Below are 126,955 nucleotides of genomic sequence, written 5' to 3' on the forward strand. Positions count from 1 at the left end.
TAATCCATTTAAAAGAGCATCCCAGCTTCTATGGCATACATTTTTTCAGTCCAGTTAAAATGAGTATTTCTGGTTTTGTATTTAGATTTAGGGGTGAATTGAACAGCTCATATAAATTGACTTTTTCAAATGCAGACACACTCTTTTATCCCAATCAACTGCTCATACAAATAAGTGCAAAGCAAGTAGACAATTTTGGGGCTTATTTTCAAAGCACTTAGACTTATAAAGTTCCATAGATTACTATCATAATATGTAACTTTGTAAGTCTGAGTGTGCTGAGAATACGTCTCCATTTATATTAGCTAATTTGTAAAGAGAGAGTACATAGCAGTAGCAGAAATTCAGATGATGAGCCTCCAGAGCAAGAGGTATCCACTTCAGAGTGGTTACAAGAGGACCTATCTTTCCCTGGGCCCTCATGCATTGCAGTGACTGCTTGAGTGGAATTTATGCCTCTGTTGTGCAAGTAATTTCTATTTAAAAATTAGCCACATACTATACAAGTTTAAAATGCCCTCAAACTGAGGACAGTTTGTTTAGTTCACATAATTTCTTTGGTAGCTTAAGGTTGCTCCGTAAATATAAAGATACTCCCTCTCCCCCTTTTTGTACCTATAATAAAAATCCTCACTACACCAGGCCCTATGTAAGATGCATATCAGGCCAGAAGTAATGCACATGTATTCTGAAATATGCAGAAAAATGGAAGAGCTTCTTTATTGTCGTACCTTTTCACATGCTGTGGAAGAAAAGGATAAACACAGGGCTATGGTGATGATGCCGACCAAAACTAGAGTGCAACAGGTGGCAAAGGGGCAGACTGAATGGGTTAAAATGGCTCTTATTGTCCTATGCCAACCATGTTGCTATGTAAGAAACAAAGGCAAAGGGTAAGATTTTATTTCTCCACAGTTTATTTCATTGGTGCTGAAATGGTTACAAATAGATAAAAGAATGATAGAAAGAACATTCTACCCAATGGGAATCGGCATTCTCCATTAGTGAAGCTAGTGAAATAAAATGTCAATACAATCTACCACAAAATCTGCTTTCTAGTAATTTCTGAGGACAGGCTCCTGTGTGTTTTGCCAATCTTGTCCTATATTTAAATGTTTTTTTGTTTGCTTTTTTTTTTTTCCTGCCACTTTCCTCCTGCTCTTTTGTGCTTCAGGTTAAATTGGAACCAACCACCCCTCCCTAAAATGGTATTACATGCCATGACTTTTCCTTCCTTAGTTAACTTTTGCACCCACCAGTAGGTGTCACTATTGTCAATGTTTGAGTTCCACACCCAAGACAGAAAGTTGGATCTGGGAATTGACCCTGGGTCTCCCATGTGGCAGGGTTCAGCAGTGCTACTGGGTTATCATGCCAACTTTTAGCTCTCCTTCATTCTTATTTATAACTAGTAAGGAAGGCCCGTTTCAAATCGCAATGAAACGGGCGCTAGCAAGGCTCCCCTCCGTCCCTTTGTGTCTCCGTGTGTCGCCGGCCCCCCTGCAGCCTCCGTGTGAATGTGTGACCCTGGCCCTTTTGGCACGCCCCCCCCCCGTGTGCTCCGCCCTCGATGTCATCGCGTTTTGACGCGAGGGCGGAGCAGAGCTACAGTGCAGTACAACGTTGGAGCTGAGAATGTGCTCCGCCCTCAACGTCATAGCGGGGCCCACAGACTGTGATTTTCTGTGGCTTCAGAGCTTCGAACTTACGAACCTGGCTTCAGTGACGTCAGTGCAAATAGAACGTTGAGGGTGAGTTTTATATATATAGATGTGAACAAGGTTTCAATATTTCCTTTTTAACAATAGTTCTAGGATAACTGTTGGTCATTTATGGATTTGACATGATTTAATTTGATATAAAAGTGGCAATTAAATAAAATGTGCCTCTTTTATACCTTATATATAAAGACAACATAGGAATAGCTTGGTGGTTAGAGCAGTAGGCTGAGAACTAGGGAAGCCAAGATAGAAATCTTGCTGCTCTCCCTGATTCTGCTTGTGACCTTGAGCATGTTACTTCACCCTCCATTGCCTTAGGTACAACTTTAAATTGTAAGTCCAGTTGTGAAGATAAATAGCTTTGTATACCTTTTTATAACTCAGATCTGAAATGGCAAGTGATTAAATCTAAAATCCAAGCCCTCATTCGTTCACAAATTTAAAACAAAGCATGCATATTTTATAAAGTAATGCATATACATCACAATTCCATTCCTGCTCCAGCAGAACTATGCCCCTAGGAAAGACTATGCAGCTTGCATAAAAGTATGCATCTTTATGTTTGCATGCATAACTGTTATATGCATATATACCCTTGCAATATTATAAGAGCCCTGTTTTGTATGTAAATGTTTTTTAAAATAACCCTCAAAGTGACGTTGTAATGAAAGCCAATGTGTAACAATATGATCATCAGAATCCCCGTATATGATGTGACCTCCAGATCAAATATACTTGACTCCCTGGGTAAAATCACTATTTTACATGCTGAGTTACTGCAAAGCTGTCCTGGCTTTATGATATCAGCCAAATATTTTATGGCATCAACTGCAGACTGTAGATGTCTTGAACTTTGCTTATTCTTTTCACTCTGTAGACAACATGAGCTTGGCACACAGAGGAGAATGAGGCTGAGGGTCACAAAACCAACATGAACAAGCAGCCTAAAGGTGTTATGAGATACATTTTGTGGTACTGAGACAGGTTTTGAGTAACTGAATTTTTCAACCTTTAGTCATTGTCAGTAGAACACCTTCTCAGAATCTAAGGGGAAATAAAACTGTATGCCCAAGGGCTGTGCAAGTACATGTGCCCTAAGGATATTTGAAGAACTGTAGCACCTCGTCCCAAAACCAGCAGCTACTGGGAGAAAAAACAGATGTGACAAAATACCAGAGCGGCTTTGTTAATTTTGAACCCTCTCTAGCATAAAAACCAACCCTGGCAAACCAAACGGACAAACCCCAGACTCTTGCCTCCTCTTGCCATTAAAAAGTTATTGGTTCCGCTCGTGGAGACTTGAAACTCTGAGTTACATTTTTTCAATGTATTTTCTCATTTTAGAAGGTACATTAAACTCTACATCTTTAGAAACCTTGGTCTAAAGACTAGGTCTTCCCAAAATTAGCGTAGAATAACTCAGGGAACACTCTTGCTATTATAGTTATAAGCCATTTTAAGAATATGGGGCTGATATTCAGACCGCGGGAGACAGCCCTGTTAACTCTCGCAGTTGGTGGCAAACTCAGAAATCCAAGGCCGTGCTGTAGCTGGTGACCGGCATTGACTTTCCGGGGTTTTTTTTGGCACAACATAGCCAATGACCAGACTAGCCACTAAATGCTGATATTCAGCCAAGATAGCCGGCTATCTCGTGCTATTAGTGCTTAGCTGGCTTAAGGCTATTTAACCAGTCGGGAGCCGTTCCTGGCCAGTTAATTAGTGCTGAATATTGGGGGAGGAGGGGGGGAATGTATATTGTATAATAGTATACAATATACATCTATACATAGCCTACATTGGTGCTGTGTTTATACACTGTAAGTCTGACAAAGTAGACTTTTGTCTGCCAAAGTTTGTTTCAATAAAACAGTTGTCTATAAGGTGCCACCATCGTCTTTGTCTTTCTCGTAAGTCAATAGTTTTTCAGTGTCCTTGGTCAGGCACTTTCTAGAAATTAAACTTCTGTGGCAATTAACGAATCACTGATTCTTGAGTGTACTTGCGCTGTAGTGAAGGGTTCATAGTGGGGTACAAAGACATTATGGATGGCCTAGACTTAAGACTGGGATAAAGTCTTTTCAACACAGCTCTTCTAAAGAGAATGTAGACCCAGGGATCCAGGATCTGGTTCCAGGTAGCCACCCGTAGATAGATGAGCAGCAGGTTTTCTGTCTCCCGAGGGATGGCACTGCCTGCCAGGCTTTTGGGAGGCTCTTGCAAGAGGGTCTGTGCAATAAATATCTGAGGAGAAAGAAAGAGATGTCATGGTTGCATCATCATTTGACCCTTCACCTGTGTTCTTCATAATCCATCATAACTCATTGTAATCAAGAGGAAAGAAAAAGCCCCAGAAATGATGAGGCGTTTCTAAGTAGCTGGTTCAAGGAATGAGCCCAGTTTACTATAGTGATTGGCACCAGGCTGTGAGGCATCCACCATGAATTTAAAATCTATCTACCCTCAAAATGTAATCATCAACGTTTTCTCAAGTTTTGCTAGGTCACCATATTTTGGGGACATAGTCAGCACTTTACTGGCCAGGCTAACCGCATAAATGGGACCACGTAGAACACAGTCCTATCTTTATGAGGCAACCCATGGCCAGTTAAGTTTGAGTATTGACTTAACCAGCTATGTGGTAGCCAGCGCCGCACAAGCTGGATATTAAATGCCAAAGCCTGGACATGGCCTGGCATTGAGTATCCAGAAATAACACCAGCGGCGGTCTGCAAAATGCTCACTGCTGCTAGCTGAATCTTACCCCCTCTATTTTTGTTTCTTGGTATTATGACCTGTTGATTATGACCAGAAACACATATCAGGCCCAAAAAGTATAAAATAAACACTTCCCTACCCCCCCCCCCCCCATCTACTAAGCTGTGCGGCAATGCCGACAGCCCATTCAAAAGGGAGCCTGTGCTAGTGTTGGTGCGTGTTTTTCACATGCACCGAGGCCCCCTTTTTACTGCAAAGGGTAAAAGGGAAGTCTTTCCTTCCTGCAGGAAATGGCCATGCGGCAAAGTACCTTTTGCTGGCGGGGGGACCCCAAGCCCCTCCAGCTGAGGTCTTCTTCTCTGGCGCGGCCGCGTTGCTGGCTGATCTGCAAGGCTTCGTTCTGTTTCTGTGAGTCTGACGTCCGACATCAGACTGACAGAAACAGAACGAAGCCTTGCAGATCAGCAACGCGGCTGCGCCACAGAAGAGGACCTCGGCTGGAGGGGCTTGGGGTCCCCCGCCAGCAAATGTACCCGATGGCGGCGGAGGGTTGGCGGCAGGAGGGGGGTCGAGAGGGTCATCGGCAGGGGACCAGGGCCAAATCTATGGGGGTCCATGCCCCCGTGACCCCACGTGGCTATGCCCCTGGTGGCAAGTGCTTTACTTGCCGCATGGCCATTTTCTGCAGGAAAGAAACACTTCCCTTTTACCCTTTGCAGTAAAAGGGGGCCTCGGTGCATGTGAAAAACACGCGCCAACACTAGCGCAGGCTCCCTTTTGGCGCAGCTTGGTGAAAGGGGCCCTTTGTGATTTGCGTGCTGTAAATAACACATGCTAACTGCCACTTTTGCAATTCGTGTGAGACCAATTAACTGTCTCCTAACTCCAAGCACAGTAAGGGGAAAGGGGGGGGGAGGGAATGGGACTTATATACCGCCTTTCTGTGGTTTTTGTAACTACATTCAAAGCGGTTTACATAGTATATATGGGTACTTATTGGTACCATTTGGTATCTGCATGTTTTAACATGGCATATTAATTTGTAGCTACTGCATGGTAAAATCCCACATCAAGACATGGTAACTCCAAAGTTTACCACAATTTAGAGGGCCCCTAATCGTATCATTTTATTGAACTATGTTGCTAGTAAAAATTCAGTTTATAGTCTGAGTGCCTGTGATGGGTTTTTTTTTTTTTTTAGAAAATATTTTTAAAATCATTTGCTCAGTATTCACATATTTTCATCATGAAATAAACCCTTGATATATTTTTTATTCTTCTATCCCATGTGAAATGAATCTCTTACTTGTTTTTGACACTTAAGTCTCTAGTCTGTAACAGCCTATAAATAAGGTATCATATATTAGGAACTTTAGTCAGCCATGGAAAATGTGGCTTCTCACTAACAACCACTGGCTTGCTCAGTAAAAATATAGATTTTAACTCATTGCCATGGTTTTCTTTGTTTTATAGAAATATAAAACAACAGAAAAACAATACATGATCTAAAGGAAATGCTGCTGAAGATGGACTCTTTTCCGTGAAAGTCCCAATAATCTGCTGAGCGAAGCAAATGACTGGCAAAATTTAGCTGTGAGTAGAAGACAGACCTCCATTTTGTTGCAAAACTAAAATGTATCTTATTAAAGTTAAAATTAATTGCTTTATTGATTTATTTAATATATTTATTTAAGTTGCAAAGAACTGGTGACGTGCACAGAGTAATCTGACAGTGAACACATTATTTAAGAGTTGATGAACTGCAGGGTCTACAATCTACATCTACCACAAAAACAATTCCCCTCTCCCCCTCCCCCAGCAAGCCTCTGGAATTACCATTTTAAAGTTGATACCAGTGTTGTCTTTTTTGCTACACATCATCTCAGGTATTGCATTCCTTTAACTGTAACAGTGTATGAAAATCTTTGCAAGCATAGGAGCAAATTTACAATGCAACTGGGAGTGCCAAACTGAATGCAAACTACTTCTTCGTGGACACAGCGAAGGAGTTTGCTTAAAATTAGAGGGCAAGGGGGCTCAAGCATCCACTGCATCTACAAAACTGGCACCTATGTGGTGAATGCGGTTAGCTTAGCAGAGTTTAAAAAAGGAGTTAGACGGTTTCCTAAAGGACAAGTCCATAAACCATAACATGTATAGAATGTTTGTATGTTTGGGAAGCTCACCAGGTGCCCTTGGCCTGGATTGGCCGCTGTCGTGGACAGGATGCTGGGCTCGATGGACCTTTGGTCTTTTCCCAGTGTGGCATTACTTATGTATTTATTTATTTATTGCATTTGTATCCCACATTTTCCCACCTTTTTGCGGGCTCAGTGTGGCTTACAATAGGATATGAATAATAGAAATACATTTGTTACAATTTGGTTATGGATTACATTGTGCAAAGATATACGAGACATTCAAATATCAAATTAGGAATATGACAATGGGACATAAACATAGAAATAATTGGAAGGGGACAATGGGAAGCTAAGGGGTAGTACTTATGTTTACTACCGGAAACCCATTTGGTCACTGAGGGGGGGGGGGTCCTTTTACTAAGCTGTGGTAAAAGAGGACCTGTGCTAGCGTCGGTGCAAATTTTTGATGCACGCTGAGGCCCCCTTTTACCGCAGCGGGTAAAAGGCTGACTTTTTTGCTGGAAAAGAAACGGCTGTGTGGAAACTGAATCACTTCGGGGGAGGGAGGGGGGCACTTACCGCTACCTACTGAGGTGGCGGTAAGGGCTCCCACGCTAAAATAGAAATATTTTTTTTAGCACTGGAAATGGCGCATGCTGGGTACTGCTGGCCTCCTACGGTAGTTCTGAACTGGCACATGGCAAGCCTGTTGCTGCGCACCAACCCTTTAGTAAAAGGTTGCTCTGTATTCAAATAGTGGGAGAAAAGGCCATTCCTAAATACACTGATATTTTTATTTATTTATTTATTTATTTATTTATTGTTTGCATTTGTATCCCACATTTTCCCACCTCTTTGCGGGCTCAGTGTGGCTTACAATAAGATATGAATAAAGAGAGTACAGTTGATACAAATTGGTTATGGGTTACATTGTACAAGTTATGTGAGATAATCAAACTATCATTAGGAATATCACAATGGGACATCAACAGGGAGATTTTGGGAGGAGATAATAGGAAGTTTAAGGGCAGTGTTAAGACATGTAGGCACATGGTTTACCTATTCCTGTAAGTATATGTATGAGTTATGTGGAGTTGGGGGAAATGAGAGATCTTGAGTGGATGTGTGATGTGTTGATGTAAGTGAGTGTAGACTCTATGTGTTTAGGTTTTTTCCGTAGATTGTCTCGAACAATTGGGTCTTCAGTAATCTGCGGAAGGATGCTTGTTCGTGGATCGCTCTTAAGTTGCATGGCAGTGAGTTCCAAAGCTGCGTGCTCGTGTGAGAAAAGGTTGACGCGTGTAGCGTCTTGTATTTCACGCCCTTGAAAGTAGGGAAATGGAGGTTGAGGTATGTTCGGGAAGATCTCCTAGCATTTCTGGGTGGTAGGTCAATCAACTCGGACATGTATGCTGGGGCTTCGCCGTAGATGATCTTGTGGACTAGTGTGCATATCTTGAAGGTGATGCGTTCCTTCAGTGGAAGCCAGTGTAGTTTCTCTCGTAGTGGTGTTGCCCTTTCATATTTTGGTTTTCCGAAGATGAGTCTGGCTGCTGTGTTCTGGGCTGTTTGGAGTTTCCTCAGTGTTTGCTCTTTGCCGCCTGCGTATAATGAGTTGCAGTAATCCAGATGGCTGAGGACGAGGGATTGCACTAGGTTACGAAAGACGAATCTTGGGAAGAGTGGTCTTATCCTTTTCAGTTTCCACATGCAGTAGAACATCTTCTTAGTTGTGTTGTTTGCGTGGGTTTCCAGTGTTATGTGGCGGTCGATAGTGACTCCAAGGATTTTTAGTGTTTCTGAGATTGGAAGGTTTAGGTTTGGTGTGTTTATCGCGTTGAATTCGTTGGTGTTGTGTAGGGAGGTGAGTACCAGGCATTGAGTTTTTTCTGCATTTAATTTCAGACGGAATGTGTCTGCCCATGTGTTCATGATGTGTAGGCTTTGATTGATTTCGTTGGAGATTTCTTTGATGTCATGTTTGAAGGGGATATATATCGTCACATCATCAGCGTATATATGTGGATTGAGGTTATGGTTTGATAGGAGTTTTGCTAGGGGGATCATCATTAGGTTGAAAATAGTTGGTGAGAGGGGTGATCCTTGTGGAACTCCACATTCAGGTATCCATGCCTTGGACGTGGTTGAGTGTGATGTAACTTGATACGAGCGCAGGGTTAGGAACCCCTTGAACCAGCTTAGGACATTTCCTCCAATGCCGAAGTATTCAAGTATGTGTAGTAGGATTTCGTGGTCGACCATGTCAAAGGCGCTTGACATGTCAAATTGTAGGAGGAGTATATTGTTCCCGGTTGCTATTATTTGCTTAAATTTGGTCATAAGGGTGACTAGTACTGTTTCTGTGCTATGGTTCGACCGGAATCCGGATTGGGCATCATGCAGTATTGAGTGTTTGTTTAGATAGTTTGTGAGTTGTTTGGTTACCATCCCTTCGGTTAATTTGGTTATTAGTGGTATGGATGCTACTGGTCTGTAGTTGGTAATTTCGCTCAAGTTTTTCTTTGTATCTTTTGGAATTGGGGTGAGTAAGATTTTTCCTTTTTCTTTTAGGAAGAGTCCATTTTGTAACATGTAGTTTATATGATTCGTTAGGTCAGTTGTGAATTGTTGAGGGGCTGATTTCATGAGGCTGTTTGGGCATGCGTCTAGTTTGCAGTTGGATTTGGCATATTTTTTGAGAGTTTTAGAGATGAGGTCTTCTGGTAGTGGTTCGAACTCGGTCCAGGTTCTGTCTGCTGGGTGTGCTCCTTCTTCTGGGTCCAGACAGTCTAGAAGAGTGGCGTATTCTATGGGACTGGCGGGTATTTTGTGTCGTAATAGTATGATTTTCTCCTTGAAGTACTTCGCAAGGTTGTCGACGTCTGGTATATTTTCACCGTTATTTGTAACTGGTGTGGTATCTAGCAGTTTGTTCACAAGGCTGAAGAGTTTATGTGTGTCTTTGTAATTTGGTCCTATTATTGTTTTGTAGTGTTGTCTTTTTGTTTGTTTTATGGTGTATTTGTATTTTCTCCGAAGTAGTTTCCAGTCGTTTAGTGTTTGTTCGTCTTTCTTTTTGTTCCAAGCTCGTTCTAGTTTCCTGACTTGTGTTTTAAGTTTTTTCAGCTCTTCGGTGAACCATGGGTTTGTTTTTTTCCTGTGTGATGTTCTGGTTTGGGTTGGGGCGATTTTGTCTAATGTTGTTGTACATAGCTCATCCCATTCTTGGAGGAATTGGATGGTGTCAGCGTTTGTTGTCCATTCGTACTGGTAGATTTGTTGCCAGAATGTCGCGGAGTCTATTTTTCCTCTCGTTGTGTATGTTGTTCGCTCGGGTTTATTGGTCGTGTTTAAGTGTGTTTTTCGCCAGCAGAGAGTGACATTTGCTTTATGGTGGTCTGACCATAGTGTAGGTGTCCAACTTGTGTCCGTGATCATGATGGTTGAATCCGATTCGAATTTGTTCGTTATGATATCTAGTGTGTGTCCTTTTTCGTGAGTCGGTTGCATGTAAGGTGCTTGTAGATCCCAAAGTTTTAGGAATTCTTTGAACTCTCGTGTGCTTAATGAGGTGTCATCTTCTAGGTGTAAGTTGATGTCTCCTAGTATGAGGATGTTTGAGGAAGATACGCAGGAATTCGAGATGAAATCCATGAGTTGTGTTTGGGAGTCTTGCCATTTCCCTGGGGGTCTGTAGAATAGGATTGTGTTGAGGTGGCCTGTTAGATTTGGATGGTTTATTCTTGTCGATGCAATTTCGAGTTGTGGGGAGGTAGATTCACCCGTGATTGTGATGGTGAATTCGGGTTTGTAAATTATAGCTATTCCACCTCCTCTTTTTATTCCATTCCTTGTCCAGTGGGTGATTTTGTATTCTGGTGGGCATATTTCTAAGATGGCTGGATCTGTAGGACTATGGAGCCAGGTTTCTGTGATAAATAGGAGGTCTAGTTTATCTGCGATGATCCAGTCTAGTATGTCTACTGAGTTCCTTACTGCTGATCTTGCATTGATGTATCCTAGATGAATTGAGCGATATGGTTCCAAGGGAGGGTTTGACGTGTTTATTTTTATTAGTTGTCTGTTCCTTCGGTGGTTGAATTTGTTGTTGTTATTGTTTTCCTCATTTTGTCGATTGTGCTCGTTTCCGGAGGCTATTCCTCTTAATTGGTTGTTGTGTCTTTGGTTTGGTGGGTTGTCAAAAGGTTGTGCATATGATTGGTGGGTTGGTGGTGAGTTATTATGGGTGCTGTTTGGGGCGTACATTGTGTCTGTGTGAGTGTTGTATGATTTGTAAGTAATGGGAGTCATACATTGGCTGCTGTATGTTTTTAAAAATTATATGCAGCACAAAAACATAGCACAAAGGCCTCTCAAGAGTGGAACAAACAAAGGTGCTTCATTCAAAGCCACACACAGGCCGTGTTTTGGCATTACTGCGCCTGCGTCAGGAGTTAATCTCAAAATAGCACATGGACAATGTACAGTTGCAGAACGATATGGCAAAACGTAAAAGCCGCTCGAAGCTATCTGCCCGAGAACATCTGGTACAGAGAAATGCATCGCACTGTGCACCTCAGTAGTTCTTTGCAACTATTTTGGCGCCAGTGTGACATGGTTCTCTGTACCAGATGTTATCAGGCAGATTGCCTCGAGCAGCTTTTAAGTTTTACTATATCATTCTGCAACTGTACATTGTTCATGTGCTATTTTGAGATTAACTCCTGATGTAGGCGCAGTAATGCCAAAACACAGCCCATGTCGGGCCTTGAATAAAGCACATTTGTTTGTTCCATCTTTGAGAGCCCTTTGTGCTGTGTTTTTGTGCTGCTTTGTACTGTGTACCTTGTCTCTCTCTGTTCTACGTTAAAAAATTATGGGCTAGATTCTATATAAGGTGCCTAAAAAAATCCACACAGTAAACATATCCGGCTAAGTGTATTCTATAGATGGCACCTAGATTTAGGCACTATATATAGAATACTCTTAGTTGATATCCCAGTGCCTAAAACTATGCACCATCATTTACACCAACAAAAATCTGACATCAATCCCTGCGCATAGATTTACATGCCCTGGGCCATATTCTATAACTACGAGTGTAAATTTTGGAATGCCAATGAAATGCCCATTTCCCCTCCCATAGCCTCTCCCCTTTTGAACTGCGTGCATTAGAATTTAGGCACAGTTTATTACAGAATACGCTTAGTGAGTTGTGCGCATAAATTCTAATTATTGCCAATTAATGCTCATTATTGCTTGTTAGGTGCTGTTATCAATGCTGATTGGCTTGTTAAACCAATTAAGTTACGCGAGATGTTATGGAATAAGCTTAGGTTTTAGCGTGGAGCGCTAGGTGCACTATATAGAATACAGAGGTATGTGCATAATATGTTTAAATTATTAAGGGGTTCTTTTACTAAGCTACATCAGAAACTGGCCTTAGCACATCCTTGTGTGGGTTTTTCCCACATTCTATGGCCATTTCTACCACAGTAGTAAAATGGCTGATTTTCCATTTTTTGTATTAATGGCCATACACCAATGTTTATCAACACAACAAAACAAATAGAGATTCTTTATAAGTAGGTAAGCAATGAAAATCCTAAAAATGATGAAATGGGAGGAAAAAGCCTCAAGAAGCTTTCAGCCATCTGCTGGTAAAGCAAGACTTCTTCATCAGTGGCAAAAAACCTCCCAGCAAAAATTTATAATATTTGAATAGCCAAATGTGAGCTTAAAATACTTAGGGGTCCTTTTACTAAGGTGTGCCGAAAAATGGCCTGCGCTGTTGTAGACGCGTGTATTGAATGTGCGCAGGTCTATTTTTCAGCGTGTCTGCAAAAAAGGCCTTTTTTTGGCCGAAAATGGACGTGCAGCAAAATAAAAAATTGGCACGTGTCCATTTAAGGCCTAAGACCTTATTGCCATTCATTGACTTAGCAGTAAGGTCTCACACATTAACCGAGCAGTAATCATCTGCGTGCGTACAATGTCGATTACCGCCCACTTAGCGCTGTGCGCTGGAAAATAAAATATATTTCCCGGCACGCATAGTGGACACGCGTAAAAAATTAAATTACCGCTCAGGCCACACAGTAGCCAGGCGGTAGTTCTGAATTGGCGCACGTTGGGCATGTGTAGATGCCTACACGGCTTAGTAAAAGGGCGCCTTAGTTGCATAATCTCTTTCTCTCAGATAAAAAGACTTCCTGGTGCAGGCATTTGTTTCCCGAAACATGGCACCCCGTTGAGTCTACTGTTGAATTTATTGTGCATTATCTTGAATTAAAATTGTAATATTTGACTCCTGTGGATCCACTTGTTACATAGAAAAAGACCTGCACAGTCCATCCAGTCTGCGCAACAAGATAAACTCATATGTGCTACTTTTTGTGTATACCTGCCATTATAAGGGCACAGACCGTAGAAGTCTTGCCCAGCACTAGCCCCGCCTCCCCCCACCCAATCTCAGCTAAGCTTCTGAGGATCCATTCCTTCTGAACAGGATTCCTTTATGTTTATCCCACGCATGTTTGAATTCCGTTACCGTTTTCATCTCCACCACCTCCCGCAGGAGGGCATTCCAAGTATCCACCACTCTCTCCATGAAAAAATACTTCCTGACATTTTTCTTGAGTCTGTTTGGAAGTCTGTGGACTTTCCCCTACTTTCTTGTTTCCATGGTTCTCACACTATACATATATTCAGTGGCATTAGCTATACGGATAGCAGAGATCAATACACATATTAAGCACGGGTGCCAGCGCTGAATTTAGTATAGTGACCATGCAAGCTGAAAATTTACTCCACTGTGTTCAGTACTTTATTTTTTATATAAAAAGGCTTAAATTCAGTTAGCCTTTGAAGCGGAAGAAAAAATGACTAGAATAACTGAAGTGTTGTGCCAAAAATAATATATGTTAGCCACAGTTCATGAGAAGAAAAAACCCAAAGGGGATTTCTGTATATCCCAAAATAATTCTAGACATAACACTCATTAGAAGAATAACCAGATTTATTTTTTTATAGATTTTTTTTTAATTGCAGCCTGGAAAAGACCTTATTTAGGGGGTCTTTTACTAAGCTGTGGTAGCGTTTTTAACTCATGGTAGAAATCAGCTGACGGTAAACGCCGAGGTGCTCATTATATTCCTATGGACGTCTCGGCACTTACCGCCAGCTGATTTCTACCACAAGCCAAAAACACTACTGCGACTTAGTTAAAAAAAAAAAAAAAACCCTTACAGCCCCTGCTAGATGGAAAAGAGAAACTGGACTAACTTGGAATGATTGTGTTTGTAAAGTCTGCCAGAGGAGAAAAGTTACATTTCTTGGTAACTTTCCGGAATACACCAACTAGGTTGCCTAGCAGGGACAGTAAGCTGATTTAGATGAACTTCCCAGCAAAGGACAAAAAGAAAGAGTGATCTCCTGCAGGAAATCAACCTTGTGCGGTTGACTGCCAGGAGGTATACATTTTAGACAAAGGCGTTCAAGCTCTTTCGAAGTGATGTTGAGGGATTTTACAGAATTATGGGCATGGAATACAGCATCTGTCTCAGGAGGGACTATGCACTGTCAGGACTGGAGTGCTCCTTTTAATGTTAGAAATGATGGACAGTCAATAGCATAAGTTCAATCATGTTTTGGAGAGAGCTAAATTTGGCAGGAGAGTCACATCAGAAGATCCGGAAGCTGATGAAAGAGGTCATTCTTCCTTTGTCCTCCTGATCCCTCCTAAGCACTGTTTGGGTAGAATTTACACTACTGTGAGCGGTTCAGAGACAGCCAGCTCATGCATATATGTGTTGTGTTTCATCAGTGTACCTTTAAATGGACATCCACCGAGTAACTGCCATGTAAAACTCAGAGCCTGGAACTTTGATTGTCTTAATTTCTCTAACCCAATGTTGATGTTTCTATGTAAGAATGCAAATTAAGGGGTCTTTTACAAAATGGCGGTAGGCTAATCCGGAACTACCGCTGGCCCAATGCGGCTGCCAACAGTAGTTCTGGCTGGAGTACTCTCTTGGCTCAAACCCTCGACGTCTCTTTACCACACTGAACTCTCTCCTCAAAGTGCCTTCACTTTCCCCCCAGACTCTGGCTGAGTTCTTTCATGATAAGGTTCACAAGATTAAACTTGAATTCTCAACCAGGTCACCTCCACCTCTACTTCCCTTAGTCCATTCTCTCAACCCTCCAACTCCTGCCTCCTTTTCTTCCTTTTCTGAAATCACTAAAGAGGAAACTACACATCTTATTTTCTCCTTGAAACTAACTACCTGTTCCTCTGATCCTATTCCCACCCATCTACTTAACACTATCTCTCCTACTGTCATCCCTTTTATCTGTCATATCCTCAATCTTTCACTGTCCACTGTGACTGTTCCTGATGCCTTCAAACATGCCGTAGTCACACCACTCCTTAAAAAACCTTCATTGGACCCTGCCTGTTCTTCCAACTATCGCCCCATCTCCCTCCTCCCTTTCCTATCCAAGATACTTGAACGTGCTGTTCACTGCCATTGCCTTGACTTTCTTTCATCTCAAGCTATTCTTGATCCACTTCAATCTGGCTTTCACACCCTTCATTCAACTGAAACAGCGCTTGCTAAAGTCTCCAATGATCTGTTCCTGGCCAGATCCAAATGTCTCTATTCCATCCTCATCCTTGCTGCTTTTGACACTGTAGATCACAGCCTACTCCTTGATACGCTGTCCTCACTTGTATTTCAGTGCTCTGTTCTTTCCTGGTTTTCTTCTTATCTCTCCCAGCGTACCTTTAGTGTATACTCTAGTGGATCCTCCTCTACTTCTATCCCACTGTCAGTTGGTGTACCTCTGGGATCTGTCCTGGGACCTCTTCTTTTCTCCAATGGGGAGCCGGTTGATATTGTATATCTGGATTTTCAGAAGGCGTTTGACAAAGTGCCGCACGAAAGACTCCTGAAGAAATTGCAGAGTCATGGAATCGGAGGTAGGGTATTATTATGGATTAAGAACTGGTTGAAAGATAGGAAGCAGAGAGTAGGATTGCGTGGCCAGTATTCTCAGTGGAGGAGGGTAGTTAGTGGGGTCCCGCAGGGGTCTGTGCTGGGTCCGTTGCTTTTTAATGTATTTATAAATGACCTAGAGATGGGAATAACTAGTGAGGTAATTAAATTCGCCGATGACACAAAATTATTCAGGGTCGTCAAGTCGCAGGAGGAATGTGAACGATTACAGGAGGACCTTGCGAGACTGGGAGAATGGGCGTGCAAGTGGCAGATGAAGTTCAATGTTGACAAGTGCAAAGTGATGCATGTGGGTAAGAGGAACCCGAATTATAGCTACGTCTTGCAAGGTTCCGCGTTAGGAGTTACGGATCAAGAAAGGGATCTGGGTGTCGTCGTCGATGATACGCTGAAACCTTCTGCTCAGTGTGCTGCTGCGGCTAGGAAAGCGAATAGAATGTTGGGTGTTATTAGGAAGGGTATGGAGTCCAGGTGTGCGGATGTTATAATGCCGTTGTATCGCTCCATGGTGCGACCGCACCTGGAGTATTGTGTTCAGTACTGGTCTCCGTATCTCAAAAAAGATATAGTAGAATTGGAAAAGGTACAGCGAAGGGCGACGAAAATGATAGTGGGGATGGGACGACTTTCCTATGAAGAGAGGCTGAGAAGGCTAGAGCTTTTCAGCTTGGAGAAGAGACGGCTGAGGGGAGATATGATAGAAGTGTATAAAATAATGAGTGGAATGGATCGGGTGGATGTGAAGCGACTGTTCACGCTATCCAAAAATACTAGGACTAGAGGGCATGAGTTGAAGCTACAGTGTGGTAAATTTAAAACGAATCGGAGAAAATTTTTCTTCACCCAACGTGTAATTAGACTCTGGAATTCGTTGCCGGAGAACGTGGTACGGGCGGTTAGCTTGACGGAGTTTAAAAAGGGGTTAGATAGATTCCTAAAGGACAAGTCCATAGACCGCTATTAAATGGACTTGGAAAAATTCCGCATTTTTAGGTATAACTTGTCTGGAATGTTTTTACGTTTGGGGAGCGTGCCAGGTGCCCTTGACCTGGATTGGCCACTGTCGGTGACAGGATGCTGGGCTAGATGGACCTTTGGTCTTTCCCAGTATGGCACTACTTATGTACTTATGTACTTATACTTCTTCCCTTGGTACTCTGATCTCATCCCATGGTTTTCAGTATCATCTTTACGCTGATGACTCCCAGATCTACCTCTCCACACCAGAAATCTCAGCCGAAATCCAGGCCAAAGTATCAGCCTGCCTGTTTGACATTGCTGCCTGGATGTCTCAGCGCCATCTGAAACTAAACATGACCAAGAATGAGCATTCTTATCTTTCCCCCTAAACCAACCTCTCCTCCTTCCCCATTCTCTATTTCTGTGGATAACGCTCTCATCCTTCCTGTCTCATCAGCTCGTAACCTTGGGGTCATCTTCAACTCCTCCCTCTCCTTCTCTGCATATATTCAGCAGACTGCTAAAACCTGTCGTTTCTTTCTCTATAGTATCAGCAAAATTTGCCCTTTCCTTTCTGAGCACAGTACCAGAACCCTCATCCACATCTTATCACCTCTCACTTAGACTATTGCAACTTGCTTCTCACAGGTCTCCCTCTTAGCTATCTCTCTCCTCTTCAATCTGTTCAAAATTCTGCTGAACAACTAATATTCCGCCAGTGTCATTATACTCATACTAGTAAAAAATGCCCGTTTCTTAAGGAAAGGAAATGGGCGCTAGCAAGGCCATCCCCTACCCTGCCTCACTGTTCCAGACTCTGCCCTCCCTCCGTTTTCACCCCCCTCCGCATTACGGACCCCTGTACCCCCCTTCCAAGACCCTGTCAACCCCCCTTCTCGGCGAAAACCGTCCCCCGCCACCGTGGAGTACCTGTGCTGACGGGGGGCCCCAACCCCCATCAGCCGATCCTGTGCTGGCCTTCGCGGCATTGTTTCCTCAATGATCTTCTGTTGAAGTTCCTCTGCGTGTGTCTGATGTCAGACGGACGCAGAGGAACTTGAACAGAAGATCATTGAAGAAGCAACGCCGCGAAGGCCAGCACAGGACTTCGGCTGATGGGGGTGGGGTCCCCCGTCAGCACAGGTACTGGACGGCGACGGGGGATGGTTTTCGGCGGGAAGGGGGGTCAACAGGGTCACGGAAGGGAAGTACAGGGGGCCATAACGCGCGGGGGGGTGTTGAAATCGAAGGGAGGGCGGAGTGTGGAACTCGGTGGGAGGTGCGTGAGGGAACACGGGGTGTTCATGCTCGTTGGGTGGGGGGGCGGGTTGGTGATGCGGGGTCTGTGTAGCCCCGCTCCCTGCCACTTACTCCTCCCCTTTCTTTGGAATCAGCTGTCACTGACGTCACTGACGTCACTGACGTCAGTGCGTGCCTGCCTAGCAAACCACCTCTGAGAGAGGCACGGTCCCAGGCACATTAGAACGTTGGAGGTGAGAATTATTATATAGGATTAGTCCTCTCCTCAAGTCACTTCACTGGCTTCCTATCCGTTTCCACATACAGTTCAAACTCCTCTTATTGACCTATAAGTACATTCACTCTGCAGCTCCTCAGTACCTCTCCACTCTCATCTCTCCCTACATTCCTCCCCGGGAACTCCATTCACTGGGTAAATCTCTCTTATCTGTACCCTTCTCCTCCACTGCTAACTCCAGACTCCGTTCTTTTTATCATGCTGCACCATATGCCTGGAAAAGACTTCCTGAGCCGGTACATCAAGCGCCACCTCTGGCCATCTTCAACTCTAAGCTAAAAGCCCACCTTTTTGATGCTGCTTTTAACTCCTAACCCTTATTCACTTGTTCAGAACCCTTATTTTATCATCCTCACTTTAATATTCCCTTATCTCTTGTTTGTCCTGTTTGTCTGTCCTAATTAGATTGTAAGCTCTGTCGAGCAGGGACTGTCTCTTCATGTTCAAGTGTACGGCGCTGCGTACGTCTAGTAGCTCTTTAGAAATGATAAGTAGTAGTAGTAGCACTCGCCATTTCTAGCACTCCAGAATTTTTTTTCTGTAGCACAGTGCTAATCTGGCAGTAATCAGGCAGGTTACCGCGGGAGCCCTTACTGCCACCTCAGTGGGTGGCAGTAAAGGCTCCCCGCCGTATGGCCACGCAGTAAGAGTTATCTTATCGCATGGCCATTTTTTGGGGGGAGGAGGGGCATTTTACTGACTGCGGTAAAAAGAGCCCTGGTGCACTAGAAAAACGGCCCCTGCTGCGACCTAAGGGCCCTTTTTCCAGCAGCTTAGTAAAAGGACTCCTGAGGTAGGCCAGATAAGAACAGAATCTGATCCCAACCTCATTCAGACCATCAGGGTTCCTCAATGCACACCCTTTCAAGTCAGTACACATCTTAATGTTGATAAGGGAATGGAGGAGGTGCCCCTATATCTAAGCAATGGGAAATATTGTATATGTGTAAAAAAAAAAAAAAAAAAGACCAAAGATAGCTGAGGAACGAACAAAAATGAAAGTGGAAAAATATTTTGTGCAAAAGACAGTAATAAAAATTTATAATTGATTTCCCACAGGGCTTGTAGTCATGTCTTGAATAGCTTCCAAGATGTGGTAGGGTGGGTTTGATTTGAGCATACCCGGAGGGGGGTGGGGAGGGGGGTAGTAGGGAGTCTTCTGATCTAAATAGTGATGAATGTTAGATTGGGGGCTATAAGAGTCAAAGCCTCTGACCTTTGGTAATGTTGCAGTTAATTCTTTTGGATTGGACAAACAGATTAGGAGGGGGGGGGGAGGGACAGATTGTGTTTCTTGTATTTGATTCTGTAAACTTGATCTCTGTTCTCGGTTAAAGTTACCTGGTTGTTTTAGGAGCCCTTTTATTAAGTGGCAGAAGCCCACTATGGGCTTACCGCATGCCAAACAGGAACTACCGCCGGACTATTGCAGCAGCCCAGCAATAGTTCCCACCCCCAACGCACACCATTTCCAGCACTAGAAAACTATTTTCTATTTTTGTAGCGCTGGTGTTTACCCAATGGTAATCGGGCAGTGCCATGCGTTGCCCGGTTACCACCAGGTTAGCAAGGGAGCTCTTACCACCACCTCACTGGGTGATGGTACGTGCTCCCCCCTGAAATGGCTGCATGGTAAGTTGTTCACTTACTGCACAGCCATTTCTTTTTAAAAAAAGAGACAGCCTTTTACCCACTACTGTAAAAGGGAGGCCTCAGCGCGCATCAAAACCATGCACTGACACTAGCACAGGCCCCCTTTACTGCAGCTTAGTAAAAAGACCCCTTAGTGTGCTGTCAAATTGTCTTATCCTTTAATAAAAACAGATTTTGAAATAAAAATTGGTTGGCACAAGGAAAAATCAAGACCTTATTTTCTTCACTGGAAATTAAAACCAGATGAGATTATCCTTGCACTACATGCCTTGGACGTTTTGTTGATGTTCTAAAGTTTTTGAATTATTAAATGTCTTCAGTTCTACCCCTGCATTGTGTCTACTTTTTTCCTTTTCATACATGTCCTTTCCTTTTACAAGAATTAATGGAATAGGGGAACCGGCCTCAGAGTGGGATTTACAGTTTTGATCATGCGGATATTATAGAACAGTAACTGATCTTAGCCATGTTTGCTTTTGAACTTGAGAGTTACAGGACATCTACAAAACTCCAGATATGCCTACCTTTGTAGGTAATGGGTTGAAAGAAGACCAGCAATCCAAGTGACCAAAGAAAATGTTCCTCAGAGGGATGTCAGAAATGATTGACAACCATGAGCTATGTTTAGTTGAGATTTTCAATTTATAAATTGCTACTAAAAAGCCACTAAAAATCACCTAATGGACAGTTAAGAAATGTAAAAGTACACATTCCAATGATTTACTTTTCCATGAAAAGAATTAAAGAATAGAGATCTTACCAGTAGTGGCAACCAGCATGCACTGGCAATAATCATGATGCCAACCAGTTGCACCATCATCTCCACCTCGCTGTCCCGACGTCTTTGCACAGACTCACGGTCATGATAGACCCTGCAGAGTGTTATCACACTGATGGTATTCAGGATAAAGGAAATTCCCACTGAACAGATGCCAAGTAAAGCAAAAATCATGCCAAAGGCAATGTTCTTTCTATCATGGAGCAAAGTGAGAAAGCACCAAGATTTAGGATATTGTACAGTGTATTTACCCAGGCCCAGGATGGGCAGCAGACCAAGAATAAAGGCAAAGCCCCATACCATGCCCACAATGCACCAGGCACGACGTTTAGAAGCCCGGCTGGAACGTGAGAAGGGACGATTGATGCCAAAGAAACGTTCTGCAGCCATGGTGGCACCTAGGAAGAGAGGACATTGACCATAGAACACCATAGACAGCCCCATAAAGTTGCATAGGTGGCAGTTGGGATCCACATCAGTCCAGTTGAATTGGGTAAAGTGGTATGATACAACAATGGAGCCTGTGACCAATAGGCCCATGAAGTCCGTTACTACCAGGCCACATAGGAAAATAAGGAAGGAGGACCGTGAGCGGCTATGGGTCTTCTTGTAGGCACTGATCAGGACGCAGAAGGCGAAGAGGTTAGAAGAGAGTCCAATGAGAGCAAAGATAGTGGAAAACCATGGTGAGGCGAGTGTCATCTTGCTCATTTCACTGATATTAATACTTCGGAAGCAATTGCTCAGTTGTAATACTGAGCTAGCATTACAGGAATCTGATTTACCTGCGGAGCACAGCAAAGATTTATCCATTTCCCAGGAACACATTTTTATTTTGCAGGGTGTAGTAGGTTGATCTAGTTTTGAATAATTTCTGGAGAAGGAAAATCCAAAACGTTCCTAAGGCTGATCACCTATTTGATATGGAACAGGATTCCATTGCTTTACTCAATAACTTTAAAAGTTTGGTAGGTGAAAGAAGCAGTCAATCACTTTCTTTCTTGAACCCTACGAGAAAGAAACAAATGATTTATTAGCTGTAATTTAAATTTAGTTCATGTTTACCTCAGTCCTTTCTTAGCTAGAATGCAGCACAGTCCATAAATCATTTTTCAACTTCCTCAAACCTGTTTGTTGGAAAATATATTTTATTGGAAAAAATGAACTCAATATGGCAGACATACAATACCAGGTAAGCAAACTTTATACAAAAATCACAACTCGAAGGCAGCCATCAAGCAACTGGTAGACATTGAGGGGCATATCGAAAGGGGTGCCCAAGTTTTCCTGAGGACATCCTCACAGGATGTCCCAGCAAAGGGGCGGGGAAACCCGTATTATCGAAACAAGATGAGTGTCCATCTTTTGTTTCGATAATACGGTCAGGGATGCCCAAATCTTAACATTTAGGTTGTCCCTAGAGATGGTCATCCTTAGACTTGGTCGTTTCTGATTTTCGGCAATAATGGAAACTAAGGTCGCCCATCTCAGAAACGACCAAATCCAAACCTTTGGTCATGGGAGGAGCCAGCATTCATAGTGCACTGGTCCCCCTCACATGCCAGGACACCAACCGGGCACCCTAGGGGGCACTGCAGTGGACTTCATAAATTGCTCCCAGGTGCATAGCTCCCTTACCTTGTGTGCTGAGCCCCCCAAAATCCCTACCCACCACTGTACACCACTACAATAGCCCATACGGGTGAAGGAGGGTGCCTAGATGTGGATACAGTGGGTTTCTGGTGGGTTTTGAAGGGCTCACATTTACCACCACAACAGTGGCGTAGCTAGGTGGGGTGCCAGGGGAGTGGCCGCTCCCCCAAACGGAGTTCTGCCGGCGCTGGCGCCTATTTTTTTTCATCCTGTTGCACTGAAAATGTGCACCGGCAGAAGTCCGCTCTCGCTCCCCTCGCGCTGTCAACTTGCCTCATCCTGGCTCCGCTTCTGTAGCACAAGTGTAACAGGTGGGGAGGGGGGATGGGCCTGGGTCTGCCTGCCTGAAATGCACTGCACCCACTAAAACTGGTCCAGGGACCTGTATACTGTTGTCATTGAGCTGGGTATGATATTTGAGGCTGGCAAAAAATATTTTAAAAAACTTTTTGAGGGTGGGAGGGGGTTATTGACCACGGGGGGAGTAAGGGCAGGTGATCCCCGATTCCCTCCAGTGGTCATCCAGTTCAGGCAACTTTTCGTGGCTTGGTTGTAAAAAAAAAAGGACCAAGTAAAGTCAGAAGGGCACCCATCTCCCAATTTGAGTCTAAAGATGGGCGTCCTCTTTCGAAAATAAGCCTGATTATCAACAAAAGTAGAAGTGATATCCTTGAAAGCCAACTATACATAGCTAATTTCAACTATTAACCCCCCCTTCTTCGAGAGAGAGAGAGTAGAGGGAGGCCCCAACTCTAATTACCTCTCCCCCTTCCATTCCTAGCCACTTCTACCCAACCTTCTCCCCTCGCTACCCGCCCCCCCCCCCCCCAGATAAGAGTCCAAAAAGCTGTGACCAGCTGATACCAACACCGTAATTAGGTCAAGAAGGAAGAAGATGCAAGTTATTCAAAACCAAACAACTCTAGGGCTCAGAGACTGCACATAAGCTATCCATATGTCCAGGAAACATTTAAACATTTAAGGTAAGGTGAACTTAAAAACGTTTTTAAAAAGAGAGATTATAAGGGTCATTTTGCACAGGTCATTTAGGAAGGAACATTCAAAATTCTACTGATATTTTACAAAGGCTTTATCCAATTACATAGAAAAATGCCAGCAAAGTACATATATATTTGCCAGCACGTACAGGGGAAGCAGCAATATATATGGAAACAAAACGCAGCAAAATATCAGCAAAATAGCTCTCCAAAAAATTTAATGGAATGGGATGGAAGGGGACACAAGATGAAATTAGAATGTGGTAGATTTAAAACAAATCGGAGAAAGTTTTTCTTTACTCAGCACGTAGTTAGACTCTGGAACTCATTGCCGGAGAAGATAGTGACGGCAGCTGGCCTTGCTGAGTTTAAAGGGGGTCTGGACACATTTCTGAAGGAAAAGTCCATTGATTGTTATTAAATTTTTTTTTTTTTTTTTGCCAGGTTCTTGGGGCCTGGATTGGCCGCTGTCGGAGACAGAGTGCTGGGCTTGATGGACCTTTGGTCTTTTCCCAGCGTGGCAGTGCTTACATGTGCTTATATGAAATTTGGCATATGAGAAAAACCTGTAAAAAGATTCACTAATTGAAAATGGGCCAAATTTTACTGAGGGATTCAGAGAAATGAGGCCCCCCCCCCCCAAAAAAGATTTCTATGGGAGGAGTTCCAGTGAAACATAATAGTTAGGAATTTTCTTCTTTCAAAATACCTTTCCCTGTTCTCTAGTCTCCTAACCTCCTTTACTGCCTCTACTATCCAAAAACTATTCCCCACCTGCAACTGCTCCACCACCCCGCAAACCATTCCATCCCCCAAAAACTATCAATGCCCCACCACCCCACAAACTGCTCCCAGCCCAAAACTGTACCTCAACGAGAGCCCTACCATCCTACAAACTGCTCTACTCACAAAGACTGCTCCACCACTTTGCTAACTGCCCCATCCTCCAAGATTACCCCACCACTCTGCAAACTGCCCCAACCCCCAAAACTGCCCCAAGTGCCCCACTACCTTGAAAACTACCCCCTCAACAGCCACACCACACTGCATGTTGCCTCTGCAACTGTCACACCCCCATAACTATCCCCTGCAACTGCCCCAACCCTCAAAAACATCCCACAACTGCCTCTCCACCCTGCAAACTGCCCCCAAAACTATTCCTGCAACTGCCCTGCCATCCTGCAAACTATCCCACCTCTAAAAATTACCCCCTACAACTGCTCCACTACCCTTCAAATTACCCCCACTCCAACAAAGTATCCACTGCAATTGCTCCAGCACCCCACAAACTGCCTCCACTCACAAAACTATCTCCACAATTTTTTGAACGCATATACAAATATATATATATATATTCTCACTGTAAGATGGGAAATACATATATACATTTTTGACTCACCCAAACTATGGTGAAAAAAAGCGCTTGATTTTACTGCATCTCAACTATCTCCATGCCTTCTGAAATCGCTTTTTACACATGTAGCCTATCTATACCTGTGAATGCTGCTAGTTATATGTGGATGCTTTTAAAATGACCTCCTATGGAGTTTTTTTTGTTTGTTTTGATTTTGTTTTTCTTTCAGCTGTACTATATGAAATCACACAGAAACAAAAAAAAGGCAAAGATCTGCCACAGAAATGGCAAATCAAAAGAAAAAAAGCAGACCAAAAAAGACAAAAAAATAGAACAGGAGGGTAACAGAAGAAGTGGTTTATTACAAGTTACCCGACGTGGCCACGTTTCGCCCTCAGGCTGCGTCAGGGGTAAAAAAACTACAAAATAAAAATACATAATGAGTAAAACATAAACTTCACCATTGTATATTTGATAATAAAACATATCTAAAAACACTATCACATCACATAAAATAAAAACAGATCAAATCTAAAAACATAATACAATAAAATATAATATCAAATCAATATCAGTTAAAAACATTCAAATTAAATATGCATGCAATAAAATAATAATTTTAATACAAGACATGATATCAACACAAAATATAATAATATCAACACTAAATGTCCGATGCAGTTCTATTGATATACATTTAGTGTTGATATTATTATATTTTGTGTTGATATCATGTCTTGTATTAAAATTATTATTTTATTGCATGCATATTTAATTTGAATGTTTTTAACTGATATTGATTTGATATTATATTTTATTGTATTATGTTTTTAGATTTGATCTGTTTTTATTTTATATGATGTGATAGTGTTTTTAGATATGTTTTATTATCAAATATACAATGGTGAAGTTTATGTTTTACTCATTATGTATTTTTATTTTGTAGTTTTTTTTACCCCTGACGCAGCCTGAGGGCGAAACGTGGCCACGTCGGGTAACTTGTAATAAACCACTTCTTCTGTTACCCTCCTGTTCTATTTTTTTGTCTTTTTTGATCTGCTTTTTTTCTATATGAAATCACTGCAGAACTCTTTCAGATTGAACTGGAGTGAATACATTCAAACACTTGTGTGCAAATTCTGAAAACTTAACTTTTTTTTTTTTTACTATTAACCCTCCTTTCTTTGGTGCCTGGAAGATGGAATAAGGTTGCATCTTGGAATCTCCCAATTGCATATAACTTCTCCAACCCCAGAGAATGTTTTAGTTTAGGCAGATATAATCTAGTGATCATAGCAGTAAACTCTGTATCAGGAGAAGTCTTGGGATATTAAGACTCATCTCTGTGTGATGTTGGGCAAGTCACTTTATCATGCCTCTGTTATCCAACTGAAAGAAAGGCTTTTGTCTCAGCTGCAATTTCTGACCAGCAAGTGACACTGATTCACCAAACATTATTTGGAAACCTATTTTACCCAGTGATTTATATTTGGGAAGCAATTTTCAAAACTACTACTACTACTTAACATTTCTAGAGCTCTACTAGGGTTACGCAGCAGTGTACAAAATAAACAAGGAAGGACAGTCCCTGCTCAAAGGAGCTTACAATGTAAAGAACGAAATGTCAAGTTGAGGCAGTCTAGATTTCCTGGGTAGAGGTGTAGAGGTTAGGTGTCGAAGGCGACATTGAAGAGGTGGGCTTTAAGCAGAGATTTGAAGATTGGCAGGGAGGGGGCCTGGCGTATGGGCTCGGGGAGTTTGTTCCACGTGTGGGGTGAGGCGAGGCAGAAAGGGCGGAGCCTGGAGTTGGCGGTGGTGGAGAAGGGTACTGAAAGGAGGGATTTGTCTTGAGAGCGGAGGTTACGGGTAGGAACGTAAGGGGAGATGAGGGTTGAGAGGTATGGAGGGGTTGGAGATCGAGTACATTTGTAGGTTAGTAGCAGAAGCTTGAATTGAATGCGGTACCTGATCGGAAGCCAATGAAGTGACTTGAGGAGAGGGGTGATATGAGTGTATTGGTTCAGGCGGAAGATAAGACGTGCAGCAGAGTTCTGAACAGACTGAAGGGGGGATAGGTGGCTAAGTGGGAGACCAGTGAGGACTAGGTTGCAGTAGTCAAGGCGAGAGGTAACGAGAGAGTGGATGAGAGTTCGGGTGGTGTGCTCAGAGAGGAAAGGGCGGATTTTGCTAATGTTATAGAGGAAGAAGCGACAGGTCTTGGCTATCTGCTAGGTATGCGCAGAGAAGGAGAGGGAGGAGTCGAAGATGACACCGAGGTTGCGGGCAGATGAGACGGGGACGATGAGGGTGTTATCAACCGAAATAGAGAGTGGAGGTAGAGGAGAAGTGGGTTTGGGTGGGAAGACAAGAAGTTCGGTCTTGGCCATGTTCAGTTTCAGGTGGCGGTTGGACATCCAGGCATCCATCTGCTCGCCCTAACCGAAACCTGGCTCACCCCCGACGACTCTGCCTCAGTCGCAGCCCTCTGCCACGGAGGCTACCTTTTCTCCCATTCACCCCGCACAGCTAGCACAGTCTCACTGCTTCTCATCCTTTGAAGTCCATTCCATCCGTCTATTCTACCCGCTGCCACTCCGAGTTGCAGTCATCTACCGCCCCCCTGATAAGTCCCTCCCTTCCTTCCTTACTGACTTCGATGCCTGGCTCTCCGTTTTTCTTGAGCCCTCATCCCCATCCCTCATTCTTGGTGACTTCAACATACACACTGATAACCCATCCGACTCATACACTTCTCAATTCTTCACCCTAACCTCCTCCTTCAACCTCCAACTGAGCTCCACCACCCCTACTCACAAATCTGGTCACTGTCTTGATCTCGTCCTCTCTTCTACCTGCTCGCCCTCTAATCTCTGCGTCTCTGCTCTTCCCATTTCTGACCATCACCTGATCACATTCACACTTCATCACCCTCCCCCTCAGTCCTGCCCAACACTAACCACTACCTCCAGGAATCTCCAGGCTGTTGACCCCCCCACCTTATCCGCTACTATCTCTGATCTCCTCCCGTCCATCAAGTCCTCCGAGTTTGTTGATAAGGCTGTTTCCAATTACAATGCCACTCTCTCCTCCGCCCTAGACACCCTTGCACCATCTGTTTCCCGTCCCACAAGGCGCACTAATCCCAGCCCTGGCTTAACCCTTGCACCCGTTACCTTCGCTCCTGCTCCCAATTGGCTGAACGCCTATGGAGGAAATCTCGCACCCATACTGACTTCATCCACTACAAATTCATGCTATCCTCCTTCCAGTCCTCCCTATTCCTTGCCAAACAGGACTACTACACTCATTTGACTAATTCCCTCAGCTCTAACCCTCGTCGTCTCTTCGCCACCCTCAACTCCCTCCTCAAAGTGCCCTCCGCTCCCACCCCCCCTCACTCTCTCCTCAATCACTGGCTGACTACTTCCACGACAAGGTCCAGAAGATCAACCTCGAATTCACCACTAAACCTTCTCCTCCTCTTCATCCTATCACCCACTCCCTCAACCAAACAACCCAGGCCTCCTTCTCCTCTTTTCCTGATATCACCGAAGAGGAAACTGCCCATCTTCTCTCCTCCTTGAAATGCACAACCTGTTCCTCAGACCCCATCCCCACCAACTTATTTATCACCATCTCTCCTACTATCACCCCCCCCCCCATCTGTCATATCCTCAACCTCTCTCTCTCCACCGCAACTGTCCCTGACACCTTCAAGCATGCTGTTGTCACACCTCTCCTCAAAAAACCTTCACTTGACCCTACCTGTCCCTCCAACTACCGCCCCATCTCCCTCCTACCCTTCCTCTCCAAATACTTGAACGCGCCGTTCACAGCCTTTGCATTGATTTTCTCGCCTATGAAAGAAGTTCAGAAAGTCTGTGGGTACTTGTTCTCATAGGGAAAGTATGCAAATGCTTCCTCCTGGAGAATTGCTTATAGAAAATTACTTGAGAGATTTGTACCTCTTTTTTTTCTGCAGGTACTTTTTCCTCTTCAAAATGACATACATGGTTTTGAAAATGGAAGCCTATGCAACTTATTGCCTCTCCGACCTACCCGTCTACTTTTCCCACAGGTAAAATCACCTATATTGTAGAGTCCCACACACTCTTTTACTTGCAGAAAGGATAGGCAATAGTCATAAAACCAATTTGCCCCTTGTTTGTGCTTGCACTGCACTAGCACTAAACCTGGTTAATAAAAAGATAGGAGACCAGTAAGTGAAACTCAAATAGCATTTTTCATTAAACCTGTAACCGGTAGAAATGACACTGGAAAATGGCCAAATAACTGTTGCCTATCTTTGCTGTCTGTCACATTAAATCCCACCAACCTCACCCCTACCAGTGGATACATCCCAACTCTCACACACATACACATATTTATTCTTATTAATTTGATAAACTGCCTTCCATTAGTAAAATCAAAATACAGGAAAAGGGTAAAAAACAAAACAAGATTCAAGTTAATCAGAAAATATAAGAAAAAAATATTTCCCACCACCCTCATCCTTACAACGGATATGAGTTTAATGATCTACTCCCACTAGGTATGCTTGTATGGAACTGGCATTCTTGGACATATGTCTTGCCCACTTAATTCCACACTACATGACCCTCCTTTTCTTCTAGGAGCAGTATCTCTCTCTGTCTTCTGCTTCTGTTGTCTGTCTGTCATTCAGTAGCATAGCCAGACAGCAAATTGTAGGTGGGCCTTGGGCAGAATGGGTGAGTATGAAATATCCTCTCTGCCCTCCCTGCTCCCCACATCAATTGACAATATAAATACCTGACCTGGTGGACATCTCCAGGCCCTGCCACCTGAAGACCACCTCCAGTTCTCTGAAGGCACCCAGTGACCCAGAACGCTATGTTCCTGAACCCAAGCCAGCACCTAGCAAACTTACTTCTGCATGCATGATAACTGAGCATGTGCAAGGTGCTAGCGTCTGATGCTGGCACCTCGCTCATGCATGGGAAGTGAGCAAAGAATGGTGGCATGGCATTCTGGGCTGCTGGGTGCCTTCGAAGTACTGGTGGAGGTCTTTAACTGTTAAGGCTTGGCGATCCCCACCAGTCACAGTAAGGGTGTACTGCTGCTGGGTGGGCCAGGCCATCTGTGGCTATGCCCCTGTTATAATCAGATCTTTCTCCCAACATGTCTGCCTCCCTTTAAACTCCTGCCCTCTTTCAGCTTGGCTCTTGCATGTTGCCAAGCATCAGAGAGAATCACACTACTAGGATAGGAAAGAGCTCACACAGCCCAAAGAAAGGCATCAAAGCAGAGCACAAAAACTTCAGCAGGAAATTGGTGAATTGCTCTGTTTGTCTGAGGGGGAGGGAATACTTTTTCTCCATAAGTCTTGCTGAGTACTTTCATGTAGTGATAGTGTTGTTGTATAACATCTATACCAGAGCTTCCCAAACTGTGGATCGGGACCCCAAATGGGGTCACAACCCTGGTGGGCTCTCCATAGGTGCATCATTATTCTGCACCTCCTGGGGGGTCACACAATTTTATTTGGCTGCAATCATGGGGTCACAGACACACAAAGAGTGGGAAGCACTGATCTACACCAAATCTCACTAAGGTGACACTGTTGTGTAAATATGGTAGGAAGGAACACAAAGGGTACAGACTGGCAGCACATTGCCCAGGATAAAAAGATATTCAGCCATAGTTTATGCACCAGGGCTAATGATGGTGGTAGCAAGTGTAAAACCTTCAGGAGAAGATAAAATCCCTGATGTAACCATAGGCCATGGTGAACTTGTTCATGGACCCACTGCAGCAGAAGATAAACCACCAAAACTAATGAAAAAGCTTAGAGGACTAAAAACTATTAGGTGGACTGAATATTCTATTACACTATAAATCCTGTATTTGATTACAAAGCGTCAGGGCCAGCTTAAGAGACTGTGGTGCCTTGAACCAACTTTTGCTTCAGCACCTTCTTCCTGCATCAGGCCCCTCTACCTTGGCATGTACTCCCCCGCCTCTGCACTCCCTCACATCAGCTCCCTTCTAGACAGCCAGTTCACATGTATAAATAACCCTGACTCACCTCAGGGGGTGACGGGGGCAAGATTGAGCTCCATTTGCTCTTGCCCTGGTTGCTGCCTAGGTATCACTAGGGGGCTCAGGATGCCATATAAGAAAAAAAGCCCTTTTATTGCAGCTTGAATGCCCAGCAGTAGTCCTGCAAGACTGCTGCTAGGGATAAGTGGCACCATTTCAAAGAAGGCTCTAGAATATCAATACACCTACTGAGAAAACTAAACAAGTCAGATTACTAAACATCCCACAAAAAATTTCCAAGCTAACAGAATGCCTGGTCTCAGTCACACACTTAGAACATAGATAGACCCTCAGAGAATACAAAATAAAAATTAAAAATAGAAATATATACACAAAAATTAACCTGAACCTCCAAGAAGCCACACTTTGTATGCAGTAAAATAGATGCAACTCTCCTGTACTGTCCAAAATATTAAATTAGCTGATTTAAATTGCAAAAATCAACATTCAAATCACCAAATTGGAAATATTTTTTTCTTCCTTTGTTGTCTAGCCATTTTATTTTTCTAACCATTTTGGTTTCAGTCTCTGGTTTCTGCTTTCCTCTGTCTTCTCTTACATCCATCTCAGCCACTGATCTCTACCTCTCATCTTTCTTCCATTTAATTTTTTCTCTTTCTATCCACTAAGATCTCACTCCTCTTCCTTACCATCCAGTTTTCAGTTACTTCCTCCTACCCGTGTCCAAAATATCTCCCTCACTCTCCTCAATTTAGCATTTTCTCTCTTTTGCTCTCTTTTCCTATTCCCCCATGCCCAGCATTCCTGTCTCAATCTCTCTCTCTCTTTCTCCCTTCCCTGTGTCCAGCATCTCACTTCCTCCCTCCCTCCCTCCCTCTCTCTTTCCTCCCTATGTCTACCTCTTTCTCTATATTTATATCCTCCATTGCCCAGCATCTCACCCACCTTGTCTCCGTCTGTGACCAGCATCTGCCTTCTTCCTTCTCTCCTCCTGTGTCCAACTTCTGCCCTCTATCTCTCTATGCCCCCTAAGTCCAGCACCTTGTCTGTCTCTCAATTCTCACCTCCCGTGTCCAGCATCGTCTCTGTCCCTCAATTCCCACCTCCCACGTTCATCATCTGCACTCTTTCTCTATTCATCTCATTGTCTAGTATATCATGTCCATTTTCCTATTCTCCTGTGCTCAACATTTCACCTCCATCGCTCTCTCTCTCTGTTTCCCTTCATATCCAGCCATCTCCATATAGCTCCCAGTCTCCATTTGCTCCCCCATGTCCAGCATCTCCCCTCCATCAATCTATGTGCCCCATCTCCTTTGCCCCTGTGTTCAATATCTTGCAATACCCTCTCATGCCCAGCATCTCTCCTCCATCTTCACAGGCTCCCCACCATTTCCCCTATCTTCCTTATATTGTTCTATGTCCAGAATTTCCTCTCTATCTCCCAACTCCCACCTCACGTAATGCTGCTAGCACTGGCCCTACATCTTTCCTCTGCCATGCCCCTGCATGGAACAGGAAGTTATGTTAAAGTGGGTGGGGCAAAGCAGAGGGAACCTCGTTCAGGGCTGATGCCAAGAAGGTTTGATAGTAGGAGATAGCATGAGCCTATCTGGCCCATTATGTGGGCTGAAGCCAGTAGGCAGAGCTTGTCACCCTATCAATTTCACTGTTCTTTATTCTTTGTGTACATTTGACATACAGAGCTAAGTGGTGTACAGACTAAAATTATAAATAAACATAAAAATGTTTTGAAAAGGGAACTAAAATGTCAGATAGGATAGTAGAGAAAAGCAGATCTCACAGACAGACCAGGGGAAAAAATGTTTAAGGGGGTCTTTTACTAAGGCACGCTCACGTTTTTAGCATGTGCTAAAATTGGGTGCATGCTAAACGTTAGAGATGCCCATAGGAATGCATTGACATCTCTAACATTTAGCGTGCGCTAAAAACGTGAGCGCACCTTAGTAAAAAAAAAACCCAAGAGAGGGAGGATAACCAAAGGAGGGAAGGGAAAGGCAATACTGCCTTTCTGTGGTATTTTTGCAACTACATTCAAAGCGGTTTACATATATACAGGTACTTATTTTGTACCTGGGGCAATGGAGGGTTAAGTGACTTGCCCACAGTCACAAGGAGCTGCACTGGGAATCGAACCCAGTTCCCCAGGATCAAAGTCTGCTGCACTAACCACTATGCTTGAAGAAGGAGAGATGCTGCCACTAGCCAGAGGAGCAGGGAGTTGCAGGGGAGCTACAGAGGTAGGCTTTTTGTGCCCTTGAGGCTTGGTGCCCTGAGCCAGTGCTCACCTGGTGGTTCATTCCTTGAGCTGATTCTGCAGAGGATATACAAAGATAGCTTGCCAGAAAATGAGGAAAGAGGAAATATATTGAAGGAAAAACTGCAAAAGACAATCAACATCAATATTTATAAATGTTCTAGAGCTAGGAATAACTAGTGAGGTAATTTAATTTGCTGATGACACAAAGTTATTCAAAGTTGTTAAGTCGCAAGTGGATTATGAAAAATTACAAGAGGACCTTATGAGACTGGGCATCCAAATGGCAGATGACGTTTAATGTGAGCAAGTGCAAAGTGATGCATGTGGGAAAGAGGAACCTCAACTTATAGTTATGTGATACAAGATTCCATAGTAGGAGTCACCGACCAGGAGAGATCTAGGTGTCATTGCTGATGATACGTTGAAACCCTGGCTAAGAAAGCAAATAAAATATTAGGAATTATTAGGAAAGGAATCGCTCCATGGTGCGACTACACTTTGAATGCTGTGTGCAATTCTGGTCACTGCATCTCAAAAAAAAGATATAGTGGAATTAGAAAAGATACAGAGGAGGGCGACAAAAATGATGTGGGGATGGGACGACTTCTCTATAAGGAAAGGCTAAAGCGGCTAGGGCTCTTCAGCTTGGAGAAAAGACAGCTGAGGGGAGATATGATAGATGTCTATAAAATAGAGTGGAACAGGTAGATGCAGGGCACTCTTCCTCTCACTCCCCTACTTACTACTACATCGGACTGACAGCGTGAACAGTGCAGGCAGCGATCGAGAGAGGCTGGCAGCGTCGGAGCTTCCCTCTGCGAGTCCCGCCTATGTTGTTTCAACTTCCTGTTTCTGCCAAGGCGGGACTCGCAGAGGCAAGCTCCGACACTGCCAGTCTCTCTCAATCACTGCACCATTCGCGCTGCTGAGTCCGATGCTGGCAGCCTTTCTATCGCTTCGCTGGAGAAGGAGGACGGGTTGGGAGAAGGAGGATGGGCTGGGGGAAGAAGAATCACTGGACATAGGAGGGCAGGGGAGAGAGGAGAATCGTTGGACATGGATGAGAGGGGAGGGCAGAGGAGAGAGGAGAATCACTGGACATCATGGGAGGGGAGAGTAGGGAAGAGAGAATTGCTGGACATCAATGGCAGGGCAGGGGAGAGAGAAGAATCGCTGGACATGGATGCACGGGGATGGCAGGGAAGAGAGAATTGCTGGACATGGATGGAAGGGGAGGGCAGGGAAGAGAGAATTGCTGGACAGATGGGAGGGGAGGGCAGGGGAGAGAGGAGAATCGCTGGACATGGATGGGAGGGGCGGGCATGGGAGAGAGGAGATTCACTGGACATGGATGGGAGAGGCGGGCAGGGGAGAGAGGAGAATCGCTGGACATGGATGGGAGGGGAGGGCAGGGAAGAGAGATTCGCTGGACATGGATAGAAGAGGAGGGCAGGGTAGAGAGGAGAATCGTTGGGCATGGATGAGAGGGGAGGGAAGGGGAGAGAGGAGAATTGCTGGACATGGATGGCAGGGGAGGACAGGGGACAGAGGAGAATTGCTGGACATGGAAGGGGAGGGGAGAGAGGAAACATGCTGGACATGGATGAGAGGGGAGGGAAGAGAGGAAGGAGATGCACATGGGTGGGAGGGCAGGGAAGAGAGGAGAAATGCTGGAAATGGATGGAGAGGAGAGCAGGAGATAGAGGAGAATTGCAGGACATGGGTGGAGGAGAGGGGAGAGGAGACCTGCTGGACATGGATGGATACAGGGGAGGGGAGAAATGCTGGACATGGATGGAGGGGCGGAAAGAGGAGAAGTGCTGGACATGGGTGGAGGGGGAGGAGAGAGAAGAATTGCTGAACATGGATGGAGGGGAGGAAAGAAAAAAGAAGAAGATGCACATGGATAGAGATGAGGGAAAGGGAAGAGAGGAGAAAACCTGCACATGGATGGAGAAAATAGGCAAAAGCTGGATCCACGTTATACCTCCTCCAGTCAATTCCACGGAGGAGGACCCAGCTTTTACTTATGGATGTATGGCAAGAAATGAAGAAGAAAGGAGGAAAGTAAAGAAATAAATGGAAAGGAAGCCCTGGAGACGGAGTTAAGGGAACAGATAGAGAGCAGCTGAATTAGAGACTGGGACCAATATGGACAGAAAAACAAAGTCACCAGACAACAAAGTTAGAAAAAATCATTTTATTTTCATTTTAGTGTTTGGAATATGTCCAATTTGAGAATTAACATCTGCTGTCTTATTTTGCACTGGGTATACTGGAGCTGTAACAGCTTACAGAAATTACTTATAATGAAAAAAATCACGTCATTTTTTTCTCCTATACTAGTATAATATTTTCAATGATGTCTGTTTATATGCGCCATGGCTGGCATAAGGGGTGTGGCTAATGTGGGTGTGGCTATCATAGGGGTGGAGCCATATTTGGTGACCCCGCCCATAATGAGTACTGGCACCTTTTTTTCTACAAAAAAAGCACTGGGTAGATGTGACTCACTTGTTTACTCTTTCCAAAAATACTAGGAATAAGGGGCACGCAATGAAGTTACAAAATAGTAAATTTAAAACAAATTGGATAAAATATTTCTTCATTTAATGTGTAATTAAACTCTGGAATTTGTTGCCAAAGAATGTGGTAAGTTAGCGGGTTTAAAAAAGGTTTGGATAGCTTCCTAAAAGAAAAGTCCATAATCCATTATTAAGATGGACTTGGGAAAATCCACTGCTTATTTATAGGATAAGAAGTATAAAATGTACTGTTTGGGATATTACAAACAGAAATTGGGTGGAAAGGAACCAGTATCAAGTGATCAGTCACCACATCAAGGAAAGATGCTCCAAAAGACTTTATTAGGACCCAACACGGTCCGTGTTTCGGCTAAAACGCCTTCATCAGGGGTCTTGACAGGCGCCTTATATAACGTACTGTCAATATAGATCCACAAGCAAACCTTGACAAGCGTCTTGTTTAACGTGCTGTCAATACAAATGCATGTTATACAAGACGCTTGTCAAGGTTTGCTTGTGGATCTATATTGACAGTACGTTATATAAGGCGCCTGTCAAGACCCCTGATGAAGGCGTTTTAGTCGAAACACGGACCATGTTGGGTCCTAATAAAGTCTTCTTCTGGAGCATCTTTCCTTGATGTGGTGACTGATCACTTGATACCGGTTCCTTTCCACCCAATTTCTGTTTGTGTTCCGTTTCTGTGGAAAGTCTGAACCCCACCTGGTTGTCTGTCTGTTTGGGATATTGCCAGGTGCTTGTAACCTGGATTGGCCACTGTTGGAGACAGGATGCTGGGCTTGATAGACCTTCGGTCTGTCCCAGTATGGTAACACTTATGTTCTTATAAGCTCTTTGAATACACAAATTAAAGAAGGGTACTTGAGTGAAGACATTTTAAAACAGCTGAGCGATGCTGCAGAAAGGGAACAAGCGAGAGAAAGAAGACTCAACAAGGAGAGCAGAAGGAGAGGTACCACAGCAGCCACAGCACTTGGATGAAGCAATGGGAATGTATCTGTGGTAAATAAGGTAGAGGTGGGGAGAGAAACTCCAGAAATGCAAGAGAGCATGATAAATGAAAGACAGGAACTGAAGTCAACTGTGAGGAAGAAGAAATGCAGGAGTAAGACCCTGAGGTGGAGGGATTAGTTGCTGTGCTGCTAGGTAATTTGAACACAGAAGAACATGCTGAGTTTCGGGAGAGAGCAAGATTATTCAAGTTGAATTTATCATCTAGAGAAAAGAGTGTGATAAATAAGGTTAATAAGGCTATAGCCTATATAAAGGAACAATCTATAGATAACCGAATACATTACCGTATTGTGCAGCCAAAATTATTACTGAGAGAGTTTTACTAATGAGGATGTAGAGCCAGAAGATAAAGAGAAATATAACAAACACCTCCTTGGAAAAACTGCATTGAAGGAAAAATAAAATAATTATGAGCAGAGGTGTCCTTGATAGCTACATATCTGAAAAGATCAAGATCAGCAAAGGTAATGAGGAAGATCAAGCCGAAACATGCTGCTTTAATGGAGGAAGATCTTAAATTCATATGCTCCAATAATAAATTGAAAGTAACAGCTGAAGCACAAAATTTGTGGAGATAAGAAGAAAACAGAAAAGAGAGATATCAAAATACAGAAAACCCAAAACTGTTCTACAGGGAACTCGAAAAGAAGATCAGCACAGTGAAAACACCACCCACTAAAGCTGAAACAAAAACATTGTGTAGAAACTTATACAAGGCCTCTGTAGGGCATAACTGAAATGCAGAATTTGGAAAGGGCAAACGTTAAAGGAATGGAGTGGCCTGAAGTAACAAAAACAGAGTGGGAACACAGGTCAAAATGAGCCCTGACTTAGATAGAGTGACCAACTTTTGACTCAAACTGTTAACTTCACTTCACCAAGGCATGGCAAAATGCAAAACTCAATTGATCAGGCAGCCAGATTTGACACCACATCTGCTAATAACAGGAAGAAGGCTTCTATTTCCAAAGGGAGATCAAAGTAATCTTTCCCAAAATTACTGATCAATATTTATCTATCTACAATAGATGCCAACAGAATACTGACTCTAATAACATCACAGCAATAGAGCAGAATAACAATAAGAGGGAAGCATATGGAATGAAAGACTAATTCTTATTAAATAAAGCCATCATGGCTATTGCTAAGAAACGCAGAAATCTCAGTGTAGCTTGGATTATTAGAAAACCTTTCGCACTTCCTTCCCATGTGGCTTAGCTATAATTATCATCATGTAGTTAACGATACAAATGTTAATTTTAAATCTTTCTTAATCCATGTTTATAATACTACTTATATTTTTATATGATTGAATTTGTAACTCAGGCCATCATTCTCTTCATTCCTTTTCTTAATTTCTTTTTTAGGTTACCTTATTTATAATTGTTAATCACTTAGCTGTCATGATTTTGTGATATATTAAATACATTTGAACTGCAAACTGTGACAGTGTCCCACACTTTTGGATAATAAACTGCCTCAAAATGTACCAAATAAATTCTAAATTGACCGTGTACATTAACTTCACTACAAAAATGTGGCAAACCATACTCCATCTAGAGTACGGAGATGGACAGGACCCAGTGAGAAATACTTCAGGAAAAGTCCTTGTCATCACTCTTGGTTTGTATAAGTACTTAATCCTTTGAGTGCACTTCTTAACTCTTTGTGTTTTGTAGTTAGATTTAATCTAAGAACTGGCAAGGACCCAGAGGTAACATCATACTTGCAGTTTGCAGATGACTTGAAACTCTACAGTCATAGCGATCAATGGTAATGGCAATGCTACTACTTATCATTTCTATAGCACTACTAGACGTACACAGCGCTGTACACTTGACAGTGCTTGTAGTCTGCCAACTCCCAGTCAACGGTTCAAACTGGATAACACAAGAATTAACTATTACACAATAATGAAAAGAAACAGATACCAAAAAAGATTATCACTGAAGCAGAAATTTTTTAAACAGATAAGCTTTCAATTGTTTTCAAAACAGTAGGAAATAATTCATCTTTTTCATATCACTTGGGAGTAAACACCATGTTGAAACTGCCTGATATGGAAATTATGTCGATAAGAGATTTCTTAAATCTTACTTTTATAAATGATGGAAACTAAAGAAGGCATGCAGTGGCGTACCAAGGGGGGGCGGTGGGGGTGGTCCACCCCGGGTGCACGCCACTGTAACCTGTTCCGGGGCAGAGGGAGGGAGCTGCAGCGAACGAGAGAATTTAGCGTAGCGAACTCACAGCCGACAGGTGCGCGCCGCGGCACCCCCCCAGCAGCGTGCACCCGGGGGGGGTCATTTCACCGGGGGGGGTGCGCTACACCCGGGAGGGGGGGCGCATCGGCGATCCGCCCCGGATGTCGTTGAGGCTAGGAACGCCACTGAAGGCATGAATCTATATAGCACATGATATAATGGAAATGAAAATCAAGGAAATAAGTATTCTGGACGTATACCATAGAACATCTTATATACCCAATATGCAAGCTTGAAAATAATTTGGGCTTTAATGAGTAACCAATGGAAATTGATCAATGTAGGTATAACGTGATCTGCTCTCTTTTGCCCCATGATCATCTTTAGTTGCAGTGTTTTGCAATATTTGCAGTCTAGCAGTCAAGCTGGCTAAAAGAAGACAATATAGGCAATTATAAAAAATCTAATTTAGAGAGCGTCACTGCTTGAACCAAAATTAAAAAATGTTCCATCTCAAAGAAAGAACGGATTTTACTTAAACAATATCTACTATAATAAAACTCATCCTCAACGTTCTGAGGACACTGACGTCAGTGAAGCCAAGCCCTGACTTCCTTCAAAAAGGTTCAAAGGTTCGTGGTGGTGAAGCCACCAAAATTGGTCCGGGCCCCGCCCTCGCGTCAAAAGTCATGACGTTGGGGGCGGAGCAACGGCAGAACAATGAAGGGGTTGGCCAGGGAGGGAGGGAGGGGGGGTGTTGGCGACGAAAACCTTGCTAGCGCCCATTTCATTTGCTCTGAAACGGGCCTCTTTTACTAGTAACTTATAAAAAGTAGATTCTACAACTGCATCAACATAAACCGCTACTAAACGGACTTGGAAAACTCCAAAATTCCAGGAATAACATGTATAGAATGTTTGTACGTTTGGGAAGCTTGCCAGGTGCCCTTGGCCTGGATTGGCCGCTGTCGTGGACAGGATGCTGGGCTCGATGGACCCTTGGTCTTTTCCCAGTATGGCATTACTTATGTACTTATCTACTTATGTAACATGAGGCTTTAAAGATAATGAAGTATCTAAATATACACCTAGTATCTTTGGCACCCTATCAACCTTTAGTACGGAGCTATCAGGGAATGTTAAATCTGAAAGTAAAAAGCTTTCCAGATAAATGCGCTAAGGCAACCTTCCTAGGAGGAAAATAGAGTAAAACTGAAAACATCCCTCTGACTGATGTACTGAGGGGAAATACCAACCAAGAGTATTACAAGAGATTGAAATTGATACTGAAAAGTGCTCTAACATCAAAGAATAAGATACAAGCTTTCAACTAGCTTGTGATTCCTGTATTTTCATATAGCTTTGGAATTGTGGACTGGCCTCTTAAATACCTTGAAAAATTGGATGTACATTCAAGAAAGCTCCTCCATGCTCAGGAGGTAGTATATAAAAATCAATGTATGCTGAGACTGTACATTTCTAAAGCTGAAGGAGGAATGGGCCTCATTGCAAAAGATTATCTGACCGGTATTTAAAACCATTTAATCATCCAGGAACAGCTCCTGAATGGTTCAATGGCACTTAACTGGCTATCTGCCGATATTCAGTGCATCACCGGCTAAATTTGGTGACCAAATTAGGCCGCCAAAATAGTAAGCCTGTCTTTAGCTGGTTTCAACTTAAGTGGCCAAAGCTGAATATCAGCTTGGCCGGTTAAACTGAAACCAGCCAAAAAACACCTGCATATTTGATGCCAATAAAACAGCCAAGCATTGAATATCCAGGCTCAGCTCTGACCGCGGGAGGCAGCCCAAGCTACCTCCCAGGGTCTGAAAATCGACCCCTTTACATAACAAGTGTTGAAGTATGAAAGCAAACATCCAGTCTAGTTCCATCATTAATCATGGACAGGGATTCCAACCAGCAAAAGGAATGTGTGAGAACCCACCTGTAAGCACATGAATGGAACTGGCAGATGCAAGGTCTCAGTGGAAAGGTACGGAATTAACAAATTGGACAGGTATAAAGGCTTCCCAGCTGCACATGGGCATTCACATTCACACCAGCTCTATGAATAGCATAGTGCCCTGCCCTTTAACCTCACCTATTATTCCCTTAACCTTATTTGTTCTGTCTGTTTACCTGTCTTATCTAGATTGTAAGCTCTTTGAGCAGGGACTGTCTTTTTTATGTATGGTGTACAGCGCTGCGTATGCCTTGTAGCGCTATAGAAATGATAAATAGTAGTAGTAGTAAACATTAAGCACATTTATATCAGGTTACTTTTATGTTCTATAATGAAATCTAGGTGCCTAGGTTCTGTTATAAAATGGGCTCTGTACTCTGTTTAACTGTTATTACTTTGGAAGTAATTGTATACTAGAATATATGTAATAAATCTGTGTGCATCAATGTTCGTGTTGGAAAGGATGAGGGTTTGTAAATTTTGTGCGAATTCCCGTACTTGGAGATTTGAGGTTTCATTTCTTTATTTTATCATAGTAGTAAACACCAGATCTGTGACTGGGTAGTGTCTTTATCAACAAATTTTATGTTTATTTAGCATAATCTTTAGTATTAGTTTGTTGTACCTTTTTTTTTTTGCTTGGCGTACATAGAATTTCACAGAACATTTCATTTTGTAGAGATTTGGTGGCACAGGTCATAACACAACAAAGCAGTGGAATCAAATGTATTTATTGGAACAATACCCGACGTGGCCACGTTTCGCCCTCAGGCTGCGTCAGGGGTATAAACTATTAAAAACAAACAAAACACAAGTATAAAAACATGTATAACCATACATATTAACAATATCATAAGCATGATTCAACTAATAAAAGGCAATTATATAAAAAAGAGATTCAACATATATAAAACAATCCTTTAAGAGTTCTAAAAAAACATGTATAGACATACATGATATCATCTGTAAAACAAATATTTATAATTATCATTAAAATCATACATCACATAAAATATTTTATCAGAACATCTACAATTACTCATATCACATTTATAACTCTCAATAAAAAATGTTAAGATCATACAATTAGAATCAAAACATTTCAATGAAGAGGGGAAGAAATTTCTTTATACATACCTATCAAAAGTGTATGTAAATATATCATACACACTAGTAGTTCCAAAAATCTAGTTCTACACAGATATAAAACAAAAGATAAAATATCATCAGACAAGAAGTATATCTAAATGTGCACAAAACCTTTAAAAGACTCTAGACATTCTAGTTTCTCCACTGATATTCTTAACACAAAACCAAAAAACCTCCTTAGAAATAAATAACCAGTCCACATTACTGCTAGAGGCAGGAAGCAGTTCACTAAATAAAGGACTTCTCACAAAAATATAACAACAGAGGAAGCACTGCAAGCACTCAATCTTCAAAACAACATCTAGTTACAGTGAATAATGATATGCATATGATAGGGTCGTCTAAATGGGAGACTAGTAATGTTATTAATTTATCTAAAAGGAATTTGAGTCTATATGAACAGGCAGTTTTAGATAGGGGTCTATCTTTTGTACCAACACCATGCTATAATGCCCTGAATACTAGAGTTGATCTTTTTAAACTAACTAGGAAGTTACGCATTATGGACTTCTTCTCTAAAAATGAAAGCTGTGTTATGGAACAATCAATAGTCAGACGAAATAGTGTATGGGTCCCCCCGGTCCAGATAAATCCGATGATACAAGCCTTTGAGAGAATGGTACTTAAAGATCTAGATCTTTTGGAGAAAAATAAGAAGAATCCATTTTTCAATCTAACAAAAGAAGAAAGAAAAGCCATTGACACTCTGAGGTATGATAATAGTATTGTGATAAAACAAGCGGACAAAGGGGGAGCAGTAGTGGTGATGGATAAAGAGAAATATATAGATGAAATCAGGAGACAGTTGAAGGATAAGAGTTTCTATCTACCACTACTTAGGGATCCCACTACTGACTTGAAAGTAAAAATTGACTCTCTTATCACATTAGGGGAACAAGCTAGTTATTTAACTAAAAAGGAAAGAGATTTTTTAATAGTTGATCACCCACATACTCCTGTTTTGTATGTATTGCCTAAAATACATAAATCTCTTATAGATCCACCAGGGAGACCAATTGTGTCAGGCATTGGCTCTCTTTTAGAACCACTTTCTGTATTCACGGATTCATTTCTTAGACCCCTCATTCCCTCTATTCCATCTTATGTGAGGGACTCGACGCACATTATTAATATTTTGGACGAATTGGGTCCGGTTCATAACAATATTATTTTAGTAACATTTGACGTCGAGTCTCTCTACACAAGTATCCCACAAGATGAAGCATTGGCAGTAATTCAAGAAGCATTGCTTGAAAGGAAATCATATAGAAGAATACCCACAGAATTCATCATGCAAATAATTACTATAGCTTTAAAAGAAAATTTTTTCAAATTTGAAGGATGTTACTACCAACAGGTGAAAGGGACAGCCATGGGGGCAACGGTAGCCCCATCGTTGGCAAACTTATTCATGGGTAATTTTGAAAGGAAATATATACAGACTAGTCCCTTGAGAAAATACATTTTAACATGGAGGAGATTCATAGATGACATACTGATGTTATGGGAAGGTAGTGAAATACAGCTGAGAGAGTTTCACGAATGGTTGAATACACGTGATAATAATTTGAAATTTCAAATGTATTTTAATAGAAAAGAAATACCATATCTGGATATAAAAATACAATTTGAACATGGTAATTTTAAAACTACAATATACCGTAAATCAACAGACAGGAATAAACTTTTGAAATATGATAGCTGTCATAGCCAACCGTTGAAACGTAACCTCCCATATAGTCAGTTTTTAAGAGTTAAAAAATTATGTTCAGATACTAATGATTTTCAGAAACAGATGCATATAATGGCTGATAGATTTAAACAGAGGGGATATCCACATAGATACATAGAGGAAGGGATGCTAAAAACAAAAGAACATCAAAGAGGTAACCTCCTCCATAGAAATAATAATATTCCTGATAAGAATACAGATAAAATTGTGTGTACCCTTTATTTTGACCATGTGTCACGTGATATTATTAAAATACTTAGAAAACATTGGACACTTGTTCAGAATATACCGAGCTTTTCTGAGAAACAACTGATGATAGCATTTAAGAGAAATAGAAATTTAAAAGATTTCTTAGCACCATCAGCATTATCAGTACCTGTAAGGAAAGATCCAGTTTGGGGGCATTTCCCATGCTTGAATTGTTGTTTTTGTACAGTAAATCTGAAAGCAAAAGTTTTTGAAAATCCAAAGACAGGAGAAAAATTTGAACTAAAACAATATTCGAATTGTAAAACATCTCAGGTTGTCTATGCAATTATTTGCCCTTGTGGACTTGTATATATTGGTAAAACAGTACGCATATTCAACAAACGTATTGCAGAACATAAGAGTGCCATAAAAAACAAGATGTTTGAAAAACCACTGGTAGAACATATGCATGATTTTATGCACTCCTTTGAAGAATTGAGATTTCTTGTATTATTGAGAATCAAAACACATTGGAGAGGTGGAGATGTCAACAAATTGCTGTTAAAGGCAGAACAGAGGCTTATTTTTAAATTTAATACAGTGAAACCATATGGGTTAAATCAAGAGAGTGACTACTCGGTTTTTCTATGATAAAGCCATTTGTTTAGATAAGCTTTTATTAATTTAGATCACCAGTTTTGTAATTTTTATGAACATTTTACAATTAAACACTGTTTATTTTAAACCTGGCTCTCAAATGTAAAATATCTATCTGGCCCTTTAAGATACTTGCAATGTGCTTAGAGATGACCTTTAACCTCATGATGATGCTATATGAGTCATGGGTCTCACAGAAGCTAGTAATGCTAATACATATCAGTTCAGTTGGAAGTAGCAGATAAATGGGTAAGTGTTTGCTTTATCTCTGTTGTTCTTGCACACCTTTGGAATATGTAGGGAGTCTAGTTGTGATCTCATTGAAACGTACTAGATGTTGTTTTTAAAGATTGAGTGCTTGCAGTGCTCTCTCTGCTGTTACATTTTTGTGAGAAATTTTTCATTCAGTGAACTGTTACCTGCCTTAGCAGTAATGTGGACATTACTTATTCCTAGAGTTTTCGGTTTTGAAAGCATTGTGTTTATACCCATTTGTAAGCTTTTATTAATTTAGATCATCAGTTTTGTAATCTTTATGAACATTTCACAATTAAGCACTGTTTATTTTAAAATCTGGCTCTCCAATGTAAAATAGCTATCTGGCCCTTTAAGATACTTGCAATGTGCTTGGAGATGACCTTTAACCTTATGATGATGCTATATGAGTCATGGGTCTCAGAAGCTAGTAATGCTAATGCATATCAGTTTAGTTGCAAGTAGCAGATAAGTGGGTAAGTGTTTGCTTTATTTCTGTTCATCTTGCACATCTTTGGAATATGTAGGGAGTCTAGCTGTGATCTGATGGAGACCTACTAGATGTTGTTTTGAAGATTGAGTGCTTGCAGTGCTTCCTCTGTTGTTATATTTTTGTGAGAAGTCCTTTATTTAGTGAACTGCTTCCTGCCTCTAGCAGTAATGTGGACTGGTTATTTATTTCTAAGGAGGTTTTTTGGTTTTGTGTTAAGAATATCAGTGGAGAAACTAGAATGTCTAGAGTCTTTTAAAGGTTTTGTGCACATTTAGATATACTTCTTGTCTGATGATATTTTTATCTTTTGTTTTTATATCTGTGTAGAACTAGATTTTTGGAACTACTACTACTACTACTACTTAACATTTCTAGAGCGCTACTAGGGTTACGCAGCGCTGTACTACTAGTGTGTATGATATATTTACATACACTTTTGATAGGTATGTATAAAGAAATTTCTTCCCCTCTTCATTGAAATGTTTTGATTCTAATTGTATGATCTTAACATTTTTTATTGAGAGTTATAAATGTGATATGAGTAATTGTAGATGTTCTGATAAAATATTTTATGTGATGTATGATTTTAATGATAATTATAAATATTTGTTTTACAGATGATATCATGTATGTCTATACATGTTTTTTTAGAACTCTTAAAGGATTGTTTTATATATGTTGAATCTCTTTTTTATATAATTGCCTTTTATTAGTTGAATCATGCTTATGATATTGTTAATATGTATGGTTATACATGTTTTTATACTTGTGTTTTGTTTGTTTTTAATAGTTTATACCCCTGACGCAGCCTGAGGGCGAAACGTGGCCACGTCGGGTATTGTTCCAATAAATACATTTGATTCCACTGCTTTGTTGTTTTTCATCTACTGTTTTGTAAGCAGTTGTGTGCCTTTTTGTTTTTTTTGTTTTGACAGGTCATAACACAGGCATTTGCCTTAACCCCTTGACCCCTTTTTCTCATCCATTTTCACTCTGTTTCCTCAGATCCCTTCTACAGCATTCTAATACCTGCCCTTCCCTCCCACAATACCCTTTGAATATAATAGCCATTTTGCTTAAAATGAAAGAGATCTATGTGAACTAGAGCAGCTCATGAACACCAACATTTTTCATTACTTTTTTTCTTAATAGAATCAACATTAGATTAATTGAATGCTTGAATAATGGTGAAGAGGAAGGACCAGGTGGAGGGTGGCCCCTGCTACAGCAATGAAGGTGCATCTGTAAAGGAAGGAAGAAAAGGTCATTTTCTGAGACTGAGAGACCCTCTGTCATTTACTATCTACAGACTTCTGATTGTTTATCCTGCCTAATTAGACTTTTTATTGATTTGAAACATTTGGGGTAACAGCCTGATGCACTAAGCTTTCACCCTACTCCCTCCAAAGAGATACCAAATGAAGAAAAAAAGCTTTAAATGAATCAGGTCTATTATGTCAAAAGCAACACTTAAAATCACCTGAGAAGAGGTGAAATGCTGACAATTTGTTCTCCACTGCAACACAACAGCAGGCTGCTCTGACATGCCAGATCAGTCTTTGTCAATTGATGGCCCATGTTTGTGGTCAAAATCCAACTAGAACATGATTTCTTAATTTTGTTTAAAAAGTTAAAGCTTATTTGTTTAATCTAGCATTTTCTGTTTAGATTTTCTGCTATTTTACTCTGTGTTTAGATGTCTCATATGGTGTACATCATTCCATTTTGTATACTGATTGTAATTCCCTTTGGATAAATATGTTTTTGGATTAGTTGGCTATGAAACTGTTGAAATAAATAAAATATATAAATAAAAATTTCTCAAAGTTGTTGCCATAATACGTTCTCCATTTATCAAAGCTACTGTGCTTTCTGTCTTAGAAACGTAACTCAGAAGCATGAATGGAATATGAAAATCTGCAAGTCAAACTCTCTTCTTTTCAAAATAGTCCCAACAATTACCAAGCCTTAAAACGGCAGTTCTATATCTGGGCAACTCTGTTTAGGTCTGCAATGCCACATGAGGAGAACTTGACATTGACATTTTATTTATTAGGATTCATTTACCGAGTTTTTGAAGGAATTCATTCAAGGCAGTGTATAGTAAGAATAAATCAAACATGAGCAATAGACAATTACAGCAGTAAAAGTATTCAAATAACAATACGTGGAGGGGCATAATCGAAAGGGGCGCCCATGTTTTCCTGAGGACGACCTCGCAGGACGTCCTGGCGAAGGGGCGGGGAAACCCATATTATCGAAACAAGATGGGCTATATAACATTGGCATACCAGTTGACACCTGAAGACTAATCTCTCTGAAAACGTCCTTTATTGGAATAAGCACACTTACTCACAGTTAACTGCAGATCAGAGGTTGTGCCTCACTGGCAACGAGTCTCCCTGGTACTGAGATTAGCAGTAGGTCAGAGCTGGCAGAATGGTATACAATGCCCTCTTTCAGCCACATTCAAGGTAAGAACTAAGGTCTGTAACGTGGCTAACACGTGAAAGGGATCTAAAACTGGCTTACAAAAATGGCCACTACCTCATGGACTACCGGAAACAAAACAGGGCACACTCTGACCCACCCAGTAAGCAGGGGGAAAAGCACCATGGGAGTAGAGCCTACCAACTACCAACATCGTGAGCATTTGCCACAAGCTAATGGAATCACGGAGCCCAATACCCTACACCCACCACAATGCATTGCTGATTTGACTCTGCAGTGCGCATAACAGAAAAGTTGTCACACTCACCCGAGAGCCACATCAGAACCAGGGAAAGGCTGTCACAGGATAGAACACATTCTGCTGTCATACAAGTGGGTACAGCATTTGAGGCTGGCATAGAGGCTGCAAAAAAGTTATTAAAGTGGGTTTTTTTTGGTGGGAGGGGGTTAGTGACCACTGGGTGAGTCCGGGCAGGTCACCCCCGATTCCCTCCGGTGGTCATCTGGGCAGTTGGGGCACTTTTTTGGGACTTGTTCGTGAAAAAAAAGGGTCCAAAAAAAGTGACCCAAAATCGCGGTAAAACGCCTTTTTTTCGATTATCAGCTAAAGATGCCCATTTCTCCTCGGCCGATAACCACGCCCCAGTTCCGCCTTCACCATGCCTCTGACACACCCCCGTCAACTTTACCTGTTTCCACGATGAATTGCAGTTGGAAACGCCCAAAATCGGCTTTCGATTATACTGATTTGGGCGCCCACGGGAGAAAGACGCCCATCTTCCGATTTGGGTTGCAATATAGGCGTTTTTCTCTTTCGATTTTAAGCAGGATTGTCTCCTGGATTGGCCACTGTTGTAAACAGAATACTAGGCTAGATTAGATGGACCATTTGTCTGATCCAATAAGGCTATTCCTATATTCTCATGTTCTTATGTTAACCCTCTGAGCATTCGGTGCTCACTAATGTCGGTGCTAGGCCAGAACTAATTGCCTCTAGTGCTGGTGTTACATTTTGAGCATCAGCTTCTTAGAGGCCCTTTTACTAAGGTGTGCCGAAAAATGGGCTGCACTAGTGCAGGTGCGTGTTTTGGGCACACACAGATCCATTTTTAAGCATGCCTGTAAAAGAAGGCCTTTTAAAAACTTTTGCAGAAAATGGAAATGCGGCAAACTTAAAATTGGCGCGTGTCCATTTTGGGTCTGAGACCTTACCACCAGCCATTGACTTAACGGTAAGATCTCACGTGTTAACCGTGCGGTAATCGTCTACGCATGTAGAATGACGATTACCACCCGGTTTCTGTCATGCGCCCGCCAGAAAATAAAAATTATTTTCCAGCACGCGTAGCGGATGCGCTTCAAAAATTAAATTACTGCAAGGGCCATGCGGTAGCCAAGCGGTAACTCAAAACTGATACACATTGAGCGCGTGTAGGCGCCTACTCGGCTTAGTAAAAGGGCCCCTTAGTTATTTAAAAATTTCTGTCCTGCACTATCCCACAATTCTAGGTGGGTTGCAATCATTAAATACACAAAAAAATACAAGTCATTTACTAAACAAACAACACTCACTAAAACAGTAAAATCACAGCATATTTAAAACTATAATAATATTAACATAGTAGATGACTGCAGAAAAAGACCTGCACGGTCCATCCAGTCTGCCCAACAAGATAACTCATATGGGCTACTTTTTGCGTATACCCTACTTTGATTTGTACCTGTACTCTTCAGGGCACAGACCATATAAGTCTGCCCAGCACTATCCCCGCCTCCCAACCACCAGCCCCAACCACCGGCTCTGGCACAGACCGTATAAGTCTGCCCAGCACTATCCCTGCCTCCCAACCACCAGCCCCGCCTCCCACCACCGGCTCTGGCACAGACCGTATAAGTCTGCCCAGCACTATCCCCACCTCCCAACCACCAGCCCCGCCTCCCGATCTCGACTAAGATCCTGAGGATCCATTCCTTCTGCACAGGATTCCTTTATGCTTATCCCACGCATGTTTGAATTCCGTTACCGTTTTCATTTCCACCACCTCCCGTGGGAGGGCATTCCAAGCATCCACTACTCTCTCCGTGACATTTTTCTTGAGTCTGCCCCTCTTCAATCTCATTTCATGTCCTCTCGTTCTATCACCTTCCCATCTCCGGAAAAGGTTCGTTTGCGGATTAATAATAATAAAATCTCAGATCATGTTGTCAAAAGCTTCAACAAAAAGAAAAGTTTTCAAGTGCTTTCTAAACTGTGCAGCAGAGCTAATTTTCCTGATTTCAGCTGGTAGTAAATTCCACAATATCACACCTACTACATTATAAATGGAGGATTGTTAAGTATTTAGTCTAACGTTTATGTGCTTGCCATTACACCAGCTATAATCTGTGAAAGTGTCAATATTCTGTACATTTACACACCCATGTGGCACCTAAATGTGAATGCCCAGTTATAGAATTAGGGGGTAAATTTTCAAATGAGCGATGTTTCCAGATATTTCAGATATATTTTGGTTCATTTGACACATTCATTTTAAAACAAATTTTTACCAAATAGCAAAAGAGAGAGTCCAAAAATACACAAACAAAAAGAAACAAAAAAAGTACAAATGAACCCTCAAGAGTGGAGCAATGAAGAATCCTTTAATGTAATAGACCCGACACGGGCCGTGTTTCAGTGCCAACTACGCCTGCCTCAAGGGTCAAGTAAGTACTCTCAGCGAATGCAAAATAAAATCCAAAAAGGTCATTGAAACCACACTATGCAAAAATAGGCAGCAACATACATAATGCATGTCCGTACACATTAACGGCTTCCAACAAACCGCTACTTTAGAATGTTTTAAAATACCGAAATTGATTGTACGTGTGGTAATTCATAGGTTAACATTCACTAAATTTTTAAGGCACGGATGCGAACGAATCAGACATAGGCTAATGAATGCACACCCTATTGTACCTACCTTTCCACTGAAATGTCCAAACATGGGCTTCAGCTGTACAGCAGGATACAGCCTGAAGCTTCACTTTTACAAACAAGTGACATAGTCTCATGTTTCCTTCCTGTGAAACTTTTCTTGGTCCCAGCTAGCCTTCAAAAGATTCTGTACACCAGATGCGTACTTCTTACTGCTGCACATCTGGAAATACAGATGTTGTTGATCAGGGCAGTCTATAGGCTCTTCTCTTCAACTGCATAGCAGGCCAAGCTTCTCAGCTTCAGCAGCTGGGACACTATGGGGACAAATAGGATCAAGTAATGGTATTTTAACATGGACAATTAGGGGGAGGGAAGGGGGAGTGTGCTGTTCTGTAACACACTCACCTGTTCTCTTACTAAAAACAGCTGCAGCCTGTCTGTATGGAGTATATGAAAATAGACTTTATTGCAAAACTATAATTACAGAGACATTGGTGATATATTGTATCAGGGCGGATCATTATCATTCCATGGAGTGTTGAAAGTTTAATGTATTGTTTGCTAATACCAATCTGCAGCTTGGCAGAGGGCAGCCATGTTTGTAGGCTGTTGTCAAGACCCCAGGAATCACAGGGATGTCAGCTGTCCCACATCAAAGAGCATCTCTCCTGTGAAGTCTGCTAATCTTTGGATGTTAAGAGATCTATGGGATCTGAGAACAGCTGGGGGTATAAATCTGCCACTACTAATGAAGATGTGTTACCCATGTCTTAACAAAACAGAGTGAGTCTCTTTTCATCAAAGTATTCCAGAAAGGACTCCCTGAGAGTCCCTATGCAGCCCATTACTGCTCCCACATCAAAAGAAGTAGCTGGATTCCTTCAAAAGCTGTACAGAAACACTGCTGACTTCAAGCAAACATAGTGGAGGTAATAGCACAAAGCTTTGTACACGCATAAAACTTATTTTACATACCCAAAAGGTTTTTTTTTACAAAGTTCTGTGGCCACAAACGTGTAAAAGCAGGGGGCGTAGAAAGTACATGCCTATTTTATGCAGTCTATTCTCAGGGACATAGATAGGGTAGAGCAGAGGTGAAGTTGTGACTTAGGATGTATTTTATCACATACACTGGTACACTCAGAGAGTACTTTCTGATGGTCATAACTCAGTCAAGTTTTCAAGATTTCCACAATGCATATGCACGAGATCTATTTGTATACAATGGAAGCAGTACATGCAAATCAATCTCATGCATATGCAATGTGGAAATCTTGAAAACCTTTGTAGTCCTCAAGGACCGTGGTTGCCCACCCCTCCTCTAAGAAGTAGAAAGTGCATCTGGGTAGAACATATTATTATTATTATTTATTATTTATTGCATTTGTATCCCACATTATCCCACCTATTTGCAGGCTCAATGTGGCTTACATATTTTGTTAGCAAAGTCATTGCAGGGTGACAGATACATTTAATATTGTGTCGAGGTTAGGTAAGGGTAGGAGGAAGAAGAAAGGGGTGATTAGGTATTTATAGTGATTAGGTAGTTATAGTAGGTGAGTTATCTTGGCTGAGTGGGTTGTCAGGCGGATTTGTGTGGCCGTTAGTTCTCATTGTATGCCTTATTGAAGAGATATGTCTTTAGAGACATATCACTTCCTGTGTTGCTGTGAGTTATAATAAAGCAAGTAGTTGAAACTGTTTATCTGGCGGCTGAGGGGAGACATGATAGAGGTATATAAAATAATGAGTAGAGTGGAACAGGTGGATGTGAAGCATCTGTTCACGCTTTCCAAAAATACTAGGACTAGGGGGCATGCGATGAAACTACAGTGTAGTAAATTTAAAACAGATCGGAGAAAATATTTCTTCACCCAACACGTAATTAAACTCTGGAATTCGTTGCCGGAGAACGTGGTGAAGGTGGTTAGCTTGGCAGAGTTTAAAAAGGGGTTAAACGGTTTCCTAAAGGACAAGTCCATAAACTGCTACTAAATGGACTTGGGAAAAATCCACAATTCCAGGAATAACATGTATAGAATGTTTGTATGTTTGGGAAGCTTGCCAGGTGCCCTTGGCCTGGATTGGCCACTGTCGTGGATAGGATGCTGGGCTCGATGGACCCTTGGTCTTTTCCCAGTGTGGCATTACTTATGTAGTTATGTACTTATGGCCTGGGAGTGTCTGAATATGTTACATGGTGTCAGAAGTAAATTAGCCATGGAAAGTCAATTTCCCTTCTGCTACCATTGAGTTTGGTGAGGAACTAAACCTCGAAATTTAAGTGTTTCAAAAGCCATCTGTCTCAAGCATATTCATTCTTGGTTCTTGAACATAACTTAGAATCTTTCTAGATTTTACCAAATAGAAAATAAATCATGACCATTGCTGGGGAAAGATATTTCATTGATTTTCTCAGGGAGATCTCTTAAGACCATCCAATTTAATTTGTTTTAAAACTTAGCTATAAAACATAACCATTGTCCTTAGACAAAATCACTCTTCCTCCATACCCTCAAGCTTTCTAATTTTCAAATTATTGGGAAAAAAAAACCTTCAAATTTCTGAAGTTTGGAATTCCAAACATCCAAATTCAAATAGTTAATGTTAACTGTTGATACTTCAGTTTCACAAAATTCTAGCCTTTACTTTCTATTTTCAAGTTACAACAATTCAGACAGTTTTTTGACTTTTTTCTCTGCCTTCCTCCTTCCTATTCCCCCCCTCTTCTCTGCATCCATGCAGTATAGATTCCCATCCCTTTATCCCCAAGGTACTTCAAGGAGTCACAGTAGAATGGCCTTATACACCCTATAACAGTATCTGATTGCAAAGACTAACTCTACTTCAGGAAGCAGGTGAAAGCTTGGGTCTTCAACCAGGCCTTTAACAGAAGAAGTAACTAACTTCTTAGTCTCACTCACACACACGAGTGACACAGGCTGCACATACTGCAGCAGGACATGTTTATCTACTCCTACCCTAGCTGAGATAAAATTTAACCATCTCTCTGACTTCACGTGCATCTTATTTTCTCTTACTCTCTTACCTATTTATATGTTCCATCTTTGCTTATACCCTACACTGTCAATTAAAATGCTCTATTACATATTGTGTTGACATTGTAAGTAGTATACTATGCCATACTTTGTATAGTTATTTGAATATTTTTACTGCTGTAATTGCTTATTACTCATGTTTGATTTATTCTTATTGTTACTAAGGTGTGCCAGAGCCGGTGGTGGGAAGCGGGACTGGTGGTTGGGAGGCGGGGATAGTGCTGGGCAGACTTGTACGGTCTGTGCCAGAGCCGGTGGTTGGGAGGCGGGGCTGGTGGTTGGGAGGCGAGGATAGAGCTGGGCAGACTTATACGGTCTGTGCCAGAGCCAGTGGTTGGGAGGCGGGGATAGTGCTGGGCAGACTTATACGGTCTGTGCCCTGAAGAGCACAGGTACAAATCAAAGTAGGGTATACACAAAAAGTAGCACATATGAGTTATCTGGTTGGGCAGACTGGATGGACCGTGCAGGTCTTTTTCTGCCGTCATCTACTATGTTACTATGTGTGCTGAAAAATGGCCTGCGGTAGTGTAGGCGTGGGTTTTGGGCGCGCGCAGGATCATTTTTTAGCGCACCTGTAAAAAAGGCCTTTTAAAAAATATTTTGGCAAAAATGGACATGCAGCAAAATGAAAATTGCCACACGTCCATTTTGGGTCTGAGACCTTACCGCCAGCCATTGACCTAGTGGTAAAATCTCACGCGGTAACTGAGCGGTAATGACCTATGCACACCAAATTCCACTTGGCATGCGTCCGATACGCACGGCAGAAAATAAAAATTATTTTTTTCAGCTGTGCGTATCGGATGCGTGGCAAAAATGAAATTACCACAACAGCCATGCGGTAGCCGTGCAGTAACTCCACTTTGGGCGCGCGTAGATGCTTACACGGCTTAGTAAAAGGGCCCCTGAGTGAATTCCTTCAGAAAGGCAGTAAAGAAATCCTAATAAATAAATAAATAAATATGAAACTGTAACTGAGCTGGAGGAACAGCCGATGAAAAAATGTTCTGCTATTCTCCTGGCATGCATTAGTATAGAAGATCATGAGCTGTATGAGACCCTGACCTTTGAAAGCGAGGCAGACAAAACTGATGTGAACACAATCCTGAATGCTTTCATATATTACTGCATTGGAGAAACAAATGTGATTTATAAAAAAAAGTATGTCCTGAATAACAGGCAGCAGGAAAACAATGAATCTTTTGATGCATATCTAGCAAAAGTTGAGCATTTAATAAAGTCATGTAAGTACAGAAATTTAGAGAACTCAATCATACGTGATAGAATTTTTATTGGCATCAGGGATTACACCGTACAGTGGAAACTTCTGCAGATGAAAAGGCTAACCCTGAATGATGCCATCACAATATGCATTGCAAACGAAGTTGTCTGTAAGCATGTGATGATCAGTGAGGAAAAGTGCAGCATATGTCCCAGCCCAAGTCAAAGTAATGTGGCTGCAAGTGTGCTGGGATTTCAGACAGATAGAAGCCAGCCAGAAGGACATATGCTACTGCTGTAAGGGCAGTCATGAAGCAAAGAAGGAGGTGTGCCCTGACTGTGGGAAACTCTACAAGCTCTGCCTGAAAAAGAATCACTTTGCTAGTGCATGCAGAAGCCAACATAATACACATTCCCTAGTTGAGAACAATGATCCTTTTAGCCTTAAGAAGAGGTAAAAACAAAACCCTGAGCAAGTGGAGTGGAGGAGTGGCCTAATGATTAATGCAGTGGGCTTTGATCCTGACAACCTGCATCTCACTGCAGCTTCTTGTGACTTTGGGCAAGTCACTTAACCCTCCATTGCCCCAGGTACAAAAACTTAGATTTTGAGCCCTCTAGGGACAGCGAAAGTACCTGCACATAATGTGTACAGCGCTGCATACATCTAGTAGTGCTATAGAAATGAGTAGTAGCAGTAAAGTTATATACAGGCTTGCAGTTGGAAACAGGGGCTATGATAAATCTCTTCCCAGAAGAGATGGTCAAAGAAGCTCTTGGGTCAGGATATGATCTTCAGTCTCTTAAAACTAATATCTACATGTTTGACAATGCGGAGATACAAACAATAGAGATGATTACAAACAATGAGATGAATCCCAGGGGCAATCAGAGCTACAAAGTAGATTTCTATATCATGAGATCACAAACAGCCCCTGTTGGGTGCTGAACCTATCAGTGATTGTAACTGCTCTCTTTAAACACCAAGCATGTATTCACCCTCGGTGCTGCTGAAACAAACATTAACCCCCACCCCCAATATTCAGCCAGTGTTGGGTGACGGCGCTCAGACTGGATATTCAATGGCGGCACACATCTGGCAAATGGCATTGAATATCTAGTTTCCCTTTTGGTTGTGGCAACTTAATCGGTTATGCCGATATTCAGTGCTAACGAAAATAAGAACATAAGAGTAGCCATACTGGGTTAGATCAATGGTCCATCTAGCCCAGTATCCTGTTTTCCAAACAGTGGCCAAGCCAGGTCACAAGTACATGGCAGAAATCCAAATCATGGCAACACTCCATACTACAAATCCCAGGGCAAGCAGTTGCTTCCCATGTCTGGGAAAAGCACAAGGCAGCGACTCGCTTTTGATGTCTGACTGAGACAGGATGGTGCCAGCCCCAATGGAAGACACATGGACTTCCATGAAAAAAGGCTGCTCCAGATCTGGGTGATGAATGATCAGAGCTGTCATGAAGGCCTGTTTCACAAGACCACAGGCTGTGGTAGCTTCTTCAGTCCAGTCCTGGGTATTGTCCCTTTTCCAGCTAAGTGCTTAGTGGTTAAAGATAGGCCTGCTATTTATGCGGCTTATTGTAACTGCTAAACATAGTCAATTTGGCGCTGAATATCTGAGCCTAATCGGCCAGTTAGCTGCTAGCCGCTAACCACAAATATTCAGCAGAGACAACCAGTTATCTCTTCCTGAATATCTGCGGTTAGATGCTAAAACACTATTTAACTAGCCAGTTAAACGGTTTTGTATATTGGCCAGTAAGTGGACAAGCACCTAGATATGTTACCAGTATCTAGTTCTCTTCGCTAGGTATGGTAGATTGGATAAGCAACTGCACTTCTAACCAGTCCAGATGCCTTTGTGAAGCCTACCAGTCTCTATCAAGGAGAAAGTTAAAGCAGAGTTACAAAACTTAGAGGATCGCGGGATTCTGGTTAAGATGCAGGAGCCAAATGAGTGGATATCAACACTGCTAGTGGTCAGACAACCTAATGGGAAGATCAGAATATGAATAGACCCAAGACCACTCAACTAGGCTCTCCAATGAAATTATTACACTGTGCCAGTCTGGAGAATATTCTCCTGGATTTACAAAACACTAAGTTCTGGCATGTGGTGCTAGATGAGCAGAGCAGTAAATTGACTGCTTTAGAGTCCATTTGGGAAATATAGGTGGTACAGACTCCTTTGGAACATCCGTGGCACTGGAAGCATTTCAGAGGCACTTTTGAGATGCACTCCTGGACTGAGGTGGACTGTATTGCAGATGACCTGCTGTTCTATGACTGTGGAGATACCATCAAGCAGGCTCAAGCAGATCATGATCATAACCCAAAAGCTGACTTAGACAAATGCAGACAAAACTATATTCATTTAAACCAAGAGATGTTGTGCCTCAATTGCAAGTTTGTAGAACTTTATGAGACATGTGGTATCAGTGGAAGCAGGGCTGGTGTAAGACATTCAAGGGCCCAGGGCATAAACTGGGGAGGGAGCCCAAAGCTGGTTTTCAGCCTATGCCTTCTTCAGCTTGAGAGAAGTTTGGGGGGCCCCCTGTATTATGGAGGCCCAGGGCAATTGTCCTGTTTGCCACGCTGGCCCTGAGTGGAAGGCCTAGAGATGAAGCCTTTGAAAATCAAAGTTATAGACAATATGCCTGTGTCCACAGATAAATATGGGGTCTCAAGATTACTTGGAACTGCAATGTATCTAGCAAAGTTTGTACCTGGATCCTTTAAAATATGTTCACCTATTAGAGAACTGCTTGAGCAGGAAAATTAGTTCATCATTGGAGACCTGAGAGACATGGCACAGTGCTAGATGAGCTGACGTGCTTATGGAGGGAGACCCAGTGTTGGGATTCTATGGTGCCAGTGCTGAACTTGTGTTGTAATGTGATGCTATCCAGCATGGTCTAGGGGGCCTGCCTTTTGCAAAAAGGAAAAATTCTTGCATATGCATTACGAGCAGTGACAAAGGTGGAGCAAAACTATGCCTAAATTGAGAACAAGCTTCTCACATGACACATGACACTGGTCTCCATCTTCAAGAAACCCCTGGCCACTGCACCTAAATGACTACAGAGAATGATACTTTACTTTCAAGCAAATACATTTGAACCATAATATGTACTGGGAAAAGAAGTAGTTACTGCTAAGACACTGGGCTTTTCCGCTGACAGCCCAATGCAGATCACAGTCGGAGATTTTTGCAAAAGAGTTGGTTTTACTGATCAACAAGGTATCTCAACTGGAGATAGCACTGATTGCGGCATCTGAAAAGACAGATACTATTCAGCGAGCTGGAGAAAGTGATGACATTTACCAGGCTGTGAAAAGCAGGTCTAGAGAGAACGGCCCATTAAGGATGACATTTTGCCACTGGTGATTAGACATTTTCACAACTTCTGTGATGAGCTGACTGTCAGCCATGGTCTGGTTTACAAAGGACAACAACTGTATGTTCTGGCTGGAGCCAGACAAAAGATGCTTGAAAAACGTCATGCAATTCATATTGGTATCAACGGATGCAGTTGAAGTGCTAAAGAGGTACTTTTCTGGCTGTCCATGGCCATGAAATTGAGAACCTGGACAAAGATCTCTATTAAGTACCTCTTTAGCACTTCTAATGCATCTGTTGATACCATTTGGACACTGGCCAAGAACCCCTTCGCTCTCATCTGGTGACTACTAGGCCATGGTGAAAGGTGGGAATGACAAATTTCAATTCAAGGAAGGTGAGCACACATTGAGACAGACATGGGAAGCAACTTCTTGCCCTGGAATCTGTAGTATGGAGTGTTGCCACAATTTGGGTTTCTGCCAGGTACTTGTGACCTGGCTTGGCCACTGTTTGGAAAACAGGATACTGGGCTAGATGGACTATTGGTCTGACCCAGTATGGCTACTGTTATGTTATGGTCTTATTTACTCCTTTTTCAGAACAGCTGTGATTTTGTGCCTGGACATTCACATGCCATTGGGACTGGTTTGGGGAGTTTATTTTACATAAAAGGACATGTGTACTTATCTTGCCTTTATTAAAAAGAAAAGATATAATTCAGGTGTCTTTTTGGTCTTCCTGCAAAGACTTCCTGTTATAGTAGGGCTTATCAATCTTTTTGTAGACATGACCCCATGACTGTGGCCACATAAAATCGTGTGACTCCAGAGAGGTGCAGAATAATGATGCGCCTATGGAGCGCCCACCCAGGTAATGACTCCAAATGTGGGTTCTGTGACCCCATTTGGGGTCCTGACCCACAGGTAGGGAAGTTCTATGTTACAGGCTTGCTCCCAGTAAGAGAGAGGATTTTTGGATTTAGTTCATGCCTTTTCAGTAATAGTTCAAGGTGATTTATATTCTGGTACACTGGATATCCTCCTGTCCTCGGAGGGCTTACAGTCTTACAAGCTTGTACGTGAAGTAATGGAGTGACTTGCCCAAACTCACAAGGAGCTGCAGTGAGATTTGAACCCTAGCTCTCAGGGCACTACCCTGACCATTAGGCTACTCCCCCCACTCCAAGCATTATGTCTTTGCAATTGAGTGAGATTGTGCTTCTCTGTACCACCAGACTGTTTCTTCTGCTCTGTTTTATTTGCCTTTGCAAGAGACTCCTTCTCGCCACTTGTTATCCTCACATTCTAGTATGTAATGAAAACCCATGGGGGAAACATTCTGCCCAATCTAATTCATTTTCAAATTCATGGACTTCAGAAGCATCTGGCATTGTTTATTTCAGTTTAATTACTGCAATGGAATTATGGTTAAGAAACACAGACAAATCATTGTATTTGAGAAATATACATATTCCTCACAATAACTCAATGGTATTAGTTCTCAGGCATTAAAGGGTCCTTTTATTAAGCTGCGGTAAAAAATGGCCTTAGTACACTCTTACACAGGTTTCTCCCCTGTGCTAAAGCCATTTTTACTGCAGCCATAAAATGGCCGATTTTCTATTTTTCTATTAATGGCCATATGCTAATGTTGGTGGAATACTGGAGAAGGACATGATCCCCACATTGAAGACCAACAGCAAAACAGTGAAGTAATGAAAAGAAGCAAGGAAACTGTATTCAACCAGTCGGTAGTACATACAAGCAGACCCAACACGGCCATGTTTCAGCAAACAATGCCTGCGTCAGAGGTCAAACACATCTAAAATATGCCACTGGTGCAAGAAGGTAGGAGACACCGATCTTAAAATCTTGGTAAGCTGGCACAGGGCAAGTCCAGTCATGCACAAATCTGGCTTTGAATCAAAAGTCCACTGGAAACTGTGAGAAAACCTGTATGTACTACAGATGCTGGTTGAAATAAAGGGGCCCTTTTACAGAGCGGCAGTAAGTCCAATGTAGGCTTACTGCTCACTGTTTTGGGACTACTGCCGGCCCAATGCAGCCGCTGGTGATAGTCCCACCCCCGAGTGTGCACCATTTCCAGGGGAAAAAGAAAACCCACAGAAATGGATAGTGCGGCGGTAACCCGGCAGAGTATTCGGCATCGCCGTGCGCTGTCCAGTTACCGCCGGGTTAGCAACGGAGCCCTTATTGCCACCTCGCAAGACCACGTGGTGAGAGTTATCTCACCATGTGGCCATTTTTTTGGGGGGAGGGGTTTACTGGCTGAGGGAAAAAGGGCCCTGGCGCGCAGGAAAAACTGCTCCCACCACCAGCGCAGGGCCCTTTTCCCTGCACCTTAGTAAAAGGATCACAAAGTTTCCTTGGTTCTTTATGTTGGTTTTATCACCTCACTGTTTTGTTGTCATATGCTAATGTTGCCATTAGTGCGTGCAATCATTAAAAAAAATTACCACCTGAGCACTTATCACCACTGAGGACTCCTTTTACTAAGCGGCAATAAGTCCAATGTGGGCTTACCACTCGTTATACAGTCAGTACTGCCAGACTACTACAGCAGTACTGGGTTAACGTGGGAGCCATTACCACCACCTCAATGGGTGGCGGTAAGGGCTCCCCCCGAAATGGCCACGCGGCAAGTGCTTTACTTGCCGCCTGGCCATTTCCTGTCGGAAAGTGAGACTTCCGTTTTACCAGCTGCGGTAAAGGGGGCCTCGTCATGAGTGTAAAACACACGCTGACACTAGCGCTGGCCCCCTTTTGCCGCAGCTTGGTAAAAGGGGCCCCTGTTTTGTAGGTGGTAAGGTCTCACAAGTATTCCTGCGCTAAACAGCACACACTATGGATTTGTTAACTGTTTAGGGCAGGAAAACCCACTGTCTGCCCCATGACACACCCCTCCAAAAAATATTTTTTAGTGGTGAACTGGCGCATTAATTTGGCAGTTACTGCAGGGTGCCTGAGCACATCTCATGTTACACCATTTTAAGTTGCATTAGGTGCATGTTGGTAAAAGAGCTCCTAAGACAGCAATCGAGTTAAATGTTCACTCAACATTCAGAATCTTAAGCGTATACACAAAATAATTACGACTATAAGGGGATATGATTAAAGTTTATAAAATCACACAGGGTGAAATGGTTAAATAGGGAATGGCTGTTTAACCTTTTAAACCGTACTAAAAGAAGAGATCACACCTTGTCATAACAAAAAGCACATTGAAAACAAATCATAGAAAGGATTTTTAATGCAGTGCATAATTAAACTGTGGATTCTGTTACCAGAAATATAGTCAAGGATGAGTATAGCAGGTCCAAAAGTACTCGTAGTTTGGATAAGCTCCTGGAGGAAGAGTTCATAAAAATTATTAGCCAGGTAGTTTTAGGAAGGCCATCGCTGATTCCTTGGAGTGAGCTACTTTTTGAGATTTGTTGAGTAATTGTGAGTCGGACTGACCACTGTCGGAAGCAGGATGCTGGCCTTGATCTGACTCAGCACAGCTTATCTTATGCTCTTAAATCTTGAAAATATTAAATAAATACTTTAGGCCACACTTTGTTAAATATAGCATTAAAATATATCTATATTTTATAACATGTATATGTTATAATATTTAACAATTATCTTGCTTGATAAACAATTTGGACTGGTTAAAAATTGTATGGCAAATATTTATGTGGGCAATTATTTCAAAGACAGAGGCTCACTTCCAAATATTTTTCCTTGTCTGAGATTTGTCACACCTCTGAAAAACTTTACCCTCTGATATTCAAAGCTATTTAACCAGCCAGACATGGCTGCTGACTGGTTAAATAGCATATCGGCACCTATCTGCAGATATTCAGCGGGAGATAACCGGTTATCTCCCCCTAAATATCTGCAGTTAGTGGCTAGCCACTAACTGGCTATATCAAGTGACATAACCAGTTAGACATGGATATTCAGCGCTTCACCAGCTAGGTAAAAAAAAAAACCTGGATATTCAATGCCGGTCATCGGAAGTGGTCTGGTATGGAATATCTGGGAATAACGCCAGCGACGGACAGTAAAAGTGCTACCCACTGCTGACTGAATATCAAACCCTTAATCACCTAGCAGCTGTAGCATTGTAAGGAAAAGATGCCTAATAATGAACCAGAAAAAAAAGATATTAATACACTGGAGACGCAGGTGACGTGGCCAAAACAAAATCTGTACATTCTGGGAGGTGGGGGGAGGGGAGAGTTATCATGTGGGCTACCATGAAGATGTGTTATTGTTCTGTTAATCTGGTTATTAGTAACTAGGTCTAGGTCTCATTGCATAGAAGAGGACCTGTGTTGTAGTAAAATAACCTGACTTACTGTTAGAGAATGACACAGGGAGAGGGGTGCTGAACCCATGGAGGGGACTGGAGAGCAGGGAGAGAGGCCCTGAACCCGTGGGAGGGGTATGCTGGAGGGAAGGAAGAGAGGTGCTGGATCTTTGGGTGGCTGCTGGAGGGAAGGGAGAGAAGTGTTGGACCTGCAGGGGAGAAGGGAAGGGAGAGATGCTGAACCAAGAGGATGAAGGGAGTGAAATCCTGAACATATAGTGCAGAGAGGGAGGGAGACACACTGGTGTGGGGAAGGAAGAGAGGGGAGAAGCTGGACACAGGAAGGTATATAGAAACAGAGGGGAGATGATGGACATGGAGGAGAGCACAGAGACAGGAACACAAAGGGGAGATGCTGCATGTGGATGGTATAAACACAGAGGGGCAATGTCAGACATGGGAGGGGTATATGGACACAGAGGGAAGATGATAGACATAGGGGACAACAGGAACAAACAAGGAAGATGCTGGACGGGGGGGAGGGGGGCTAAGGGTCACAGAGGAGTGATGCTGGACATAGGTGGAGGGTATATAGACATAGAGTGGTGATGATAAATGCAGGAAGATGGACACAGAGGCGATGCTGGACAGGGGACACAGAGAAAAGAGATCCTGAACATGGGGAAAGATAGGTACACAGAAATGGAAGATGGATGGTGAGCATGGAGAAGAAATGTCAAATGTGCAGACCATGGTGAGTGAGTTAAGAGAAGACAGAGGGAAACAGAACAAGTGCCTAGGACCAACATGATTTGAAAAATAAAATGGCCAGACACAACAAAAGGTAGAAACATTTATTTTATTTTCTATTTTGTGATTAGAATATGTCAGATTTGAAATGTGTATCCTGTCAGAGCTGGTGTTAGACATGGCTGGGGCCCAGGGCAGAAATCTGAGAGGGGACCCTACCAGACTGTGCCTTCTTCAGCTTCCAGCAGCTTAGAGCTCTCTTTGGCCAGGGGGTAGTCGCCTTAGTTGCACTTCTCTAACACCATCCCTGGCATGTGTCATCTGCACGGTATAGAGGAAATACATCTCTTTCTATTTCTTTGGTGTTGTACTACATGCGAAGTGTTGCTTCTTGAGATTTTGGTTTAATTTCCCTCCGATATTCAAAACTATTTAACTGGCCAGGAATGGCACCTGGCGGATTAAATGGCACTTAACCGGCTATCCAGCGATATTGAGCAAGGGATAACCAACTATCCCCCACTGAATATCCCCAGGATATAACCAGCTATAATCACATGATATAGACGGCTATCCCCAATTATTCAGCGCATAACCAGCTTTTGTAAGTGGCCACATTGGGCCACGTAAATAGCTGGAATATCTTTGGCCAATTTAAACATATCAGGCTATCTCCGAATATTAATTTAACCGGTTAAGTTTACACCTGCCAAAAATAAACTGGATATTCAATGTTGGTCATCGGAAATGGCCCAGCATTGAATATCCAGGCTGCCCGCCCACCGCAGGAGTTAGCCGGGCTCCCTCCCATGGTCTGAATATCAGCCCTTTTATGTTTAGTATTTTTGGTCAGCTATTATGTATTTGGCATTTGTACTGCGTGTATGACCAAGGTATTTTGTTAGCATGAATTTTCTGTGTAGCATTCTGTAGTAATTTGGCTTGATCAGTTTTCCCGATAGTGGAGGGGATATTTGTGAAGGGGGCGGGGAGACAGGGGTTTTGTTTATCCTTGTACTGTATTTTTTTGTGATTTATAAAATGACAGTTATACAGAATATTGTTTCCTTTTATACTTTAATAAAATGATCTAAATATAAAATCATAACTGAGGCTTCTGCAGATCGGATTAGATAGTGCTCGCAAGGACGGGGCATGGATGGGGACAGAGCTCGTAGGGATGGGGCGGAGATGGGGGACAAACTTTGTCCCTGTCTCATTCTCTACTTACTTTGGCCCACATTGTCATGATAACCCCCCCCCCCCACCTTAGTTTGTAATAATAATTCCCTTTCAAGACTGCCTTTTCAGTTCCAGCTGAAGACAGTTCCCAGCATGTTTTCAGCAGGAGTCCCTGCCTCAAAGAACATACAGTTTGAGTTTAGACAGCCAAGAAAGATCCTTATGTGGCCTTGACAAACCCATGTGCTACCAGTATATCACACTGTATACTGTAGAGTCCAGCTTTCTCCAGCACCCATGTGGGCCACTGGAAACTGAGCTTTTTAAATTACAGCCTATAAAACTAGGATAAACATAGGAAAGCATAATAACAATTTTTTTCTTAATGTCTATCACCCCATTAAAATCATTGTTGCTCTACAGCCTAGAAACCCCTTTGTCTGATGTTAGAAAGCATTCATCTATATTGCCTCAGAATAAACCTGACAATTCTGAGCCATAAATTGGGTTTTGGAGGATTCCCTTACTAGGATGAATCATTTCAGAAATGTCATCTGCCTTATCACTCAGGAATGAGAGGAATTTTGTCTGAAGACTAAAATTACCAGTATCGACCTGAGTTCCAAGTGGTATAACTCTCATCTCCCAGTATCCCACCCACACTCCCTTATTCCCTGTTTTGACTGCTGTTGGGAGATGACCAAAACTTAAAGGAAAACTAAATCAAACATAACTAAAAGAAATAAAGATAAATGGAGGCAGCATGTCCTTTTGGAGAGTCATGTGTGCAAATGGTATAAGTCTTGTAAATGATATCACAGAGTTGGAGGACACCAAGGCAGAGGTGAATTTGATGATAGTTGCAATCAGTAAGATCTGGTATAATGAAACCAGGATTGGGATGTGATCATCCTAGGCTATAATCTCTTCAGCAGAGGCAGAATAGACAAAAGAAGGGGCGAATAATTCTTTGTATTAGAAACGCAATAGTAACCTCTTAAGTGAAGGGAGGGTTGATAGATTTTGAATTATCATGGGTTGCCTGGGAAAAATTTAATTATTATATAGACCTCCTGCACAAGAGAAGTAGCCAGACATAGACATGATCAGAGGTGTCACCAACATGATATGCCCATGGATGATCCTGATTGTAGAAGACTTCGATCCATCAGATGTGGACTGGACCCTACTAGTTATGAGGTCAACTAGGAGTGGAGAAGTCCTGGGTGGCTCAAAAGGTTATTTCTAAAATTGGCTATTGTAACTCGCTCTATCAGAGCCTTCCTGTCTCACAGATCCAGAAACTACAATTGGTGCAAAACACCTCCATTAAACTCTTATATAATAAAAAGAAATACGATCACCTGCTTTATACCGAATACTGGCTTCTAGTTTCCTTCTGCATTCTTTGAAAGATTTTAACCACTTCTCATCAAGTTTACTACTGTGGTGTTCCTTCCTTCCTCTTCAGTTTGCTTATTCCATACTTGCCATTAAGGGCTCTTCATTCCTCTCAGTGAAATTTTTTTTGTATACTTTCCCATCTCAGAATGCCCCATAACTCTACACGTCGTCTTCTTTTTCAGTTGTTGCACCAACTTTGTAGAACTCCCTGCCTACTTATATCCAATTTGAATTGTCTTTTCCTAAATTTAAAACTGATATTCAAGCATTGATGGTAGAGATGAGTCCTACCTACATACACTATTTCTGTCTTTGCAACATTTAAAGACATCTTAGCCTGTGTCATCCAATCAACAATTTTGTCAAACACATTCTTCTGTTGGAAAACAGCTCCTAGAGATGCCATAAATAAGTTAAACAGTACAGCTGAGAGGGCTGAACCTTGCGGTATATCACACATGATTGGGAAGCTAGTGAAAACTGTGTCCTGTACTTTGACGTGGTGCGGTATATAGAATATGCTTAGTTGATATCCCAGCGCCTAGAACTACATGCATCCATTTATACCAAGGGAAACGTGGCGTAAATACCACATGTTGATTTAGGTACAGAGGGACATATTCTGTAACAATGTGCATAAATATTGGAACACCCATGAAACACCCATTAACCTGCCCATAACCATGCCCCATTTTAGGAGCTCTGCGTTACAGAATACATTTAGTGAGTTATGCGTGTAAATTGTAATTATTGCCAAATAGTGCTTGTTATTGCTTAAGTGCTGTGAAAAATGCTGATTGGTTTCTTAAGATGTTGTTATAGAATACGCTTGGATTTTGGCAAGGAGCACTAAGCACAATGTATAGATTCCAGCGGTATAAGTACATAATACAATAAACACTGCCATACTGAGACAGACCGAAGGTCCATAAAGCCCAACATCCTGTCTCCAGCAGTGGCCAATCCAGGTCACAAATACCTGGCAGGATCCAAAAAGAGTAAATAGATTTCCTGCTGCTTAGGATCCCAAAATAGATTCCATGCTGCTTATCCCAACTGTCTGCCAAAGTCATGGATCTCAGGGGGCTGGATCTTCAAGCAACGGCCTAACTAGTTTTGCCAGCTATTTAGGTTATGAATCTTAGTAGGAGATAAGGAGGCTGGGAGCTGGAGTAAAGTTGTGAACTTGTATGCTTGTTTACCCAAAATGGTAGAAAACCAAAGAGGAAGACTGCTTGGAACAAAAGTTCCCCCCTCCCCATGCATTCTTTTTTCAGCTCACACCTTTTTTTTTAATAGCAGGTTAAGGTAAGTTATATTTAGATACAGTAGGTATTTCCACGTCCCCATAAGAATTTACCATCTAAGGGAGTCTTTTACTAAGGTGCGCTAGTGTTTTTAGTTTGCGCAAAATGTTGAGACACCCTTTATATTCCTATGGATATCTCAGCATTTAGCACCAGCTGATTTTTAGCATGAGCTAAAAATGCTAGTGCACCTTAGTAAAAGACCCCCTAAGTTTATACCTGAGGCAATGTAGGGTTAAGTGACTTGTCCAAGGAGGACAAGGGGGCAAGGAATGTCAGTGAGATTTGAACCTTGGCTTCCTGTGTTCTCAGTGTGCAAGCTAACCACTAGGCTACTCTTCCACTCCCTTAAGGAGATTTTGACAGCATGCCCTAAAAAATCTTTGGCAGCTGGAAGATTCTTTTACATTTTAGTAATAGTTATAAAACTAATTCTTTTAACCTTTATGACTGCTGCCCTAATACAATAAAACTACTCCTTTGTTCCTTTATCATGGTTTGCATTTCCTTTGACAACTGGAAGCCCTTGCAATGCATTTGGCACTGGTGAACAAGTCAGGCTTTATCCTGGATTAAAGGAAAGAGATGGACTGTTTGTAACTGTACATCATTAACTGCACTGACAAAGCTGGAAAGCTGTCCTCCAAACTTTCTTCAGCTTATATTGATGCAGAATGATTTAATATGATGTGTCATTTATCAGTCGTAAAATATTCCAAATTTGTCATACTGACATTAGGAGTTGACCCCAATGCCTTGCTTCTAACAAAAAGATGGCACATTCAATTAAAGAAAAAAATTACATAGGCACTAGAAACCAGAAAATGTAAATATCCAGGTATAAAATCAAAGACTTTATGGTTTTCTATTCTGCTTTGAAGGCCACCAAATAACTCAGAAATCCAGGATCTTGCCAGGTACTTGTAACCTTGATTGGCCACTGTTGGAAACAGGATGCTGGGCTTGATGGACCTTTGGTCTGTCCCAGTATGGCAACACTTATGTCCTTATGTTCTTAAAATCATAGAGATTGCTTTAACAGGGAATTGCTTCATAAGAAAAAAGGTCTTCTATCTCTCTTGTCATATAAACTTCAATAATTGGGTTTATGCAACCATAATTGTATTTTTCTCATTTATTTACTGAATGAAAGTACCCATTTGATGCCGTTTTATTTATTACTAGTAAAAAAAGGCCCGTTTCTGGAACGAATGAAACGGGCGCTAGCAAGGTTTTCCTGGGAGTGTGTATGTTTGAGAGAGAGAGCCAGAGTGAATGTGTGGGTGTGTGACAGAGTGAGACTGTCTGTGTGACAGTGTGTGTGTGAAAATGAGAGTGTGTGACAGGGCCCCCTCCCCTGTTCCTAATGCCCCTCACCCCGTTCCCTCCCCTCCTTTTCCTCCTCCTTCCCACACTTTGGGTTCCTTAAGGCTTTCAAAAGTCTATGTACCCCCGTGGCCCTAACGCCCAGTATCCGGATACCCCACCGCTTTCCTCCTCACCCCTCCCCCAAGATGTAATACTTTCACGTCCTTCATTTTTTAAAAAAAGTGTCCTATCTACCCTATGTACAAATGCCCGGCATTCAGATTGTGTTCCTCTCGTAAATTTTCATTTCTTTCATTCATTCAGAACTTGCCCACCACCCCCCCCTCCCCCCCCCCCCCCCCCGAACACTTTTGGTTCATTCAGTCTTTTAAAACTGTCCTATGTACCCTGTGTGCTAATGGCCAGCATTGAGATTGTTTTCCTGTCCCAGATTTGCATGTCTTTCAGTCATTCACAACTCCCCCACCCCCCCCTTCTCCAGTTTAACACTTTCGTTTCCTTCAGTCTTTTAAAACTCTCCTATCTACCCTGTGTCCTAATGGCCAGCATTCAGTTTGTTTTCCTTTCCCAAATGTTCATGTCCTTCAGAACTCCCCCCTCCCCCCATTTAACACTTTCGGTTCCTTCAGTCTTTTAAAATTCTCCTATCAACCCTGTGTCCTAATGGCCAGCACTCAGATTGTTTTGCTTTGCCAAATTGTCTGTCACTGATGTCACTGAGGTCAGTGCATGCCTGCCTAGCAGATCACTTCCGGCAGGCACGGTCCCAAGCACATCCTGTTGGAGGTGAGAATTATTATATAGGATATAGGATAGGATAGTGTTGTCTAATTTGGGACCTTTCCCCCTAGTTTTAAATCTGTTAATGGCGTGTATGCTGCCATTTGTTTCAGCTTGACTGAAATCTAACTTGGAGCAGATTTGAGGAAGCTCTGCTAAAACACGGCCCCGTGTCGGGTCTTTCATTGTTATGGTACTCAATAAAGACTTTTTCTGCTCAACATCTTGGCTGGAAGGTTTTCCTTGGTTCACCCCTACTTTTTGATATTGATCTTTGTTGCCTATAGGGGTTCGTTTCCACGTTTGGTTGTGTCTTCGAAGAGGAGGGTGGGGGGAGCTCACGCTGTTCTGTTTTTAAACGTCCTTTGTTTGAAATGTATAAGTAACAAATGGTCCTAAGAAACAAGATGGCAAGCGATCCGCAAAATCCAACGTGGAGACAAACAAAGCAGATCAATTAGTGATATGGTTCAAAACTTTATTTTCAGAGATTCGCCCGACACAGACTGTGTTTCGCCCACAAGGGCTGCATCAGGGGCTAATAGTCCAAGCAGGACATGAGACTGAAACGTAAAAAACCAGCAGGGTGCTGAGAGATGCGACCAGAGACTTACCCTGTGCATTGAGCTGATGTCCTCATCTTGATTGAGGAAAGCACCCTGCTGGTTTTTTACGTTTCAATCTCATGTCCTGCTTGGACTATTAGCCCCTGACGCAGCCCTTGTGGGCGAAACACAGTCTGTGTCGGGCGAATCTCTGAAAATAAAGTTTTGAACCATATCACTAATTGATCTGCTTTGTTTGTCTCCACATAAGTAACAAATGGTACAGCTGAACCAACAAGTTGTTTTGTTTCATGTTGCTGTTCTAGAAATTAGATGGTGTCTTAAATTAACCCTTTTGTTTATTCCCTATATGTCAGTTTAGATTTAAGTTTACAGTTTCCTACTTTAGTGACAGGAAAAGATAACAGAGAATTGTACCACTGACTGCCGATAGAGGGCTTTTGCAAAAAAAAGTGATTTAAAGATTTAAGTGGTGTTTGGCTCAGAAAAGATGTTACCTTTTTATTCTAATTCTAGATTCAGTGCCTTGTTTTATTTTTGTTGTTCAAAACAATTTTCTAATGTATTGCTTGCTTGTTACACTTCCTGCGTACAGTTGCTTAATTCAGGAAGCCACAATGTCAGAGGGTTAAAGTTATGTTCTGAGTTGTATGCAGAGAAGCTGTGAAGGCGCTGAAGGATTTGGAAGTAAAATTGCTGCATGCTTAAAGGTTAAGAGTTCAAGAGATGTTTGAGTAAATGAGAAAATGTACTTGTAATAAGAAACATATTTATTATTGTGTTAAAAATGATAACATTGAGAGCAGTCCCATGACAAGGATAGAATGGGCACTACACAGATTGGGACAGATGAGAGGGATACTAATAATATTACTAATAAAAAGCTTGCTAGAAGTTATGCAGAGTCTGACTGACCTGTGGCCTCAGCAAGTAGGAGGCCCACATTGCAAATAATAATGAAGATGGTTGATGTGTTTTAACTGATTTTGCTGTTTTGACCCCATATGATTTGAAATGTTTTTGCACTCTTGTGCACACTTTTTCCACAAACCCACTTGTTGACGCTTTCCATTTACAGTCTCTCCAGAGAAGGGATGACCTCCTTCACCTGAAAGACCAGGCTGTGTGAAAGGTGCCTCAGCGCAAGTTTCCACTGAAACTTTGCAAAGAAGGCTCATAGCCAAATACCAAAGCTCAATATGGATCCACATAATTTGCAGCATCAGGACCTTCTCCTCATCAGCTACCACAGGGAACTGAATGACTGTTACAGGCTCATCTGCCACCAGGCTCACTGTCTATAATTGCAACAAAATTTTAAGAGACTGAACAGAGGAAGGCCAGCGAGGAGCATGCCGAGCAGCCACACATAACATGGCGGCTGCCGCACGGCAGCTCCCCGGCCTGAGCGACCCTTCCCTTCCGGCTTCCCCCTGACGGTCTGGGTGACGTGGCAGGAGGCCCTGCCCACCGTTGGTTGGGAGGCCGGAAGGGGGCGGGGCCTTGGGGGTCCCCATGCACCGCATAAGAGCTGTCGACGAGACAGGGGAGGTCTCTTTGTCGGCGGCGAGCAGTGCAGGAGCTTTCAAGATCCACGTGTTTTCAGAGGTCCCGGGTTCCACCAATGCGGTAAACGCAGACTCTTTCCCTGCTCGAGCAGCCGACTGTGAAATGTTGTGGCAGCCCATTTGATCAGCTGATTGCACGGCCACCTTTTTATTTTGGCTGGTTTTCCGCATAGTTGGCCATTTCGCGCGTTTTGATTCCGATAACGCGACCTACACGGTAAACAGGCTGTTTCGCAGCGCGACTGAAGCGTTGCAGCGGAGAGCGGTTGTAACAGCCCATTCCGCTCAGCTGTTTAGCGGTCGCCTATTATTTTGGCCAGATTCCTGCATGGCCGGCCATTTTTACTCGTTGTGTCCCGTAGCCTCCTAATTTTGCCGGCCCTCTTTTGGCCGGCCCTCTTTGTGGCTGGTTTTGTGGGCGCCCATCCCGGGTACCCGGTCCCGCAAGTGTCTTTTGGCCATTTTCTCAACATAGTCGGCCATTTCGTTGTTTCTTTCATTCTCGCCTCGTGGCGTTCATTTTGGTAGTGTACCCTCGTGGTCCTCTAGCGTACCCCTCTATCCTACCTTACTCTGCAGCCAGCATGCCTCGCCATGCACGGGTCCCGGGCTGGCCGCGCGCCGCTTCCGCCCTCCTTGTCGCGATCCCTGAGCCAGGGAGGCATCGGCGGTTGGGGCCTGGACAGCGGGGTACAGATCGTGTGCGGCTGATCGTGAGGTTGCGTTTCGGTTTTTGGGCACAGATGGAAGGAGAGGGCTCAGGGGATCTGCCGTCAGAATCCCCTTACGGTGCTCCACAGTATGCACGCTACTTTAAGTAGAGCGTTGGCCGAGTGGTTAGAGCCGGGTTCATATCCCACTAGTAGTTTCTTCGCCGCGTTGTCCCGCACTGGGTGAGGGTCCAGGCGGCCGCGCGTAGACAGCAGTTGTAGCTGCCCATGCCACTCAGCTGTTCAGCGGTATCCCCCTTTTATTTTGTTTGGCCGGTTTTCCGCATAGCCGGCTAATGCGCGCGTTCGGTTCCGCTAACGCGACCTACGCGGCACGCTGACTGTTTCGTGACTCCAATGAAGTGTTCCAGCGGAGAGCGATTTTCACCACCCATGCCACTCAGCTGTTTAGCGCCCCCCCCCCCCCCCTTTTATTTGGCCGGTTTTATTTTGGCCGGTTTTCCACATAGTCGGCCATTTCGCGCGCTCGGTGCCGATAACGCAACCAAGTACAGCTGTGGCCGAGCGACCAAGTACAGCTGTGGCCGAGTGGTTAGAGCACCGGTCTTGTAATCCAGAGGTGGCGAGTTCAAATCCCACTGATACTTTTATGCGGTAAACAGACTGTGTTTCACAGCTCCACTGGCGTTACCCATTTAGAGGCTGCCTTTTATTTTGGCGGTTTCCCCCAGGACTGGCTATTTTAAGAGTTGTGGACCGTAGAGTTCAAATCCCACTAATCCTTCCTGGGCTGAGGGCCGGGACTCGTACACGGAGACCCTTCCTGTCCTCGGCATGTCCAGTCCCCAGCTACTAGGGTGGGCCGGGAGCGGCATCACACCCTCTCGACCGGTGGACAAGAGGTCCCACAGTCACAACCAATCGCAGGGACACGCGCTGCGGGAGATGGCAATCCTTACTCCCAGGCATCAGGTGCTTAAGCGGAGGAAGAAAGGTAAGAAGCGCAAGCACTACAGACGGTCCAGCACAACTTCATCCTCGTCCTCTTCTTCCTCCGCACCATCCCCTGCTAGAGACAAGAACGCTATACCCTTTACACTCGCGCCTTCATTCACATATGGTGTCCCCCCAGAGTGCTTTCCCAGGACCCTGAGGAAAAAGTACTGTGTCGGCGATACTTTGATATTCTCAAGCTGGCGGGCGGCTGATGCAGGAAATCAGCCTCCGCAAATCAACGCCATGCTCTGTTGCCTGGAAACAGTGCTTACCATCTATCGGGAGCATGAGGTATCTGCTATTGTGTAATTACGGCCAGAATTGTTAGACCTCTCTTCCGATTCACATCAGTACTGGTATGACAGGTTGCATGCTATTCTCCTGATTTTCTCCCATGCAGCTCCCCTTATATATGTCTGGGCTAATTCAAGTGCCATCTCCCTATCTGAGGTTCCTTTCAGGTGGTACAGTATACGTGCTAAGGACGAGACTTGGTGTTACCCGGTGGCCTTTTAGTTGGTTTTCATGCATACCGCACACTCATATTCCATCCGCTTCATTGTCTTTACCAGTCATAGGTACCTCTTCCTTCCTTGTTATGGCTGAGCTGCTAACCTTTTCACCTTTCATTTCATGCTTATTCGCTCTTGCTTATGAAACCCACAAGTACGACTGATTCAGAGTGTTACCATTACTGTACAGATCACAAAAAGGCTGCTTGCTGCTGTATTTCCCTGGATCCGTATCCTTACCTGATTCCAGCATTGCACTTCTCTTTTCCCTACCCAAGGATTGACAGTTAAGCAGCACCGTGACTTCTGGGTTATCCTCCCCTAGTCCTTTATCCTCTACATGAATAAAGTGACGTTACTTTATGATACAGCTGTCTCTATGGCAGGCATATCACAGGGACAACAGTAGCATCCTTTGACCTTTACATAGTGGGTTCAAGATTATCAATCTCCCATGCTCAGTTTTGGAACTGCACTTGAACTACTGGTGGATCATCTCCATAATGTTGTGTTACTTGGAGGGTACGAGACAAGTAAGGTTTCCTTGATCTACATGAAGTCGAATTCCCCCTCCCCCCGCATACAACATTGGCCCAATGTTCTGTCCTTTGTCAGCCTTGCCTGGTTGGGAAAGATTCCTGAAATGCGCTATGCAAGGCATGCAGTTCCCACGTAGTGCAGACGCACTTGCTTACAAATTGTAATTATTGGAGGGCTGGTGCCTCGACCTTTTCTCAACCTACCTTGTCTCTGTGCTTATGGGTCTTTGGACTGTGCTCTTTCTGACTCACTTGGTAACGGTCTCCGCAACATTTCTGTCCACGCTTGCCCTCATAGACTCCCAGATTCCTTGCGCCTTGTGGGGAATGCAGGATGAGCCTGAGTCACTGCGGCAGACTTTGTGCAAGGGCAAGTGGATTCAGTTCTCATGGAAGCTAATTTTACCACTGAGTCAGCTTCCACAATAGGAAGACCCTTTCCTAAAAGGCACCTCTTCTGACTTGTGAGCGAACTGTTTGTTATTCTATACATGACCATTCTGAAAAATACGGAGGCTTCAGGGTGTATTCCTGTGCTGGGGTCTACCTCAGGACACTTTGATCTTACAGTACCAGATCTTAAGTGGCCTGAACACCTGAAGCTTAGTTGTTCTTCCAATTGGTTGAAGTGAACGGTATAGAAGTGCGATATGTGAGCTTACACTGCGGAGGACGATCCTTTAGTGTGCGGAGGACGATCCTTTAGAGTCTCGACACTACTGATTTGCTAGGCCTAGGTCTTGGAATAAAACACCCCATTAGGCCTCGTAGACACTAATGATATGCTAGGTCCAGGTCTTGGAATACAGCACCCCGTTAGACCTCGTAGACACTAACGATATGCTAGGTACAGGTCTTGGAATAAAGCACCCCGTTAGGCTTTGCGGCTGCTCTGGCAGGAGCTATACCATGCCTTGGTCAAGGTACCGGACACTGAGTGTGGAGCCTCTGGCTACAGGGCACACGGCAACGGTGATTGGTTCTCTGTTCCATGGCCGCTACACTGGATACGCTGTGGCCTCACCAAGACCATCACCTTCCTTGTATTATTCCCCCTTTTTGCAGCTGCACTGGACACACTGTGGTCTCACCAAGACCATCACCTTCCTTGTATTATTCTCCCTTGTTGCAGCAGTCCGCATATGGGGGCCCAGCACCAGCCTACAGATGTGCAACCGTGGGGGACCTCATAAGCAAGCAATCGGCACGTTGCCCGCAAACTGCAGCACTCCTCCAGCATTTTGCTCCGTTGCACGTAACTGGAGTCGATCACCGGACGATTGGTGCTCTCTTCCATTTCCAATTTGCACTCTTTCAACAGCTGACCCTTTGGCGGACAAGGAACCAACTCCAGTCCCCGAACACCTATGGCATTTGGTATTGACACCGTGCACTTCGCATTTGGTGTTGACACCGTGCACTTACTCATCAACACCGTGCACTTGCTCATCAGCAGATCATTAGCCCCTCCTGCTCTGCCCTCATACAGATGGGCATTTCATCGAGTTTCTGCATACCTCCTATGCCATGGGTGGCCAAATGGAGCGGTTCATGCTCACCTCATTGCACGTTATATCACGGCTGCGCCTTCAGGTAAATGGCCATCTTGCATATTGCAGACCCCTCTGGCTTATTCTTTTGCCAAGATCCGCAGAAGGCAACCCTCGTGCCAGCTTACTGACCAGGACTCAGTTGGGAGGATGCGCACGGTCACCCTTAGTGGCATGAGCCTGCATTGCCTATGGTTCGCCCTTCACACACTGTGCAACGATAGCTACGAGGCTGCATTGTTCGGGCCACCTTCTTTTGAACTTCTTCACTGCTCTTAGGTGAGCTTATCGCGCACGCTGGAGGCCTGCAGACGGCCGGCATCTCAGTAGCGCGGGAAGTCTGATCAGGCGGGCAAAGGGCTCAACATTACCCTGCATAGACTTGCTCACTAGTCCGCTAGCTAACCTCAATGCATACCTAAATGAACAGATCGCCAGCTGGCTCATGACAGTCATCCTCTCACGAGTTTTCAGTTCAAGGCTATCTTTTGGCAAGCTCTCCTGGAAACGGAAACTGGCAGTGCCCCGACAATTACGGGACTCACTCTTTCTGGTCTCCAGCTACTGACAGGTGCGGTGTGGATCATCGGGCCCGCATACCTTCAGTGCTGGCAAATGTTTAACGGCCCGGAGACCGGGTTTACACCTTGGGCTAGACGCTAAATGGCTTGAAATTCCTGGTATGAGTTAGCTCCAGCTTTTGCCACTGCTGTTCACCCCATGCCACCGCCTGATTGCCAAGGCCAGGCAGAATCCCCTAGCATTCTCGGCTACTCTGGAAGGGACCACCATACTCCGGCGGATATCATCCTGCGGTGGCATTGCGGTCCAGAGGCATGACTGAGGTCACAGGCATGACCAAGGTCACACATGGGTGGTGCAGCCCAGCGGAGCTCAGATCTGGCATCATGCGGATCCCAGGCTTGACTAAGGTCACAGGCATGACCAAGATCACAAGTAGGTGGTACAGCCTGGCGGAACTCAGATCTGGCATCATGCGGATCCCAGGAGGCCCTTGAGCGCCATTCCTGAAGGGGGGACAGGGGGGGACCCGTGGACCCTGATTCTCAGGCCCCCCGGGTTGTGGCGGAGGCACCCAAGCCTGGGAACCCTGGGATGTGCTGGAACAACAGCCGAAAGGAAGATCGCCCGCTTAAGGCAAGGGACAGGAGCACTCACTGCTGGCAGACTAGTCACCTCGCTGGTTGCACAGGGCAGGTGGGACGCTGGTCTGGTGGAGGCTGCCCCAAGCAGATGGATGCTTGGCCATGCTGGGGGCGGAGACAGGGCTGGCCGCAGCGTGGGCGGTGATGCTGGCTCTCTAGCTGGATAGGCACGGCACAGAGCTGAAGCTTCTGATACATCAAACCCAGGGCTCGGGTGCTTCCTAGGGATTGCTTAATATGTTGTTTCAATAAAGCTGTGACCATTTATTCCCAAACCTGTCTCATGCTTGGTCTGTGAGTACGCTAGGGTTAAAAGCGAGGGCAGGAGCGAGAGGGCGTGCCGCCTGCCTATGTTATGAAGCATCATAGTTGCAAGAAAAACAAAAACAAGCTAAGGACTTATTTTCATTGTTGTTGTAGGAGTTTATTCTTCTCCTTTAGCATCTAAGTTTTTCCCCTTTTGTATTACTGGGCTTAGAAGACCTTAGAAATTTGTCTTCTATCGTTTGATAGCTAGCTGCCTAATATTGCTTGGCTTTGTGGCCTCCTTCTTTCTGTAATAGGCTTTATAGTTCTACTGATTATTTTGTGCTGTTTTCTACTGCCTCTGTATTTGAGCAACTGCCTTTCTCTCCTTGTGTGGATGATTCTGGACAGAATCAAAGAGGAGGGGCCTGTTTTAGGGACTCTGAAGGGGACCTGAGAGAACTAGAGAGTTTCGGAGAAATGGGAAGTCTGTGTCAGTCATATAATGAAGGAAGTTTATGGTTTTTTGAGGTTGAAAACGGTGGCCTTGAAGACTATGAACTGTGAGTTCTTTGCTTCAGCTAATTGCCTGTTAAACCAAAAATACTAGCAAAAAGCCTTGAAACCTAAGCCTGAAATAAACAGAGAAAAATTGTCAGTAGCATAACCAAAGAAAGACGTGGTAGGACAATGACATTATAACCAGACATGCATGTCTAAATCATAAGGGGGAGGGTAACAACACCAGAATCTAAAAGAGACTGACATCAAGCAGCAAGAATCCAAAAATGGGATTTACATGATCCCAATTAGAGAAAGGCTAAAAAATCTATTTCCTGATTCAGGCCATGCAGTTTCACGGTTTTCATATCAAAAATCAGCCTTTGCTTCGCCCTGAGTAGACCAAGATCGATGTCTCCACATCACAATTGTTATGACTGTATCCAATGCTCAGCTAGAGGTGCAGATGTTACATGTCTAGTAATGCAACTCCTATGCTCTATAATTCTTGTTTTAACCATCCTTTTTGTCTTACCAACAAAGAGGACATTGCATGAACAAATAATCACATATACCACATGAATGGTATTGCAATTACTAGAAAAATTAAACTGGATAGATGAATCAAGCAATGGACCTTACGAGACTGGGAGGCTGGGCGTCTAAATGGCAGAAGATGTTTAATGTGAGCAAGTGCAAACTACTACTACTACTACTATTTAGCATTTCTATAGCGCTACAAGGCGTACGCAGCGCTGCACAAACATAGAAGAAAGACAGTCCCTGCTCAAAGAGCTTACAATCTAATAGACAAAAAATAAATAAAGTAAGCAAATCAAATCAATGAATGTGAATGGGAAGGAAGAGAGGAGGGTAGGTGGAGGCGAGTGGTTACAAGTGGTTACGAGTCAAAAGCAATGTTAAAGAGGTGGGCTTTCAGTCTAGATTTAAAGGTGGCCAAGGATGGGGCAAGACGTAGGGGCTCAGGAAGTTTATTCCAGGCGTAGGGTGCAGCGAGATTGAAGGCGCGAAGTCTGGAGTTGGCAGTAGTGGAGAAGGGAACAGATAAGAAGGATTTATCCATGGAGCGGAGTGCACGGGAAGGGGTGTAGGGAAGGACGAGTGTGGAGAGATACTGGGGAGCAGCAGAGTGAGTACATTTATAGGTTAGTAGAAGAAGTTTGAACAGGATGCGAAAACGGATAGGGAGCCAGTGAAGGGTCTTGAGGAGAGGGGTAGTATGAGTAAAGCGACCCTGGCGGAAGACGAGACGGGCAGCAGAGTTTTGAACCGACTGGAGGGGGGAGAGGTGACTAAGTGGGAGGCCAGCAAGAAGCAGATTGCAGTAGTCTAAATGAGAGGTGACAAGGGTGTGGATGAGGGTTTCGGTAGAGTGCTCGGAAAGAAAGGGGCAGATTTTACGGATGTTGTAAAGAAAGAAACGACAGGTCTTGGCAATCTGCTGGATATGAGCAGAGAAGGAGTGAGAAGAGTCAAAGATGACCCCAAGGTTTCGAGCTGAGGAGACAGGGAGAATGAGAGAGCCATCAACAGAAATAGAAAACGGGGGGAGCGGGGAGGTGGGTTTGGGGGGGAAAATGAGAAGCTCAGTTTTGGTCATATTTAATTTCAGGTGGCGTTGAGACATCCAGACAGCAATGTCAGACAAGCACGCTGAAACTTTGGTTTGGATGCAAGGTGAGATATCAGGGGTAGAAAGGTAGATTTGGGAGTCATCAGCATAGAGATGGTAGGAAAAGCCATGGGATGAGATTAATGAACCAAGGGAAGAAGTGTAGATAGAAAAGAGGAAAGTGATGCATGTGGGAAAGAGGAACCTGAATTATAGCTACGTCATGCGAGGCTCCATATTAGGAGTCACAGACCAAGAAAGGGATCTAGGTGTTGTCGTTGATGATACGTTGAAACCTTCTGCTCAGTGTGCTGCTGCGGCTAAGAAAGCAAATAGAATTTTAGGTATTATTAGGAAAGGAATGGAAAACAAAAATGATGATGTTATAATGCCTTTGTATCGCACCATGGTGCGACTGCACCTCGACTATTGTGTTCGATTCTGGTCGCCGTATCTCAAAAAAGATGTGGAGGGGCATAATCGAACGGGGTGCCCAAGTTTTCCTGAGGGCATCCTCGCAGGACGTCCCCGCGAAGGGGCGGGGAAACCCGTATTATCGAAACAAGATGGGCGGCCATCTTTCATTTCGATAATACGGTCGGGGATGCCCAAATCTCCACATTTAGGTCGACCTTAGAGATGGTCGTCCCTAGAGATGATCATCCCCAATTTTCTGCGATAATGGAACCTGAGGATGCCCATCTCAGAAACAACCAAATCCAAGCCATTTGGTCATGGGAGGAGCCAGCATTTGTACTGCACTGGTCCCCCTGACATGCCAGGACACGAACCATGCACCCTAGGGGGCACTGCAATGGACTTCAGAAAAAGCTCCCAGGTGCATAGCTTCCTTACTTTGTGTGCTGAGCCCCCCAACCCCCCCAAAAAACCCACTCCCCACAACTGTACACCACTACCATAGCCCTTAGGGAAGAAGGGGGGCACCTAGATGTGGGTACAGTGAGTTTTTGGTGGGTTTTGGAGGGCTCACATTTACCACCTCAAGTTTAACAGGTGCGGGGGGGGGATGGGCCTGGGTCCGCCTTCCTGAAGTGCACTGCAGTACCCACGAAAATTCCTCCAGGGACCTGCATACTGCTGTCATGGAGCTGGGTATGATATTTGAGGCTGGCATATTTTTTAAGGTGGGAGGGGGTTAGTGACCACTGGGGGAGTAGGGGGAGGTCTTCCCCGATTCCCTCCAGTAGTCATCTGGTCATTTAGGGCACATTTTTGTGGCTTGGTCGTAAAAAAAAGGACCAAGTAAAGTTGGCCAAGTGTTCGTCAAGGATGCCCTTCTTTTTTCCATTATCGGCCGAGGACGCCCATGTGTTAAGCACGCCCCAGTCCCGCCTTCGCTATGCTTCCGACACGCCCCCAGGAACTTTGGTTGTCCCCGCGACGGAAAGCAGTTGAGGGCGCCCAAAATCGGCTTTCGATTATGCCGATTTGGGTGACCCTGGGAGGATGCCCATCTCCCGATTTGTGTCGAAAGATGGGCACCCTTCTCTTTCGAAAATGAGCCAAATAGTGGAATTAGAAAAGGTGCAGAGAAGGGCAACGAAAATGATAAAGGGGATGGGACGACTTCCCTATGAGGAAAGGCTAAAGCGGCTAGGGCTCTTCAGCTAGGAGAAAACACGGCTGAGGGGAGATATGATAGAGGTCTATAAAATAATGAATGGAGTGGAATGGGTAGATGTGAAGTGTCCGTTTACGTTTTCCAAAAATTCTAGGACTAGGGGGACTTGGAAATCGGAGAGGGAGGGAGGGGAGACTGGAACACAGAGGAGAGAGAGGGAGGGGGGCCTGGAACTCGGAGGAGAGGGAGGGGGGCCTGGAACTCAGATGAGAGGGGGGTAGGGAGGGGGCCAGGCTGGAACTCGGAGGATAACCTTGCTAGCGCCCGTTTCATTTGTGTGAGAAACGGGCCTTTTTTACTAGTAATAATCAAACATATAAACGGCAAGTGACCGACTCACCTGCAAATGCGCAGTAGAGTTGGAACGCTGAGAGTGTAGATGTCCAAGCCCCGCCTCCACCAGTAGTACAGCCCAATAGGGAGGAGGGCTTGGACATGGGCGTGGAAATCGGAGGAGGAGGGAGCAGGGAGGGAAGGAGGGGGCGGAACTGAGGGAAACAGACGCTGGAGGGAGGGCAGGGGAGAGAGCAGGGTTGGTGGATGGGGGGAGGCCATAGGGAAACAAAAAACTAGCCCGTTGTTACGGGCTTAACAGCTAGTAATAATTATAATAATAAGTCGTAGTAAGTGCAGTAGTGACAAAGATAAGAATCAATTGGGGATGTGATGGTAAACCTGCCTGTTCTCCAATGTTTTTTCAATTGTGGCAAGAGCTTCAACTTGGGGTATATTTGCATATAAAGAATCAATGTCTGATGCCACCAAGTATGTGCCACTCAAATCCCCATCAAAGTTACATAAGTGCATAAGCACCGCCATACCGGGAAAAGACCAAGGGTCCATCAAGCCCAGCATCCTGTCTCCAACAGTGGCCAATCCAGGCTTCAAGAACCTGGCAAAAAAAAAAAAAAACTTAATTCTTAATAATGTTCAATGGACTTTTCCCTCAGGAATCTGTCCAAACCCCCTTTAAATTCAGTAAGGCCAGCTGCTGTCACTACATTTTCTGGCAACGAGTTCCAAAGTCTAACTACACACTGAGTAAAGAAAAACTTTCTCCTATTTGTTTTAAATCTACCATATTCTAGCTTCATCTTGTGTCCCCTGGTTTGTTGTTTGAAAGTGTAAACAAACACTTCACATCTGTCCACTCTACTCCACTCATTATCTTGTAGACTTCTATCATATCATCCCCTCAGCCGCCTTTTCTCCAAGCTGAAGAGCCCTAACATTCTTAGCCTTTCCTCATAGGGAAGTCGTTCCATTCCCTTTATTATTTTCGTCGCCCTTCTCTGCACCTTCTCTAATTCCTTTATATCTTTTTCTTTACCGCTAGGTCTATGGCTGGCGGTAAGGTCAGAGACCCAAAATGGACGCGTGGCAATTTTGATTTTGCCACACGTCCATTTTCGGGGAAAAAAAGAGACCTTTTTTACAGGCGCGCTGAAAAATTGATTGGCGCGCGACCCAAAACCTGCGCCTACACTACCGTAAGCCACTTTTCAGCATGCCTTTGTAAAAGGACCCCTTAGATTGTGATCTCTCTAGGGACAGAGAAAGCACCTGCAAATAATGTGTACAACGTTGTGTACATCTAGTAGCACTATAGAAAGGAGTAGTAGTAGTAGAGCGGTTCTAATTCAGAGCCATTTCCTGATTTGATGGGTCTTCCTGCCAGATTGGTCATGGATCTGTGAATTTTTGGCAGAACATAAATAGTGAACCACCGGGTGCTCAACTATCAGAAAATATTTCTCTTTGGCTGTAAGGAATCCTGATGTGTATGTGAATTCAACTATTTGTGTGATATCAGCCTTGAGCATGCCTGTGGGGTCACCAGCTAGGGGTACATAGAAATCTGTGTCAGTAATTTGTCTTTCTACCTCTTGTATACCTCCCTTATCTGCTGGTTTAATAACAATATCTTGATTCAGTTAGAGCGAGCGGAACGCTCTATTTTCTTCACTGCTGAGACTGTGAACTGGATGTCTCGTGTTTCTATGCTCTAACTGCTCTCTGTCTTTTAAGGCACATTCATAAAAAGCAGTAACCAAGGGATCAGGTGGACCTGGGGGTACCCATTTAGAGGTTCTTTTTACAATTGAAGAATCAGATGTGTATTGTCACTTTCAGAGAAAAAATGATTAATTTTGAGTTTCTGATTGAATAAATTAATATGTGTCTAAAATGGGTCATAATTGGTGGTAGGTACAAAAGGAATCTAAATTCAGCTGTGGACCAAGTAAGTGCAGATAGATTTATGATGGGAATGTCAATTACTATGGTCTGCATATGGACGACCCCTGCCCTTGCCTCTGTTCCTGTATGGGTACATCAAACTCCGCTGGTCTGATGGTTTGTCTTCCATCGTGCTTCTGTTGTTGGGGTGTTTCTTGGAGCTTACATCTCTCCGTGGTGAGCCTTTGGGGCCACAGTTAGCGACCATGGGAGTTGTCCAAAATGTGCAGGGCCTAGGGCTACTCTGGGACATATGTTCTGAAGTTGTCTGGAAATTAAAAACTTTTGGAGACAGATCTGGACTTTTCTACAATTTATATTAGGATCTCAGCTCTCTTTTTCTCCCCATGGAGTGCTGTTCCAGGGCGGATCAGAGTTTGCTCTTTTGTCAGAGAGTTAGCAACTATTTATAAGTAAACCATTGGTGTTGGGGAAGAAAACTGGAGAGTGAAAGATATGCCCCTTTTGTCCCACTGGAAGAACCTTTTGTTTGAATTGGTCTTACTGGAAAGAAGGGATGCCGGCCATATAAATAATCGCAGATGGCAGATTCTTTTAGAATATTTGGAAACCTTATTGGTTGGTTCTGGACCACAGAGGTAGTAGCTAGTGCTTAATAGATGATCTGTGGTAGTATTTCTTTTAGAGGAGCACTTACTCTCCGCCAAGTCTTGGGGAAGGGTGGGGATAACAATTACAAAAATGTAATAAGGATTTGTCAGTTCTAACTGAATTTCCAGGTTCCTTTGATGTTGTTGATAGGCTGCTATTAGCTGTTATATGATGGGTTCAGATGTGCTCTGCTATATTTTGACATTCTGATGTGCTACCGTTTATTTCCTGGTTGTGTGTATTTTTATTTTTGCTACATTTGTACCCCGCGCTTTCCCACTCATGGCAGGCTCAATGCGGCTTACGTGGGGCAATGGTTAGAGTATTTACTTTTTACTGACATGTATGTTTGATTGGCTTATTAATATTCCTATGGTTTGCAGATCAGAGTCCACTGTGAGCTAAATCATTGTTCACTACTGTTTAATAATGCAGTTTTGCATATTTATTTTCTGTATTTTTCACATTGGATTGTATGACTACTTCAGTTCTTCACACTGGTAATCTGAATAAAGTTCATTGTTTAAAAAAAAGATAATCTCATTTCACTCAGCTCATAAATGTAGATAGTAACAACAAATAAAGCTGTAAAATTTCATGTTGAAATTCCAAGCGTTTGCTGAGAAAACAGAACAAAACTATAGGGGGGGTTACTTCTTTTTTTGCCTCACCCTATTGATGTAGTACACGTGGACGGGACATCCTGACATTGGTAGACAGCATTTTTTCAGCGCAGGACAGGACCACTTCCACATAGACGTTTTTCGATGCTTATTTTCCATTAGCGGACACGACGACTATCTGATGACATCTATGTCAGTCTGCAGTGTGTCTTTATTGTGGACAGTTTTGGGGAGTATTTTCAAACTTTCCAATCTTTCTGCTATTTCTCCTTCAAGCAGCTGCTGTCCATTTGTCTTTTTCTCCTCTCTTGTTCCATTCCCTCACTTCACTTGCCTCTGACATATTGAACTTTCCATTTTAGCTCTTTCCTCTTTTTTTTTCTTTTCTGCTCTGTCCACCCAAATTTTATCCTGTCTAACCCCTTTTCCTTTGTTTTACTTTTCAGATACCTGTCAGATTCCTTTTCACCCACTAGTTCTTCTAGTCCCCATCTCTCTACTTCCCCAGCCATTCATTCCCTTTCATCTTCAATCTATTCTCCCTTACCATATTTCTTTCCCCAGTAATCACCATCCTCCTTGCGTTCATTTGCTTGCCACCCCCTTGGCCTCTCCCACATGGTTCCACATTTCCCAATGTCTCCCTCCCTCCACCCTTCTAGCCCAGCATCTGCTCCCTCTCTTCTCCCCACCCTTCACCCCCTCCCAGCATCTTCCTGTCACTTCTCTCTTTCATCTTGCCCCCCTCTCCTGTGATTTAGTGTGGCCAGAATTTCCCCCACCCATCCGGTTTCTTTCCACCCCCCCTCCCCCTTCGCAGCATCTCTCATCTCTCTTGGCAAAGAATGACAACGTGGATGCAGCAGCTCACTGGTTTGCTTGCTGTGTTTTGAAAGAACGGCGACGCGACGGCTGCGCGGGGGAATGGAAACAGAAATTTACCAAATGGCTTCCTTACAGTGGGCTGGCTCACTTGCACTCCACTCCTGAGGTTGCAGCGGCGAACTGGCGGGCGGGGCACTACGCTCCAGTAGTAAAAGCAGCAAGCTGGCAGGTTCACCTCCGTCCTTCACTTCCCTGCCTTCTCTGCATCCCGCCTTCCTGTGATGTCATTTCCTTTCAGGCGGGCGGGGCACAGAGAGGCAGGGAAGCGAAGGACGGACTCAAACCTGCTGGCTTGCTGCTTTTACTACTGGAGAGCGGCGCACTGGCGCCCTACCCGCCAGTTCATCGCTGCGGGCGAGGATTCGAAGATACGGACGGATGGGGATGGACTCGGACTCTGGGTGGGTGGGCGGGCCTGAGGCTAAATTGGGTGGGCCTGGGCCCATCCAGGCCCACCCGTAGCTACGCCCCTGCATTGACAGATATCTTTCTTGACTATCTGTTATACCTGTGCTTTTTTTTTTTACTTGAAAGTCATATCGAAAATGCCCCTCTCAGTCTCCCAGCTTCACAAGGTGTTCCTGCAATTTTTCACAATTCACTTCTGATTTAACAATTTTGAATAATTTTGAGTTATCTGCAAATCTGATCATCTCAGCTGTCCGAATTTCAAAACATTTTCCACACAGGTGAAAATCTGCCTTTTTTTCTTTTTTTTTTTTTTGTCATGTTTTTTCAACTGTTTATAGTTACAACGCCCAGTACATATGACATCTAGAATGAGTTAAGATCCAAACTGTAATCTTAGACATATGTGCCAAAGAATGCACACATAACCGCATTAATATAGAACAGAAATCTGGTAACGGCAACCTCAAGACAGTACAGCCCTAGTTTTACTGCTACACAAGAGATATCTTTTCCTTCCCTCCTCACCTCATCCACAACTTTTAAACCCTTTCGATTTGCTTCCCTCCCCCACCCAACCTTTGTTGTCTTTCATTGGCTACTGAAACTTCACATTCTGTAGTTGAAGGGGTTTTTTTTTAATGGAATAAAAGCATGATAAATGAAATAAAAAATAAAACACTGGGTGAAGTTTCACAACATCCAGCTGCAGAACCTGGAGGATTAAACAAAAAAAAATGTTAACGTGGGGATGTATCCTAGCAGGTTTGAGGTTTCTGCAGTATATCTTCCAAGTCTGAAAGCACACCCTATGGCAGTTTTCTATTAGTAGGTATTGGCAAACTGTAGCCCTTGTGCAATTCATACTTCTCTGGATGAGATTTGCACAATATATCCTTCAGGGAGAAGTGAAGCTCAAACTTCTTCTTTTTCTTTTGTGTTTTATTTATTTATTGGGAAGATTTGGGGGGGGGGGGGGGTTCCTATGTAAAGTCAACCAAAAGGCCCCTTTACCTTCTTCATCCAAGAAAACCCCTAATCAAGGAGCTGGATTACTGTTTCTATCAGTTGAGGAAGATGGAGGCTGTCATGTTTTTCATTTCCCTATGCCAAAAGGAAGCTAGTCTGAGAAAGGACTGTATCTTGCAATGCACAACTTGCAAAGTAATCCATCCTCTGAGAACCCGAAAACTCAGGATGTGTGCAGTTGTGGTCTGACAGAGAGCACATACGATTATGCATGAAGAACCAAAACCCCGTCATGGGAGAATTCTGCCAACACTTCTTTATTCTTTTGCCTTCAGGCTCACTTAGACATGTAAGACTAGAATCAGACAATGACACTCAAATTTGGGTGATACAGTCACTGGGTGTCCTTTAAATTCAGTTTCTTTATATGTGAAATATTTTGCACTATAAAAGTATTGCACTGACCAGGAAGCTGTACCGAATGTTTAATACACGTCAAGCAACTGGATTAAATCTACTGCTCAAGATAAGTAACAGCATTATATTCGTATACAACTTTGCATTTTGAAGAAAGACTTTGAGCATTTTTTTATTAGGAGGAGGCAGGGCGTGCTATGATGTCTGTGAAGGTGTGAATACATCTCAATCCCTGAGTCTTTGTATATACACCAAAAATACTGAGCACATATCATTTCAATCATTTAATTTATATTTTATGGATGCTTTGTTTTGATTTTATTAGATTTAATATGGTTTCTGGTCTATATATATATATAACTCAAATTTGGGTGGCAAAAAATACATGCTGAGAGCTATTTTGTAAGTGATGCGCCGAGTTAGGCACTGTTTATAGAATAGCGCATAGCACCGGGATCCACACCCAACTTTGGGTGCGAGAACTCAGGGCCACTGAGAGACATCCGAGCCCAGGGCAAGGCCAATGACATGCACCCCCCCCCCCCCCCCACCACCACCACCACCAACTTGGGCTGCTGCCACCTCCGCCCGCCTTACCTTCCTGTGTCTGCTCCTTCCTCGGTCTGTCACTCTCCTGCTCCTGTGTGCCGGGACCCGATTTATCACGCTAACGCAATCACCCAGGTCCCAACACACAGAAACAAGAGACATACCGAGGGAGCAGAACCTTCTTCTTGCCTCCGAAGGCCTTGCTGGCAACGGGCCCCCCTTGGAGGCCAGGCCAGGGGAATCTTGCCCTCCCTTGGCGGCCCTGCGAGGAATTGCACCAACTGAAACCTGGTATAAATCCTGGCACGTACGTTAGGCGCAGATCCTCTGAATTCTATAATACTGTGAACATCTTTAGTGAACACCCCTGAACCCACCCATGCTCCTCCCATGGCCTCAACCCCTTTTCAGTTACATGCTAAAACGTTTGCAAGCACATATTGTTACATGCATGAATGTTTAGAATAATAGCATTTAACTGCACATGCATGCATAAACACACTCTTGAATCTCCACTTCCCCAGCTGCAAAGGACTAAAATATCAACTAACACATGCATCCAGCTTCTCCTACATAGGTACGCAGCTATGGAATGCACTACCAACTGCTTTGAAAAAAATGCACAACCAATTCAACTTTCAGAAATCCTTGAAGACCCACCTTCTTTAATAACGATCCATCATTTGAACATTAGTACATTGACGTGTTTACCTGTTGTTCCGATATTGATATCTTTATACATGATGCTTTTATATACTATGCTTCCCATATTCTTATGAAATTATAACAGTATATGCCATTCTATCGTGGTGACCCCATGACGAAGCAATGTAAGCCACATTGAGCCTGCAAATGTGTAGGAAAATGTGGGATACAAATGCAATAAATAAATGAATAAATGCCAAAATTCTGCCAATACCTACTGAAGTTACACAGGGCCCCTTTTAGTAAACCATAATGTGAGCTAAATGCTGTAGGTCCCATTTTATGCCTATGGGCCACATTGCACTTAGCTTACATTAAGCTGTACTACTGTATATTTACAAGGGGGTTTAGACATGGGTGGGGGCTCACACTCACACATATAAATTATAGAATACTATTATTTGCCAGGGCTGTGGAGTCGCTACACCCAACATGACTCCAATTCTACTGTGTGACTCCAATTCCTAGTGATATTAGGTTTTATGGGCCCCTTTTACCAAGCTGTGGCAAAAGGGGGCCTGCAATGGCATTGGCGAGTGATTTTCACACACGCTGAGGCCCCTGTTTACCGCAGCAGGTAAAAGGGAAGGTCTCTCTTTCCTGTAGAAAATGGCCATGCGGCAAATAAGGCACTTGCTGCGTGGCCATTTCAGGGGGAGCCCTTACCACCACCCATTGAGATGGCAGTAAGGGCTCCCGAGCTAACCCAGCAGTAACCGGGCAGCGCACGGCACTGCCTGATTACCGCTGGGTACACTCCGGTGCTACAAAAATAAATATATTTTTGTAGCGACGGATATGAGAGCACTAAAGATGGGAAGTACCACCAGGCTGCTGCTGCCTTAGCCCAGCAGTACTTCCTGTTTAGCGAGCCACTTAGTAAAAGGGGCCCTATATTTTTTGTTCTGGATCTGAAGTACTTATATTTACCAGTACTTTTCAGGGACGTAGCCAGACCTCGGTGGGAGGGAGGGCCAGAGCCCGAGGTGGGGGGGGGGGCACTGTTTAGCTGCCACCCCCCGCCGCCGACCCCCCCTTCCCGCCACTTTGGACCCCCCCCCCCGCCGCTGCAACCGCAACCCACCCCCCGCCACCACATCAGGTACCTTGTTTGCTGGCGGGGGTCCCCAATCCCCGCTAGCCAAAGACACTTCTTCAGCGCCGGTCAACCCCGGTGCCTTCGTTTTGTGATCATCTGTTTCTGACGCCTTACGTCCTGCACAGGGCTACATGCATGGTGTAGGACATAAGGAGGTATATTTTCAAAGCACTTTGGGAGGCTAAGTTCCATAGGTTTCTATGGAACTTTGGGAGGCTTAGTGCTTTGAAAATGAGCTTGATAGTGTCAGAAACAGATGATCACAAAACGAAGGTGCCGGAGTCGACGGTGCTGAAGAAGACTCTTCGGCTGGCGGGGATTGGGGACCCCTGCCAGCAAGCAAGGTACCTGATGATGATGCGGCGGGGCGGGCAGCAGCGGGGGGGGGGGGTCAAATGTAGAGGGAGCCAGGGTGTAATCTGTGGGGGCCCATGCCCCCATGGCCCCACGTAGCTACGCCCCTGCTTTAGATCCAGGACAAATATAGGGGCCCTTTAACTAAACCTGGAACTACCACTGGCCCAACACAGATGCCGGCAGTAGTTCCACCTCCAGCGTGCGGCATTTCTGGTGTTAGCGGAAATACTTACAAATATTTCCACAGGGGGTTACTGCTGGGTTAGCATGGGAACCCTTATCGCCACCTCAATGGGTGGCGATAAGTGCTCCTCCCGAAATGGCCACACAAGTGCAAACTTACCACACGGCTATTTCTTTTCGGCCTTTTTATCCGTTGTGGTAAAAGAGGCCCTGGTGCGGCAATCTATGTAAGCCACATTGAGCCTGCAAATAGGTGGGGGAATGTGGGATACAAATGCAATAAATAAATAAATAAATAACGCATGCTGCCACTAGTGCAGGGCCCCCTTTACCACAGCTTATTAAAAGGGCCCCATAAAGTATAAAACAATAAATAACACGGCAGCTAGGCTTATCTTCGGAAAAACGCGATTTGAAAGCGCAAAACCCCTCCGCGAAAAACTACACTGGCTCCCAATCAAAGAACGCATTGCTTTCAAAATCTGCACTCTGGTCCACAAAATTATGAATGGCGAAGCCCCGGGATACATGACAGACTTGATCGACCTACCAACCAGAAACACATCCGAATCAACATGAACGTACCTGCTGCAAAGGACTCAAATACAAATCAACTTACGCATCCAATTTCTCCTACATAGGCACTCAACTGTGGAACGCTTTACCAAAAGCCTTGAAAACCACATACGACCACCTAAACTTCCGGAAAAAACTAAAAACTAACCTGTTTAAAAAGGCAAACGCCTGATCTCTGCAACACAACAAAACTAAAGTACGTAATGGACATAACACAACTCTTCCGTTGCATGATTCCCTAATGTGGCCGTGCCACATGAACTTTATCTTACCACAATATCGCTTTGTATTTGTTTACACCGGAATCTGCAAATGCCTCTCCGGTACTATGTAAGCCACATTGAGGTGGGAAAATGTGGGATACAAATGTAACAAATAAAATAAATAAATAAAAATAAAAACATTTTATAATGTAAGTTTTTATTTTGAAGCTGGAGTCGGAGTCAGTATATTTTTACCGATTCCAACTCTACAGCCCTGTAGTTTACACTCATATCTCCAACACTTAGGTGCTAACACGGCAGCTCTATGGCTGGCGTAAATGTTATGACCATATATATATCCAGTTACGCCAGTTTTCTAGACAGGAAAGTGGACGCCTATGTTCCTTGATGAAACAGGGCTCCTACCATACAGACACCCTGTTCTAGAATTTTCCCTCAATGGGGATAATTTTATGATGTCATTTTCATATGTATGTGATCATATATACACATAAATGGCCTATTAGTGCAGTGGCCTGTGAATCGGGGGAACCAGGTTTGATTCCCACAGCAGCTCCTTGTGACCCTGGGAAAGTCACTTAACCCTCCATTACCCCAGATACGAAAAAAACAAAACCTTAGGGCAGTGATGGGCAACCTTTTGAGCTTGGTGTGTCAAAATTCACCAAAAAACCGAGCATAACTCGGGTGGTGTGTCACTTCAAGAAAAATCACTGCTACTAGGACCGCCCCCGGGCCCCCCCTACCCGAGATTGCTGCCCACCCGAGGTCGCCGGGCCCCCCCTCCACCCGCTACCGGGCCCGGAACTAACCTTAAAGCCTCCTTTCACGTTGCAGCAAGCAGCAGCAGGGCAGACCTCTCCTCCTTCCTTCTGTGCTCCGCCCTCGCAGACGTTACGTCAGGCGAGGTCAGGACACGGAAGGAAGAAGTGGCCTGCCCTGCTGCTGCTTGCTGCGACGTGAAAGGAGGCTTTAAGGTTAGTTTCCGGGAGCGAGGAGGGAGGGCGGACCACACTGCAGCGGCGCCGCGTGTCATTGAAAATGGCTACGCGTGTCATAGGTTCGCCATCTGGGCCTTAGGGCATCTTTTACTAAGGTGTGCTTGCGTTTTTAGCGCGTGCTAAAAATAAGCTGGTGCTAAATGTTGAGATGCCCACAGGAATATAATGGGTGTCTTATCGTTTAGCATCAGCTGATTTTAAGTGTGAACTAAAAATGCTAGCACACCTTAGTAAAAGATGCCCTTAGATTGTAAGTCCACTAGGGACAGAAAAGTACCTATATATAATAAGCAAACTGCTTTGATTGTACCAAAGAAATGCAGAATATGAAATCCCTTCCCTTCCTCCTATTATACAATTCTGACTGGCATAAAAGTCTATGCATTGATACAGGGCCACTGAGAGTCACAGCCAGGCCTGGAGCAGGGCCACCACAGCCGCTGCCCCCTACACGGGCCGCCACCACCCCCCCCCCCCCCCCCCACTTGGGCCGCCACTGCCCCCCCCCCCCACACACACACACTCAGGCAGCCGCCTCCCCACTCCCCTTACCTTGTTGCATCTGCTTCTGCCTCCGTTTGTCACTCTCCTGCTCTTTTGTGCTGGGACCCAAGTTATCACATTAACGCAATCACCTGGGTCCCAACACACAGGAGCAGGAGAGAGACAGACCGAGGGAGCAGAACCTTCTGGGGCTTGGCCTAGGGAATCTTCCCCCCCCCCCCTCAGCAGCCCTGCTCTGACATGCTTTGCTTCTAGGTGCATACAGGGGTACAATTTGGGTAAAGCATGGGCAAAGTTTGTTAATATATGTATAAAATAGACTAATTTGCATGCATGTTTAAATAACCTAGGTGCAGGTGTAACTGTCTGTGGCTGCAATGCAGCTGTGATTTCTGCCGCTTTCACTAGTGTTTTATTATTTGTAGTATAATAAAAACAATTGAAACATGAACTATTTTATAAAGACACATAGGTACATCTAAGTGGGCAACCGTCTTATAAATTTACTCTCAAAAAGTGGAGAAACTGGTTTAAGAAAGCAGGGTGCTGGATTTTATGATGGAGGTGATGAAAACCATAGCAGAGTGCTTTGTGACCTTTGTGTCTAATAGAAAACAGCTCCCTGTCATGTTGTTTGAGGTGCAGCTGCAAAAATATATTTGTTACGAAACAACATGAGCATCATGTACCTCAAGAGGCACCTTCTGACTACAAGCTTCTGTGACTTCCCACACAGTCACTTTATACTTGGAAACCACTTTTGACGTGCGACAGAAAATCCCTGAACGCTTTTACTCAGCTTGCAGGTTGTTTCCTGGAATTTGTGGTCAAATTGTGGTATGTGTGTGCACTGCAGCATGAGATGCAAGACAAACAAGTACAGTACAGTCTCAAATATCCGACCTTCAATGATCCAACCATCTGGCATATCCAACAGACCCCCGGTGACATCAACGCATTGCTGTTAAGAAGCATGTGGCTTCTTCTTCCACATTCCAGCGTAGCACAGAGGGAAGGTTCACAGCTGAGACAATTAGTTTCAAACCCGGGGCCCTACTTTTACTGTTCAAGGTCACAAACAGGGGCGGACTGACCATTTGGGCAACAGGGCATTGCCCGAGGGAGCCCGGTATTTCCCTCTCACATGCCTGATATCTCTCTGAGACTGGAATGCCTCCTCTCTCTCCCCCTCCCCACGCTTCCGTCTCCGAAACCCCCACCACCTAGCGCGAGAAAAGAGCTTCCAATCCAAGTGGAAAGGAGAAGCCGAGTGTGCACTTACAATCCTGAGGCCTGGTCCACTAATATCAGAACTTCTTTCTGCTGCGGCCCACACCTCTTCTGACATAACTTCCTTCTTCTGGAAGGGCATGCCGTGGCAAAGGGAAGTTCCAGCGTCAGAGGCACGCCTCCGAGGAAACAGGAAGTTACTTCAGAGAGGCAGGCCACAGTAGAGAGAAGGGGCTGGGACCGGCGGCAGGGCACCCTATGGGAATTGCTGCTGCCGCTGCCTTTTAGAAAGAAAAAAGGTACATTTGAAGAAGGGGTTGAGGAAGGAATGGAAGGTGGGAGATGCCACCTCAGAAGAGTGTCACCTGAGACTCCCACCTCAAGTGGCCTAATGGTAGGGCCGCCACTGAGTTTGATACAGATTGGTTATATAACAGGACACTTGAGCGAAATGTCCAATAAGACCACTATTTTAAGCCTATTTTATCAAAGAAACATAGGCGCCGTGTGTTCCTATAAAATAGGCACCTGATCCACTCCCAATAGCACAAATTTATAACCCCAACTCCGCTCTTCCCAAACCACACAGATTGCATAAAAGTAGGCACATACTTTCCAAGTGCGTACTTTGGACTGGATTCAGTAAATGGTACTAAAAATTCGGCATCATAAAAAAATCAGCGTTAAGCGTGAATCTATAAAGGGCCTGCACCCTTTATAGAATTGTGCTTAGAACCAATTCCTACTCCTAACTTTAGGCGACAGACTCACGCTTGCTGAAACCTGGTGTAAATGCTGGCGCCCAAGGTAGGCATGCTGAGGCCGTATTCTGTAAGTACACACATAACTTTTCATAATGCCCCTGACATGCCCATGGCCACTCCCCATTTTGAGTTGTGTGCTAGTAGAGTTAGGCGCTACGCCTTACAGAATAGTGTACAGCCAAATACCTATTAACTTCAATAATGAGTTGTTAGCACCCAATTATTGATAGTTAAGAGCTTGTTAATTAATTTGTGTGCACATCTTGAGTGTGCAAACAAATTTGGGCACGCAAATCTGGGATCCATATACAGAATCCTGGAGTTTAATTATAATAATAAAACTTTAACCCATTGTATCTGAGACGATCTAAGCGGGGAACAGAAATTATAAAATCCAGTTTAACAAAAATAACTAATGATAAAACAAAATCATATGATATTACAACTCAGTGGCGTAGCCACAGGTGGGCCTGGGTGGGCCAGGGCCCACCCACTTAGGGCTCAGGCCCATCCAACAGTAGCACATGGTAATGAAAATGCTGCTCTCCACAATACTGGCACCTTCGCATGCTCAGTTTTCAGCGCATGCCTTCTGCAGACTACCAAGATGGAGGCTGGAGAGAAGCATTTTTCCACCAGCTGAGATATTTTTTTGGTGTGGGGGTGGGGGAGAGAACATTTGGTGCTCACCCACTTCTTGCCTAGGCCCACCCAAAATCTGCTGTCTGGCTACGCCCCTGTTACAACTAATACAAACTTACACAGCACAATGATAACAGAAACATAACATCAATCACTGTTGTAAAACAAAACATTATCATTCATCACAAAACATTATCATTCATCTAATGATCCATGTGCACGAATAAACATACAGGTTTTTAGATCTTTCTTAAACTGACTGATTTCCTGCACAGAACGAAGTTCCATGGACAATGCATTCCACAACTTAGGGTCTTTAACATAAAATATAGAAGACCTGTATTCTTCTAAATAGATCTGCTTAAAAGAGAGGTTCCCTCTTTTAAGCAGATCTATTTAGAAGGGAACCTCAAGTAATTGTTTTTGCAAGGATCTCAGAGAGCATGAGGGCTGGTAATATCTTAGAATGGCGCTGAGTGTCGGAGAAATGCAACCATTAAAATTTTTAAAAATTAACAACAAAACCTTAAATTCAATTTGAAATGTTACAGGCAACCACTGAAGGGATTTCAAGATAGGAGTCACATGGTCATAATGCAATCCCCCTCTGATCATTCTTGATATAGAATTTTGAGTAATTTCTAAGGCTCTCAACGAACTGTCTGCAATTCCCATTAATAGGCCATTGCAGTAGTCTAATAATAAAGGACAAACCACTGATTGAACTATCTTATGAAAATGATCTGATGTGATGAAGAGTCTAATGCATCTCACAATCTTGAGTTTATAAAAAACTTTTGAAATCATGCGCTGCACTTTGTATGTCTGCATCCAATCATGCAATTCTACAATAACCCTTTTCTGTATGTAAAATAGGCCTTGCATGAGGAATAATTCTTTATACAATTGCCACTGACATTTTTGGTCTTTAAATCTTGCTCCTGCTGGAATTCTGTGTGACTGCGTAGCACAGAATTCCCCAGCTGTGCAGGATTTGCCATTTTTCCCAAAGAATCTACCGCAGAAATGGTGGCTGGCTCCGTTGAATCTACTGTGGGAAACTCTGGCTGGCTGACTTGCCGCCCCCCCCCCCCCCCACCTCCCGCCTCCAGGCCTACCTTAACACTCATGGTGGTCTAGTGGCCTCTTTGGAGGCAGAAAAGAAACCCCTCTCTTTCCTGCCCACTGCAGCTGTTCTAGGCCAGTACCATCACTTCATCAAAATGGCCACCGAGACTTCAAGTGGAAATCTTGTGAGGCTGCTGCAGGAAATCTCAGAAGCCATTTAGAAAAAATGGTGGTACCGGCCCAGAGGAGCTGCAGCAGGCAGGAAAGAGTGGGGGTCTTTCCTGTTCCGAAGAGGTACTCCTGCTGCTGCAGCTCCTCCTCATCGTAGCTTACTGGTGAGTGTGGGTGGATACTGAGGTGCGGGGCAGGAAAAAAATTATGGATGGTGTGTGAGTGCAAGGGGGCTGGAAATAAACTATGGATGGTGTGTAGGTGGGGGACTGGAAAAATCTATGGATGGTGTGGGGGTGCAAGGGGGCTGGAAAAAACTATGGATGGTGTGTGGGTGCGGGGGAACTGTAAAAATAATATGGATGGGGCTGGAAAAAATGTGGATGCTACGTGTGGGTACAGGGAGGGGGGATGGAAAAATATAGTTGGTATCTACATACAGGGAGGAGCGCTGTAAAATTGTTTAAATTATGACAATTAAATGCAGAATTTGTAGATTTTGCAGAATTTGCAAATTTTGTGTGCAGAATTTTGAATTTTTTTGCGCCGTTTTGATTTTTTTGATGCAGAATTCCTGCAGGAGTAAAAATCTCAATTATCTTTATTATTTTTATGTGAGTTTCCAAATAAATGTTCCTGACTAGGATAAAGAAAACAGTTGCTCATTTTTAAACTGTAGGTGCAGTAGGAACATAAACCTTTGGAGTTCTGAAATAGCCCAAGCCTGCACATGTGGGGTTGTCCCACATGAACTCTTTTTGAGTACAACCTGGGATCCATCAACTAACATCATGCAGGGCCAAAATTCTGATGAAACAGGAATTTCCTGCAGGAATTTATGACGTCTGTGCTTAATCCTTTACTACAGCCTTGGGGGGACACACAAGAGACGTAAGCAATCAGTTCCAACTTAATGTTAAGGGTACCAGCGCACCACTAAAATCTGAATAACCCAGCAGATATGCACCATTCCCCTCCCCCTCCCCCTCCCCCCCCAAAATGTGCTGAGCTATATAAGTTGTAAAGACTGTGTCTTTGGCTTCCACTTTGTACAATCCTTTTAGCCCCTTCCTTTCAGGCATTGAAGTAACCTTCCAGTTCATGAGTCATTCCAAAGTGATCTGTACACTTCTATTTCTTAAAGCCACAAATATATAACTATAATCTATCCTTGAGGGTTCCAGCCAGATGGAAATGATGTCTGTTGGACTATGGTGCAATGAGAATTTTCCCCCTATGTCATATCCCCTATCTACTCAGTTTGCCCAATCACTGCATGACCAGTCCTTGGTTGGACTCCACACACTAGAGGTTTTCCAGCAGAAATGAGCTAATAGGTTTTTGTTGGCCTTCTGTTACTTTAGAGATGACCTTCTCCTGCCCCCCTCCTATTGTTCACTTTGGACTGGAAAAACAAGGACTATTGTTATTGATGTTCAGCTTCCTGATTAAAATCCTGTCTCTAAAATTAAAATACTCCCACAGTGTTCACTGCTTTCAAGAAAAGACTTGGGGGGTCCTTTTACTAAGGTGTACTAACAGATTTAGCGCGTGACAATGAATTAGTGTGCATTAAGGGGTCTTTTTACTAAGCTGCGGTAAATGGGGGCCTGCGCTAGCGTCAGCGTGTGTTTTTGACATGTGCTTAAAGGCTGTCTTTTTTTTCCCTGAAAAGAAATGGCCATGCTATAAGTGAACCACTTTGGGGGGGGGGGGAGCACTTACCGATTACTGCTGGGTAGTTCTGTAGCACCGGAAATGCCATGTGCTAGAGTTGGGAGCTACCACTGGGCTCCTGCGGTAGCCTGGCAGTAGTTCTGGTTTGGCACGCGGCAAGCCTGTTGCCGCACGCCAACCCTTTAACACAAGGGCTCCTAAGTGCCATGCAGCCCATACAGATACAAAGGGCTGTACAGCACTTAGCATGCTCTAATCGTTAGTGTGCACTAAATCTGTTAGTGCACCTTAGTAAAAGGACCCCTTGGCATGGCTTACAATTTACAGGTATTTAAAAAATTAGAAAAAATGTCTCGGAAAGAAGTGAAAAGAGCAGTGGCCTAGTTACGTGGGGCCAGGGGGGCCTGGGCCCCCATAGATTTGGCCCTGGACCCCCCTGCCGACGACCCTCTTGACCCCCCTCCTGCCGCCAACCCGCCATCACCATCGCCTGCCTTTGCTGGCGGGGGACCCCAACCCCCGCCAGCCGAGGTCCTCTTCTTCTCGCAAAAGGCTTCCTTCTGTTTCTGACATCCTGTGTGAAGAAGAGGACCTTGGCTGGCGGGGGTTGGGGTCCCCCACCAGCAAAGGTGACGGCGGGTTGGCGGCGGGAGGGGGGTCAAGAGGGTCGTCGGCAGGGGGGGGGCAAAAATGGTGGTGGCGGCGGGGTCGGCAATGGTGGGGCAGGGTCGGCGCCAGGGGGAGCTAAAATGTGCCCCCTCACCTCGGGCTCTGGACCCCCCTCCCGCCGAAGTCTGGCTACGCCCCTGGAAAAGAGTTTAAGTGCTCTGATCAGAGTTTAAGTGCCCAGAGCCCTCTACAGTCCTCATTAAATCAGATTTCTGGTATTTACCATATGCACAATGAATATGAATGAGATGATGTATTTGCTTAAATTCCTCTAATACCCAAGGTAATTGGCATAATTAGTTTTACTCCCACCTTCCTGAAAACTCAACAACTGTTTTGGGAATCCTGGAGGACCTGAATTAGGAGACCAAGGGACACTGAATCTCTATCACTGGAGATTTCTAAGGGGTCCTTTTAATAAGGTGCACTGAAAAATGGGCTGCACTTGTGTAGGCGTGTGTTTTGGGTGTGTGCAGATCCATTTTTCAGCGCGCCTGTAAAAAAAGGCCTTTTTTTACATTTTTGCCGAAAATGGACATGCAGCAAAATAAAAATTGGCTCGCATCTATTTTGGGTCTCAGACCTTACTGCCGCCCATTGATCTAGTGGTAAGATCTCATGTGGTAACTGTGCGGTAATTGTCTGCGTGCATAGAATGATGATTGCCACCCGGTTTCTGTCGCACGCAAGAAAATAAAAATTATTTTCCGGTGAGCGTAGCAGACATGCGTAAAAAATGAAATTACTGCCCAGGCCATGTGGTAGCCGGGCAATAACTCCAAATCGACACACGTAGGACATGCGTATGCACCTACGTGGCTTAGTAAAAAGGCCCCTTAGATTAGGTTAACAAATAAGTTGTAGGTGAGGCTTTTTTTTATTTGTGTCTTTTATTTACTTATAATTTTTTATATACTGCCTGCAAGCCCAAAGTCTACTGAAGCAGTGTACATTCACATATTCAAGTGGATTTATATAGCAAGCACAATGCTTTGCTTAACAGCAGGTTAGACACGTCTGTTTGGAATGGTCTGGACACAGGGATTCGCTGAGGTCTCCTCTAGCCCTGTCTTTCTATCATTTCTGCAGAAAACCAGGTCAAGACCATGTTAAAACAGCAGAGCTCACTCAAAATGTTAATTTTGCCACTACTGATAATATGCAGCACTGTATAGATACCCATACGAGAGAGTCACTGCTCAATGCAGCTTACAATCTATATCGAGATATGAGACTTCAGGGTAAAATCAGTGAGGCTGTGACTGGGAGATCAAGAATCAGGGTTTAAGATTTAAAAGCAGCTAGTCTATCTCCCAACTCTAATGTTAACTCTCTTGGCATTGTTGCTAATTTCCTGCAGTCGACCTCCACCCCCCCCCCCCCCCATTGTATTTATTTTATTTTATTGTGGGATATAAATAGGCAACTTCCATTATAGTCAATGCCCTGGCTTTATAATACATAAATTTTGCCACACTGGGACAGACCAAAGGTCCATCAAGCCCAGCATCCTGTTTCCAACAGTGGCCAATCCAGGTCACAAATACCTGGCAAGATCCCAAAAAAGTTCAATATATTTTATGCTGCTTATCCCAGAAATAAGCAGTGGATTTTCCCCAAGTCAATTTAATAATGGTCTATGGACTTTTCCTTTAGGAAGCCGGCCAGACCTTTTTTTAAGCCCCACTAAGCTAACCGCCTTTACCACATTCTCTGGCAACAAATTCCAGAGTTTAATTACATGTTGCATGAAGAAAAGTTTTCTCCGATTCGTATTAAATGTACTACTTTGTAGCTTCATCGCATACCCCCTAGTGCTAGTATTTTGGGAAAGAGAAACAAACGATTCACGTCTACCCGTTCCACTCCACTCATTATTTTATAGACCTCTATCATATCTCCCCTCAGCCGTGTTTTCTCCAAGCTGAAGAGCCCTAGACGCCTCAGCCTTTTCTCATAGGGAAGTCGTCCCATCCCATTTATCATTTTCGTCACCCTTCTCTGTACCTTTTCTAATTACACTATTATCTTTTTTGAGATGCGGTGACCAGAATTGAACACAATATTTGAGATGCGGTCACATTCTCATTCTCTGAGCTATTCCTTACCTATTTTACTCTACTCATGGTCTACATGCATCAGAGGGATGCCTTCAAAGGAGGTGGGGAATGAAAGAATATTTCTGATTACAATTAGCACAGCAGCACATGTAATATAGTTAGATTTATAAAACTGGAGCCAGGCGAGCAAGACAAGTTTTATTTAAAAAATATGAAAATATATCTTGCTCTAATCAAGTGAAATACCAATAAGCTAAAAAGGAGAGGCTGAAATCTGTGATGGTGCAACAACAGGATTGAAATTGGGCAGATCAGATGAACTTTGAGATCTTTTTCTGCTAGTACCGTGTTTCCCCGAAAATAAGACAGTGTCTTATATTAATTTTTGCTCCCAAAGATGCGCTAGGTCTTATTTTCAGGGGATGTCTTATTCGGGAGTAGTAGGGAGACTGTGGCGGTCGGGAACAGTATTGAAGTGGGGGGCGGTATCCTGCAGGAGTAGGCCGTGGCTTGCCTATCTGCCCACAGTGACCGCAGGACTCGAGCGGAGCAGAGCTGCCCTGGCTGGTCTGGGAACGGAGGGGTATGCACTAGGGAAGGTAATGGAATGTGGGGCTGGGCTGCTCTGGCTGGGGGTCTCGGGAGGTTGTGAGAGGGCTTAGGGCGCAGGATCATCCCTACCGTATTACAAACGTTAAAAAAAATTCTACGGTAGCTCCATTCTCCATTGGTGGCGCTTTATGCGCTCCTCCTGTACATTCGCAACACTTTCCATCCTTCTAATCTGACTTAGCCCTTGGGCGATGGAGCAGCGCCGAAAGGGCTCGGTTACTCATTTTCTTTTCTTTTATTATTTCTGCAAGGGGGATGTTTCTTTTCTTTCCGGGCTCACTTACCGGTAGTTGATTTTCACAAAAGCGTGAAGGAGGATGGTAGGAGTCCGCTAGACAATAGATTTTCCACCTCAGTCTTGTTTCTTTAATGTTATTTCATCTTTGGGTTGCAGCGAAAAAAATTAAGGTTTCTGTGTCCATGTCCCATCGGGGCCAAACAAAAACTTTGCTAGGTCTTACTTTCGGGGGAGGCCTTATATTTAGCAATTCAGCAAAACCTCTACTAGGTCTTATTTTCAGGGGATGTCTTATTTTCGGGGAAACAGGGTATGTTTTGAATTTCTACATTAACTATTTTTTAATTATCAGAGGAGGTATATGAAAACACTTGCTAGGTACGTTCATAGGAGCAACCTTTCAAAATGATTGGGGGTGCTGACTCAAAATATCCCCCCTCCCCTGAAAACAGTGAAAACATTTGCTCAGTATTGGGGGGGTGCTTAAGCACCCACTGCACCCATAGAACTGGAACCCATGGTACTGTTGATTTAAGGGGCTGAGTTTTCCAATAAGTATCAAATAGCTGGACTTAAAAGATGGAACAGAATGCAGAGTCCATTGAAGGTAAATGTTAAAACTCTATCTTAAGCATAACAGGCTTGTTTATTACCCCTGAGTCTATATAAACACATTAGAACGCGACAGAATTTATCTCCGGATAAAGTTATGTTCTTTTTCAAATCCATACATGCACTGTTTTAACAAAAGTCAAGGCAGAAAAGAAGGTACCCAAAATACTGACAGAAACTGGAGACTACGGGGCTCATTTTCAAAACAGGAAAAACATCCAAAAAAATGGCACAAGGACATTTGGTTTGTAAAAACATCCAAATCATTATTTTAGAAACTCATTTTTAAGACATTTTTTTCTAAGCAATTTGTCTGAATCTCAAGGGGGCGCATTGGAGGCATGTTTTGGGTGGGATTAGGGCAGGCTTACTGTATATTTTGGATGTTTTTCTGTGATAATGGAACCTTTAAAAACGTCCAGGACAAAAACGTTTTTGCCCAGACCTGTTTCAATAACAACCAAGTGCCAAAAAGGTGCCCTAACTGACCAGATGACCACGGAAGGAATAAAGGCATAACCACCCTTTAATCTCCCAGTGGTCACTGACTACCTCCTAAGAAGTAAAAATGACACTATAACAGCTGCAGATATAATGGCCATTCCTCTTAGAACAGCAAGGTCCCTGGAATAGCCTAGTGGTTGGTGCAGTGAACTGTAGAGAAGGGAACCCAGGACCATATTCCATTCTAACTAGTACACTTGTAGTGAAAAGTGTGAACCCTTCAAAAACCACAAAATACCTACCGAATCCACATATAGGTGACACCTGCAGGCATATGGGATATTGTGGTGATGTATAGTTCGGTACAGTACATTTTTTTGCTATTCCTGGAGGACTCACCATACAATATAAGGGGTTATAATGTGATGCGCACCTGGGATCTTTTATGTGAAGTTCAGTGCAGTGCTCCCTAGGCTGCCCCACTACTCTGCTGGGATGTCCGTGTGGCCAGTTTTGTAGGACTGCTGGCCCCCAGACATCCCAGTGGTTTGTTTTTGTGCATTTTCCCCACATTGAACACAAAAATGTCTAAAATGGGGCAATTTTCAAACCACAAAAATAGATGTTTTTCTGGTTCGAAAATGACCATGTTTGACACTGGATTTTTGGATGTTTTTTTTTTTTTTTTTTTTTGCAAAACGTCCAAAATCAGATTTGAACGTCATATTGAAAATGCCCCTCCACATTTAGTTTAATGTTCATAGATGCCAACATTTCAAAATAATTAGGGGTGTCAAACACAATACAAATTACCCCTCCCTGGACAGAATGAAGGAGCTTGCTCAATATTAGGGGAGCTCAGGACCCACAAAGCTGGCTCCTATGAACAAAATTTCTCTTTTCTAGACACGCAGAAAGCTTGGGACTTGGGACCTCGATATCTGCTATGCGGATCCTTTTTCACCAGAAAACAACACATGGGGAACATACCCCTTCCCAATGAGAATTTTTGGAACCCCGATTTATTATTCCCCCACCTACTGAAGAAAGCAATCATCTAAGAAAAGGAACTCAGCAGCATTTCTGTGGTAGGAAGGGAAAAATAAAATGATTTTGTGTGTGTGTGGGGGGGGGGGGTTGCTTTTTGGGGGGAAAAGCTGCATTTTTCAGGAATTAAAATTTGGCTCAGCTTTGGGGAAATTACAAATCTCTAACCTCAGCATTAAAATACGACCGACACTTCCTCCACCCTCACCCCTAACATGCCTCTTCTTTCCCTCCAATTTCTGATCCACGATTAGTTCCCCCGTTCTGTTATATACACAGGAACTCATCAGAGAATATTTGCAGCTGGTGACAGGGAGGCAGCGTCGAAGCTAAACTTTGGAAACTCAATCCTGCTTCCCCAAAACCACTACCATTGTGCCACCAAGCTCGAAATAAAAGCACATTAAAACGAATGGGGATGCACAAGATCCTTGTCATCATATCTTAAACTTACCTTTCTGCTGTTACTGTTTTAAGAACTTTCTATTTCCTGAGGCCAAGTAAAGAAAGGGAGCCGAAGTACAGAAAGTCCTTTGCTGCGGATTGCCTCTATCTGAACTGCAGTGACTGTGCATCCTCTGGTCTAGTGGAAGCGCATAAAAATGTATCTGAGAAAGAGATGGGGGTGGAGGGAAGCCAGAGGCTTTATCCTTGCGCTCTCTGTGAATGTGACGAGCAGCCCCACTAATTACATGGCAAATAACTTATTGCAAGCAATGGCACCAGTGAAGACTGCAGGACTACCCAGCGAGCCAGGGAGCTTGGTCCTGGCATGACATGCAAAGCAGCAACAGTGCTGGGGAACAATTCCTCACCACAATCCAATTGCACGGCACACACAGCAAGCAGAGCAGCAGTCCTGGGGGAGGGGAGGGGGGGGGGACAGAAGACGAGTAAGCAGGAAATGATTAAGTATATAGCATTTTTAGCAAAGATCATTGGTAATGAATATCCTTGTACAGAAACAACTCTCCCTCGCCCCCTTCCCCTCCCCCCCCCCCCCCCCCCCCCCCATTCTCAGTCTACAGTAGAAAAGAAAACACGCATTGAATTATCAGTGCTTGAATGTCTTTTTGTTTCTTACACATAGAAGGATCCTCCAACAATGTCTCTCACTTTAGCCCCGTTGGGCATAAACTTCACTTTAAATGCCAAAGCCAAGAATTATGTCTCTTTTGGTACATAATCTCTGTCTGGGTGGCTTCTACTACCCTAGGAGACAGGGCTGAAAAAGTTTGTAGGTGAACTTGCTTCTTCAGTGAACTGGAGCACAGGCTACAGTCTCAGATTATATGGGTCTGTTCCTAAATACTGTAAGTAAAGGTCAAGGAAACCGGAAGAAGAACCAATTTCCACAGGTAACACAGTCCAAGATGAAGTGGAGATGGCCAAGTAGATGGATAACAGATTAAGAGGAGTCAAAACGAAGGAAACGCGGCCGGGTGTTTGCCTGCATCAGGGGGTCCTTAAAATACTTTTTTCTCAAATAATATTTGTCTCTTAACGCTGCAGAATTCAGAGAAGGTGCTCAAACCTGAATGCATTGATGTGGAAGGAAACAAATATTATTTGTGCAAAAAGTTTTAAGGACCCTGATGTAAGTAAATAAAGGTCAACAAGTGGAAATAATAATGTATAATAGAAAAAAATACATTATATAAAATAATACAGTCCTTTCGATTAAACTAACATAGGGGTCCTTTTACTAAGCTGCAGTAAAAAGTCACCTTAGAGTGCCCTTTTGTGGGTCTTTCCCATGCGCTAAGGCCATTTTTACCACAGCCGTAAAAATGATCATTTTGTATTTTTTTTATATTAACTGCCATGTGCTAATGTTGCCATTAGCGTGCAGCCATTTTGAAAAATTACCACTTGTGCACCAGGGGCATAGCCAGACTTTGACGGGAGGGGGAGGTCCAGAGCCCAAGGTGAGGGGGCACATTTTAGCTCCCCGCCGATGCCGCTGACCTCCCCACTACCACCGCCGCAACCCTCTCGACCCCCCCCTTCCCACTGCCAACCCTCTCCCGCCACGTACCTTTGCTGGCAGGGGACCCCAACCCCTGCCAGCCGAAATCCTCTTCTCGGCTGCGCGGTGTTGTTGACCCCCGCCGCCGCTGCAACCCTCACGACCCCCCATCCCACCGCCAACCCTCTCCCACCACGTACCTTTGCTGGTGGGGGACCCCAACCCCCGCCAGCCGAAGTCCTGTTCTCGGCTGCGCGGCGTTGCCAAATGATCTGATCACATTTGAATCTGTTTCTGTGCGTCTGACATCAGACGCACGCACAGAAACTTGATCAGATCATTCAGCAAGCAACGCCGCGCGGCCGAGAAGAGGACTTTGGCTGGCGGGGGTTGGGGCCTTCCGCCAGCAAAGGTACAAGGCGGGAGAGGGTTGGTGGTGGGAAGGGGGGGTCGAGAGGGTTGCGGCAGGGGGGTCCAGGGCCAAATCTATGGGGGCCCATGCCCTTGTGGCCCCATGATAGCTATGCCCCTGATGTGCACTTACCATCACACATTTTAAAGGCAGTAAGGGCTCACAAGCTATCTCTGTACTAACTAGTTACATGCGGTATTGTGGATGTGCTGACTGGTAAACGCAGGAACCCCCGCTCTCTGCCTCAATATGCCACCTCAGAAAGTACTTTTTGCTGTACAGCTATTGCCGGATTTTATATAGTGCACCTAGAGTTCTGTACTGAAATCTAAGCTTATTCCACAACAAACATGAGTAACTTAATTGGCTTAAGCTAATTAGCTTTGATAACAGCACTTAACATGCAATAATGAGCACTAATTGGCAATAATTAGAATTTACACACACAACTCGCTAAGCATATTCTGTTTTGAACTGTGCCTAAATTCTAATGTGCGCAGTTCAAAAGGGGCATCCTATGGGAGGGGAAATGGGCATTTCATGGGCATTGCAAAATTTACATGCGTAGTTATAGAACATGGCCTAGTGCGTATAAATCTATGCGCAAGGATTTACATCGTGTTTTCATTGGTATAAATGGAGGCCCATAGTTTTAGGTGCTGGGATATCAACTAAGCGTATTCTGTATGTTGTGCCTAAATCTAGGTGCCGCTTATAGAATATGCTTAGCCTGAAATGTTTACCGTGTGGATTTTTTAGGCGCCTTATATAGAATCTGGCCCTTAGTATGTGCACATTTGGCATTTACCGCAGGATGGCTGAGTGCATACTAGGTATGCCATTTTTAAGCTGCGTTAGGTGCATGTTAGCACCTAGCACAGCTTAGTAAAAGGGCCCCTTATTATACTGCATATTTCTTGAATGGTTTTGGAAATGTGTTTTAAGTTAGTCCAATCAAAAGGTATCACCTTATATGCTTTTTTTTGTTTATTAACTTTTACGTCCATGCATCCACGCATACCAACATAGGACCCACATTCATACAATAATATTTTCTGAAACTGGCTTTATTGTTGAATTTCTTTTATTGGTTTTCAATACAAATATAAGCAAGAGCTCACAACATAACAACAAGCAATGTGCTACAAAGTATGGCAACACTGAAGCTCACATTTAAGAAGTAGCAATCTACATCCAGAATCAAATTAAATGAAAACAAATTTCTTGAGGACTCAAATTTTGAGATTACAGACCGAGGAACATTGTTAGTTCAGTTTGTATTTGAGAAAGATTTGAATCATGTGTTTAAGTTATATTTCAAGAATTCTGTTAAATTGTTTTATGGACAAAAAATCTGGATGTACCCTGATGTTGTGAAGGCAACTCAGGAGAGAAGGAGACAATTCTTGGATTTAAGAAAGAATGTAAAAGCTTTGGGAGCATCGTTCTTGTTAGCTTATCCCTGTAAGTGTAGAGTTAACTTCCAGGGAAATAAGTATGTTTTTTCTGAACCATTACAGCTAAAAGATTTTGTGGAAGCTAAGAGGATTCAGACCCCCATGGTGTAATAACATCAGACCAATTAAGATAGTTTGTGGAATAAAGGTTAGCCGATTTATTTAATTAATAGTTATGTTTTTAAAAAAAACTTCTCCTCAACGTTTCTTAACGCCCCCCCCCCCCCTCCCACATTTGAGGTCTAAGGAAGAATGAAAATTGTCATAATTTAGACAAGGAAGTGTATTGTAATTGACTCTTGAAATTATTGCCTTCTGTGTTTCCTATGCAAGTTTGTTGTACTTGTGAAATTGAAAATTAATAAAGAATTTAAATAAAAAGTTGATAGTCCTAAAAAAAAAAAAATTTAAATGAAAACGAGAGAGGGAAGAAAGAGGAAAAGAGGGAAAGGGGAGGGGGCTGGAGGATACAAATCAAAGTATAAAGCATGCATATGCCATAAAATATATAAAATTTAGTACTTATCTTTGTACCGTATCAAAATAAGAGACAAGTGGTAGCCATTTTTCCCTATATGAAGCAAAACGAGACGATTTCTTTGCAAGGTGTGATTCGAATTTGTAAATTTGGAGCACTAAGTTCCACCATTCCTGGTAGGTAGCCTGATGTAAAGACTTCCAATGGGAGAAGATTACCTTCAATGCTAAAGAAACCATGGTGCTAACAAGAGCCCCTTCACTAGGAGTCAGCAGACCCTTGTAATACTGATTCCTGAGAATCACAAATTGATAAGTGAGTGAGTCAGGAAGGTGAAAAATGTCTACCAGCTGTGACCAGATTTCCAGCCAATACTTACGAAGGCACACACAATCAAAGGTAAGATGCTTTATAGTACCCACTTGAGACTGGCAAGACCAACATAGACTAGAGTTGGAGGAATTGATAACATGCAACTTATATGGCGTCCAAAGAGATCTATGCAAAAGAAATACATAGATGTTATAGTATTAGAAGAGTTAGAGCACCAGAAGAGGGACTTCCAAAGGTGTTCCCACTGCTTATCAGACATAGGTTGTTGTATGTCTTCCTCCCAGCATCTACGTAAACCAGTACATTTAGGCCCTCATGATCAAACCTAGACGCTAATTTAGATAGTGTTCTAGAGATAGCGCTGTTCCAACGCCGTAGTAACAGGGTGCAACGTTATGGCATGATCAGAACTTAATACATGCAAAAATATGCAGCGGTGTAGCAGCGCAAATCTCTGTTGACGGCGTAGTCAAATGAGGGTAAGTTGCCATGACGCTTGCGCACTAATGTAACGCACTAATCAGACGCGCTAGTCAACGAACAGCATGCATGCGCGTTGGGGTGGTTGTCATTTTGTCGTAAAGTGTGTTAAACCATAAAACGTTTCTCGCGGAGGGTATGTATTTTTAAAGGGGCTGCATTTTATGTATTTTGTATGTACATTTATTTTGCATGTAATTTACAATCGTGCATAGGATCCAAAGTGTTCAAAATTAAAGGGGGGTGCTAAGGCCAGTGGAAACAAGCCCTCCCTGTACACATAAAAGGAATATTTTCAATATTGGTGGTGCCCAAACAACCACAAAACCCACATGGCTCCTATGGTATCGTGTATATTAAATTATCATTTCACTGTTCTGATTTTCCAGGGTAGAACAGGTAGTTGTTGTATCCATGTGTAACTCGAGTAACTCGTGTTCGTGCACCTTGCACTTCCGGCCCACATGGAGAAAGGAAGAGGAAATGACCTTTTTCGGGGGGGAGGGGGGGTTCTGATGGGGCCTGCCTCACGCCAGCTAGGACCTGGCGTTATTCTGCGGCGCTGTTTCACAGCATAGCGCCGTTCGACAACTCTGTTCATGAGGCGCTAGTCTTTGATCATCAGAGAGGAATAGAAAAGGACTTCATTACCATGAGATTGATTACATTAAAATGTAATTTGCGCTAGTGCCTGGCGCGCTTGCAGTTTACGGCAGTAATCACATTGATCATCACATGTTGTTAAACGCGTGCGCAAAAATGGCGATAATGGGCTGCGCATAAGCGTTGACTTTTGATCATGAAGCGTTGACTTTTGATCATGAGGGCCTTAGTGCGGGAGTTGCTAAGAAGGTACTTGTAAATGTGGGAAGCAGCATGACCAATGTGCTGAAGTTTCAGATTAAAATCAATAAACTCTGGAGATTGGGCCAGGAACCGGGCGTGTAACCTATTTTTGGATTTCTTTTTTACCATGGAGCTAATCTGAAGCCATTGGTAAAATTGGGTGTCAAATAGTGCAAATTCTGACTTAATCTCTGAGAAGGTTTTCCATGTCTGCCTACTCATATGGATCATATCTTTTAAGGCCCAAATACCTATATGCTGCCACTGAGACCACAAAACTTGTTTATTGCTAATTTTAAAGTTAGGATTATGCCATATAGGGGTGAGTGGCATAGCAGACCAAGAGCTATCCATTATCTAAGGATACCATTAATTTATAGACGGTGTGAATGAACGGATTAGACACAATGCGCTTGGGGAGGCGCATGCCAATGATATGGGAATGTTTTAATGGGTCAATAAGAGCCTGTTCAAAGGTTAACCATCTGGGCGGGGAAGCAACATTTATAGGGGAGATCCATTCCATGCCCTGCCGCATAATGAAGGTTTTATGATAAAGCAGGAGATCAGGAAATTTCACACCTCCATGCCTTTTTGGGAGCTTAAGTTTGCTCAGAGAGATTCTGGGCAATCTAAGATTCCATAAAAAGTTGGTGAGCATCTTTTCCAGACGCCTATAAAAGGCACAAGGAAAGAGAAGAGGGATCATGCTTTATTGTTACACTGAATCTGAAAATCTGTTTTTTGTTTATTTGTTTTTATTTTGTTTTTAGAATTTAAGCTGTCCAACCAGTCACATGTTCAACAAACATCTGCTTTATCCAAAGCAGCATGAACCCTTTGGTGGCTCCAAGGCAAAGATTCATGTTTCCACCCCCTCCCCCATTCACTATACAAGCTGCACAAATATCCCCCTTACACCTATAATACTGAGAGCAGAGGAGGAAGCAGCAGCAGGTAAGAAACGTTGCTAACCAATTCTTCTTGCCCACTGGAGGAAAATTAACTGGGGTTAGGGAGAATAAGCAGACCTCTGACAGCAGTGGTGGCTCCTATTGCCCACTTCAATTTCTTCTTTCTGCCAGCAGTTACTTACCAGGGTAAAAATCTACCGTGAGTGCCATTCAAGAAGCCCCCCCCCCCCCCCAAAAAAAAAGTCTTTGTGATCCAGTAACTTACATACCCTGTGGCTCCTCTGGTACAAAGAATACTGTAGTAACCATCTTAGATTACTTGAACATATGGAAATGAAGGCCAATAAAATCAGGTAAATAGTAAGGTTCAACCCCTTTTGTCAAAGCAAATTTGTATAATTATTTTTTGGCAGGTATCATGCCCACTTCTGGGTTGTCAGCCAATCAGAATTGAGGATCCATTGCTTAGACCTCTCCCACTGCATCCCAGGATGCACCAGGCAGGGGCTGGGCTCTGCCATTTAGAAGCAGGCATGCCCTGAGGCAGGAGAGAGGAGGCATTCCTCCTGCCTGCTATCTAAAGGTATGTTATGGGGAGGGGAGGGGAGAACGAGTAGTGTAAAACAGAAAGTGACCCTAAGGGCATCACCATCTTGGATTTGTATGCCTCATAGTGGCTTCCATCATAGAAAAGAGATGTGGACTGGGCAGGTATGACTTCACTTCCTGTGACATCATCAAAGGGGCAGGGGTTAGGGTGGGGCTATGATATCACTTCCAGTTATGTTATCAAAAGGGTGCTTTCATCTTGGATTTGTAGTACATCTCATAGTGGCTGCCATCTTAAAAAAGTGATGTGCCCTGGGCAGAGTTATGATGACTTCACTTTCTGTGACATCATCAAAGGATCAGGGGTTAGGGTGAGGCTATGACATCACTTCCAGTGATATTATCAAAAGGGGTGGGGCAGGTTTGGACAGAGCGTGTGTGGTTTGGGCAAAGAGTGGGCATGGTTAAGGTTGACGCTCAATTCTGATTTGCTGATAACTGAGAAGTGGGCGTGTCACCTGCCACAATCTATTATGCAAATTACATTTGAGAAAAGGGGTGAACCTTACTACTGAGGTGATACTAAGCAGAATCTGTTTTTACCTAATGAGGGGAACAAAGCTTCAGAATTGTAGTCCAGAAATGTATTAAATTAGTGCAATATGAACGTATCACCATAACTTTTATTTTAGTTGACCACTGTACTGGTTTGTAACAGGAAACCATTCCTATTCTGTGATGAATTGATGAGTTGTTCTGGGGTTAAGATTCTAGGGAAGATATTTAGATTTTCTCTTACTTAACCCAGCTATTAATGACTTGACTCTTCTAATATCCAGGGGTTTACTAGACCTGGTCAGACCAATCAAGGATGCAAAACCAGTGGCAGAAGCCCTCAACATCCAATTTCTCAACTGAATACCATGTTTCTTATCGCTATTATATCCAATTTAGATTGACAAGAAAGATTTTGAGCGGGAGAGAGGGTTTTAAACATTCCATTGTGCTAGCTGCATGTGTTGAAATTATGGATTAAAGTGAGCTAAAATATGTTTTGGCTAAATTATTTTCCAAAGAAGCCCTTGGTGGCAGAAGATGAACAAAGGTGACAGATTTGGAGAAAATCTTTATTCACAGGTGCTTCAGGGAAGACACCGCTATCACTAGGACAGTGGTTATGTGCACTGATTTAAATGTGCAAAACTCTGGCAGAGCACAAGCTAGATTGTTATGTTACTACTGTAATTCTAGGGTCCTTTTAGTACAGTTTAGCACACGCTAAGTTTTAGTAAAAGGTCCCTCCATGTGTAAGCTATGCAGAATGTGTGGGGGAAAAAAAAACAGTAACAAAATTCTAGCTATGTGTAGCCAACTGAACTGCTCCAGTTCACCACTGAAAAGCTGCACAGGAAAGATAAAAGAGAGTTCAGGAAGAAAGTGACCCCATTTATGAGGAAAAAATAAAGAGCTGCAAATCTGGAACATAGACATGGTAGAAATGGAGAAAGGAAAAGAGGAACATAGACTTCTTTCTCAACCCCTGCCCTGCCCCTATCTTCCCCCTCCCACACACACACACACATCTTCCTAATATCCCACCTTCCAGTAACATTAGTCCCTCAACAAAAACTACAAAATTAACTTGTGGTCAGAAATGTGACAAGGCAGGAGCTTCCATATGTTTCTATACACCGTCCTGGCTACAGTATATGAATTATAAAAATGAGCACACAATTCTGGAACGCGCTGCCGCGCAACTTAAAAACGATTTATGAACTAACTAACTTCCGCAAACTACTGAAGACCCATCTCTTTAACAAGGTATACCACAAAGATCAACAAATGTGAACGCCTCCACATACATCTAGAATTGTCTTATAATATCTGCTTGTTATACTACTATCATGTTTTATCATTATAATGTTACCCAAGATCCTTCTGTAATACTAAATGTCTACTTTCCTATATACAGTGGGGGAAATAAGTATTTGATCCCTTGCTGATTTTGTAAGTTTGCCCACTGACAAAGACATGAGCAGCCCATAATTGAAGGGTAGGTTATTGGTAACAGTGAGAGATAGCACATCACAAATTAAATCCGGAAAATCACATTGTGGAAAGTATATGAATTTATTTGCATTCTGCAGAGGGAAATAAGTATTTAATCCCTCTGGCAAACAAGACCTAATACTTGGTGGCAAAACCCTTGTTGGCAAGCACAGCGGTCAGACGTCTTCTGTAGTTGATGATGAGGTTTGCACACATGTCAGGAGGAATTTTGGTCCACTCCTCTTTGCAGATCATCTCTAAATCATTAAGAGTTCTGGGCTGTCGCTTGGCAACTCGCAGCTTCAGCTCCCTCCATAAGTTTTCAATGGGATTAAGGTCTGGTGACTGGCTAGGCCACTCCATGACCCTAATGTGCTTCTTCCTGAGCCACTCCTTTGTTGCCTTGGCTGTATGTTTTGGGTCATTGTCGTGCTGGAAGACCCAGCCACGACCCATTTTTAAGGCCCTGGCGGAGGGAAGGAGGTTGTCACTCAGAATTGTACGGTACATGGCCCCATCCATTCTCCCATTGATGCGGTGAAGTAGTCCTGTGCCCTTAGCAGAGAAACACCCCCAAAACATAACATTTCCACCTCCATGCTTGACAGTGGGGACGGTGTTCTTTGGGTCATAGGCAGCATTTCTCTTCCTCCAAACACGGCGAGTTGAGTTCATGCCAAAGAGCTCAATTTTTGTCTCATCTGACCACAGCACCTTCTCCCAATCACTCTCGGCATCATCCAGGTGTTCACTGGCAAACTTCAGACGGGCCATCACATGTGCCTTCCGGAGCAGGGGGACCTTGCGGGCACTGCAGGATTGCAATCCGTTATGTCGTAATGTGTTACCAATGGTTTTCGTGGTGACAGTGGTCCCAGTTGCCTTGAGATCATTGACAAGTTCCCCCCTTGTAGTTGTAGGCTGATTTCTAACCTTCCTCATGATCAAGGATACCCCACGAGGTGAGATTTTGCGTAGAGCCCCAGATCTTTGTCGATTGACAGTCATTTTGTACTTCTTCCATTTTCTTACTATGGCACCAACAGTTGTCTCCTTCTCGCCCAGCGTCTTACTGATGGTTTTGTAGCCCATTCCAGCCTTGTGCAGGTGTATGATCTTGTCCCTGACATCCTTAGACAGCTCCTTGCTCTTGGCCATTTTGTAGAGGTTAGAGTCTGACTGATTCACTGAGTCTGTGGACAGGTGTCTTTCATACAGGTGACCATTGCCGACAGCTGTCTGTCATGCAGGTAACGAGTTGATTTGGAGCATCTACCTGGTCTGTAGGGGCCAGATCTCTTACTGGTTGGTGGGGGATCAAATACTTATTTCCCTCTGCAGAATGCAAATAAATTCATATACTTTCCACAATGTGATTTTCCGGATTTAATTTGTGATGTGCTATCTCTCACTGTTACCAATAACCTACCCTTCAATTATGGGCTGCTCATGTCTTTGTCAGTGGGCAAACTTACAAAATCAGCAAGGGATCAAATACTTATTTCCCCCACTGTACCTCCACCATTCATGATGTATTGTAAGCCACATTGAGCCTGCAAAGAGGTGGGAAAATGTGGGATACAAATGCAATAAATAAATAAATAAAATAAATAATGTATATAGAAAGGCTTATCAGATACTGTTCAAAGGAATTCCTTGGAGCTACTGACAAACATGCAGTGTCCATAAGCAATCTGCTAGCAGTTGATACATAGTCTATAGTCATGGAAGAACTCTTGAGCCCCAAGTCTTCTGAGTCCTGACTGTCCTTCACTTCACACCATCAAATATGGTGATGTTACCACCTGGTATGTAACTTCCTATTTCGCGAGGGCAGGACACAGTGAGGGAAGGCCCGAGGCGATCTGCTTGTTTTGCAGAAGCGAGGCACTGCGCTGCTGATTCAGAGATTTTAAAAATGCAGGGGGCCAGGTGGCAGAGAGAAGGTGGCTGAGTGTAAGCAGGTGGAGACTGGGTTGGGGGAGTTGAAAAGGGGGGTCTCAGATGGGAGAAGGGGGTTGGCAGGCAGCGGGAGAAGGAGGATGGGCAGGCGGGAGAATCGCTGGACATGGATAGCAGGGAAGTAGGCCTCCAACGGGTCCCGGCGCCACAGTCCCCTCCACCTGCCCCCCTCTGTCCACCACCGGGCCGGGCCCCCCTGAATTCAAATCATAGCGCCTCACCTCGATCTTGCTCTGTGTGAAAGAAGCACAGCAGCGGCAGTCTGCAGATCGCCTCCCTTCGGGCCTTCCCTCGAGGGCGGGACACAGGGAGGGAAGGCCCGAATGGAGGCGATCTGCAGACTGCCACTGCTGCGCTTCTTTCACACGGAGTGAGGTCGAGGTGAGGCGCTATGATTTGAATTCAGGGGGGCCCAGCCCGGTGGTGGACAGAGGGGGGCAGCGACGATGATGACATCGGGGGTGGGGCCCCGGGGGTGGCCTTGCCCCAGGCCCGGCCCAGTCTCACGGCGGCCCTGCCTTGAACCATGGAGATTAGGCAGATTATAAATGTTATAAATAAATAAATAAATAAATACATTCAGTCTACATCAAAAGTGAAAAGAGCAGATAACAAACTTGAAAGGACTGGTTTTTGGCAATAATAATGTGATTGGCATACTTCCAGCAATCCCAAAAAAGGAGAGAAAAAAGAAGTAGTAAGCAGAATGGAATCATTTACTGGATAAGTGGATTCCCCCCTTCTGTTTTCCTCAAGTTATGTGAGGCGGTCCATTCCCAGCACAAATAACTCACAGTTGGGAGCTATAAGCTATTTTTAAGATTTCTTAGAATGCTACAGGCATCGTGGTTGGATTCACAGTTCTCTCTTGATTAAATCCAAGTATTGTATATGCACCTTGGGCAGCTAGTGGAAAGCCCATCCAAGGGCATATGCTGGACTTGGTATTAACAAATGGAGACTTTGTCACTGACCTCTTGGTAAAGAAAATTTAGGGTCAAGTAGTTACCACACCATGTAGTGCAATATTAAACTGAGCTGTACTAATACTCGGTGTTGGATGCCAAAAGGGTCATTATCAAGAGGGTAAAGGACAGCCTTCAAGAAGCCTTATTAGGAATCTGAGTGAGAGCTGGAAGGTATCAGAAACTTTGGGCTGCAATTAAAATGGGACAGTAAAAAGAAGACAACATTTTTGTATAAAGCAGTTCATAACAACAAAAGGAGAAAACAGAGTCAACTTAGTGAATCACCTAGAATGGCTGCTTCTGGGGGGCAGGCTGTGGTCAATGCAAAATAATAGGTTCTGACAGCCCTACTAACTCCATTAGGACATATTTGTACCTGCAGGGACAGTGAACACTTTCCAAATGTGAGAATGACTTTTTTGGACATTGTCCTCATTTTGTGTATGAGTCAGGATAGCAAGGGGCCAGTTTAATATTTCAAAGTTTGATGTCCAATTATGCATTTTTATAGGACTGTTCTGGAACATAGGCTCATGATTTTTTAAATATCTCAGGGGGGAGAGCAAGAAGGCATGAAAATGAACAGGTTGGGGAGGAGAAAGGATGACGGTTTGCCTAAGGTGCTTAATACCTTGCATCAGCTCTAAGAGACTGAATTAGAGAACAAATGCCCAGAGGAGAAAACTGCAATAAAAAAGGAGATAAAAACTGTGTTTAAATACTTAAGGGAGAGGCAATAAAAGCAAAGGGTAATTGGTAAGAAAATGGAATTTGAGAAGAGATGGACCAGTAGATGGCAGAAATCTTAAATAAGTTCTCTTACTCAGTATTTACAGAACACGAAGACTCCAGGTGAGGAAATGGAATTGAGAATTATAAATTAATTACAAACTAATTTACAGAGGAGGGCAGTACTTCAAACACTTACACAGACAACAGTAAATAAGGCCCAAGGACCTAATAGTGTACACCTAAAGGCAGTTAATACATTCCAACTTGGCCACTGTTTGGAAAACAGGATACTGGGCTAGATGGACCATTGGTCTGACCCACTATGGCTATTCTTATGTTCTTAAATAAAAGAGTTCATGAGTGTATGGAGTGAACATGTTCCTCATGGCTTTGTTCAGCTTGTCCTTGAATTTGGGGCAGGTTCAGAGGGCTTAAGGGAGAGCAGATGCTGTCCTGCTATACGAATGAGAAGGCAAAGAGGAGGTGCAGTGGTGCACAATTACAGATCCATACCTCTTTTTCAGTCTGGTCACGTTATTCTGCTCCATTTGCCTTCAGATCAACTGGAAACAAACATAGCAGAACGGGGGGGGGGGGGGGGGGGGGGGGTGGACGACAGTGGGGCCATGGCCCAACTAACATCCATACACAATAACAATTAGGAAACATAGGGGCGTAGCAGAGATTGGTTACGTTGGTTTGTTTTCTCCCCATCCCCCCAACCAAAAAGATGTTCCATTGCCTTGACTGGAACTGATTTCTGCTGGGCTAAAGTGCCATGAGTCTTCATCTATAATTACCCAAGGAATCCTCCCCGCCCCCTCTCCCATTGCCAATTTTATATTTTCCTCCTAACTCAAACAAAATGCTTGGAGACAGAGTGCACTGAGAAGTGAAGGAGAGCAGTACGGGACGGAAGAAATGATAGAGGCAGCTTGAACATTTGCTTAAGGGAGCCAAAGAAGGGAAAATGCAAGCTAGTCGGCAAAGAGTGATGGCATGAGTGCCTCAGGTTTCCAAAAAGGCTGGGGTAACCTGCATAGAGTGGCCATAGTTAGAATCCTAGCATCCATGAGTACAGGGTGGCTGGATGTTTCAAAAAAAAAAAAAAAAAAAAAACCAGCCTCACTAGTTTTGAGGGAAGTGTGGATTAATATAAACCTTGTTAGAAAGGGGCTTGGGTGTTGTATGAATTTGAAAGTATATGATGATCTACCATACATGGAAAAGAACTAGAGATTAAGACATCTGGGAAGCTTGGATGGGCCAATTAGTCCTTATGGATAAAGTAGTGTAGTTACTATGTTAGTCTTCTCTAAAGGTAATAAATAGAAATAGAACAAAAGAAAGGAAAGGAAATAAAATTATTTCTTTTTATTGGACTAACTACATTTTTGATAAGCTTTCGAAGGCACAGCATAAGAACATAACGTAAGAACATAAGTGTTGCCATATTGGGACAGACTGAAGGTCCATCAAGCCCAGCATCCTGTTTCCAACAGTGGCCAATCCAGGTTACAAGTACCCAGCAAGATCCCAAAACAATACAATACATTTTATGCTGCTTATCCTAGAAATAAGTAGTGGATTTTCCCCAAGCCCATCTTAATAATGGCTTATGGACTTTTCTTTTAGGATGTTATCCAAACCTTTTTTAAACCCGCTAAGCTAACTGCTTTTACCACATTTTTTGGCAATGAATTCCAGAGTTTAATTACACGTTGAGTGAAGAAATATTCTTCTTCAAGTTGATTAACGAATAACAGACAACAATATCAAAATATCTATAGTGAAACAGGAAAAGCATTCCAATAACAGTCTTGAGGGAGAGGTTGGTTGGGGGAGTGGGGAGGAGTGACAGGAAGAGGTGGGTAGGATATTTATGAGGTGACAAGTATAATTTTATGGTTTGGAATATGATAGGAAACACATCCTTGTTAAGTCCTGTTTAGTGGGTGTCAAAATATTTCATCAATTCTTGGATTGTTTTAAAGTTATCTCTTAGTATTCTGATCACAAAGTAACTGATGAAGTGCCCAGGTTTTGAAAAATGATCACCCCCAGAGGTGTCTCCTTTATTTGCTTTGTGGTTTTTGGTGTTGATTCTTGTCTTTAGCATTTGTTCCATCTCCCCAATATAGCACCTTTCTTCACATTTTCTGCATTGAATAATAAATACAACACTTGAAGAGAAATATGACTAGGAAGTGGCATAGTCAGACGTGCATTTTGGGGGAGCCATAGGTGGACTGAGGAGGTCATGTATTCTCTCCCTCCATACTCCCACCCTCGCCACTGCTGCCGCCACTTCAACCACAATATTGAGGCATTCCTTTGCTGGTGGAGATACTAAGCCCCGCCAACTGAAGAGTTCTCCTCCGCGAGTAAGTCAGCAGCGCACTTCAGCCGCCAACATCAGCACTCCCGTGCATGTTCAGTAGGGTCGCTGAACTGAGCATGCATAAGAAGCCGGAATCGGAGGCCGAAGTGTGCCTGCTGACTTAAGTATTGCTCTGGCAGGACAGGTGAGATGGGGCTCAAAGAGGAGATTTCCTTGACTGGTGGGGCTTGGCATCCCCGCCAACCATTAAAGCAGACGAAGCCCAGGCCCAGTGGCTGTGCCACTGAGACTAGGATGCTGAGTATTTTTCCATGTGAGAAACAATGGGGTCCTGTGTCATGTGCTGGTATAATTTACAGTTTGCTATACAGTACCACACCACAGTTTCTATCAACAACAGCTATATATAAATCTCTATATACAATAAACCAACTGACAGGTGCAGCTGCCTCCACAATTCCAGCTTCCACACAATATCATCATATATGCTCTTACCCAAGAGATAGAGATAAATACCTCAAAATCTTGACTGAATCTTTCCAACAGTTACAGCCCCAAAATAATCTCCAGGAAGATTGCCTCTTCACTAAATACACCCAGGGAAAGCCTAGATTTCCCCTTTGTAGTCACATACGTTCCAGAGCTAGAAAAATTGAGTAAAATCATAATCGATCTACAGCTACTACTCCAGGAGGGTGAATTACTGACAGAGAGATTCCAAGCTCCACTAATGCTGACCTTCCGACAACCAGCAAATCTGAAGCAAAAGTTAGTGAAAAACAAACTCCCAACAGACGCTCAAAAAGAAGAGAAGGGTATTAGTCCTTACTATATAGTAAATGTAAATTGTTACAGTACATATCAGGATGCCACAGTTACCCACATGAGAAAAACATTTAACATAAAAGAATCCTACTCAAGCCCCCTCCTCAAATGTTGTATTTATTATTCACTAGCAATATTACAATCCACAACAAGGAATAGCGAGTCCTGATAACACTGTACAAAATTATCTCTCTAATATAGGTAGCAAAGTACTTTAACAAGACTATAATCCTGTGAAGTGCAATAAGAACCTTAATGAGAAAAGGGAAAAGGCCTCTGAACCCAACTTCCACCCGAAATCAATATTTTCAAAAACAAAGGAGGAGGAAAGCATATGAGTTACCTCTCTTCATCGGCGTAAAAAACCCTTGATTTTTTTGTTCAAAATTGCTAAACTTCACAGAAATTACAACTGATGGATCCACAAAAAGAAGTGAAAGAGTTACTTAACTTAAACTTCAAAGTGCAGGTTAGCAAAAAGGTCGGTCAATCACATCAACTGTGGCCAGAGGTTTTCTGCTGGGAGCTGTCTCAAGGTGTGCATGACCAGTAGCTTTAAAACACGTCCGATCTTCCCGCTATGGGATCCAGTATTATAGTCTTGTTAAAGTACTTTGCTAGCTATATTAGAGAGATAATTTTGTATAGTATTTATTATTCACTACAGAAAATATGAAGAAGGGTGCTATATTGATGAGACAGGATAGATGCTAAAGACAAGAATCAACTCACGAGCAAATAAACATAACTTCTCAGTGAGTAAGTATTTTTCAAGCCTGGACTGCTTCAGTGTTTTATGGTCAATACTAAAAAGTAACTTGAAAATAAGTCAAGAATGTGAGAACTTTGAAGTTAAAACAATAAAATATTTCATTGACACCCACTAAACAGGACTCAACAAAGATCTAGGCTTCCTATCACATTACAAATTATGGACCCAATATTCAAAATCATTTAAATGGCCAGGAGAGGCTCCTGGCTGTTTAAGTTGCCTGTCTGGGGCTAACCAGGAACCTTCAGCAGCACTTAACCAAATAATGTTACTGAAAATGCCTGATTAGTGTCCAAGCCGAAACTGGCCATTGTGGGGGTGTACTGGGGATAGAGCCACTATTCGTCGCTTAACTGGCTAGGAAAACCACATAATGGGGACCACAGAAAAACAGTCCTATCTTTATGAGGTTCACCATAGCCAGTTAAGTGCCAATATTCGTCACTTAACCAGCTAGGATAACCACATAGGACTAGATTACTGGGCAGACTTCTACGGTCTGTGCCCTGAGAATGGCGAGGACAATTCAAACTCGGGTATACATATAAAGTATCACATACCATGTAAATGAGTTTATCTTGTTGGGCAGACTGGATGGACCCTTAGGGTCTTTATCTGCTGTCATTTACTATATGGCCCTGTGTAAATTGGCACACAAAAAATACAACTAGGTGTATTCTATAAACTACGCCTAAAGTTAAGCGTGATTTATAGAATACTAGTAAAAAAGGCCCGTTTCTGACACAAATGAAACGGGCGCTAGCAAGGTTTTCCTTGGAGTGTGTATGTTTGGGAGAGTGTATGTGAGAGTGACTGTTTGAGAGTCAGAGTGAAAGTGTGAGTGTGTGAGAGAGTGAGTCTGGGTGTGAGTGTGTTTGTGAGAGAGTGTGTGTGAGAATGAGAGTGTGTGCAAGTGTGTATGTGAGACACAGTGTGAGAGAGAGTGTGTGTGTGTGGGCAAGAGAGAGAGTGTGTGTGAGACACAGATTCTCTGTGAGAGTGAGTGTATGAGACCAAGCGAGTGTGTGAGTGACTGTGTGGCACATAGAGAGTGAATGTGATACTGTGTGAGACAGAGTGTGTGAGAGTGAGAGTCAGAAAGACATTGTATATGAGAGAGAGTGTGAGCCGTGCCCTCCCAATCCATGGCCATCTGTCCCCTGCCCCCTCCATTCATCCTTTTCCAGCAATTCCCCTCTCTCCCTGAGCCCTGCCCTCCCAATCCATGGCCATCCATGTTTCTCTGTCACCTGCCCCCTCCATTCATCCCTATCCAGCATTTCCCCTCTCTGCCTGAGGCCTGCCCTGCAATCCATATCCATCCATGCCCATCTGTCCCCTCCATTCATCCCTATCCAGCAATTCCCCTCTCCCTGAGTCCTGCCCTTCCAATCCATGCCCATCCATGCTCCTCTGTCACCTGGCCCCTCCATTCATCCCTATCCAGCATTTCCCCTCTCTGCCTGAGGCCTGCCCTGCAATCCATATCCATCCATGCCCATCTGTCCCCTCCATTCATCCCTATCCAGCAATTCCCCTCTCCCTGAGTCCTGCCCTTCCAATCCATGCCCATCCATGCTCCTCTGTCACCTGGCCCCTCCATTTTTCCCTATCCAGCATTTCCCCTCTCTGCCTGAGGCCTGCTCTGCAATCCATATCCATCCATGCCCATCTGTCCCCTCCATTCATCCCTATCCAGCAATTCCCCTCTCCCTGAGTCCTGCCCTTCCAATCCATGCCCATCCATGCTCATCTGTCACCTGGCCCCTCCATTTTTCCCTATCCAGCATTTCCCCTCTCTGCCTGAGGCCTGCTCTGCAATCCATATCCATCCATGCCCATCTGTCCCCTCTATTCATCCCTATCCAGCAATTTCCCTCTCTCCCTGAGTCCTGCCCTCCCAATCCATGCCCATCCATGCTCCTCTGTCCCCTGCCCCCTCCATTCATCCATTTCCAGTAATTCCCCTCTCTCCCTGTGCCCTGCCCTCCCAATCCATGCCCATCCATGCTCCTCTGTCCCCTGCCGCCTCCATTCATCCTTTTCCAGCAAGTCCCCTCTCGCCCTTCCATGACCCCCCCCTCGCATCCATGCTCCTCTCTCCCATGTCCCAGCCTGGCCCGCCCTCTTCTCCCCCCCCTTTCGCATCCATGCCCCCCTCCCTTCGCATCCATGCCCCCCCCCCTTCGCATCCATGCATCCCTTTTTTTTTTTTAATTCTTTTTAACTTTACCTCCGTGGCGGTTCGTGCAGCGAAGCGTCAGGGAAGGAGGCGGCGCTCCCGACGTCTAGCTTTCCCTTCGCTGTGTTCCGCCGAAGGCGGAACACAGCGAAGGGAAGGCTAGACGTCGGGAGCGCCGCCTCCTTCCCTGACGATTCGCTTCCGGATTTGTTTGGTTTGAGGCGAGGGCGGGGCTCGATGCTTTGAAGGCTTCACACCACGAATCCACGAACCCTTCAGCCTGGGAGTGACGTCAGATGGCTTCATGGCTTCAGGGCTTCGGGGCTTCAGGGCTTCACGGCTTCACAGAACGTTGTCCTCAGAACGTTGAGGGTGCGTTTTATTATATTAGATGCCTTGCGTTCGTCCACATAACTAAATTTAGCCACAGGTATTTATTTACACCAAGTAAAACTTGCTGTAAATTCCAGCAACTAAGGGCCCCTTTCACTAAGCGGTGATAAGCCTAACATGGGCTTACCGCTCGCTAAACAGGAAGTACCGCCGGGCTACCGCAGCAGCCCGGCGGTACTTCCCAACCTTGCGCACCACCATATCTGGTGCTACAAAATTTTTATTTATTGTTGTAGTGCTGGAGTGTACCTGGAGGTAATTGGGCAGTACCATGGGCTGCCCAGTTAACATTAGTGCAGGAGCCCTTACCACCACCTAAATGGGTGGTGGTAAGGGCTTCCCTCCAAAATGGCCACATGGCAAGTGCTTTACTTGCCGAACGGCCATTTCCTGCAGGAAAGAGAAACTTCCCTTTTACCTGCTGTGGTAACAGGAGGCCTTGGCACGCATGAAAACCACACGCCGACGCCAGTGCAGGGCCCGTTTTGCAGCAGCTTGGTAAAAAGGGTCCTAAGGGGCACTGAGTGGGTATGTTCTATATCGGCACGCATAGATTTTAGAAATGCCCACAACCCGCCCATAACATGCCCATGGCGGTGCCCCCTTTTCGGTTCTGCATCTTAGAATTTCTGTACAGAACTTTACAGAATATGTTTAGCGTAAATTCCAATTAATGCCAGTTAGTGTCAATAATTGCCTGTGATTGGCTTGTTAAGCTAAATAAGTTGCACACGCAAATCAGAACACGACCTGATCTGCATGCACAACTCCAGTCACACTATATAGAATCCAGGGGATAACGAGAACCACAAAAAAGCAGTCTTATCTTTATGTGGTCCACCAAAGCCAGTTAAGTGCCGAATGTAATTTGGCCCGCTCTGTATACCTGGAAATTCAATGCCAGAGCCTAGACATGGCCCGGCGTAGAATTTCCAGGTATAAAGCCAGCAGCAGTCAGGCCTCATAAAATTATACTTTGTCACCTTCTAATCATCCACCCATCTGTCCCCGTTTCTCACTGCAACTCACTGGTCTCCCGCCTCCTGGCCTCCACCAACCTTTCCCTCAAGACTGTCATTGAAACGCTTTTCACGTTTCACTATATATATTTTGATATTGTTATCTTTCACTCATAACCAATCTGAAGAAGAAGATTGTCAAAAAATTGTTCTTTTGTTTTGTTTCTATTTATTATCATGTGTTATGTTACTGGACACCACTTCAGTCTATTTTGACTTCATACTCTCTATATACACCCTTTTCATTCCTCTACTCTTGTCTTCGGTCAAGCCTTGCTCATACCTTCCGCTGTTACAGTAAACTGATTCCAGCCGATATTCACATAGTGGCAGTCAGAGGTTTTTTAAATGCTGACCGTCACTAGCTAATTTAGCCCCAGTTATTCAGTGCCAGGTAATGTGCAGGCACCGACATTGAATATCTGAGGTTAAATTTTCCCATAGTGTCTGCCGGAGCTGAATATTGGCCGGGACCCACATAACTTTTAATTCCTTTTTTTAAAAGGCCCATGAGCCCCCTCTGAAGCCCCCTCCTTTCCTCCCCCCAGTCCGTGCCATATAGAAGACCCCCCCATGAATGTTGCTCCCCTCAACCCCCCCCCCCCCCCCCCCACACACACACACACAGTCTAGGTAGGCACCCTCAGGCCTACCTTTGCTCCCTGGTGGTCCAGTGGGGTGTTTTGGGGAAGGAGTGAATCCCCCTTGCTCCTGCTTCTTGTGGCTGACTTCAGAAAATGGCTACTGCGACCTCTCATGGTAGCTCATAGTACTTGTGTAGGGCATGGAGCTGGTCCTTGCTGGAAAAAATTCCCATTTCAAGCTGTTGGAAACTAGCTTTCTTGAAGTCTTTGAAACCCTATTATTGGACTAACATAAGAGTTGTCCAAAGATGATAAAGTATATGAAATCTGTATGAGACTAGCATTCTCCAAGGCCACAATAGCTAGTAAAGACGTATTATAACACCTTAAGATTGGAAATAAGTCCTGCATGGCACAGCCATGTCCATACTTGTTCAAGCTTCCTTTAAGGCCCTCCCTGTCTTTTTCTACCTCAGTCATTAATCTCGTGTGCTTCAGTGAAATTTCCCACCATAATGACTTGCATAATATTTAGGTGTTCGTGATACCACCTGATCATCCCATGATCTGCCTCAGTTGACATGTAGCCAATTTTTTAAATAATCTTCTTAAATGTAAGAATAAATATGTTTTGGTTGGTCCCTGTTTTTATGACCTATGGGGCCACGCCTTTCTTTGGCATAAAAAACATTCATTCTTACCCCAGGATAGAAGACCAACTCCAAGAGTCCTCACAATAAGCCAAAAAAATGCATTATTTAATTAATTAAAGCCCTGCCTCAGTCACAAGAAAAACCCATCAACTCAACCAGCAATGTGCATGTGTAATGTTCCAAAGACAATCCAACTGAAATAACAAGCAGTCTTTAATACTATTTTCATCAACCAGGGTTCGTGGCACAAATAAAAGCACTCGACATGGCCATGTTTTGGCAAACAAGGCCTGCATCAGGAGTCACACAGTTCTAACAACAGTGCCACTGACAGGAGTTGGTGATGAATAATTTTGAATAGCCATAGCTGACTACTGCCCAAATAAAAAATGAAAATAAGCCACAGTACCAGCATTCTATTGTGTTAAATGGCTTCACCAGCCCCGGGCCTTCCCTCTGATGCAACTTCCTGATCCTATGAACAGGAAGCTGCATCAGAGGGAAGGCTCGGGGCCAGCACAAGCAGCATGTATGAGTCACTGCTTGCTGCCAGTGAAGAACTGAAGGATTGAAAAGATACCATGGTCATTGAGGGAGTGGAGTTAAGAGAACTCTGATCAGCTGGGGGGAGGGAAGGTGAGGGGAGGGAGAGATGCCAGGAGTCTTCATTTGGTGGTGCTTGGGGATCCCTGCCAGCCACATCACAGCTGTGCCACTGCTGGATGGGTATGAGTTCAAAGTGGGTGGGCCTGTGCCCACCCGGGCCCTCCCATGGCTATGCCACTGTCTAGGAGGTGCTAACTACATTCATTATTTTTGCAAGGTCTGTGCACTAACGGAAAAAGTAGCACGAGACCTGCAAAACAAAATGTATGTATATATAATATATATATATATATATATATATATATAAGGGTTAAGTGACTTCCCCAAGATCACAAGGAGCATCAGTGGGATTTGAACCCTGGCTTACAGCCCACTGCTGTAACCATTAGTCTACTCCACAACTCCAAAAATACATTCAGAGCATGTAATACAATCCAGGCAGACATGAACCCAGTTTGGAAGATATGCACAGTCTAAACTCTGTATAATTAAAATAAAGGGAAAGGACAGTTTTAAAGAAAATATGACCCTTAAAAGGCGATGTTTTTCTATGTGTCCCATCTAACCTTATTTTGCGTAGCTGAGCAAGTCCATTTCTGTCATGCTCAGTCTATATTTTCAGTCTTTGGTTGGGATCCTAATTTTTCTAGTGTAGCAACAACACTCAAAGTGACAGACTCCACAAACAGGCCGGGCCTGAGAATGTGCAGGATCCCTTCTGTCCTGGAGCTGATCACTCTGAGACGTAACTCTCTCTCTCTCTGTGTGTCAGGAACAGAGCCAGGACTGGGATTTTTCCTTCATATTTCCTGGCATGCGGACAAGTACATTTTTCTTAAAATGTCCTTTCTAGTACTTACTGCATCAGTCTTGGACTTCAAGATGAACTGAGATGCTGGTGAGCAAGACCAGTCACAGCTTATGACCAAGAAGATGATTCACTGGTCAGTGATCCTGGACACATCTTTTATCTTCTTCTGGTGCCTTTTTCTTCATCTTATCTCATTTCATAGTAACACAGACAGTTTTCCTTTTATCAGTTCTCTCTACACACATGCCAGGTTAATCCACCCAACCTTTAGGTTGGAGTACTCAAGCTGTAGGCATTAGAA

General features: G+C 43.7%; 1 protein-coding gene across 1 annotated transcript; it reads right to left on the reverse strand.

Annotated features, from left to right (window-relative positions):
- Window positions 1–1,703: 1,703 nt before the first annotated feature.
- On the reverse strand, window positions 1,704–104,098 carry TBXA2R (thromboxane A2 receptor). The gene is made up of 3 exons (XM_030219411.1): window positions 103,774–104,098; window positions 20,511–21,536; window positions 1,704–3,965 (listed from the first exon to the last, which is right to left on the reverse strand). The coding sequence occupies exons 2-3, from the start codon at window positions 21,354–21,356 to the stop codon at window positions 3,696–3,698; spliced, it is 1,116 nt and encodes a 371-aa protein (XP_030075271.1). The 5' UTR covers window positions 21,357–21,536; window positions 103,774–104,098; the 3' UTR covers window positions 1,704–3,695.
- Window positions 104,099–126,955: the final 22,857 nt, after the last annotated feature.

This window comes from Microcaecilia unicolor, chromosome 11 (assembly GCF_901765095.1).
Source record: "Microcaecilia unicolor chromosome 11, aMicUni1.1, whole genome shotgun sequence".
NCBI classification, from domain to species: domain Eukaryota; kingdom Metazoa; phylum Chordata; class Amphibia; order Gymnophiona; family Siphonopidae; genus Microcaecilia; species Microcaecilia unicolor.

Coding starts and splice junctions, on each gene's coding strand:
- TBXA2R (XM_030219411.1), bottom strand. CDS start 21,356: ATGTGTTCCTGGGAAATGGATAAATCTTTGCTGTGCTCCGCAGGTAAA. Junction 3,966..20,510: donor CATGCTGGTTGCCACTACTG/GTAAGATCTCTA, acceptor CTTTCTCCTCAG/ATATTTATTGCACAGACCCT.